Genomic DNA, 108,636 nt, shown 5'->3' with positions numbered 1-108,636 from the left:
GACTCAGACATTATATCCCAAGAGAGCCATGTTTCCATGAAATGTTACAATCCCTGATGTCTCGCTGGAAAGCAACCCTCGCCCTGAGCTCGTCTTTATTATCCAGAGACTGAACATTAGCAAGTAAGTACTCGGAAGCGGTGGGTGTACCTCCACTCCGAGTACCTCTTCTCCGCCAGTGATGTTTTGGGTCACCCTCTGGAATCAGTTCAATTGCCCTGGGGGGTACGAACAAAGGATCGGATTCAGGAAAGTCATATTCCTTGGTGTCACGCTCTGATATTCAAAATTAATTTCCGGTAGTGTGTAAAAGACTAAAGTTGCCTGGGGGCGCCGATAGAGATGGTTTAGTTCTTAGGAAACTAGGCAGCATTTAGCATTTATGTATTATTTATTACATTGTTACCCCAGGAACTGTTATTACATACAGCCTGGAAGAACTATTGGAGCAACGTCAATTTACCAATATCAAAACTAGGAATGTGACTTTCCCCGAAGCAGATCCTCTCTTCGCACCACCACCCAGGACAATGGATCGGATCCCAGCCGGCGACCCAAAACAACGACGATGGACTGGTCTTCTGGTCAGGCTCCATAGACGCACATCGCGCACCGCTCCAGAGCATACTACTCGCCAATGTCTAGTCTCTTGACAACAAGGTAGATGAAATTCGATCAAGGGTAGCATTCCAGAGACATCAGAGATTGTAACATTCTCTGTTTCCCGGACGGTAGTTTTAAGTTCCTCGGCGTACACATCACAGACAAACTGAAATGGTCCACCCACACAGACAGCGTTGTGAAGAAGGCGCGAAAGCGCCTCTTCAACCTCAGGGGGCTGACAAAATTTGGCTTGTCACCATAAACACTCACAAACTTTTACAGATGCACAATCGAGAGCATCCTGTAGGGCTGTATGACTGCCTGGTACGGCAACTGCTCCGCAGTTGTTAGATATTACTGCACTGTCGGAACTAGAAGCACAAGCATTTCGCTACACTCACATTAACACCTGCTAACCATGTGTATGTGACCAATAAAATTTGATTTGGGCTTGAAGCCCTCTGTTGGCACCGGTTCTTCTCTGCAGATCCTCTCCATCTCTGTCAGGTTGGATGGGGAGCGTCGCTGCACAGTTATTTTCAGGTCCATAGATGTTCGATCGGGTTAAAGTCCAGCCTCTCTCCCAAAGCCACTCCTGAGTTGTCTTGGCTGTGTGGTTAGGGTCGGTGTCCTGTTGGAAGGTGATCCTTCGCCACAGGCTGAGGTCCTGAGTGCTCTGGAGCAGGTTTTCATCAAGGATCTCTGTACTTTGCTCTGTTCATCTTTTCATCTTTTTTTTCATCTTTTTCATCTTTCCCTCGATCCTGACTAGTTTCCCAGTCCCTGCCGCTGAAAAACATCCCCACAGCATGATGCTGCCACCATGATTCCCTGTAGGGATGGTGCCAGGTTTCCTCCAGATCATGGTCTGAGTCCTTTAGGTGCTTTTTTTTGTTGGCAAAACTCCAAGTGGGCTATCATGTGCCTTTTACTGAGGAGTGGCTTCCATCTGGCCAATACCGTACAGACCGGATTGGTGGAGTGCTGCAGAGATGGTTGTCCTTCTGGAAGGTTCTCCCATCTCCACAGAGGAACTCTGGAGCTCTGTCCGTGACCATTGGTTTCTTGGTCACCCCTCTGACCAAAGCCCTTCTCCCCTAATTGCTCAGTTTGGCCGGGCGGCCAGCTCTAGGAAGAGTCTTGGTGGTTCCAAACTTCCTTTTAAGAATGATGGAGGCCACTGTGTTCTTGGGGACCTTCAATACTGCAGAAATGTTTTATTTCATTTCCCCAGATCGGTGCCTTGACACAATCCTGTCTCAGGGCTCTATGGACAATTCATTCGACCTCATGGCTTGGTTTTTTCTCTGACATGCACTGTCAACTGTGGGACGTTATATAGACAGGTGTGTGCCTTTCCAATTCATGTCCAATCAATTGAATTTTCCACAGGTGGACTCCAATCAAGTTGTAGAAACAGGATGCACCTGAGCTCAATTTCAAGTCTCAGAGCAAAGGTTCTGAATACTTATGTAAATAAGGCATTTCTGTTTTATTTTGAATACATTTGCAAACATTTGATATCTCAAAGTGCTGTACAGAAACCCAGAATAAATCCCCAAACAGCAAGCAATGCAGGTGTAGAAGCACGGTGGCTAGGAAAAACTCCCTAAAAGGCCAGAACCCAGGAAGAAACCTAGAGAGGAACCAGGCTATGAGGGGTGGCCAGTCCTCTTCTGGCTGTGCCGGGTGGAGATTGTAACAGAACATGGCCAAGATGTTCAAATGTTCATTAATACTATTCACAGTAGTTGTCGAGGGTGCAACAGGTCAGCACCTCAGGAGTAAATGTTGGTTGGCTTTTCATAGCCGATCATTGAGAGTATCTCTACTGCTTCTGCTGTCTCTAGAGAGTTGAAACCAGCAGATCTGGGACAGGTAGCACGTCCGGTGAACAGGTCAGGGTTCCATAGCCGCAGGCAGAACAGTTGAAACTGGAGCAGCAGCACGGCCAGGTGGACTGGGGACAGCAAGGAGTCATCATGCCAGGTAGTCCTGAGGCATGGTCCTAGGACTCAGGTCCTCCGAGAGAGAGAAAGAAAGAGAGAATTAGAGAGAGCATACTTAAATTCACACAGGACACCGGATAAGACAGGAGAAATACTCCAGATATAACAGACTGACCCTAGCCCCCTGACACAAACTATTACAGCATAATTATAATTTTAAAAATCTGTCTGTTTACAATTGTTGGAAAAATGACTTGTGTCATGCACAAAGTAGATGTCCTAACCGACTTGCCAAAACTATACAAGAAATTATCAAGAAATTTGTGGAGTGGTTGAAAAAACAGTTTTATTGACTTCAACCTAAGTGTATGTTTGGACTAGGACTAGTAACCGGAAGGTTGCGAGTTCAAACCCCCGAGCTGACAAAGTACAAATCTGTCGTTCTGCCCCTGAACAGGCAGTTAACCCACTGTTCCCAGGCTGTCATTGAAAATAAGAATTTGTTCTTAACTGACTTGCCTGGTTAAATAAAGGTAAAATAAAAAAATATGTAAACTTCTGACTTCATCTGTATGTTGTTCAGATTGTATTAGTTTTGAATTGTTATATTTATATGCACTTTGTTTATATACATTAAAAAGTTATACTTTAAATGCAAATATTTAATAGCATTCTTTTCCATAACAAACCAATGCATTTTTAAATACATTGTGGTTAAGAGGAGTATGATTTCATTTCATAATTTAATTTTAATTGTTTTAACACCAATCATCGTCAAACCTTCGCAAACTGTTAGACTTGAAAAAATACATTTAAAAAAATAAGCTGTTTGGGAGCCAAAAGAACTGACTGAACAGATCCGGAACGCCCATCACTAAAGGGCATTATCAGTAGGCTTTAATACCGGCTGAATGCCCATCACTAAAGGACATTATCAGTCGGCTTTAACACCCCTGAACGCCCATCACTAAAGGACATTATCAGTTGGCTGTAATACCGTCTGTATCCTGGAGAGGGCGCCACAAGGGCGCTCAAAAACACGACAGATCACATGACAAGCACCGAGAAGCAGGGAGAAACATGGCCGTCTCCGGTGTGTTTAAAGCGGGTCTGTTCAACCACAAAGTGGCGGTGGTAACGGGAGGAGGCACCGGAATCGGTAAAGCCATCTCCTCTGACCTGCTGAAGCTGGGTAGGTAGTGTGTTGTGTTCAGACGTATCGATTACTCTGTGTGTCAGCGTTTAGACGCAGGCAGGGAGTCGCTAACTAGGTTATAGCAGCACTGAGTGAACTTTGCCCCAGACCAGGGGTTCTTACACTTTTTCAGCCTGGGACCCTAACGAGAAATTGTGTTTTCCTGGGACCCATGCTTAGGAAAATATGCAACTATACATACATATCGGTAAATTATTAATATCTCATTGCCCTTATGCCTCAAACAAATAACAATGAAAGTAAATATTCATATGAATATGTATTCATGTTTATTTCCCCCCATTAAAAACACTGACATATCAGTCTAGGTTGGAACTGTTGCTGCTAAAATACAACAAATCATTTTCATTCTGAACTAGAATAAACTGATTGATCACATCACACAGATGAATAACAGAACCTACACACAGGCTTTTTGATAGTGCAACTCTTAGTAACAGTATTATCAGGCCTACTGTACATCTTACTGTAGAAAATATTGTTGAAAGAAAGTCTAGTTTGGAACTGTTGCTGTTTACAATACAATATATATTTTTAATTCTGAACTGGAATAAAGATTGATTGATCACATCTGTAGACCAGAAAACACACACAGTGCTAATGAGAGCAGGTCTATTCTGGACTGTTCTTGACAACACTGAGGTCATGCTCAGCCTGGAGACTGTTTCTGGACTTGTTGTTTATGTACGTCAGAGTTGAGAACCCTGACTCACATAGGTATGTGAAGCCAAACTGGACCAGAACATCTACTGCTTTCTCAGTCAGGCAGGAGACCACTTCCTGTTGTAGATGAACAACCCAGAACTGTGTGAGGTGGGTTCTCAGTCAGGCAGGAGACCACTTCCTGTTGTGGATGAACAACCCAGAACTGTGTGAGGTGGGTTCTCAGTCAGGCAGGAGACCACTTCCTGTTGTGGATGAACAACCCAGAACTGTGTGAGGTGGGTTCTCAGTCAGGCAGGAGACCACTTCCTGTTGTAGACGAATGTTTGCTTCAAACAGCATCTTACTTCAATCAGTTTATTCCAGTTCAGATTTTAACAGCAACAGTTCTAATCTAGACTAGTTTTCAACAATAATTTCTACAGTGAGATGTACAGTAGGCCTGCTCATTTTTAGTCTTAGTGCAACCCTCAGTAACAGTACACACCACTATCAGTAGCTAGCTTGCTTTGGCTAACGTTAGCTATTAGCTGTGTACAAGGCCAGGGGATTGTTTGAAAGAGGAACTCACATCTACTACTATGAGAGATAGCACTCCCTTATTTCTGCTGATCGTCACCTGTTATGCAAATACAACAATCCCTTTCTAGTTGACTGACTGGTCCACAGTCGAAGCCCTGTTTCCTGAAGCCCTGTTTCCCGAAGCCCTGTTTCCTGAATCCCTGTTTCCTGAAGCCCTGTTTCCTGAATCACTGTTTCCTGAAGCCCTGTTTCCTGAATCCCTGTTTCCCGAAGCCCTGTTTCCTGAAGCCGTGTTTCCCGAAGCCCTGTTTCCCGAAGCCCTGTTTCCCGAAGCCCTGTTTCCCGAAGCCCTGTTTCCTGAAGCCGTGTTTCCCGAATCCCTGTTTCCCGAATCCCTGTTTCCCGAAGCCTTGTTTCCCGAAGCCCTGTTTCCCGAAGCCCTGTTTCCCGAAGCCCTGTTTCCCGAAGCCCTGTTTCCCGAAGCCGTGTTTCCCGAAGCCGTGTTTCCCGAAGCCCTGTTTCCCGAAGCCCTGTTTCCCGAAGCCCTGTTTCCTGAAGCCCTGTTTCCTGAAGCCCTGTTTCCCGAAGCCGTGTTTCCCGAAGCCGTGTTTCCCGAAGCCCTGTTTCCCGAAGCCCTGTTTCCTGAAGCCCTGTTTCCTGAAGCCCTGTTTCCTGAAGCCCTGTTTCCTGAAGCATGCTGCCCTGTTCTCAAAGACCTCTGGGTTTACCATCATGCTGTGGATGTTTGGCCAGGACGTGTCGTTTTATTAATTTGTTTGTTATGCGAGTCTCATTACTAAGCACTTCCACACACAAAACACATTGTGGGCGCTCCTCGTTATAAGTTTGTATGAAAGAGAGAGAGAAACTTATCGCTGTATTTGCGTTTCAGTCAGAACTTGTGGCTAGTTTGAGTCCATTTGATGACCGCGGTGAGTGACGGCGAGTGGGAATGACAAGTCCGTAACGGACAGCACGTCATCTGTTGCCTGGACAACAGCGCTGCGTCGTGGGGGTCACCAAGTGATCTTCAACAAAACGGCAGAAAAAAGGATCCGGTAAACCGGGAAGCACCGGCATCTCCCTGTCACCCTGCCGCCCTGTCGCCCTGCCACCCTGTCTCCCTGGCGCAGCTGCCAAACTGAGCAGAGTCCGCAAATGCACTTGGCCAAATCAATTACAGTAATTTAACAAAACAATTATAAATGGACACTGACCATTAACAGGTACGACACCAATACTTTAAGAAATGCTGCCCGAGATACACTGACCTCTGTTCAAAAGACAATATTACATTGGCATGGAGTTTTAGTAGCAGCTACATGTGTGAATACCATTGGCATGGAGTTTTAGTAGCAGCTACATGTGTGAATACCATTGGCAAGGAGTTTTAGTAGCAGTTACATGTGTGAATACCATTGGCAAGGAGTTTTAGTAGCAGCTACACGTGTGAATACCATTGGCAAGGAGTTTTAGTAGCAGCTACATGTGTGAATACCATTGGCAAGGAGTTTTCAGGTGTCAGGTTGTAACGTGGTGATCATATGTCTCTGTCAGGTTGTAACGTGGTGATCATATGTCTCTCTGTCAGGTTGTAACGTGGTGATCATATGTCTCTCTGTCAGGTTGTAACGTGGTGATCATATGTCTCTCTGTGTCAGGTTGTAACGTGGTGATCATATGTCTCTGTCAGGTTGTAACGTGGTGATCATATGTCTCTCTCTGTCAGGTTGTAACGTGGTGATCATATGTCTCTGTGTCAGGTTGTAATGTGGTGATCATATGTCTCTCTGTCAGGTTGTACCGTGGTGATCATATGTCTCTCTGTCAGGTTGTAACGTAGTGATCATATGTCTCTCTGTGTCAGGTTGTAACGTGGTGATCATATGTCTCTCTGTCAGGTTGTAACCTGGTGATCATATGTCTCTCTCTGTCAGGTTGTAACGTGGTGATCATATGTCTCTGTCAGGTTGTAACGTGGTGATCATATGTCTCTCTGTCAGGTTGTAACCTGGTGATCATATGTCTCTCTGTCAGGTTGTACCGTGGTGATCATATGTCTCTCTCTGTCAGGTTGTAACGTGGTGATCATATGTCTCTCTGTGTCAGGTTGTAACGTGGTGATCATATGTCTCTGTCAGGTTGTAACGTGGTGATCATATGTCTCTGTCAGGTTGTAACGTGGTGATCATATGTCTCTCTGTGTCAGGTTGTAACGTGGTGATCATATGTCTCTGTCAGGTTGTAACGTGGTGATCATATGTCTCTGTCAGGTTGTAACGTGGTGATCATATGTCTCTGTCAGGTTGTAATGTGGTGATCATATGTCTCTCTGTGTCAGGTTGTAACGTGGTGATCATATGTCTCTGTCAGGTTGTAACGTGGTGATCATATGTCTCTGTCAGGTTGTAACGTGGTGATCATATGTCTCTGTCAGGTTGTAATGTGGTGATCATATGTCTCTCTGTGTCAGGTTGTAACGTGGTGATCATATGTCTCTCTGTGTCAGGTTGTAACGTGGTGATCATATGTCTCTGTCAGGTTGTAACGTGGTGATCATATGTCTCTGTCAGGTTGTAACGTGGTGATCATATGTCTCTGTCAGGTTGTAACGTGGTGATCATATGTCTCTGTCAGGTTGTAACGTGGTGATCATATGTCTCTCTGTCAGGTTGTAATGTGGTGATCATATGTCTCTCTCTGTCAGGTTGTAACGTGGTGATCATATGTCTCTCTGTCAGGTTGTAACGTGGTGATCATATGTCTCTCTGTGTCAGGTTGTAATGTGGTGATCATATGTCTCTGTCAGGTTGTAACGTGGTGATCATATGTCTCTCTGTCAGGTTGTAATGTGGTGATCATATGTCTCTGTCAGGTTGTAACGTGGTGATCATATGTCTCTGTCAGGTTGTAACGTGGTGATCATATGTCTCTCTGTGTCAGGTTGTAATGTGGTGATCATATGTCTCTGTCAGGTTGTAACGTGGTGATCATATGTCTCTGTCAGGTTGTAACGTGGTGATCATATGTCTCTCTGTGTCAGGTTGTAACGTGGTGATCATATGTCTCTCTGTCAGGTTGTAACCTGGTGATCATATGTCTCTCTCTGTCAGGTTGTAACGTGGTGATCATATGTCTCTGTCAGGTTGTAACGTGGTGATCATATGTCTCTCTGTCAGGTTGTAACCTGGTGATCATATGTCTCTCTGTCAGGTTGTACCGTGGTGATCATATGTCTCCTCTGTCAGGTTGTAACGTGGTGATCATATGTCTCTCTGTGTCAGGTTGTAACGTGGTGATCATATGTCTCTGTCAGGTTGTAACGTGGTGATCATATGTCTCTGTCAGGTTGTAACGTGGTGATCATATGTCTCTGTGTCAGGTTGTAACGTGGTGATCATATGTCTCTGTCAGGTTGTAACGTGGTGATCATATGTCTCTGTCAGGTTGTAGTGGTGATCATATGTCTCTGTCAGGTTGTAATGTGGTGATCATATGTCTCTCTGTGTCAGGTTGTAACGTGGTGATCATATGTCTCTGTCAGGTTGTAATGTGGTGATCATATGTCTCTCTGTGTCAGGTTGTAACGTGGTGATCATATGTCTCTCTGTGTCAGGTTGTAACGTGGTGATCATATGTCTCTGTCAGGTTGTAACGTGGTGATCATATGTCTCTGTCAGGTTGTAACGTGGTGATCATATGTCTCTGTCAGGTTGTAACGTGGTGATTATATGTCTCTGTCAGGTTGTAACGTGGTGATCATATGTCTCTCTGTCAGGTTGTAACGTGGTGATCATATGTCTCTCTCTGTCAGGTTGTAACGTGGTGATCATATGTCTCTCTGTCAGGTTGTAACGTGGTGATCATATGTCTCTCTGTGTCAGGTTGTAATGTGGTGATCATATGTCTCTGTCAGGTTGTAACGTGGTGATCATATGTCTCTCTGTCAGGTTGTAATGTGGTGATCATATGTCTCTGTCAGGTTGTAACGTGGTGATCATATGTCTCTGTCAGGTTGTAACGTGGTGATCATATGTCTCTCTGTGTCAGGTTGTAATGTGGTGATCATATGTCTCTGTCAGGTTGTAACGTGGTGATCATATGTCTCTGTCAGGTTGTAACGTGGTGATCATATGTCTCTCTGTGTCAGGTTGTAATGTGGTGATCATATGTCTCTGTCAGGTTGTAACGTGGTGATCATATGTCTCTCTGTGTCAGGTTGTAACGTGGTGATCATATGTCTCTCTGTCAGGTTGTAATGTGGTGATCATATGTCTCTCTGTGTCAGGTTGTAACGTAGTGATCATATGTCTCTCTGTCAGGTTGTAACGTGGTGATCATATGTCTCTCTGTGTCAGGTTGTAATGTGGTGATCATATGTCTCTGTCAGGTTGTAACGTGGTGATCATATGTCTCTGTCAGGTTGTAACGTAGTGATCATATGTCTCTCTGTGTCAGGTTGTAACGTGGTGATCATATGTCTCTGTCAGGTTGTAACGTAGTGATCATATGTCTCTCTGTGTCAGGTTGTAACGTAGTGATCATATGTCTCTCTGTGTCAGGTTGTAACGTGGTGATCATATGTCTCTCTGTCAGGTTGTAACGTGGTGATCATATGTCTCTCTCTGTCAGGTTGTAATGTGGTGATCATATGTCTCTCTGTGTCAGGTTGTAATGTGGTGATCATATGTCTCTGTCAGGTTGTAATGTGGTGATCATATGTCTCTCTGTCAGGTTGTAACGTGGTGATCATATGTCTCTCTGTCAGGTTGTAATGTGGTGATCATATGTCTCTCTCTGTCAGGTTGTAACGTAGTGATCATATGTCTCTCTGTGTCAGGTTGTAACGTGGTGATCATATGTCTCTGTCAGGTTGTAACGTGGTGATCATATGTCTCTGTCAGGTTGTAATGTGGTGATCATATGTCTCTCTCTGTCAGGTTGTAACGTGGTGATCATATGTCTCTCTGTGTCAGGTTGTAACGTGGTGATCATATGTCTCTGTCAGGTTGTAACGTGGTGATCATATGTCTCTGTCAGGTTGTCGTAGTGATCATATGTCTCTGTGTCAGGTTGTAATGTGGTGATCATATGTCTCTCTGTCAGGTTGTAATGTGGTGATCATATGTCTCTCTGTCAGGTTGTAACGTGGTGATCATATGTCTCTGTGTCAGGTTGTAATGTGGTGATCATATGTCTCTCTGTGTCAGGTTGTAACGTGGTGATCATATGTCTCTCTGTAATGTCAGGTTGTAACAGTGGTGATCATATGTCTCTGTGTCAGGTTGTAACGTGGTGATCATATGTCTCTCTGTGTCAGGTTGTAACGTGGTGATCATATGTCTCTGTCAGGTTGTAACGTGGTGATCAGGTCAGGTGTAACGTGGTGATCATATGTCTCTCTGTCAGGTTGTAACGTGGTGATCATATGTCTCTCTGTCAGGTTGTAACGTGGTGATCATATGTCTCTCTGTCAGGTTGTAACGTGGTGATCATATGTCTCTCTGTCAGGTTGTAACGTGGTGATCATATGTCTCTGTAACAGTCTCTGTCAGGTTGTACGTGGTGATCATATGTCTCTGTCAGGTTGTAACGTGGTGATCATATGTCTCTCTGTCAGGTTGTAACGTGGTGATCATATGTCTCTGTCAGGTTGTAACGTGGTGATCATATGTCTCTGTGTCAGGTTGTAACGTGGTGATCATATGTCTCTGTCAGGTTGTAACGTGGTGATCATATGTCTCTCTGTGTCAGGTTGTAACGTGGTGATCATATGTCTCTCTGTCAGGTTGTAACGTGGTGATCATATGTCTCTGTCAGGTTGTAACGTGGTGATCATATGTCTCTGTCAGGTTGTAATGTGGTGATCATATGTCTCTGTCAGGTTGTAACGTGGTGATCATATGTCTCTGTCAGGTTGTAATGTGGTGATCATATGTCTCTGTCAGGTTGTAACGTGGTGATCATATGTCTCTGTCAGGTTGTAACGTGGTGATCATATGTCTCTCTCAGGTTGTAACGTGGTGATCATATGTCTCTGTCAGGTTGTAACGTGGTGATCATATGTCTCTGTCAGGTTGTAACGTGGTGATCATATGTCTCTGTCAGGTTGTAACGTGGTGATCATATGTCTCTCTGTCAGGTTGTAACGTGGTGATCATATGTCTCTCTGTCAGGTTGTAACGTGGTGATCATATGTCTCTCTGTCAGGTTGTAACGGTAACGTGGTGATCATATGTCTCTGTCAGGTTGTAACGTGGTGATCATATGTCTCTCTGTCAGGTTGTAACGTGGTGATCATATGTCTCTCTGTGTCAGGTTGTAACGTGGTGATCATATGTCTCTCTGTCAGGTTGTAACGTGGTGATCATATGTCTCTGTCAGGTTGTAACGTGGTGATCATATGTCTCTCTGTCAGGTTGTAATGTGGTGGTGATCATATGTCTCTGTCAGGTTGTAACGTGGTGATCATATGTCTCTGTCAGGTTGTAATGTGGTGATCATATGTCTCTCTGTCAGGTTGTAATGTGGTGATCATATGTCTCTCTGTCAGGTTGTAACGTGGTGATCATATGTCTCTCTGTCAGGTTGTAACGTGGTGATCATATGTCTCTCTGTCAGGTTGTAACGTGGTGATCATATGTCTCTGTGTCAGGTTGTAACGTGGTGATCATATGTCTCTCTGTCAGGTTGTAACGTGGTGATCATATGTCTCTCTGTCAGGTTGTAACGTGGTGATCATATGTCTCTCTCAGGTTGTCAGGTTGTAACGTGGTGATCATATGTCTCTCTGTCAGGTTGTAACCTGATCATATGTCTCTCTGTCAGGTTGTAACGTGGTGATCATATGTCTCTCTGTGTCAGGTTGTAACGTGATCATATGAGGTTGTAATGTGGTGATCATATGTCTCTCTGTCAGGTTGTAACGTATATGTCTCTCTGTCAGGTTGTAACGCGGTGATCATATGTCTCTGTGTCAGGTTGTAACGTGGTGATCATATGTCTCTGTCAGGTTGTAACGTGATCATATGTCTCTGTCAGGTTGTAACGTCTCTGTCAGGTTGTAGCGTGGTGATCATATGTCTCTCTGTCAGGTTGTAACGTGGTGATCATATGTCTCTGTCAGGTTGTAACGTGGTGATCATATGTCTCTCTGTGTCAGGTTGTAACGTGGTGATCATATGTCTCTCTGTCAGGTTGTAACGTGGTGATCATATGTCTCTGTCAGGTTGTATCGTGGTGATCATATGTCTCTCTGTGTCAGGTTGTAACGTGGTGATCATATGTCTCTCTGTCAGGTTGTAACGTGGTGATCATATGTCTCTCTGTCAGGTTGTAACGTGGTGATCATATGTCTCTCTGTCAGGTTGTAACGTGGTGATCATATGTCTCTCTGTCAGGTTGTAACGTGGTGATCATATGTCTCTCTCTGTCAGGTTGTAACGTGGTGATCATATGTCTCTCTCTGTCAGGTTGTAACGTGGTGATCATATGTCTCTGTCAGGTTGTAACGTGGTGATCATATGTCTCTCTGTGTCAGGTTGTAACGTGGTGATCATATGTCTCTGTCAGGTTGTAACGTGGTGATCATATGTCTCTGTCAGGTTGTAACGTGGTGATCTCCAGTAGGAAGTTGGAGAGGCTGGAGGCTGCAGCTGAAGAGCTGAGACAGAGTATCCCTGAGTCTAGTCCTGCATCTGTCACCCCTATAGTCTGTAACATACGCAACGAGGAGGAGGTAGGTCAACACAGCATCCTGTAACTTCCACATGGAGGAAGGGGTACAGACACCAACCCCATAGTGTATCAAAGGAAACCTCTTCTGTGTGCGTGGCTGTAGGTGAAGTCTCTGGTGGGGTCAGTGTTGCAGCAGTATGGTCGGATAGACTACCTGGTAAATAACGGTGGAGGTCAGTTCAGCAGCCCAGCAGAACACACCTCATCTAAGGGGTGGAAGGCTGTCATAGACACCAACCTCACAGGAACCTTCCACTGCTGCAAGGAAGGTAAGATGGTGTGTGTGTGTGTAACGTGATGTGTGTGTGTGTGTGTGTGTAACGTGATGTGTGTGTTTTCCTAGTGTATGCTGCATGGATGAAGGAGAACGGAGGAGTGATCGTCAACATCATCGCTGATATGTGGAAGGGCTTCCCAGGCATGGCGTGAGTCTACACACTACCTACCTACCTACCTACTCTACACACTACCTACTTACCTACCTACCTACTCTACACACTACCTACCTACCTACCTACTCTACACACTACCTACCTACCTACCTACCTACCTACTCTACACACTACCTACTTACCTACCTACCTACCTACCTACCTACCTCTACACACTACCTACCTACCTACCTACCTACCTACCTACCTCTACACACTTCCTACCTACCTACCTACCTACCTACCAACTCTACACTGCTCTACCTACAACTCTACACACTACCTACCTACTACCTACCTACTCTACACACTACCTACTGCCAACTCTACCTACCTACCTACCTACCTACCTACCTACTCTACACACTACCTACCTACCTACCAACTACCTACCTACCTACCTACCTGCTACCACTACCTCTACCTACCTACTCTACCTACCTGCCTACCTACCTACCTACTACACAACCTACTACCTACCTACCTACCTACCTACCAACTCACACTACTACCTACCTACCTACCTACCTACCTACCTACACTACTCTACCAACCTACCTACCTACCTACCTACCTACCAACTACCAACACACCACCTACCTACCTACCTACCTACCTCTACCTACCTACCTACCTACCTACACACTTCCTACCTACCTACCAACTCTGCACACTACCTACCTACCTACCTACCAACTACCAACTCTACACACCACCTACCTACCTACCTACCAACTACCAACTCTACACACTACCTACCTACCTACCAACTCTACACACTACCTACCTACCTACCAACTCTACACACTACCTACCTACCTACCTACTACCAACTCTACACTACTACCTACCTACCAACTCTACACCTACCTACCACCTACCTACCTACCTACCTACCTACCTACCTACCTACCTACCTACCAACTCTACACACTACCTACCTACCTACCAACTCTACACACTACCTACCTACCTACCTACAACCTACTACCAACTCTACACACTACCAACCTACCTACCTACCTACCTACCTACTACCAACTCTACACACTACCTACCTACCTACTCTACCACTACCTACTCTACACACTACCCTACCTACCAACTACCAACTACCAACTCTACACACCCTACCTACCTACCTACCTACCTACCTACTCTACACACTACCTACCTACCAACTCTACACACTACCTACCTACCAACTACACACTACCTACCTACCTACCTACCTCCAACTCTACACACTACCTACCAACTACCAACCTACTCTACCTACACTACCACTACCTACCTACCTACCAACCTCTACCACACTACCTACCAACTACCAACTCTACACACTACCTACCAACTCTACACACTACCTACCTACCTACCTACCTACCACTACTACACACACCTACCTACCTACCAACTCTACCTACCTACCTACTACCAACTCTACACACTACCTACCTACCTACCTACCTACTACCTACCTACCTACCTACTCTACCTACCTACTCTACACACTACCTACCTACCTACCTACCTACTACCACTCTACACACTACCTACCTACCAACCTACCAACTCTACACACTACCTACCTACCTACCACACTACCTACCTACCTACTGCCACTACCTACCTACCTACCTACCTACTACACACTACCTACCTACCTACCTACCTACTACCAACTCCTACACCTACCTACCTACCAACTACCAACTACCTACCTACACTACCTACCTACCTACCTACCTACCTACCTACCAACTACCAACTCTACACACTACCTACCTACCTACCAACTACCAACTCTACACACTACCTACCACTCTACACACTACCTACCTACCTACCTAACTACCAACTCTACCTACACTACCACTACCTACCTACCTACCTACCAACCAACTACACTACCTACCTACCTACTCTACACACCTACCTACCTACCAACTCTACACACTACTACCTACACTACCAACTCTACACACTACCTACTACCAACTACTACACACTACCTACCTACTACCAACTCTACACACTACCTACCTACCTACCTACCTACCTCTACCAACACTACCTACCTACCTACCATACCACCTACCTACCTACTACCAACTCTACACACTACCTACCTACCTACCTACCTACCTACTCTACACACTACCTACCTACCTACCTACCTACCTACCAACTACCAACTCTACACACTACCTACCTACCTACCTACCAACTACCAACTCTACACACCTACCTACCTACCTAACTCTACACACTACCTACCTACCTACCTACCAACTCTACACACTACCTACCTACCAACTCTACACACTACCTACCTACCTACCTACCTACAACCTACTACCAACTCTACACACTACCAACCTACCTACCTACCAACTACCAACTCTACACACTACCTACCTACCTACCTACTACCAACTCTACACACTACCTACCAACTCTACACACTACCTACCTACCTACCTACCAACCTACCTACCTACTCTACCTGTGTGTACCTACCTACCTACCTACCTACCTACTACCAACTCTACACACTACCTGTACCTACTACCTACCTACTACCAACTCTACACTACCTACCTACCTACCTACCTACCTACCTACCCAACTCTACCTACCTACCTACTACCAACTACCTAACTCTACACACTACCTACCTACCTACCTACCTACCTACCTACCTAACCACCTACACTACCTACCTACCTACCTACCTACTACCAACTCGACACACTACTTACCTACCTACCTACTACCAACTCTACACACTACCTACCTACCTACCTACCTACCTACCTACCTACCTACCTACCTACCTACTCTACCAACTACCAACTCTACACACTACTTACCTACTGCTACCTACCTACCTACCTAACTCTAACCACCCACCTACCTACCTACCTACCTACTACCAACTCTACACACTGCTTACCTACCTACCTACTACCAACTCTACACACTACCTACCTACCTACCATTCCTACCTACTACCAACTCTACACACTACCTACCTACCTACCAACCTACCTACCTACTACCAACTCTACACACTATCTACCTACCTACCTACTACCAACTCTACACACTATCTACCTACCTACCTACAACCAACTCTATACACTCCCTACCTACCTACCTACCTACTACCAACTCTACACACTACCTGTACCTACCTACCTACTCTACCAACCTACCTACCTACTACCAACTCTACACACTATCCTACCTACCTAACTACTACCTGCCTACCTGCCTCTACACACTATCCTACCTACCTACCTACCTAACCAACTCTATACACACTATCTACCTACCTACCTACCTACCTACCTACTACCAACTCTACACACTACCTACCTACCTACCTACCAACCTACCTACCTACTACCAACTCTACCTACACCTACTATCTACCTACCTACCTACCTACCTACCTACCTACTACCAACTCTACACACTACTACTACCTACCTACCTACTACCAACTCTACACACTACCTACCTACCTACCTACCTACCTACCTACTACCAACTATCTACCTACCTACCTAACCAACCTACCTACCTACTACCAACCTCTACACACTACCTACCTACCTACCTACTACCAACTCTACACACTACCTACCTACCTACCTACCTACCAACTACCAACTCTACACACTATCTACCTACCTACCTACCAACCTACCTACCTACCTACCAACTCTACACACTATCTACACTACCTACCTACCTACCTACCTACCTACCTACCAACTCTACACACTACCTACCTACCTACCTACCTACTACCAACTCTACACACTACCTACCTACCTACCTACCTACCTAACTCAACTCACACTACTCTACCTACCCTACCTACCTACAACCAACTCTACACACTATCCTACCTACCTACTACCAACTCTACACACTACCTACCTACCTACCAACCTACCTACCTACTACCAACTCTACACACTATCTACCTACCTACCTACCTAACTACCAACTCTACACACTATCTACCTACCTACCTACCTACTACCAACTCTACACACTACCTACCTACCTACTCTACACACTCTCTACCTACCTACCTACCAACTACCAACTCTACACACTATCTACCTACCTACCTACTACCAACTCTACACACTACCTACCTACCTACCTACCAACTCTACACACTACCTACCTACCTACCTACCTACCTACTACCACCTCTACACACTACCTACCTACCAACCTACCTTCCTGAGGGGACCTCACGCTGACGTCTGCGTTGTCTCTGGCCAGTCATACCGGAGCAGCGCGGGCCGCTGTAGACAACCTAACTAAGACTCTGGCCATCGAATGGGCCGTGTCTGGAGTCAGAGTCAACGCCATAGCACCGGTACGTGTGTGTGTGTTCACAGTTTGTCTGATTTGTAATTGCGCTAAGATGTGACAATATGACTGACCTGAAGACTTGTGTTTGCTCCCCAAGCTCTCAAAGCCTTATCTTAAGCTCAGTGGGCTAACCCAGTCTTACCTAGCCACAGAAGCCTCCGGGTTTCAAGCCAGTCACTCTGTCACCTCTTCCAGGGTACCATCATCTCCAAGACAGCCGTTGAGAACTATAAGGAGTTTGGACCAACACTGTTTAAGCTGTCTATTCCCTTCAGCCCTGCTAAAAGACTGGGAGTCCCAGAGGAGGTACACACATCATTTACAGATTTACACAGCACAGTGCTTCAGACCGCTTTTAGACTGACGGTCTCTGCCCCTCTCTCTCTGTGTGTGTCCTGACGGTCTCTCCTTCCCTCTCTCTCTGTGTGTACTGACGGTCTCTCTCCTTCCCTCTCTCTCTCTCTGTGTGTTCTGATGGTCTCTCTCCTTCCCTCTCTCTCTCTCTCTCTCTCTCTGTGTTCTGATGGTCTCTCCCTCCCTCTCTCTCTCTCTGTGTGTACTGACGGTCTCTCTCCCTCCCTCTCTCTCTCTCTCTCTCTCTGTGTACTGACGGTTTCTCTCCCTCTCTCTCTGTGTGTTCTGACGGTCTCTCTCTCCCTCTCTCTCTCTGTGTGTACTGACGGTCTCTCTCTCTCTGTGTGTTCTGACGGTCTCTCTCTCTCTGTGTGTTCTGATGGTCTCTCTCTCTCTGTGTGTACTGACGGTCTCTCTCCCTCCCTCTCTCTCTGTGTGTACTGACGGTTTCTCTCCCTCTCCCTCTCTCTCTGTGTGTTCTGACGGTCTCTCTCTCTCTCTCTCTGTGTGTTCTGACGGTCTCTCTCTCTCTCTCGCTGTGTGTTCTGACGGTCTCTCTCTCTCGCTGTGTGTTCTGATGGTCTCTCTCTCTGTGTGTACTGACGGTCTCTCTCTCCCTTTCTCTGTGTGTTCTGACGTTCTCTCCCTCCCTCTATCTCTCTCTGTGTGTGTGTACTGACGGTCTCTCTCTCTCTCTGTGTGTACTGATGGTCTCTCTCTCTCTGTGTGTTCTGACGGTCTCTCTCTCTCTCTCTGTGTTCTGACGGTCTCCCTCTCTCTGTGTGTACTGACGGTCTCTCTCTCTCCCTCTCTCTCTGTGTGTACTGACGGTCTCTCTCTCTCTCTCTCTCTGTGTTCTGACAGTCTCTCTCTCTCTCCCTGTGTGTTCTGACGGTCTCTCTCTCTCTGTGTGTACTGACGGTCTCTCTCTCTCCCTCTCTGTGTGTACTGACGGTCTATATTACTTCTGTGTGTACTTACGGTATTACATATTCTCTGTGTGTTCTGACAGTCTCTCGGTCTCTCTCTCTGTGTGTTCTGATGGTCTCTCTCTCTCTGTGTGTTCTGATGGTCTCTCTCTCTCTGTGTGTTCTGACAGTCTCTCTCTCTCTCTCTCTCCCTGTGTGTTCTGACGGTCTCGCTCTCTCAGATCTCTCCAGCAGTGTGCTTCCTCCTGTCTCCTGGTGCCTCTTATATCTCTGGAGCCACTCTGAGGGTGGACGCTGGACAGAGTCTTTACCACTCTATGTGGGAAATACCAGGTAGGTACACACACACACACACAGTTACTCACTTATACACATGAGTTTATAACCTCCCTCTCGTGTGTGTAGATCACAGTGCGTGGCCTGCGGCCCCAGAGGGAGAGAATCTAGACACTCTGAAAGAGCTGCTGAAACCCAAGGCCAGGCTCTAACTATCACTACGGAAACAAGGTCATCGCTATGGAAACAACCCAGAACCGCGGTGACCAGCCCATCTCAACGGACGGATGGACGGGTGTATGATTGTAGACAGACAGTAGATGTTTAGAGAATTGTTTTTGAGAACGCTGATCAGAATGCTATCAATATGAATTAATGGAAGGATTAGTGTCACTATAGAGGATGACCTCTACATATGTCTCCTCTCGTCCTGTCAGCGTGACCCTGTGTGACCCTGTATCGCCCTGTGTGACCCTGTATCGCCCTGTGTGACCCCGTATCACCCTGTGTGACCCCGTATCGCCCTGTGTGACCCCGTATCGCCCTGTGTGACCCCGTATCGCCCTGTGTGACCCTGTATCGCCCTGTGTGACCCTGTATCGCCCTGTGTGACCCCGTATCACCCTGTGTGACCCTGTATCGCCCTGTGTGACCCCGTATCGCCCTGTGTGACCCCGTACCGCCCTGTGTGACCCCGTATATTGTGACCCCGTATCGCCCTGTGTGACCCCGTATCGCCCTGTGTGACCCCGTTATATCGCCCTGTGTGACCCCGTATCGCCCTGTGTGACCCCGTATCGCCCTGTGTGACCCCGTATCGCCCTGTGTGACCCTGTATCTCATGTACTGTACATAATTGTAGATAATTCAGGTATTATTAACATGGTAATAGGCCTATGTGACAATTCTCCTGATTATTGGCTGTTATTAGTGTTTTGATAATGCACAGCATTATTGTCTCATAAAGAAACTCTGCCTTACAATAAACACCCTTTACGTTGCACTGACTCCTCCCTCAGATCTGACCAGGTCGGTATGGTTCTGACTAGGGCTGTCATGATTGACCAATACGAGTCAGTCCCCAATTTAAAATGTTTAAGGTGCATCAGTCCACGGACCCCAATGCGATCCAAATGTATCATGCATTGGTCAGAAAACCCATTCAAACGTTACAAATTGAGGGTCCACAATTATTTGTTGTTGCTCATATTACATTACATTACATTCATTATATTATTTTACATATTATATTACATTACATTATATTACATTACATTATATTACATTATTTTACTTTACATTACATTATATTACATTATTTTACATTACATTATATTATATTACATTATATTTTATATTATATTACATTACATTATTTTACATTATATTACATTACATTATTTTCCATTACATTATATTACATTATTTTACATTATATTCCATTACATACATTATTCCATTATTTTATATTACATTATATTATATTACATTATTTTACATTATATTACATTACATTATTTTACATTATATTACATTATTTTACATTATATTACATTATTTTACATTATATTATATTACATTATTTTACATTATATTACTTTACATTACATTATATAATATTCATTATATTACATTATTTTACATTACATTACTTTTTGTTACATTATATTATACTACATTATATTACATTACATTATTTTACATTATATTACATTATATTACATTACATACATTATATTATTTTACATTACATTATTTTACATTATTTTACATTATATTACATTATAATATATTATATTACATTATTTTACATTACATTATATTCATTATATTACATTATTTTATATTATATTATATTACATTTTACATTATTTTACATTATATTACATTACATACATTATTTTACATTATATTACATTACATGATTTTACATTACATTATTTTACATTATATTATATTACATTATTTTACATTACATTATTTTACATTATTTTACATTATATTACATAATTTTACATTATATTACATTACATACATATTATTTTACATTACATTATTTTACATTATATTACATTACATTCATTATATTACATTACCTTATTTTACATTATATTACATTATTTTACATTATATTACATACATTATATTACATTATTTTACATTACATTGTACATTATTTTACATTATATTACATTACATACATTATATTATTTTACATTACATTACATTATTTTACATTATATTATATTACATTATAATATATTATATTACATTATATTACATTTTACATTATATTATATTACATTATTTTACATTATATTCATTATATTACATTATTTTACATTATATTACATTATTATATTACATTATATTCATTATATTACATTATATTATACTACATTATATTACATTACATTACATTATTTTACATTACATACATTATATTACATTATTTTACATTATATTACATTACATACATTATATTACATTATTTTACATTATATTACATTACATACATTATTTTACATTATATTACGTTACATACATTATTCCATTATTTTATATTACATTATTTTATATTACATTATATTACATTATTTTACATTATATTACATTACATTATTTTACATTATATTACATTATTTTACATTATATTACATACATTATTTTACATTATATTATATTACATTATTTTACATTATATTACTTTACATTACATTATATAATATTCATTATATTACATTATTTTACATTACATTACTTTTTGTTACATTATATTATACTACATTATATTATATTACATTATATTACATTATTTTACATTATATTACATTACATTATTTTCCATTACATTATATTACATTATATTACATTATTTTACATTATATTACATTACATGATTTTACATTACATTATTTTACATTATATTACATTATTTTACATTATATTACATTATAATATATTATATTACATTATTTTACATTACATTATATTCATTATATTACATTATTTTATATTACATTATATTCATTATATTACATTATATTACATTACATTATATTACATAATTTTATATTATATTATATTACATTTTACATTATATTACATTACATTATTTTACATTACATTATTTTACATTATATTACATTACATATATTATATTATCTTACATTATTTTACATTATATTACATAATTTTACATTATATTACATTACATACATTATATTATATTACATTATTTTACATTATATTACATTACATACATTATATTATTTTACATTACATTACATTATTTTACATTATATTATATTACATTATAATATATTATATTACATTATATTACATTTTACATTATATTATATTACATTATTTTACATTATATTCATTATATTACATTATTTTACATTATATTACATTATTATATTACATTATATTCATTATATTACATTATATTATACTACATTATATTACATTACATTACATTATTTTACATTACATACATTATATTACATTATTTTACATTATATTACATTACATACATTATATTACATTATTTTACATTATATTACATTACATACATTATTTTACATTATATTACGTTACATACATTATTCCATTATTTTATATTACATTATTTTATATTACATTATATTACATTATTTTACATTATATTACATTACATTATTTTACATTATATTACATTATTTTACATTATATTACATACATTATTTTACATTATATTATATTACATTATTTTACATTATATTATATTACATTATTTTACATTATATTACTTTACATTACATTATATAATATTCATTATATTACATTATTTTACATTACATTACTTTTTGTTACATTATATTATACTACATTATATTATATTACATTATATTACATTATTTTACATTATATTACATTACATTATTTTCCATTACATTATATTACATTATTTTACATTATATTACATTACATACATTATATTATTTTACATTACATTATTTTACATTATATTACATTATTTTACATTATATTACATTATAATATATTATATTACATTATTTTACATTACATTATATTCATTATATTACATTATTTTATATTACATTATATTACATTATATTCATTATATTACATTATATTACATTATATTACATAATTTTATATTATATTATATTATATTACATTTTACATTATATTACATTACATTATTTTACATTACATTATATTACATTATTTTACATTATATTACATAACATTATTTTACATAACATTATTTTACATTATATTATATTACATTATTTTACATTACATTATTTTACATTATATTACATTACATATATTATATTATCTTACATTATTTTACATTATATTACATAATTTTACATTATATTACATTACATACATATTATTTTACATTACATTATTTTACATTATATTACATTATTTTACATTATATTACATTACATTCATTATATTATATTACATTACCTTATTTTACATTATATTAAATTACATACATTATATTATATTACATTATTTTACATTATATTACATTACATACATTATATTATTTTACATTACATTATTTTACATTATATTATATTACATTATAATATATTATATTACATTATATTACATTTTACATTATATTATATTACATTATTTTACATTATATTCATTATATTACATTATTTTACATTACATTATATTACATTATTATATTACATTATATTCATTATATTACATTATATTACATTATATTATACTACATTATATTACATTACATTATTTTATATTACATTATTTTACATTACATACATTATATTACATTATTTTACATTATATTACATTACATACATTATATTACATTATTTTACATTACATACATTATATTATTTTACATTACATTATTTCACATTATATGACATTATTTTACATTATTTTACATATTATATTACATTATAATATATTATATTACATTATATTACATTTTACATTATATTATATTACATTATATTACATTATATTCATTATATTACATTATATTACATTATTTTACATTATTTTACATTACATTATTATATTACATTATATTCATTATATTATACTACATTATATTACATTACATTATATTACATTACAGTATTTTATATTACATTATTTTACATTACATACATTATATTACATTATTTTACATTATATTACATTACATTTATATTTTACATTATATTACATTACATACATTATATTATTTTACATTACATTATTTTACATTACATTATATTACATTATTATTACATTATATTCATTATATTACATTATATTATACATTATATTACATTACATTATATATTACATTATTTTACATTACATTATATTACATTATTTTACATTATATTACATTACATACATTATATTACATTATTTTACATTATATTACATTACATACATTATTTCACATTATATTACATTACATACATTATATTATTTTACATTACATTATTTTACATTATATTGCATTACATACATAATATTATTTTACATTACATTATTTTACATTATATTACATTATTTTACATTATATTATATTACATTATATTACATTTTACATTATATTATATTACATTATATTACATTATATTCATTATATTACATTATATTACATTATTTTACATTACATTATATTACATTACATTATATTACATTACATTATTTTATATTACATTATTTTACATTACATACATTATATTACATTATTTTACATTACATACATTATTTTACATTATATTACATTACATACATTATATTATTTTACATTACATTATATGACATTATTTTATATTATATTACATACATTATATTGCATTATTTTACAGTACATGACATTGTACATTATTTTACATTATATTAAATGTTACTTATATTACATGACATACATTATATTACATTATTTTACATTACATTACATTGTACATTATTTTACATTACATTATTTTACATTATATTACATTATTTTACATTATATTACATAATTTTACATTATATTACATTACATTATATTATTTTACATTACATTATTTTACATTATTTTACATTACCTTATTTTACATTATATTACATTTTTACATTATATTACATTACATACATTTTATTACATTATTTTACATTACATTACATTGTACATTATTTTACATTATATTACATTACATACATTATATTAAATTATATTACATTACATACATTATATTACATTATTTTACATTATATTACATTACATACATTATATTATTTTACATTACATTACATTATTTTACATTATATTATATTACATTATAATATATTATATTACATTTTACATTTTACATTATATTATATTACATTATTTTACATTATATTACATTATATTCATTATATTACATTATATTACATTACATTATATTACATTATATTACATTATATTATACTACATTATATTACATTACATTATATTACATTATTTTATATTACATTATTTTACATTACATACATTATATTACATTATTTTACAGTACATTACATTTTACATTATTTTACATTATATTACATTACATACATTACATTATTTTACATTACATTATTTTACATTATATTACATTATTTTACATTATATTATATTTATATTACATTATTTTACATTATATTACATTATATTATTATATTACATTACATTATTATATTACATTATATTCATTATATTACATTATATTACATTATTTTACATTATATTACATTATATTACATTATTATTACATTACATACATTATATTACATTACATTATATTACATTACATTACATTATTTTACATTATATTACATTATTTTACATTACATATTTTACATTATATTACATTATTTTACATTATATTACATTTTACATTTATTATTTTACATTATATTAAATTTTACATTATATTACATTACATACATTATTACATTATTATTATTTTACATTACATTATTTTACATTATATTACATTATTTTACATTATATTACATTATTTACATTATATTATTATTTTACATATTACATTACATTACATTTACATGACATATTTACATTACATTATTTATTTTACATTATATTACATTATTTTATATTACATTACATACATTACATTATTTTACATTACATTCTTTTACATTATATTACATTCTTTTACATTATATTACATTACATACATTACATTATTTTACATTACATTATTTTGCATTATATTACATTATTTTACATTATATTATATTACATTATTTTACATTATATTACATTGCATACATTATATTACATTATATTATATTATATTACATTACATACATTATATTACATTATTTTACATTACATCATTTTACATTATATTATATTACATTATTTTACATTACATTATTTTATATTATATTACATTACATACATTATATTACATTATTTTACATTACATTATACATTATATGACGGCTCTGGTCAATCACATCCGCCCCAGTGGAGTCTGTGAGGGCATGACAGCTCTGGTCAATCACATCGCCTCAGTGGAGGCCGTGAGGGGATGACGGCTCTGGTCAATCACATCGCCCCAGTGGAGGCTGTGAGGGCATGACAGCTCTGGTCAATCACATCGCCTCAGTGGAGGCCGTGAGGGGATGACGGCTCTGGTCAATCACATCGCCCCAGTGGAGGCCGTGAGGGGATGACGGCTCTGGTCAATCACATCGCCCCAGTGGAGGCCGTGAGGGGATGACGGCTCTGGTCAATCACATCCGCCCCAGTGGAGGCCGTGAGGGGATGACGGCTCTGGTCAATCACAGCGGTCTAAGACACTGCGTTTTAGTGCTAGAGGTGTCACTACAGACTCCCTGGTTCAGCGGTCTAAGGCACTGCGTTTTAGCGCTAGAGGTGTCACTACCGCTCAAATAGGTCCACAGACGATGCAATCTCAACCACACTGCACACTGCCCTAACCCATCTGGACAAGAGGAATACCTATGTGAGAATGCTGTTCATCGACTACAGCTCGGCATTCAACACCATAGTAACCTCCAAGCTCGTCATCAAGCTCGAGACCCTGGGTCTCGACCCCGCCCTGTGCAACTGGGTACTGGACTTCCTGACGGGCCGCCCCCAGGTGGTGAGGGTAGGTAACAACATCTCCTCCCCGCTGATCCTCAACACTGGGGCCCCACAAGGGTGCGTTCTGAGCCCTCTCCTGTACTCCCTGTTCACCCACGACTGCGTGGCCACGCACGCCTCCAACTCAATCATCAAGTTTGCGGACGACACAACAGTGCTAGGCTTGATCACCAACAACGACGAGACAGCCTACAGGGAGGAGGTGAGGGCCCTCGGAGTGTGGTGTCAGGAAAATAACCTCACTCAACGTCAACAAAACTAAGGAGATGATCGTGGACTTCAGGAAACAGCAGAGGGAACACCCCCCTATCCACATCGATGGAACAGTAGTGGAGAGAGTAGCAAGTTTTAAGTTCCTCGGCATACACATCACAGACAAACTGAATTGGTCCACTCACACAGACAGCATCGTGAAGAAGGCGCAGCAGTGCCTCTTCAACCTCAGGAGGCTGAAGAAATTCGGCTTGTCACCAAAAGCACTCACAAACTTCTACAGATGCACAATCAAGAGCATCCTGGCGGGCTGTATCACCGCCTGGTACGGCAACTGCTCCACCCTCAAACGTAAGGCTCTCCAGAGGGTAGTGAGGTCTGCACAACGCATCACCGGGGGCAAACTACCTGCCCTCCAGTACAGCTACACCACCCGATGTTACAGGAAGGCCATAAAGATCATCAAGGACATCAACCACCCGAGCCACTGCCTGTTCACCCCGCTATCATCCAGAAGGCGAGGTCAGTACAGGTGCATCAAAGCTGGGACCGAGAGACTGAAAAACAGCTTCTATCTCAAGGCCATCAGACTGTTAAACAGCCACCACTAACATTGAGTGGCTGCTGCCAACACACTGACACTGACTCAACTCCAGCCACTTTAATAATGGGAATTGATGGGAAATTATGTAAAGATATCACTAGCCACTTTAAACAATGCTACCTTATATAATGTTACTTACCCTACATTATTCATCTCATATGCATATGTATATACTGTACTCATCGACTGCATCCTTATGTAATACATGTATCACTAGCCACTTTAACTATGCCACTTTGTTTACATACTCATCTCATATGTATATACTGTACTCGATACCATCTACTGTATCTTGCCTATGCTGCTCTGTACCATCACTCATTCATATATCCTTATGTACATATTCTTTATCCCCTTACACTGTGTATAAGACAGTAGTTTAGGAATTGTTAGTTAGATTACTTGTTGGTTATTACTGCATTGTCGGAACTAGAAGCACAAGCATTTCGCTACACTCGCATTAACATCTGCTAACCATGTGTATGTGACAAATACAATTTGATTTGATTTACAGACTCCCTGGTTCAGCGGTCTAAGGCACTGCGTTTTAGCGCTAGAGGTGTCACTACAGACTCCCTGGTTCAGCGGTCTAAGGCACTGCGTTTTAGTGCTAGAGGTGTCACTACAGACTCCCTGGTTCAGCGGTCTAAGGCACTGCGTTTTAGTGCTAGAGGCGACACTACAGGCTCCTTGGTTCGAATCCAGGCTGTATCACAACCGGCCGTGATTGGGAGTCCCATAGGGTTGCGCACAATTGGGCCCAGCGTGGTCCGGGGTGGGCGGTCATTGCTAATAAGTATCTGGTCTTACCTAACTTGCCTAGTTTAATAAATATAACATATGTTAATGCAACGATTCGTCCCCTAATCAAACTGAAGCACTTCAAACTAAAACGTATCGTTCCCGTGTCGCCTTGAAAGGGAATGTACATCCCTCGTTCTGTCCAGACTATGATTCTGACCGAAAAATACACTGGATTGTTTGCGCTCCGACAAAAGTCTAAGACGTACTAAGTGTGGTCTCTTTCGTGTACCGTAGCAGTGCCGTACATCAGATGCAATTGTCGAAGTGCTTCATCCACAACAGAGGTCACAAACAGACAGGTACAACCGTTACGCGTTTATACTATTGCAAAAACATGAAATAAAACGTAAGTGTTTGATATATAAATATGTTGTACTACTGAAGACTTAGATGTAATTGTTTCATGGTTAAATGTGTCATTGCTGCTTCCCGAGGTCCTCTGCTAATGTTAAAAGCAGGCTAACTAGCTTGCTAGCTCCCTAGTCGGCAGGCTGTGCTAGTTATCTAGCTAACTACAGTACAATCCAAGAGTATCTGATCATGGAAACCTAACATCTCTATGGTACTATGAAATATTCTTACAATCTGTGGTGTGTCCTGTATGCTTTCATCAACTAATTTAGCTAGCTAGTTCCACAACTCAACCCCCCTGACGCTGTGTGTTAGGATGGGAGGAGACCACGGCAGTAAATTAAACCTGCCAGACTTTAAGCAGTGGAAGGTCGAGGGAACGCCTCTGGAGTTCACACAGCAGAGGCTGGCAGCTAGAGGACTGAAGGACCCATGGGCACGGTGAGAGAGAGGCAGATCGTTGCTTTAGAGATGTGTACATGTACAGTGCCTTCAGAAAGTATTCAGACCCCTTGACTTTTTCCACATTTTGTTAAATTACAACCTTGTTCTAAAATGGATTTTAAAAATATATAAAACCCCCCAGCAATCTACACACAATACCCCATAATGACAGCGAAACAGGTTTTTAGAAATGTTTATAAATTCATTAAAAATAGAAAAATGGATACCTTACTTACATAAGCATTCAGAACTTTTGCTATTGCTACTTTTGCTATCAGGCCTAAATGATAGTGGCCAGAAGGAAGCCACTCCTTAGTAAAAGGCACATGACAGCCCGCTTGGGGTTTGCCAAAAGGCACCTAAAGGACTCTCAGACCATGAGGAACAAGATTTTCTGGTCTGATGAGACCAAGATTGAACTCTTTGGTCAGATTGGCAGGTGTCACATCTAGAGGAAACCTGACACCATCCCTATGGTGAAGCATGGTTGTGGCAGCATCATGCTGTGGGGATGTTTTCCAGAGGCAAGGACTGAGAGACTAGTCAGGATCGAGGCAAAGATGAACAGAGCCAAGTGTAGAGATCCTCGATGAACACCTGCTCCAGAGCGCTCAGGACCTCAGACTGGGGCGAAGGTTCACCTTCCAACAGAACTACGACCCTAAGCACAGCCAAGACAACCCAGGAGTGGCTTCGGGACAAGTCTCTGAATGTCTTTGAGTGGCCCAGCCAGAGCCTGGACTTGGAGAGACCTGGAGAGAGCTGAAAATAGCTGTGTAGCGACGCTCCCCATCTAACCTGACAGAGCTTGAGAGGATCTGCAGAGAAGAATGGGAGAAACTCCCCAAATACGGGTGTGTCAAGCTTGTAGCGTCATACCCAAGAAGACTCGAGGCTGTAATTGCTGCCAAAGATGCTTCAGCAAGGTACTGAGTAAGGGGTCTGAATACTTATGTAATATTTCAGTTGTTTTTATTTGAAATAAATGACGGGGTATTGTGGCGTCGTTGCGGGGTATCGCGGCGTCGTTGCGGGGTATCGCGGCGTCGTTGCGGGGTATCGTGTGTAGATTGTGGGACAAGTCAAGCGGTCTGAATACATTCCGAAGGCTCTGTGTGATACTGATGTTTCTCTCTCCCACAGTAATGAGGTGTGGAGGTACGTGGGAGGCTTCAGTCGTCCTGTATCCCTGGGAGACGTGATGCTGAGGGGCTTTAAATGGGGCTTTGCTGCCTTCGCTGTGGCTCTGACTGTAGAGTACGCTCTCTTCCCCCCGAAGAAGTCTGACCACTGACCTCTAACCCCAGAACGCTTCGGAACACAACCGGATCAGATGGTTTTTCTGTATAATAAATGTTGAGTGATTTCATCCACTAAATGGGCTGGTTGTGGTTGTGTTGGTGTGGTTGTGTTGGTGTAGTGTGGTTGGTGTGGTGTGGTTGGTAATGGTATTACTCTCCCTGCTACAACTCTGACCCTGAAAAAGGCACACGACCAGGGTTTCTATGTTTAGTGTTCCTGTAAATTAGGCTACTTTGAAAACAAAATGTTGGTTGCAGGTTTTTGGGCTGGCCTCCAGGTTTTAAAATATTGGTATACCATCTATTCATTTTACTTTGAGGCAGGTTGTTGCTGAAATTGGGATGGAGGGGGATGTCTGTTGCTGGCGACTGTGGGATGGAGGGGGATGTGCTGTTGCTGGCGACTGGTGGGATGGAGGGGGATGTGCTGAGCTGAGCGACTGTTGGGATGGAGAACAATGTGCTGTTGCTGAGCGACTGGTGGGATGGAGGGGGATGTGCTGTTGCTGCAACTGGATGGGATGGAGGGGGATGTTTGAGAACAGAAAGTCACTTACTGAAAGCATGTCATGACAAGTGATGTGAGAACAAGGTAATATGGTCCCAACTATTGGATAAATGTGGCTATTCCTCTTGCTGCAAATTTATTTGGGGGGGATAGTTTTAGGTCTTGTGGGTTGGTCATTGCGCAAGATGTTTTACTTGGCACAGTTCAGCTTTCACCCCCTCTTGATTTCCTTAACACAGCTGGGTCATTAGTCCATACAAAATGTTTCATAACCCAAATTCGGCCAGGTCCCTCTAATTTTTGACCGCTTAGTTCCCTTATTCTCAGAGACTCTTTGCTGTTTCACTGTTTACTCTGCTGAAGCAGACCCAGGTGTGCTGGTGGTGGAATAGAACAAGTGGAATGGCTGGTGGATCAAGTGGCATCCTCCAGGTGTTTAGGAAATATTGGTATACACTTTTTATACACATTTTCTGAAATTGAAAGTCAAAGGAGATTCATGTTGTGGCTCTGCTCTCACGGTCAGTCCTCTTCCTGGTTGTTAACCTCTTGACAAGCACTTTGCCGTCACCAGAACAACGACCATCACCATCAGGCCGCCCAGGCTGTGGTACTGCAACCTGGATGGTAATCTAAACGTTTTGCAACAGAAAGCATTTACTCCAAACAAGTTTCTATTGAACACATCCAGGTAGGTCCCTCCCCATTTGGTTTGGTTGTTAAACACTTTCCGTAATGATTCCACCCAGTTGACGTCCTGGGTTGGGGCTCAGATGGCTCGCCCCGTGGGAACAGTGTGACACACCCCCTCCTACAGACCATGGGTCCCACTGGACACACACTGACCAGACACACAAACACCCATAACTGTGTTTTATTGTACAGCTCTGTAGCCAACTTTAGATACAAAGCGTCTGCTACAGTATATTGTGGTACTTAGTTATGACAGGAGTTATCTTCTTATCCTGATGATGGAGATGCTTTCTAGCTTCGATGTAAGATACTCACACGGAGACATGGACCACGCATGACAGTTAAGGTTTCTGAACTCAGTTTGATCTAGTTATTTATAGGGTAAGGGTGTGCAAAGCTGTCAAAGGCAGAGTGGCTACTTTGAAAAATAAAACATGTTAATTTCTTCTTAAATGTGTAGGCGTGTCCAAACCTTTGCCTGGTACTGTACGTACGGGGGGAACCACTGGTACTGTACGTACGGGGGGGAACCACTGGTACTGTACGTACGGGGGGAACCACTGGTACTGTACGTACGGGGGGAACCACTGGTACTGTACGTACGGGGGGAACCACTGGTACCGTACGTACGGGGGGAACCACTGGTACCGTACGTACGGGGGAACCACTGGTACCGTACATACGGGGGAACCACTGGTCTATAGTATGGGCCACTGGTACTTGATTGAGACCACACTAGGGGGAACCACTGGTACTGTACGTACGGGGGAACCACTGGTACTGTACGACGTGGGGGGAACCACTGGTACTGTACGCACGGGGAACCACTGGTACTGTACGTACGGGGGAACCACTGGTACTGTACGCACGGGGGGGGAACCACTGGTACTGTACGACGGGGGGGAACCACTGGTACTGTACGCACGGGGGGAACCACTGGTACTGTACATACGGGGGAACCACTGGTACTGTACGACGGGGGGAACCACTGGTACTGTACGCACGGGGGGAACCACTGGTACTGTACGCACGGGGGAACCACTGGTACTGTACGCACGGGGGAACCACTGGTACTGTACACGGGGAACCACTGGTACTGTACGCACGGGGGGAACCACTGGTACTGTACGCACGGGGGGAACCACTGGTACTGTACGCACGGGGGAACCACTGGTACTGTACGTGCGGGGGAACCACTGGTACTGTACGCACGGGGGGAACCACTGGTACTGTACGCACGGGGGGAACCACTGGTACTGTACGCACGGGGGAACCACTGGTACTGTACGCACGGGGGGGAACCACTGGTACTGCACGCACGGGGGGAACCACTGGTACTGTACGCACGGGGGGAACCACTGGTACTGTACGCACGGGGGGGGAACCACTGGTACTGTACGACGGGGGGAACCACTGGTACTGTACGTACGGGGGAACCACTGGTACTGTACATACGGGGGGAACCACTGGTACTGTACGTGACGGGGAACCACTGGTACTGTACGCACGGGGGAACCACTGGTACTGTACGTACGGGGGAACCACTGGTACTGTACGCACGGGGGAACCACTGGTACTGTACGCACGGGGGAACCACTGGTACTGCACGCACGGGGGGAACCACTGGTACTGTACGTGACGGGGGAACCACTGGTACTGTACGCACGGGGGAACCACTGGTACTGTACGCACGGGGGAACCACTGGTACTGTACGCACGGGGGAACCACTGGTACTGTACGTACACGGGGGAACCACTGGTACTGTACGCACGGGGGGGAACCACTGGTACTGTACGTGGGGGAACCACTGGTACTGTACGCACGGGGGGGAACCACTGGTACTGTACGCACGGGGGAACCACTGGTACTGTACGCACGGGGGGAACCACTGGTACTGCACGCACGGGGGAACCACTGGTACTGTACGTAACCACTGGTACTGTACGGGGGGGAACCACTGGTACTGTACGCACGGGGGAACCACTGGTACTGTACGTACGGGGGGAACCACTGGTACTGTACGCACGGGGGAACCACTGGTACTGTACGTACGGGGGGGAACCACTGGTACTGTACGCACGGGGAACCACTGGTACTGTACGCACGGGGGGAACCACTGGTACTGTACGTACGGGGGGAACCACTGGTACTGTACGTACGGGGGGGAACCACTGGTACTGTACGTACGGGGGAACCACTGGTACTGTACGTACGGGGGGAACCACTGGTACTGTACGCACGGGGGGGGAACCACTGGTACTGTGCGTACGGTACTGTGGGGGAACCACTGCCACTGGTAGTATGGGCTGTGTAATTTGATTGAGACCACACTAGAACCACTGCTCTATAGTATGGGCTGTGTAATTTGATTGAGACCACACTAGAACCACTGGTCTATAGTATGGGCTGTGTAATTTGATTGAGACCACACTAGAACCACTGGTCTATAGTATGGGCTGTGTAATTTGATTGAGACCACACTAGAACCACTGCTCTATAGTATGGGCTGTGTAATTTGATTGAGACCACACTAGAACCACTGGTCTATAGTATGGGCTGTGTAATTTGATTGAGACCACACTAGAACCACTGGTCTATAGTATGGGCTGTGTAATTTGATTGAGACCACACTAGAACCACTGGTCTATAGTATGGGCTGTGTAATTTGATTGAGACCACACTAGAACCACTGCTCTATAGTATGGGCTGTGTAATTTGATTGAGACCACACTAGAACCACTGCTCTATAGTATGGGCTGTGTAATTTGATTGACACCACACTAGAACCACTGGTCTATAGTATGGGCTGTGTAATTTGATTGAGACCACACTAGAACCACTGCTCTATAGTATGGGCTGTGTAATTTGATTGAGACCACACTAGAACCACTGCTCTATAGTATGGGCTGTGTAATTTGATTGACACCACACTAGAACCACTGCTCTATAGTATGGGCTGTGTAATTTGATTGAGACCACACTAGAACCACTGCTCTATAGTATGGGCTGTGTAATTTGATTGAGACCACACTAGAACCACTGCTCTATAGTATGGGCTGTGTAATTTGATTGAGACCACACTAGAACCACTGCTCTATAGTATGGGCTGTGTAATTTGATTGACACCACACTAGAACCACTGCTCTATAGTATGGGCTGTGTAATTTGATTGAGACCACACTAGAACCACTGCTCTATAGTATGGGCTGTGTAATTTGATTGAGACCACACTAGAACCACTGCTCTATAGTATGGGCTGTGTAATTTGATTGAGACCACACTAGAACCACTGCTCTATAGTATGGGCTGTGTAATTTGATTGAGACCACACTAGAACCACTGCTCTATAGTATGGGCTGTGTAATTTGATTGAGACCACACTAGAACCACTGCTCTATAGTATGGGCTGTGTAATTTGATTGAGACCACACTAGAACCACTGCTCTATAGTATGGGCTGTGTAATTTGATTGAGACCACACTAGAACCACTGCTCTATAGTATGGGCTGTGTAATTTGATTGAGACCACACTAGAACCACTGCTCTATAGTATGGGCTGTGTAATTTGATTGACACCACACTAGAACCACTGGTCTATAGTATGGGCTGTGTAATTTGATTGAGACCACACTAGAACCACTGCTCTATAGTATGGGCTGTGTAATTTGATTGACACCACACTAGAACCACTGCTCTATAGTATGGGCTGTGTAATTTGATTGACACCACACTAGAACCACTGCTCTATAGTATGGGCTGTGTAATTTGATTGAGACCACACTAGAACCACTGCTCTATAGTATGGGCTGTGTAATTTGATTGAGACCACACTAGAACCACTGCTCTATAGTATGGGCTGTGTAATTTGATTGAGACCACACTAGAACCACTGCTCTATAGTATGGGCTGTGTAATTTGATTGAGACCACACTAGAACCACTGCTCTATAGTATGGGCTGTGTAATTTGATTGAGACCACACTAGAACCACTGCTCTATAGTATGGGCTGTGTAATTTGATTGAGACCACACTAGAACCACTGCTCTATAGTATGGGCTGTGTAATTTGATTGACACCACACTAGAACCACTGCTCTATAGTATGGGCTGTGTAATTTGATTGAGACCACACTAGAACCACTGCTCTATAGTATGGGCTGTGTAATTTGATTGAGACCACACTAGAACCACTGCTCTATAGTATGGGCTGTGTAATTTGATTGAGACCACACTAGAACCACTGCTCTATAGTATGGGCTGTGTAATTTGATTGAGACCACACTAGAACCACTGCTCTATAGTATGGGCTGTGTAATTTGATTGAGACCACACTAGAACCACTGCTCTATAGTATGGGCTGTGTAATTTGATTGAGACCACACTAGAACCACTGCTCTATAGTATGGGCTGTGTAATTTGATTGAGACCACACTAGAACCACTGCTCTATAGTATGGGCTGTGTAATTTGATTGAGACCACACTAGAACCATTGCTCTATAGTATGGGCTGTGTAATTTGATTGAGACCACACTAGAACCACTGCTCTATAGTATGGGCTGTGTAATTTGATTGAGACCACACTAGAACCACTGCTCTATAGTATGGGCTGTGTAATTTGATTGAGACCACACTAGAACCACTGCTCTATAGTATGGGCTGTGTAATTTGATTGAGACCACACTAGAACCACTGCTCTATAGTATGGGCTGTGTAATTTGATTGAGACCACACTAGAACCACTGGTCTATAGTATGGGCTGTGTAATTTGATTGAGACCACACTAGAACCACTGGTCTATAGTATGGGCTGTGTAATTTGATTGAGACCACACTAGAACCACTGCTCTATAGTATGGGCTGTGTAATTTGATTGACACCACACTAGAACCACTGCTCTATAGTATGGGCTGTGTAATTTGATTGAGACCACACTAGAACCACTGCTCTATAGTATGGGCTGTGTAATTTGATTGAGACCACACTAGAACCACTGCTCTATAGTATGGGCTGTGTAATTTGATTGAGACCACACTAGAACCACTGCTCTATAGTATGGGCTGTGTAATTTGATTGAGACCACACTAGAACCACTGCTCTATAGTATGGGCTGTGTAATTTGATTGAGACCACACTAGAACCACTGCTCTATAGTATGGGCTGTGTAATTTGATTGACACCACACTAGAACCACTGCTCTATAGTATGGGCTGTGTAATTTGATTGAGACCACACTAGAACCACTGCTCTATAGTATGGGCTGTGTAATTTGATTGAGACCACACTAGAACCACTGCTCTATAGTATGGGCTGTGTAATTTGATTGAGACCACACTAGAACCACTGCTCTATAGTATGGGCTGTGTAATTTGATTGAGACCACACTAGAACCACTGCTCTATAGTATGGGCTGTGTAATTTGATTGAGACCACACTAGAACCACTGCTCTATAGTATGGGCTGTGTAATTTGATTGAGACCACACTAGAACCACTGCTCTATAGTATGGGCTGTGTAATTTGATTGACACCACACTAGAACCACTGCTCTATAGTATGGGCTGTGTAATTTGATTGAGACCACACTAGAACCACTGCTCTATAGTATGGGCTGTGTAATTTGATTGAGACCACACTAGAACCACTGCTCTATAGTATGGGCTGTGTAATTTGATTGAGACCACACTAGAACCACTGCTCTATAGTATGGGCTGTGTAATTTGATTGAGACCACACTAGAACCACTGCTCTATAGTATGGGCTGTGTAATTTGATTGAGACCACACTAGAACCACTGCTCTATAGTATGGGCTGTGTAATTTGATTGAGACCACACTAGAACCACTGCTCTATAGTATGGGCTGTGTAATTTGATTGAGACCACACTAGAACCACTGCTCTATAGTATGGGCTGTGTAATTTGATTGAGACCACACTAGAACCACTGCTCTATAGTATGGGCTGTGTAATTTGATTGAGACCACACTAGAACCACTGCTCTATAGTATGGGCTGTGTAATTTGATTGACACCACACTAGAACCACTGCTCTATAGTATGGGCTGTGTAATTTGATTGAGACCACACTAGAACCACTGCTCTATAGTATGGGCTGTGTAATTTGATTGAGACCACACTAGAACCACTGCTCTATAGTATGGGCTGTGTAATTTGATTGAGACCACACTAGAACCACTGCTCTATAGTATGGGCTGTGTAATTTGATTGACACCACACTAGAACCACTGCTCTATAGTATGGGCTGTGTAATTTGATTGAGACCACACTAGAACCACTGCTCTATAGTATGGGCTGTGTAATTTGATTGAGACCACACTAGAACCACTGCTCTATAGTATGGGCTGTGTAATTTGATTGAGACCACACTAGAACCACTGCTCTATAGTATGGGCTGTGTAATTTGATTGAGACCACACTAGAACCACTGCTCTATAGTATGGGCTGTGTAATTTGATTGAGACCACACTAGAACCACTGCTCTATAGTATGGGCTGTGTAATTTGATTGAGACCACACTAGAACCACTGCTCTATAGTATGGGCTGTGTAATTTGATTGAGACCACACTAGAACCACTGCTCTATAGTATGGGCTGTGTAATTTGATTGACACCACACTAGAACCACTGGTCTATAGTATGGGCTGTGTAATTTGATTGAGACCACACTAGAACCACTGCTCTATAGTATGGGCTGTGTAATTTGATTGAGACCACACTAGAACCACTGCTCTATAGTATGGGCTGTGTAATTTGATTGACACCACACTAGAACCACTGGTCTATAGTATGGGCTGTGTAATTTGATTGAGACCACACTAGAACCACTGCTCTATAGTATGGGCTGTGTAATTTGATTGAGACCACACTAGAACCACTGCTCTATAGTATGGGCTGTGTAATTTGATTGAGACCACACTAGAACCACTGCTCTATAGTATGGGCTGTGTAATTTGATTGAGACCACACTAGAACCACTGCTCTATAGTATGGGCTGTGTAATTTGATTGAGACCACACTAGAACCACTGCTCTATAGTATGGGCTGTGTAATTTGATTGAGACCACACTAGAACCACTGCTCTATAGTATGGGCTGTGTAATTTGATTGAGACCACACTAGAACCACTGCTCTATAGTATGGGCTGTGTAATTTGATTGACACCACACTAGAACCACTGGTCTATAGTATGGGCTGTGTAATTTGATTGAGACCACACTAGAACCACTGCTCTATAGTATGGGCTGTGTAATTTGATTGAGACCACACTAGAACCACTGCTCTATAGTATGGGCTGTGTAATTTGATTGACACCACACTAGAACCACTGCTCTATAGTATGGGCTGTGTAATTTGATTGAGACCACACTAGAACCACTGGTCTATAGTATGGGCTGTGTAATTTGATTGAGACCACACTAGAACCACTGCTCTATAGTATGGGCTGTGTAATTTGATTGAGACCACACTAGAACCACTGCTCTATAGTATGGGCTGTGTAATTTGATTGAGACCACACTAGAACCACTGCTCTATAGTATGGGCTGTGTAATTTGATTGAGACCACACTAGAACCACTGCTCTATAGTATGGGCTGTGTAATTTGATTGACACCACACTAGAACCACTGGTCTATAGTATGGGCTGTGTAATTTGATTGAGACCACACTAGAACCACTGCTCTATAGTATGGGCTGTGTAATTTGATTGAGACCACACTAGAACCACTGCTCTATAGTATGGGCTGTGTAATTTGATTGAGACCACACTAGAACCACTGCTCTATAGTATGGGCTGTGTAATTTGATTGAGACCACACTAGAACCACTGCTCTATAGTATGGGCTGTGTAATTTGATTGAGACCACACTAGAACCACTGCTCTATAGTATGGGCTGTGTAATTTGATTGAGACCACACTAGAACCACTGCTCTATAGTATGGGCTGTGTAATTTGATTGACACCACACTAGAACCACTGGTCTATAGTATGGGCTGTGTAATTTGATTGAGACCACACTAGAACCACTGCTCTATAGTATGGGCTGTGTAATTTGATTGAGACCACACTAGAACCACTGCTCTATAGTATGGGCTGTGTAATTTGATTGACACCACACTAGAACCACTGCTCTATAGTATGGGCTGTGTAATTTGATTGAGACCACACTAGAACCACTGGTCTATAGTATGGGCTGTGTAATTTGATTGAGACCACACTAGAACCACTGCTCTATAGTATGGGCTGTGTAATTTGATTGAGACCACACTAGAACCACTGCTCTATAGTATGGGCTGTGTAATTTGATTGAGACCACACTAGAACCACTGCTCTATAGTATGGGCTGTGTAATTTGATTGAGACCACACTAGAACCACTGCTCTATAGTATGGGCTGTGTAATTTGATTGACACCACACTAGAACCACTGGTCTATAGTATGGGCTGTGTAATTTGATTGAGACCACACTAGAACCACTGCTCTATAGTATGGGCTGTGTAATTTGATTGAGACCACACTAGAACCACTGCTCTATAGTATGGGCTGTGTAATTTGATTGACACCACACTAGAACCACTTGATATTGCTGCCCAGCAGACAATCAGGGATGAAGGCCTCATCACACACAAAACACTAAAATAAGCAACTAACTCTCAAACCCCGAGCAATAGGACTTTGAATCAATTACAAATTACATGACCCTCCCCTGGAATAAAAAAGACCCCAAACTAAACCCCCCCCTGATTGAAATTGAAAAAGCATGACCCTCCCCATTTTCCTCCTGGTAACAATTGTGTCCATTTCGACGGCTCCCTAATGTTTTGCATTCACTCTTTCCCCAAACATAAATATGCTGCACTGCCCATGAATTCTGAAACATGATCTACTAGGGAAATGATGTACTACGGTGGAGCCTAAACACACAAAACATCAACTGTCCGCTCACCTGTTAAATTCTGCTGTATGATATGAACCACCCTGTCCTCTGTATTGACACCTGAAATTATACTGAACTAAAGTATAAACGCAACATCTTCAATGATTTTACTGAGTTACAATTCACATAGGGAAATCGGTCCAAATAAATTCATTAGGCCTTCATTTATGGATTTCATATGACTGGGGAGGGAAACTGGGCCTGGCTCCACCCACTGGGGAGCCAGGCCCAGCCAATCAGAATGAGTTATTCCCCACGAAAGGGCTTTATTACAGACATAAATACTCAGCACCCCTTCCCCTCCCAGCAGGTGAAGAGGCACATGGAGGTCTGGTTACACGTGGTCTGCATTTGTGAGGCCGGTTGGATTCAAATTCTCTAAAACGACATTGAAGGCAGCTAGGGTAGAGAAATTAACATTACATTCTCTGGCAAATTCTCTTGCCAATTGAGACATTTTGTTGTGTGACAAACCTCATTTTAAAGTGGCCTTTTGTCCCCAGCACAAGGTGCAACTGTGTAATGATCATGCTGTTTAATCAGCTTCTTGATATGCCACACCTGTCAGGTGGATGGATTATCTTGGCCCAGGAGAAATGCTCATTTAATTTTTCATTTCAGCTCATGAAACATGCGACCAACACATTTTGTTCAGCATGTGATAGGCCCAATTAAATGGGATGCACACGATCATTTGTTGTATGGCTATTTAGGGAATATGAACTCATGGCCGGAAAAGGAATGAGAAATGTATTCTGCAATGTGGTGTTTTATAAAATTATTAAACGAAATTTCAGTGTTCAGAAGTAGCCTAGAAAACAGTCTGTTCTACCGCTAAACTCCGCGGAGAGCAAACTGCATGAAATAGCTTATTTACTACTGTGAAATAGCTTATTTACTACTGTGAAATGTGTCTAATTAAATGGGGATGGGATGATTGGTAGCCTATTCGAACTTGTAGGTCTTGTTGTATATTCTGCGAGTCAGAAAAGGTAAGGAATTTATTTTGCAATGATCTTGTAAATGAAATAAATAGTAGGAAATATGCTTATTTCTAATTAATGCAAAGTAGAAATACTTTTTGCTCTTTTAAACAGCAAACGATTGTATCTTGTTTTTCTATTGAGCAACCTGTTATTGTTCTGAATAAGTTTCAGCATATATATTCCACATGACAACTAAACTACGTTTATATATATTCCATGACTACTAAACTACGTTTATATATATTCCACATGACAACAACTAAACTGCGTTTATATATATTCCACATGACAACAACTAAACTACGTTTATATATATTCCACATGACTGCTACTAAACTACGTTTATATATATTCCACATGACAACAACTAAACTGCGTTTATATATATTCCACATGACAACAACTAAACTACGTTATATATATTCCACATGACAACAACTAAACTACGTTTATATATATTCCACATGACTACTAAACTACGTTTATATATATTCCACATGACAACAACTAAACTACGTTTATATATATTCCACATGACTACTAAACTACGTTTATATATATTCCACATGACTACTAAACTACATTTATATATATATATATATTCCACATGACTACTAATAAACTAGGTTTATATATATTCCACATGACTGCTACTAAACTATGTTTATATTTATTCCACATGACTACTACTAAACTACGTTTATATATATTCCACATGACTACTACTAAACTACGTTTATATATATTCCACATGACTACTAAACTACGTTTATATATATTCCACATGACTACTAAACTACGTTTATATATATTCCACATGACTACTAAACTACATTTACATATATATATTCCACATGACTACTAATAAACTAGGTTTATATATATTCCACATGACTGCTACTAAACTATGTTTATATTTATTCCACATGACTACTACTAAACTACGTTTATATTTATTCCACATGACTACTACTAAACTACGTTTATATATATTCCACATGACTGCTACTAAACTACGTTTATATATATTCCACATGACTACTAAACTACGTTTATATATATTCCACATGACTACTAAACTACGTTTATATTTATTCCACATGACTACGTTTATATTTATTCCACATGACTATAACTAAACTACGTTTATATATTTCCACATGACTACTAAACTACGTTTATATTTATTCCACATGACTACCAAACTACGCTTATATATATTCCACATGACTACTAAACTACGTTTATATATATTCCACATGACTACTAAACTACGTTTATATATATTCCACATGACTACTAAACTACGTTTATATTTATTCCACATGACTACTAAACTACGTTTATATTTATTCCACATGACTACTAAACTACGTTTATATTTATTCCACATGACTACTAAACTACGCTTATATTTATTCCACATGACTATAACTAAACTACGCTTATATATATTCCACATGACTACTAAACTACGCTTATATTTATTCCACATGACTATAACTAAACTACGTTTATATATATTCCACATGACTACTAAACTACGTTTATATTTATTCCACATGACTACTAAACTACGTTTATATATATTCCACATGACTACTAAACTACGTTTATATTTATTCCACATGACTACTAAACTACGTTTATATTTATTCCACATGACTACTAAACTACGTTTATATATATTCCACATGACAACTAAACTACATTTATATATATTCCACATGACTACTAAACTACGTTTGCGTTCTGGCAGCGAGTCTGCGCGATCTAAGGTTGGCGGGAAAGATCGGCACATTCATGTCAAGTTCCGTTTTTACGATTGCAACTTTCGGTGTGAAAACTGACACATGTATGTTTTAGGTGCATATGCAACGTTTCTAAATGAGGCTGCTGGTTCTGAACGTGAACACAGCCAATCCCTACCTGTGTGTGTGAGATGGGTAGAGGGAAGTGAGGACACGGGAACCCCCAGCCGTACCCCCGACTGGGCTCAGGTGCTGTGTGGAGGGGCGTAGCAGGAGTGCTTCCCCTCACTGGGCCTTTACTAGTCCTGTATTAACAGACCTATATATAGTCATGTTTGCCCTCATTCAGACAGAAACAGACAGGTGTTTGTGCTTAAAGCTGTGTTTTATTAGTAACTGGAAGCAGAGAGCAGCAGTAACTCTTTGGATGACTGGAGAGAGGGGAGGAGAGGGGGAGGGCAGAGGAGAGGGGGAGGGCAGAGGAGAGGGGAGGAGAGGGGGAGGGCAGAGGAGAGGGGAGGAGAGGGGGAGGGCAGAGGAGAGGGAGGGAGGGGGAGGGCAGAGGAGAGGGGGAGGGAGGAGGGAGGGAAGGGAGGAGAGGAGGAGGGAGGGAGGAGGGAGAGAGGAGAGGAGGGGAAGGAGAGAGGAGGGGAAGGAGAGAGGAGGGGAAGGAGAGAAGAGGGGAAGGAGAGAGGAGGGGAAGGAGAAGGAGAGGGAAGGAAGGAGAGGAGAGAGAGGAGAGGGGAGGAGAGAGGGAGAGGGAGGAGAGAGAGGAGAGGGAGGGAGAGAGGAGAGGGAGGAGAGGAAAGGGAGGGAGGAGAGGGGGAGAGGAAGGAGAGAGGAGAGGAGGAAGGAGAGAGGAGAGGAGGGAGGAGAGGCTTAGATCTTGTTGAAGGCAGCCACGTCGACACTCTGGACCTGAAATAGAAGAGCTCAGATCAGGGTAACGTCACTACATAACGTGTCCTCAGACCACTATAATACACTAGTAGTAGTAGTATCTCAGATCAGGGTAACGTGTCCTCAGACCACTATAATACACTAGTAGTAGTATCTCAGATCAGGGTAATGTGTCCTCAGACCACTATAATACACTAGTAGTAGTAGTATCTCAGATCAGGGTAACGTGTCCTCAGACCACTATAATACACTAGTAGTAGTATCTCAGATCAGGGTAATGTGTCCTCAGGCCACTATAATACACTAGTAGTAGTATCTCAGACCACTATAATACACTAGTAGTAGTATCTCAGATCAGGGTAATGTGTCCTCAGACCACTATAATACACTAGTAGTAGTATCTCAGACCACTATAATACACTAGTAGTAGTATCTCAGATCAGGGTAATGTGTCCTCAGACCACTATAATACACTAGTAGTAGTATCTCAGACCACTATAATACACTAGTAGTAGTATCTCAGATCAGGGTAATGTGTCCTCAGGCCACTATAATACACTAGTAGTAGTATCTCAGGCCACTATAATACACTAGTAGTAGTATCTCAGGCCACTATAATACACTAGTAGTAGTATCTCAGGCCACTATAATACACTAGTAGTAGTATCTCAGACCACTATAATACACTAGTAGTAGTATCTCAGATCAGGGTAATGTGTCCTCAGACCACTATAATACACTAGTAGTAGTATCTCAGATCAGGGTAATGTGTCCTCAGACCACTATAATACACTAGTAGTAGTATCTCAGACCACTATAATACACTAGTAGTAGTATCTCAGATCAGGGTAATGTGTCCTCAGACCACTATAATACACTAGTAGTAGTATCTCAGATCAGGGTAATGTGTCCTCAGACCACTATAATACACTAGTAGTAGTATCTCAGATCAGGGTAATGTGTCCTCAGACCACTATAATACACTAGTAGTAGTATCTCAGATCAGGGTAATGTGTCCTCAGGCCACTATAATACACTAGTAGTAGTATCTCAGGCCACTATAATACACTAGTAGTAGTATCTCAGATCACTATAATACAATAGTTGTAGTATCTCAGATCAGGGTAACGTGTCCTCAGGCCACTATAATACACTAGTAGTAGTAGTATCTCAGATCAGGGTAATGTGTCCTCAGACCACTATAATACACTAGTAGTAGTATCTCAGATCAGGGTAATGTGTCCTCAGGCCACTATAATACACTAGTAGTAGTATCTCAGATCAGGGTAATGTGTCCTCAGACCACTATAATACACTAGTAGTAGTATCTCAGACCACTATAATACACTAGTAGTAGTATCTCAGGCCACTATAATACACTAGTAGTAGTATCTCAGATCAGGGTAATGTGTCCTCAGGCCACTATAATACACTAGCAGTAGTATCTCAGATCAGGTAATGTGTCCTCAGGCCACTATAATACACTAGTAGTAGTATCTCAGATCACTATAATACACTAGTAGTAGTATCTCAGATCAGGGTAATGTGTCCTCAGACCACTATAATACACTAGTAGTAGTATCTCAGATCAGGGTAATGTGTCCTCAGACCACTATAATACACTAGTTGTAGTATCTCAGATCAGGGTAATGTGTCCTCAGGCCACTATAATACACTAGTAGTAGTATCTCAGATCAGGGTAACGTGTCCTCAGACCACTATAATACACTAGTAGTAGTATCTCAGATCAGGGTAATGTGTCCTCAGACCACTATAATACACTAGTAGTAGTATCTCAGATCAGGGTAATGTGTCCTCAGGCCACTATAATACACTAGTAGTAGTATCTCAGGCCACTATAATACACTAGTAGTAGTATCTCAGATCAGGGTAATGTGTCCTCAGACCACTATAATACACTAGTAGTAGTATCTCAGATCAGGGTAATGTGTCCTCAGGCCACTATAATACACTAGTAGTAGTATCTCAGATCAGGGTAACGTGTCCTCAGACCACTATAATACACTAGTAGTAGTATCTCAGATCAGGGTAACGTGTCCTCAGGCCACTATAATACACTAGTAGTAGTAGTATCTCAGATCAGGGTAATGTGTCCTCAGACCACTATAATACACTAGTAGTAGTAGTATCTCAGATCAGGGTAACGTGTCCTCAGACCACTATAATACACTAGTAGTAGTAGTATCTCAGATCAGGGTAACGTGTCCTCAGGCCACTATAATACACTAGTAGTAGTATCTCAGATCAGGGTAATGTGTCCTCAGACCACTATAATACACTAGTAGTAGTATCTCAGATCAGGGTAACGTGTCCTCAGACCACTATAATACACTAGTAGTAGTATCTCAGATCAGGGTAATGTGTCCTCAGACCACTATAATACACTAGTAGTAGTATCTCAGATCAGGGTAATGTGTCCTCAGGCCACTATAATACACTAGTAGTAGTATCTCAGGCCACTATAATACACTAGTAGTAGTATCTCAGATCAGGTAATGTGTCCTCAGACCACTATAATACACTAGTTGTAGTATCTCAGATCAGGGTAACGTGTCCTCAGGCCACTATAATACACTAGTAGTAGTATCTCAGATCAGGGTAATGTGTCCTCAGGCCACTATAATACACTAGTAGTAGTATCTCAGACCACTATAATACACTAGTAGTAGTATCTCAGATCAGGGTAATGTGTCCTCAGGCCACTAGTAGTAGTATCTCAGGCCACTATAATACACTAGTAGTAGTATCTCAGATCAGGGTAACGTGTCCTCAGGCCACTATAATACACTAGTAGTAGTATCTCAGATCAGGGTAACGTGTCCTCAGACCACTATAATACACTAGTAGTAGTATCTCAGACCACTATAATACACTAGTAGTAGTAGTATCTCAGATCAGGGTAACGTGTCCTCAGGCCACTATAATACACTAGTAGTAGTATCTCAGACCACTATAATACACTAGTAGTAGTAGTATCTCAGATCAGGGTAACGTGTCCTCAGACCACTATAATACACTAGTAGTAGTATCTCAGATCAGGGTAATGTGTCCTCAGACCACTATAATACACTAGTAGTAGTATCTCAGATCAGGGTAACGTGTCCTCAGACCACTATAATACACTAGTAGTAGTATCTCAGATCAGGGTAATGTGTCCTCAGGCCACTATAATACACTAGTAGTAGTATCTCAGATCACTATAATACACTAGTAGTAGTATCTCAGATCAGGGTAACGTGTCCTCAGACCACTATAATACACTAGTAGTAGTATCTCAGATCAGGGTAATGTGTCCTATAATACACTAGTAGTAGTATCTCAGATCAGGGTAATGTGTCCTCAGACCACTATAATACACTAGTAGTAGTATCTCAGATCAGGGTAATGTGTCCTCAGGCCACTATAATACACTAGTAGTAGTATCTCAGATCAGGGTAATGTGTCCTCAGATCACTATAATACACTAGTAGTAGTATCTCAGATCAGGGTAACGTGTCCTCAGACCACTATAATACACTAGTAGTAGTATCTCAGATCAGGGTAATGTGTCCTATAATACACTAGTAGTAGTATCTCAGATCAGGTAATGTGTCCTCAGACCACTATAATACACTAGTAGTAGTATCTCAGATCAGGGTAATGTGTCCTCAGGCCACTATAATACACTAGTAGTAGTATCTCAGATCAGGGTAATGTGTCCTCAGACCACTATAATACACTAGTAGTAGTATCTCAGATCAGGGTAATGTGTCCTCAGGCCACTATAATACACTAGTAGTAGTATCTCAGATCAGGGTAATGTGTCCTCAGACCACTATAATACACTAGTAGTAGTATCTCAGATCAGGGTAATGTGTCCTCAGACCACTATAATACACTAGTAGTAGTATCTCAGATCAGGGTAATGTGTCCTCAGGCCACTATAATACACTAGTAGTAGTATCTCAGATCAGGGTAACGTGTCCTCAGACCACTATAATACACTAGTAGTAGTATCTCAGATCAGGGTAACGTGTCCTCAGGCCACTATAATACACTAGTAGTAGTAGTATCTCAGATCAGGGTAATGTGTCCTCAGACCACTATAATACACTAGTAGTAGTAGTATCTCAGATCAGGGTAACGTGTCCTCAGACCACTATAATACACTAGTAGTAGTAGTATCTCAGATCAGGGTAACGTGTCCTCAGGCCACTATAATACACTAGTAGTAGTATCTCAGATCAGGGTAATGTGTCCTCAGACCACTATAATACACTAGTAGTAGTATCTCAGATCAGGGTAACGTGTCCTCAGACCACTATAATACACTAGTAGTAGTATCTCAGATCAGGGTAATGTGTCCTCAGACCACTATAATACACTAGTAGTAGTATCTCAGATCAGGGTAATGTGTCCTCAGGCCACTATAATACACTAGTAGTAGTATCTCAGGCCACTATAATACACTAGTAGTAGTATCTCAGATCAGGGTAATGTGTCCTCAGACCACTATAATACACTAGTTGTAGTATCTCAGATCAGGGTAACGTGTCCTCAGGCCACTATAATACACTAGTAGTAGTATCTCAGATCAGGGTAATGTGTCCTCAGGCCACTATAATACACTAGTAGTAGTATCTCAGACCACTATAATACACTAGTAGTAGTATCTCAGATCAGGGTAATGTGTCCTCAGGCCACTAGTAGTAGTATCTCAGGCCACTATAATACACTAGTAGTAGTATCTCAGATCAGGGTAACGTGTCCTCAGGCCACTATAATACACTAGTAGTAGTATCTCAGATCAGGGTAACGTGTCCTCAGACCACTATAATACACTAGTAGTAGTATCTCAGACCACTATAATACACTAGTAGTAGTAGTATCTCAGATCAGGGTAACGTGTCCTCAGGCCACTATAATACACTAGTAGTAGTATCTCAGACCACTATAATACACTAGTAGTAGTAGTATCTCAGATCAGGGTAACGTGTCCTCAGACCACTATAATACACTAGTAGTAGTATCTCAGATCAGGGTAATGTGTCCTCAGACCACTATAATACACTAGTAGTAGTATCTCAGATCAGGGTAACGTGTCCTCAGACCACTATAATACACTAGTAGTAGTATCTCAGATCAGGGTAATGTGTCCTCAGGCCACTATAATACACTAGTAGTAGTATCTCAGATCACTATAATACACTAGTAGTAGTATCTCAGATCAGGGTAACGTGTCCTCAGACCACTATAATACACTAGTAGTAGTATCTCAGATCAGGGTAATGTGTCCTATAATACACTAGTAGTAGTATCTCAGATCAGGGTAATGTGTCCTCAGACCACTATAATACACTAGTAGTAGTATCTCAGATCAGGGTAATGTGTCCTCAGGCCACTATAATACACTAGTAGTAGTATCTCAGATCAGGGTAATGTGTCCTCAGATCACTATAATACACTAGTAGTAGTATCTCAGATCAGGGTAACGTGTCCTCAGACCACTATAATACACTAGTAGTAGTATCTCAGATCAGGGTAATGTGTCCTATAATACACTAGTAGTAGTATCTCAGATCAGGGTAATGTGTCCTCAGACCACTATAATACACTAGTAGTAGTATCTCAGATCAGGGTAATGTGTCCTCAGGCCACTATAATACACTAGTAGTAGTATCTCAGATCAGGGTAATGTGTCCTCAGACCACTATAATACACTAGTAGTAGTATCTCAGATCAGGGTAATGTGTCCTCAGGCCACTATAATACACTAGTAGTAGTATCTCAGATCAGGGTAATGTGTCCTCAGACCACTATAATACACTAGTTGTAGTATCTCAGACCAGGGTAATGTGTCCTCAGACCACTATAATACACTAGTAGTAGTATCTCAGATCAGGGTAATGTGTCCTATAATACACTAGTAGTAGTATCTCAGATCAGGGTAATGTGTCCTCAGACCACTATAATACACTAGTAGTAGTATCTCAGATCAGGGTAATGTGTCCTCAGGCCACTATAATAAACTAGTAGTAGTATCTCAGACCACTATAATACACTAGTAGTAGTATCTCAGATCAGGGTAACGTGTCCTCAGGCCACTATAATACACTAGTAGTAGTATCTCAGATCAGGGTAATGTGTCCTCAGGCCACTATAATACACTAGTAGTAGTATCTCAGATCAGGGTAATGTGTCCTCAGGCCACTATAATACACTAGTAGTAGTATCTTAGATCAGGGTAATGTGTCCTCAGACCACTATAATACACTAGTAGTAGTATCTCAGACCAGGGTAATGTGTCCTCAGGCCACTATAATACACTAGTAGTAGTATCTCAGATCAGGGTAATGTGTCCTCAGGCCACTATAATAAACTAGTAGTAGTATCTCAGACCACTATAATACACTAGTAGTAGTATCTCAGATCAGGGTAACGTGTCCTCAGGCCACTATAATACACTAGTAGTAGTATCTCAGATCAGGGTAATGTGTCCTCAGGCCACTATAATACACTAGTAGTAGTATCTCAGATCAGGGTAATGTGTCCTCAGGCCACTATAATACACTAGTAGTAGTATCTCAGATCAGGGTAATGTGTCCTCAGACCACTATAATACACTAGTAGTAGTATCTCAGACCAGGGTAATGTGTCCTCAGGCCACTATAATACACTAGTAGTAGTATCTCAGATCAGGGTAACGTGTCCTCAGACCACTATAATACACTAGTAGTAGTATCTCAGATCAGGGTAACGTGTCCTCAGGCCACTATAATACACTAGTAGTAGTAGTAGTATCTCAGATCAGGGTAATGTGTCCTCAGACCACTATAATACACTAGTAGTAGTAGTATCTCAGATCAGGGTAACGTGTCCTCAGACCACTATAATACACTAGTAGTAGTAGTATCTCAGATCAGGGTAACGTGTCCTCAGGCCACTATAATACACTAGTAGTAGTATCTCAGATCAGGGTAATGTGTCCTCAGACCACTATAATACACTAGTAGTAGTATCTCAGACCACTATAATACACTAGTAGTAGTATCTCAGATCAGGGTAATGTGTCCTCAGACCACTATAATACACTAGTAGTAGTATCTCAGATCAGGGTAATGTGTCCTCAGACCACTATAATACACTAGTAGTAGTATCTCAGATCAGGGTAATGTGTCCTCAGGCCACTATAATACACTAGTAGTAGTATCTCAGGCCACTATAATACACTAGTAGTAGTATCTCAGATCAGGGTAATGTGTCCTCAGACCACTATAATACACTAGTTGTAGTATCTCAGATCAGGGTAACGTGTCCTCAGGCCACTATAATACACTAGTAGTAGTATCTCAGATCAGGGTAATGTGTCCTCAGGCCACTATAATACACTAGTAGTAGTATCTCAGACCACTATAATACACTAGTAGTAGTATCTCAGATCAGGGTAATGTGTCCTCAGGCCACTATAATACACTAGTAGTAGTATCTCAGGCCACTATAATACACTAGTAGTAGTATCTCAGATCAGGGTAACGTGTCCTCAGGCCACTATAATACACTAGTAGTAGTATCTCAGATCAGGGTAACGTGTCCTCAGACCACTATAATACACTAGTAGTAGTATCTCAGACCACTATAATACACTAGTAGTAGTATCTCAGACCACTATAATACACTAGTAGTAGTATCTCAGACCACTATAATACACTAGTAGTAGTAGTATCTCAGATCAGGGTAACGTGTCCTCAGACCACTATAATACACTAGTAGTAGTATCTCAGATCAGGGTAATGTGTCCTCAGACCACTATAATACACTAGTAGTAGTATCTCAGATCAGGGTAATGTGTCCTCAGACCACTATAATACACTAGTAGTAGTATCTCAGATCAGGGTAATGTGTCCTCAGGCCACTATAATACACTAGTAGTAGTATCTCAGATCAGGGTAATGTGTCCTATAATACACTAGTAGTAGTATCTCAGATCAGGTAATGTGTCCTCAGGCCACTATAATACACTAGTAGTAGTATCTCAGATCAGGGTAATGTGTCCTCAGACCACTATAATACACTAGTTGTAGTATCTCAGACCAGGGTAATGTGTCCTCAGACCACTATAATACACTAGTAGTAGTATCTCAGATCAGGGTAATGTGTCCTATAATACACTAGTTGTAGTATCTCAGATCAGGGTAACGTGTCCTCAGGCCACTATAATACACTAGTAGTAGTATCTCAGATCAGGGTAATGTGTCCTCAGACCACTATAATACACTAGTAGTAGTATCTCAGATCAGGGTAATGTGTCCTCAGGCCACTATAATAAACTAGTAGTAGTATCTCAGACCACTATAATACACTAGTAGTAGTATCTCAGATCAGGGTAACGTGTCCTCAGGCCACTATAATACACTAGTAGTAGTATCTCAGATCAGGGTAATGTGTCCTCAGGCCACTATAATACACTAGTAGTAGTATCTCAGATCAGGGTAATGTGTCCTCAGACCACTATAATACACTAGTAGTAGTATCTCAGATCAGGGTAATGTCCTCAGACCACTATAATACACTAGTAGTAGTATCTCAGACCAGGGTAATGTGTCCTCAGGCCACTATAATACACTAGTAGTAGTATCTCAGATCAGGGTAATGTGTCCTATAATACACTAGTAGTAGTATCTCAGATCACTATAATACACTAGTAGTAGTATCTCAGATCAGGGTAATGTGTCCTCAGACCACTATAATACACTAGTAGTAGTATCTCAGACCAGGGTAATGTGTCCTCAGGCCACTATAATACACTAGTAGTAGTATCTCAGATCAGGGTAACGTGTCCTCAGACCACTATAATACACTAGTAGTAGTATCTCAGATCACTATAATACACTAGTAGTAGTATCTCAGATCAGGGTAATGTGTCCTCAGGCCACTATAATACACTAGTAGTAGTATCTCAGATCAGGGGTAATGTGTCCTCAGACCACTATAATACACTAGTAGTAGTATCTCAGATCAGGGTAATGTGTCCTCAGACCACTATAATACACTAGTAGTAGTATCTCAGATCAGGGTAACGTGTCCTCAGACCACTATAATACACTAGTAGTAGTATCTCAGACCACTATAATACACTAGTAGTAGTATCTCAGATCAGGGTAATGTGTCCTCAGGCCACTATAATACACTAGCAGTAGTATCTCAGATCAGGGTAATGTGTCCTCAGGCCACTATAATACACTAGTAGTAGTTGTGTTATCTACAGCGTGTGATACTCACATAGTCCTCAAACTTGGTGATCTCTTCCTCTAGCAGGTCTGTCCCCACCTTGTCGTCCTCGACAACACACCCGATCTGGAGCTTCTTTATGCCGTAACCCACGGGAACCAGCTTGGACTGACCCCACAGCAGACCATCAGCTACAACAGACCTCACACACTCCTCCAACTTAGACATGTCTGTCTCATCATCCCACTGAGAAAGAGAGAGGAGGGAGAGGTGGGAGAAAGCATTAGATATACCTTCCGCCTTTCAACTCGTTTCAACTATTGACAAAGGTTTGACATCCAGTTGGACAGAAAGACAGACAGGGGACAACATACAGGTTTGACATCGAGCAGGATAGAGGACTTGGCGATGAGTGTTGGTTTCTAGACTTCTTGGCAGCGTAAGCAGCGATTCTCTCCTCCTTCAGCCTCTGTGGTTACTGCCTCTTCATCCTCCTCATCACTCCCAAAGAGGTCCATCTCATCGTCATCCTCCTCCTTCGCAGACTGAACAGCCACCGCCTGGGAGGAGACAGGAGAAATGAGCATCTACACTGATGGAACAATTTCAAATATTTTTCTCAGTTGCAGTTCATGAGGAAATCAGTTCATTTAAATAAATTCATGAGGTCCTGATCTATGTTTGTCACATGACTGGGAATACAGATCTGCATCTGTTGGTCACAGATACCTTAATAAAGAGGCAGGGTGTGGATCAGAACCAGTCAGTATCTGGTGTGATTATTTGCCTCATGCAGCGACACACATCTCCTTCACATAGAGTTGATCAGGCTGTTGATTGTGGCCTGTGGAATGTTGTCCCACTCCTCTTCAATGGCTGTGCGAGTTACTGGATATTGGTGGGAACTGGAACACGCTGTCGTTACACGTCAATCCAGAGCATCCCAAACATGCTCAATGGGTGACATGTCTGGTGAATATGCAGGTCATGGAAGATCTGGGACATTTTCAGCTTCCAGGAATTGTGTCCAGATCCTTGTGACACGAGGCTGTATATTATCATGCTGAAAACATGAGGTGATGGAGGAGGATGAATGGCACGACAATGGGCCTCAGGATCTCATCACGGTATCTCTAACGTTCGAATTGCCATAGATAAAATGCAACCGTGTTCTCAGTTCGTAGCTTATGTCTGCCCATACCATAACCCCACCTGCCACCATGGAGCACTCTGTTCACAATGTTGACATGAGCAAACTGCTCACACACACAACACCATACACGCTGTCTTCCATCTACCCGGTACAGTTGAAACCTGGATTCATCTGTGAAGAGGACACTTCTCCAGCGTGCCAGTGGCCATCAAAGGTGATCATTTATCCAGTGAAGTCGGTTACGACGCTGTGGTTACATGGTCAAATGGAGTCAGTTCAAGACCCTGGTGAGGACGTGGTTACACGTGGTCTGCACTGTGGTTACAGATGAGCTTCTCTGAGACGGTTCTGACAGTTTGTGCAGAGATTCTTCAGTTGTGTAAACCCAGAGTTTCATCAACTGTTCGGGTGGCTGGTCTCAGATGCTCCCGCAGGTGAAGAAGCCAGATGTGGAGGTCCTGGCGTGGTCTGTGGCTACATGTGGTCTGTGGTTACATGTGGTCTGTGGTTACATGTGGTCTGTGGTTACATGTGGTCTGTGGTCACACGTGGTCTGTGGTCACACGTGGTCTGTGGTTACATGTGGTCTGTGGTTACATGTGGTCTGTGGTTACATGTGGTCTGTGGTTACACGTGGTCTGTGGTTACATGTGGTCTGTGGTTACATGTGGTCTGTGGTTACATGTGGTCTGTGGTTACATGTGGTCTGTGGTTACACGTGGTCTGTGGTTACATGTGGTCTGTGGTTACATGTGGTCTGTGGTTACACGTGGTCTGTGGTTACACGTGGTCTGTGGTTACATGTGGTCTGTGGTTACACGTGGTCTGTGGTTACATGTGGTCTGTGGTTACATGTGGTTACATGTGGTCTGTGGTTACATGTGGTCTGTGGTTACATGTGGTCTGTGGCTACATGTGGTCTGTGGCTACATGTGGTCTGTGGCTACATGTGGTCTGTGGTTACATGTGGTCTGTGGTTACATGTGGTCTGTGGTTACATGTGGTCTGTGGTTACACGTGGTCTGTGGTTACACGTGGTCTGTGGTTACATGTGGTCTGTGGTTACATGTGGTCTGTGGTTACATGTGGTCTGTGGTTACACGTGGTCTGTGGTTACACGTGGTCTGTGGTTACATGTGGTCTGTGGTTACATGTGGTCTGTGGTTGTGAGGCTGGTTGGACGTTCTGACAAATTCTCTGAAACGATGTTGCTGCATATGGTAGAGAAATTAACATTCAATTCTCTGGCAACAGCTCTGGTGGACATTCCTGCAGTCAGCATGCCAATTGCTCGCTTCCTCAAAACTTGAGAGATCTGGCATTGTGTTGCGTGACAAAACTGTAACATTTAGTGGCCTTTTATTGTCCCCAGCACAAGGTGTACTTGATCATGCTGTTTAATCAGATTCTTGATTTGCCAGCCCTGTCAGGTGGATGGATTATCTTGGTGAAGGAGAAATGCTCACTAACAGGGATGTAAACAAATTTGAGAGAAATAATATTTTTGTGTGTTTGCAACAGTTCTGGGATCTTTTATTTCAGCTCATGAAACATGAGACCAACACGTATGTTTGTTCAGTGTAGTTATAAAGCCTAAATATCGTTCATAGATCACACCATTCTTGGTACAGAAAAATCCAAATGTACACCTTCAATCTTCAACCGACTGTCCGCTCTAGTCCGCACAGAGTTCCGCGTACACAACAGCCAATGCAGATGCGGACGGGGTTGGACGTTCGAAATTTAAGCATTTCGCTTGATCGGACCAAGCGGACGGTGTAAACTAGACTTCTCTAAACCCACCTTGGCACAGGGAACAGCTGGGCTCCTCTCCAGAACCCGGACTCTGTTCTCCAGCTTGAACAAGGCTGCTCTCAGATCCTCCACCACTACACACAAACACAACATTATCGTCAATCATCACTGTTTCTGTGGTCTGTGAACTGGATCATTAAAGATATATTCCACGTCAATATAGATCAGAATATGATCATTAAATTAAAGACGTGCCTTTGTGCAGTCCCTGGTTCTCCAGCTCCAGACTCTTCATACGAGACACCAACTCCTGGTCCCCACTGGCTGAGGAAGACTACACACACAGTGGTCAGAGGAAGACTACACACACACAGTGGTCAGAGGAAGACTACACACACACCGACCCGGCGGTCAGAGGAAGTTCACTTCAATACAGCCACATGCAGGGCTGTAATAGCATTGTTATACTACGCTTCACCTCTATACACTCATCAGCTGAAAACACAATTACAACCCGTCAGCTCTCTGACAGAGCAGATATTTAACTGTCAACAGGTCAGCTCTCTGACAGAGCAGATATTTAACTGTCAACAGGCCAGCTCTCTGACAGAGCAGATATTTAACTGTCAACAGGCCAGCTCTCTGACAGAGCAGATATTTAACTGTCAACAGGTCAGCTCTCTGACAGAGCAGATATTTAACTGTCAACAGGCCAGCTCTCTGACAGAGCAGATATTTAACTGTCAACAGGCCAGCTCTCTGACAGAGCAGATATTTAACTGTCAACAGGCCAGCTCTCTGACAGAGCAGATATTTAACTGTCAACAGGTCAGCTCTCTGACAGAGCAGATATTTAACTGTCAACAGGTCAGCTCTCTGACAGAGCAGATATTTAACTGTCAACAGGCCAGCTCTCTGACAGAGCAGATATTTAACTGTCAACAGGTCAGATATTTAACTGTCAACCCGTCAGCTCTCTGACAGAGCAGATATTTAACTGTCAACAGGTCAGCTCTCTGACAGAGCAGATATTTAACTGTCAGGAGCAGGGTTCAGCTCCAAGTTGTTAATGTTAATTTAAGAAATCTGTTCCTAAGTATTTCCACGCATAATAGAGATACATGTAATCATATACAAATGGAAGAACGGTTTGAAATGATTCTGTTTTAGTCAAACATTATATCTGTTCGGGACTCCTGCGATAAAATTGGAGTCTATAAATTATTTGTAATTATGTTCTGGCCCCCAATCATCCGGTCAAGAAAGAAATTGTTCTGCGGCTTAATCTAGTGGATGAATCCTGGGGTAGAGGGTAGAGGGTAGAGGGTAGAGGGTAGAGGGTAGAGGGTAGAGGGTAGAGGGTAGAGGGTAGAGGGTAGAGGGTAGAGGGTAGAGGGTAGAGGGTAGAGGGTAGAGGGTAGAGGGTAGAGGGTAGAGGGTAGAGGTAGAGGGTAGAGGGTAGAGGGTAGAGGGTAGAGGGTAGAGAGTAGAGGGTAGAGGGTAGAGGGTAGAGGGTAGAGGGTAGAGGGTAGAGGGTAGAGGGTAGAGGGTAGAGGGTAGAGGGTAGAGGGTAGAGGGTAGAGGGTAGAGGGTAGAGGGTAGAGGGTAGAGAGGACAGAACTAGAGAGTGGGGGGTGGGGTTGGGGTAGAGAGGACAGAATTAGAGAGTGGGGGTGGGGGTTGGGGTAGAGAGGACAGAATTAGAGAGTGGGGGGTGGGGGTTGGGGTAGAGAGGACAGAATTAGAGAGTGGGGGTGGGGGTTGGGGTAGAGAGGACAGAATTAGAGAGTGGGGGTGGGGGGTTGGGGTAGAGAGGACAGAATTAGAGAGTGGGGGGTGGGGGTTGGGGTAGAGAGGACAGAATTAGAGAGTGGGGGTGGGGGTTGGGGTAGAGAGGACAGAATTAGAGAGTGGGGGTGGGGGTTGGGCAATCTGTGTGTGTCGTACACGCCAGTCCAAACCATGCACCTCTCAGCCCTGAACAAGGCCCTTATGACGGGGACTTACATTCCTGTGCTGGCGCTTCTGGGGACGAGATCGTCCTCTACCTTGGAGCGCTGACTTTACCTGGTTAACATGGAGGGGGGGAAGGAGGACAGGACACAGACAGGGAGGAGAGGACAGGACACAGACAGGGAGGAGAGGACAGGACACAGACAGGGAGGAGAGGACAGGACACAGACAGGGAGGAGAGGACAGGACACAGACAGGGAGGAGAGGACAGGACACAGACAGGGAGGAGAGGACAGGACACAGACAGGGAGGAGAGGACAGGACACAGACAGGGAGGAGAGGACAGGACACAGACAGGGAGGAGAGGACAGGACACAGACAGGGAGGAGAGGACAGGACACAGACAGGGAGGAGAGGACAGGACACAGACATGGAGGAGAGGACAGGACACAGACAGGGAGGAGAGGACAGGACACAGACAGGGAGGAGAGGACAGGACACAGACAGGGAGGAGAGGACAGGACACAGACAGGGAGGAGAGGACAGGACACAGACAGGGAGGAGAGGACAGGACACAGACAGGGAGGAGAGGACAGGACACAGACATGGAGGAGAGGACAGGACACAGACAGGGAGGAGAGGACAGGACACAGACAGGGAGGAGAGGACAGGACACAGACAGGGAGGAGAGGACAGGACACAGACAGGGAGGAGAGGACAGGACACAGACAGGGAGGAGAGGACAGGACACAGACAGTGAGGAGAGGACAGGACACAGACAGGGAGGAGAGGACAGTGAAACAGCCATGAAGGAGAGGAGGACAAAGAGGAGAAAGAGGAGAAAGATTGCAGGTCCACCAAGATAGACGTCAGGAACAGACGCCAGGAAAACTACGGGAACAGACGCCAGGAATACTACGGGAACAGACGCCAGGAATACTACGGGAACAGACGCCAGAATACTACGGGAACAGACGCCAGGAATACTACGGGAACAGACGCCAGGAATACTACGGGAACAGACGCCAGGAATACTACGGGAACAGACGCCAGGAATACTACGGAACAGACGCCAGGAATACTACGGGAACAGACGCCAGGAATACTACGGGAACAGATGCCAGGAATACTACGGGAACAGACGCCAGGAATACTACGGGAACAGACGCCAGGAATACTACGGGAACAGACGCCAGGAATACTACGGGAACAGATGCCAGGAATAGTACGGGAAATAAGGGACACTGAAAACAGTGAAAGATGTAAATAATAGATAGTTAACCAGAGCCACATTATTTCAACTCCACTGTCTCTGAGAATGTTACAACAGCCGCGAGTTACTAAGAGTTCCAGAACGTTACAACAGCCGCGAGTTACTAAGAGTTCCAGAACGTTATAACAGCCGCGAGTTACTAAGAGTTCCAGAACGTTACAACAGCCGCGAGTTACTAAGAGTTCCAGAACGTTACAACAGCCGCGTGTTACTAAGAGTTCCAGAACGTTACAACAGCCGCGAGTTACTAAGAGTTCCAGAACGTTACAACAGCCGCGAGTTACTAAGAGTTCCAGGACGTTACAACAGCCGCGAGTTACTAAGAGTTCCAGAACGTTACAACAGCCGCGAGTTACTAAGAGTTCCAGAACGTTACAACAGCCGCGTGTTACTAAGAGTTCCAGAACGTTACAACAGCCCCGAGTTACTAAGAGTTCCAGAACGTTACAACAGCCAGCCGCATGTTACTAAGAGTTCCAGAACGTTACAACAGCCGCGTGTTACTAAGAGTTCCAGAACGTTACAACAGCCGCGAGTTACTAAGAGTTCCAGAACGTTACAACAGCCGCGAGTTACTAAGAGTTCCAGAACGTTACAACAGCCGCGAGTTACTAAGAGTTCCAGAACGTTACAACAGCCGCGAGTTACTAAGAGTTCCAGAACGTTACAACAGCCGCGTGTTACTAAGAGTTCCAGAACGTTACAACAGCCAGCCGCGTGTTACTAAGAGTTCCAGAACGTTACAACAGCCGCGTGTTACTAAGAGTTCCAGAACGTTACAACAGCCAGCCGCGAGTTACTAAGAGTTCCAGGACGTTACAACAGCCGCGAGTTACTAAGAGTTCCAGAACGTTACAACAGCCGCGTGTTACTAAGAGTTCCAGAACGTTACAACAGCCAGCCGCGAGTTACTAAGAGTTCCAGAACGTTACAACAGCCGCGTGTTACTAAGAGTTCCAGAACGTTACAACAGCCAGCCGCGAGTTACTAAGAGTTCCAGGACGTTACAACAGCCGCGTGTTACTAAGAGTTCCAGAACGTTACAACAGCCGCGTGTTACTAAGAGTTCCAGAACGTTACAACAGCCGCGAGTTACTAAGAGTTCCAGAACGTTACAACAGCCAGCCGCATGTTACTAAGAGTTCCAGAACGTTACAACAGCCGCGTGTTACTAAGAGTTCCAGAACGTTAAACAGCCGCGAGTTAGAGTTCCAGAACGAGTTACTAAGAGTTCCAGAACGTTACAACAGCCGCGATGAAGTTACTAAGAGTTCCAGAACGTTACAACAGCCGCGGTTACTAAGAGTTCCAGAACGTTACAACAGCCGCGAGTTACTAAGAGTTCCAGAACGTTACAACAGCCGCGAGTTACTAAGAGTTCCAGAACGTTACAACAGCCGCGTGTTACTAAGAGTTCCAGAACGTTACAACAGCCGCGTGTTACTAAGAGTTCCAGAACGTTACAACAGCCAGCCGCGAGTTACTAAGAGTTCCAGAACGTTACAACAGCCGCGAGAGTTCCAGAACGTTACAACAGCCGCGTGTTACTAAGAGTTCCAGAACGTTACAACAGCCGCGTGTTACTAAGAGTTCCAGAACGTTACAACAGCCGCTAAGTTACTAAGAGTTCCAGAACGCGTTACAACAGCCGCGAACAGTTACTAAGAGTTCCAGAACGTTACAACAGCCGCGTTAGTGTTACTAAGAGTTCCAGAACGTTACAACAGCCGCGTGTTACTAAGAGTTCCAGAACGTTACAACAGCCGCGTTACTAAGAGTTCCAGAACGTTACAACAGCCGCGTGTTACTAAGAGTTCCAGAACGTTACAACAGCCGAGTTCCAGAACGTTACAACAGCCGCGTGTTACTAAGAGTTCCAGAACGTTACAACAGCCGCGTGTTACTAAGAGTTCCAGAACGTTACAACAGCCGCGTGTTACTAAGAGTTCCAGAACGTTACAACAGCCGCGAGTTACTAAGAGTTCCAGAACGTTACAACAGCCGCGCATGTTACTAAGAGTTCCAGAACGTTACAACAGCCGCGAGTTACTAAGAGTTCCAGAACGTTACAACAGCCGCGAGTTACTAAGAGTTCCAGAACGTTACAACAGCCGCGAGTTACTAAGAGTTCCAGAACGTTACAAGAGTTCCAGAACGTTACAACAGCCAGTGTTACTAAGAGTTCCAGAACGTTACAACAGCCGCGTGTTACTAAGAGTTCCAGAACGTTACAACAGCCGCTGAGTTACTAAGAGTTCCAGAACGTTCCACAACAGCCGCGTGTTACTAAGAGTTCCAGAACGTTACAACAGCCAGCCGCGAGTTACTAAGAGTTCCAGAACGTTACAACAGCCGCTGCAGTTACTAAGAGTTCCAGAACGTTACAACAGCCGCGTGTTACTAAGAGTTCCAGAACGTTACAACAGCCGCGAGTTACTAAGAGTTCCAGAACGTTACAACAGCCGCGTGTTACTAAGAGTTCCAGAACGTTACAACAGCCGCGAGTTACTAAGAGTTCCAGAACGTTACAACAGCCGCGAGTTACTAAGAGTTCCAGAACGTTACTAAGAGTTCCAGAACGTTACAACAGCCGCGTACTAAGAGTTCCAGAACGTTACAACAGCCGCGTGTTACTAAGAGTTCCAGAACGTTACAACAGCCGCGTGTTACTAAGAGTTCCAGAACGCTACAACAGCCGCGAGTTACTAAGAGTTCCAGAACGTTACAACAGCCGCGTGTTACTAAGAGTTCCAGAACGTTACAACAGCCGCGTGTTACTAAGAGTTCCAGAACGTTACAACAGCCGCGGATGTTACTAAGAGTTCCAGAACAACAGCCGCGTTGTTACTAAGAGTTCCAGAACAACAGCAGCTAAGAGTTCCAGAACGTAGTTTACTAAGAGTTCCAGAACGTTACAACAGCCGCGTTACTAAGAGTTCCAGAACGTTACAACAGCCGCGAGTTACTAAGAGTTCCAGAACGTTAACAACAGCCGCGTGTTACTAAGAGTTCCAGAACGTTACAACAGCCGCGAGTTACTAAGAGTTCCAGAACGTTACAACAGCCGCCGCATGTTACTAAGAGTTCCAGAACGTTACAACAGCCGCGTGTTACTAAGAGTTCCAGAACGTTACAACAGCCGCGAGTTACTAAGAGTTCCAGAACGTTACAACAGCCGAGTTCGTGTTACTAAGAGTTCCAGAACGTTACAACAGCCGCGAGTTACTAAGAGTTCCAGAACGTTACAACAGCCGCGTGTTACTAAGAGTTCCAGAACGTTACAACAGCCAGCGATAAACAGTTACTAAGAGTTCCAGAACGTTACAACAGCCGCTGTTACTAAGAGTTCCAGAACGTTACAACAGCCGCGAGTTACTAAGAGTTCCAGAACGTTACAACAGCCGCGTGTTACTAAGAGTTCCAGAACGTTACAACAGCCGCGTGTTACTAAGAGTTCCAGAACGTTACAACAGCCGCGAGTTACTAAGAGTTCCAGAACGTTACAACAGCCGCGAGTTACTAAGAGTTCCAGAACGTTACAACAGCCGTTAAGAGTTCCAGAACGTTACAACAGCCGCGAGTTACTAAGAGTTCCAGAACAACAGCCAGCCGCTTGTTACTAAGAGTTCCAGAACGCAGCCGCGTGTTACTAAGAGTTCCAGAACGTTACAACAGCCGCGAGTTACTAAGAGTTCCAGAACGCTACAACAGCCGCGAGTTACTAAGAGTTCCAGAACGTTACAACAGCCGCGAAGTTACTAAGAGTTCCAGAACAGAACGTTACAACAGCCAACAGCCGCGTGTTACTAAGAGTTCCAGAACGTTACAACAGCCGCGAGTTACTAAGAGTTCCAGAACGTTACAACAGCCGCGAGTTACTAAGAGTTCCAGAACGTTACAACAGCCGCGAGTTACTAAGAGTTCCAGAACGTTACAACAGCCGCGAGTTACTAAGAGTTCCAGAACGTTACAACAGCCGCGAGTTACTAAGAGTTCCAGAACGTTACAACAGCCGCGAGTTACTAAGAGTTCCAGAACGTTACAACAGCCGCGAGTTACTAAGAGTTCCAGAACGTTACAACAGCCAGCCGCGTGTTACTAAGAGTTCCAGAACGTTACAACAGCCAGAACGTTACAACAGCCGCTGAGTTACTAAGAGTTCCAGAACGTTACAACAGCCGCGTGTTACTAAGAGTTCCAGAACGTTACAACAGCCGCGAAGTTACTAAGAGTTCCAGAACGTTACAACAGCCGCGTGTTACTAAGAGTTCCAGAACGCTACAACAGCCGCGAGTTCCAGTTACTAAGAGTTCCAGAACGTTACAACAGCCGCGAGTTACTAAGAGTTCCAGAACGTTACAACAGCCGCCGAGTTACTAAGAGTTCCAGAACGTTACAACAGCCGCGCTAAGAGTTACAACAGCCGCGAGTTACTAAGAGTTCCAGAACGTTACAACAGCCGCGTGTTACTAAGAGTTCCAGAACGTTACAACAGCCGCGTTACTAAGAGTTCCAGAACGCTACAACAGCCGCAGTTACTAAGAGTTCCAGAACGTTACAACAGCCGCGAGTTACTAAGAGTTCCAGAACGTTACAACAGCCGCCGAGTTACTAAGAGTTCCAGAACGTTACAACAGCCGCGTGTTACTAAGAGTTCCAGAACGTTACAACAGCCGCGTTACAACAGTTCCAGAACGTTTACTAAGAGTTCCAGAACGTTACAACAGCCGCGAGTTACTAAGAGTTCCAGAACGTTACAACAGCCGCGAGTTACTAAGAGTTCCAGAACGCTACAACAGCCTAAGAGTTCCAGAACGTTACAACAGTTACTAAGAGTTCCAGAACGTTACAACAGCCGCGTGTTACTAAGAGTTCCAGAACGTTACAACAGCCGCCGCTGTTACTAAGAGTTCCAGAACGTTACAACAGCCACGCTTGAAGTTACTAAGAGTTCCAGAACGCTACAACAGCCGCGTGTTACTAAGAGTTCCAGAACGTTACAACAGCCGCGAGTTACTAAGAGTTCCAGAACGTTACAACAGCCGCGAGTTACTAAGAGTTCCAGAACGTTACAACAGCCGCCGTGTTACTAAGAGTTCCAGAACGTTACAACAGCCGCAGTTACTAAGAGTTCCAGAACGTTACAAGAGTTCCAGAACGCTACAACAGCCGCGTTACTAAGAGTTCCAGAACGCTACAACAGCCGCTTTACTAAGAGTTCCAGAACGCTACAACAGCCGCGAGTTACTAAGAGTTCCAGAACGAAACGCCGCGAGTTACTAAGAGTTCCAGAACGCTACAACAGCCGCGTGTTACTAAGAGTTCCAGAACGTTACAACAGCCGCGTGTTACTAAGAGTTCCAGAACGTTACAACAAGAGTTCCAGAACGCGAGCCGCGTGTTACTAAGAGTTCCAGAACGCTACAACAGCCGCTGTTACTAAGAGTTCCAGAACGTTACAACAGCCGCGAGTTACTAAGAGTTCCAGAACGTTACAACAGCCGCGAGTTACTAAGAGTTCCAGAACGCTTACAACAGCCGCCGTGTTACTAAGAGTTCCAGAACGTTACAACAGCCGCTGTTACTAAGAGTTCCAGAACGTTACAACAGCCGCGTGTTACTAAGAGTTCCAGAACGTTACAACAGCCGCCGTTTACTAAGAGTTCCAGAACGCGTTACAACAGCCGCGAGTTACTAAGAGTTACGTTACAACAGCGCGTGTTACTAGAGTTCCAGAACGCTACAACAGCCGCTGAAAGTTACTAAGAGTTCCAGAACGTTACAACAGCCGCGAGTTACTAAGAGTTCCAGAACGTTACAACAGCCGCGTGTTACTAAGAGTTCCAGAACGTTACAACAGCCGCGTGTTACTAAGAGTTCCAGAACGTTACAACAGCCAGCGCGTGTTACTAAGAGTTCCAGAACGTTACAACAGCCGCGAACGTTAGTTACTAAGAGTTCCAGAACGTTACAACAGCCGCGAGTTACTAAGAGTTCCAGAACGTTACAACAGCCAGCCGCAGTTACTAAGAGTTCCAGAACGTTACAACAGCCGCGTGTTACTAAGAGTTCCAGAACGTTACAACAGCCAGCCGAGTTACTAAGAGTTCCAGAACGTTACAACAGCCGCGTGTTACTAAGAGTTCCAGAACGTTACAACAGCCGCGTGTTACTAAGAGTTCCAGAACGTTACTAAGAGTTCCAGAACGCAACAGCAGCCGCTGTTACTAAGAGTTCCAGAACGTTACAACAGCCAGCCGCGTGTTACTAAGAGTTCCAGAACGTTACAACAGCCGCTGTTACTAAGAGTTCCAGAACGCTACAACAGCCGCGAGTTACTAAGAGTTCCAGAACGTTACAACAGCCGCGTGTTACTAAGAGTTCCAGAACGTTACAACAGCCAGCCGCATGTTACTAAGAGTTCCAGAACGTTACAACAGCCGCGTGTTACTAAGAGTTCCAGAACGTTACAACAGCCGCGAGTTACTAAGAGTTCCAGAACGTTACAACAGCCGCGAGTTACTAAGAGTTCCAGAACGTTACAACAGCCGCGTGTTACTAAGAGTTCCAGAACGTTACAACAGCCGCGAGTTACTAAGAGTTCCAGAACGTTACAACAGCCGCCGCATGTTACTAAGAGTTCCAGAACGTTACAACAGCCGCGTGTTACTAAGAGTTCCAGAACGTTACAACAGCCAGCCGCAGTTACTAAGAGTTCCAGAACGTTACAACAGCCGCGTTACTAAGAGTTCCAGAACGTTAAACAGAGAGTTCCAGAACGTTACAACAGCCGCGTGTTACTAAGAGTTCCAGAACGTTACAACAGCCGCGTGTTACTAAGAGTTCCAGAACGTTACAACAGCCGCGAGTTACTAAGAGTTCCAGAACGTTACAACAGCCGCGTGTTACTAAGAGTTCCAGAACGTTACAACAGCCAGCCGTTAGCCAGCGTTTACTAAGAGTTCCAGAACGTTACAACAGCCGCGTGTTACTAAGAGTTCCAGAACGTTACAACAGCCGCGTGTTACTAAGAGTTCCAGAACGTTACAACAGCCGCGAGTTACTAAGAGTTCCAGAACGTTACAACAGCCGCGTGTTACTAAGAGTTCCAGAACGTTACAACAGCCGCGAGTTACTAAGAGTTCCAGAACGTTACAACAGCCGCGAGTTACTAAGAGTTCCAGAACGTTACAACAGCCGCGAGTTACTAAGAGTTCCAGAACGTTACAACAGCCGCGTTCCAGAACGTTACAACAGCCGCGTGTTAAAGAGTTCCAGAACGTTACAACAGCCGCGTTACTAAGAGTTCCAGAACGTTACAACAGCCAGCCGCGTGTTACTAAGAGTTCCAGAACGTTACAACAGCCGCGTGTTACTAAGAGTTCCAGAACGTTACAACAGCCGCGTGTTACTAAGAGTTCCAGAACGTTACAACAGCCGCGAGTTACTAAGAGTTCCAGAACGTTACAACAGCCGCGTGTTACTAAGAGTTCCAGAACGTTACAACAGCCGCAGTTACTAAGAGTTCCAGAACGTTACAACAGCCGCGTGTTACTAAGAGTTCCAGAACGTTACAACAGCCGCGAGTTACTAAGAGTTCCAGAACGTTACAACAGCCGCGAGTTACTAAGAGTTCCAGAACGTTACAACAGCCGCGTGTTACTAAGAGTTCCAGAACGTTACAACAGCCGCGTGTTACTAAGAGTTCCAGAACGTTACAACAGCCGCGTGTTACTAAGAGTTCCAGAACGTTACAACAGCCGCGTGTTACTAAGAGTTCCAGAACGTTACAACAGCCGTTACTAAGAGTTCCAGAACGTTACAACAGCCGCGTTACTAAGAGTTCCAGAACGTTACAACAGCCGCGTTTACTAAGAGTTCCAGAACGTTAAGCCGCGTGTTACTAAGAGTTCCAGAACGTTACAACAGCCGCGAGTTACTAAGAGTTCCAGAACGTTACAACAGCCGCGAGTTACTAAGAGTTCCAGAACGTTACAACAGCCGCGTGTTACTAAGAGTTCCAGAACGTTACAACAGCCGCGTGTTACTAAGAGTTCCAGAACGTTACAACAGCCAGCGTTATGTTACTAAGAGTTCCAGAACGTTACAACAGCCGCGAGTTACTAAGAGTTCCAGAACGTTACAACAGCCGCGAGTTACTAAGAGTTCCAGAACGTTACAACAGCCGCGAGTTACTAAGAGTTCCAGAACGTTACAACAGCCGCGAGTTACTAAGAGTTCCAGAACGTTACAACAGCCGCGTGTTACTAAGAGTTCCAGAACGTTACAACAGCCGCCGTGTTACTAAGAGTTCCAGAACGTTACAACAGCCGCGTGTTACTAAGAGTTCCAGAACGTTACAACAGCCGCGAGTTACTAAGAGTTCCAGAACGTTACAACAGCCGCGTGTTACTAAGAGTTCCAGAACGTTACAACAGCCGCGTGTTACTAAGAGTTCCAGAACGTTTACTAAGAGTTCCAGAACGTTACAACAGCCGCGTTACTAAGAGTTCCAGAACGTTACAACAGAGTTACAAGAAGAACGTTACAACAGCCGCGTGTTACTAAGAGTTCCAGAACGTTACAACAGCCAGCCAGTTACTAAGAGTTCCAGAACGTTACAACAGCCGCGTGTTACTAAGAGTTCCAGAACGTTACAACAGCCGCGTTACTAAGAGTTCCAGAACGTTACAACAGCCGCCGAGTTACTAAGAGTTCCAGAACGTTACAACAGCCGCGTGTTACTAAGAGTTCCAGAACGTTACAACAGCCGCCGAGTTACTAAGAGTTCCAGAACGTTACAACAGCCGCGAGTTACTAAGAGTTCCAGAACGTTACAACAGCCGCGAGTTACTAAGAGTTCCAGAACGTTACAACAGCCGCGAGTTACTAAGAGTTCCAGAACGTTACAACAGCCAACAGCCGCGTGTTACTAAGAGTTCCAGAACGTTACAACAGCCGCGTGTTACTAAGAGTTCCAGAACAACAGCCGCGCTGTTACTAAGAGTTCCAGAACGTTACAACAGCCGCGTTACTAAGAGTTCCAGAACGTTACAACAGCCGCGTGTTACTAAGAGTTCCAGAACGTTACAACAGCCGCGTGTTACTAAGAGTTCCAGAACGTTACAACAGCCGCGAGTTACTAAGAGTTCCAGAACGTTACAACAGCCGCGAGTTACTAAGAGTTCCAGAACGTTACAACAGCCGCGTGTTACTAAGAGTTCCAGAACGTTACAACAGCCGCTGTTACTAAGAGTTCCAGAACGTTACAACAGCCGCGAGTTACTAAGAGTTCCAGAACGTTACAACAGCCGCGAGTTACTAAGAGTTCCAGAACGTTACAACAGCCGCGTGTTACTAAGAGTTCCAGAACGTTACAACAGCCGCGTTACTAAGAGTTCCAGAACTACAACAGCCGCGTGTTAGTTCCAGAACGTTACAACAGCCGCGAGTTACTAAGAGTTCCAGAACGTTACAACAGCCGCCGCATGTTACTAAGAGTTCCAGAACGTTACAACAGCCGCGAGTTACTAAGAGTTCCAGAACGCTACAACAGCCGCGAGTTACTAAACAGAGTTCCAGAACGTTACAACAGCCAGCGCTAGTTACTAAGAGTTCCAGAACGTTACAACAGCCGTTTACTAAGAGTTCCAGAACGTTACAACAGCCGCGTTTACTAAGAGTTCCAGAACGTTACAACAGCCGCGAGTTACTAAGAGTTCCAGAACGTTACAACAGCCGCGTGTTACTAAGAGTTCCAGAACGTTACAACAGCCGCCGTGTTACTAAGAGTTCCAGAACGTTACAACAGCCGCGTGTTACTAAGAGTTCCAGAACGTTACAACAGCCGCGAGTTACTAAGAGTTCCAGAACGTTACAACAGCCGCGAGTTACTAAGAGTTCCAGAACGTTACAACAGCCGCGAGTTACTAAGAGTTCCAGAACGTTACAACAGCCGCGTGTTACTAAGAGTTCCAGAACGTTACAACAGCCGCGAGTTACTAAGAGTTCCAGAACGTTACAACAGCCGCCGTGTTACTAAGAGTTCCAGAACGTTACAACAGCCGCGACAGTTACTAAGAGTTCCAGAACGTTACAACAGCCGCGCGAGTTACTAAGAGTTCCAGAACGTTACAACAGCCGCTAGAGTTACTAAGAGTTCCAGAACGTTACAACAGCCGTTTACTAAGAGTTCCAGAACGTTACAACAGCCTAAGAGTTCCAGAACGTTACAACAGCCGCGAGTTACTAAGAGTTCCAGAACGTTACAACAGCCGCGTGTTACTAAGAGTTCCAGAACGTTACAACAGCCGCGAGTTACTAAGAGTTCCAGAACGTTACAACAGCCGCGAGTTACTAAAGAGTTCCAGAACGTTACAACAGCCGCGTGTTACTAAGAGTTCCAGAACGTTACAACAGCCGCGTGTTACTAAGAGTTCCAGAACGTTACAACAGCCGCGAGTTACTAAGAGTTCCAGAACGTTACAACTAGCCGCAACAGCGTTACTAAGAGTTCCAGAACGTTACAACAGCCGCGTGTTACTAAGAGTTCCAGAACGTTACAACAGCCGCGAGTTACTAAGAGTTCCAGAACGCGGCAACAGCCAGCCGCATGTTACTAAGAGTTCCAGAACGTTACAACAGCCGCGTGTTACTAAGAGTTCCAGAACGTTACAACAGCCGCGAGTTACTAAGAGTTCCAGAACGTTACAACAGCCGCGAGTTACTAAGAGTTCCAGAACGTTACAACAGCCAGCGAGTTACTAAGAGTTCCAGAACGTTACAACAGCCAGCGAGTTACTAAGAGTTCCAGAACGTTACAGCCGCTGTTACAAGAGTTCCAGAACGTTACAACAGCCGCTTACTAAGAGTTCCAGAACGTTACAACAGCCGCGTGTTACTAAGAGTTCCAGAACGTTACAACAGCCGCGTGTTACTAAGCCAGAACACAACAGCCAGCGCACTAAGAGTTCCAGCCGTTACTAAGAGTTCCAGAACGTTACAACAGCCGCGTGTTACTAAGAGTTCCAGAACGTTACAACAGCCGCGTTTACTAAGAGTTCCAGAACGTTAAACAGAGTTACTAAGAGTTCCAGAACGTTACAACAGCCGCGTGTTACTAAGAGTTCCAGAACGTTACAACAGCCGCGTGTTACTAAGAGTTCCAGAACGTTACAACAGCCGCGAGTTACTAAGAGTTCCAGAACGTTACAACAGCCGCGAGTTACTAAGAGTTCCAGAACGTTACAACAGCCGCGAGTTACTAAGAGTTCCAGAACGTTACAACAGCCGCGAGTTACTAAGAGTTCCAGAACGTTACAACAGCCGCGAGTTACTAAGAGTTCCAGAACGTTACAACAGCCGCGAGTTACTAAGAGTTCCAGAACGTTACAACAGCCGCGTGTTACTAAGAGTTCCAGAACGTTACAACAGCCGCGAGTTACTAAGAGTTCCAGAACGTTACAACAGCCGCGAGTTCCAGAACGTTACTAAGAGTTCCAGAACGTTACAACAGCCGCGAGTTACTAAGAGTTCCAGAACGTTACAACAGCCGCGTGTTACTAAGAGTTCCAGAACGTTACAACAGCCGCGAGTTACTAAGAGTTCCAGAACGTTACAACAGCCGCGTGTTACTAAGAGTTCCAGAACGTTACAACAGCCCAGAACGCAACAGCCGTGTTACTAAGAGTTCCAGAACGTTACAACAGCCGCGTGTTACTAAGAGTTCCAGAACGTTACAACAGCCGCGTGTTACTAAGAGTTCCAGAACGTTACAACAGCCGCGAGTTACTAAGAGTTCCAGAACGTTACAACAGCCGCGTGTTACTAAGAGTTCCAGAACGTTACAACAGCCAACAGCGAGTTACTAAGAGTTCCAGAACGTTACAACAGCCAGCCGCGTGTTACTAAGAGTTCCAGAACGTTACAACAGCCGCGTGTTACTAAGAGTTCCAGAACGTTACAACAGCCGCGAGTTACTAAGAGTTCCAGAACGTTACAACAGCCGCGAGTTACTAAGAGTTCCAGAACGTTACAACAGCCGCGTGTTACTAAGAGTTCCAGAACGTTACAACAGCCAGCCGCGAGTTACTAAGAGTTCCAGAACGTTACAACAGCCGCGTGTTACTAAGAGTTCCAGAACGTTACAACAGCCGCGTGTTACTAAGAGTTCCAGAACGTTACAACAGCCGCGTTACTAAGAGTTCCAGAACGTTACAACAGCCGCGTGTTACTAAGAGTTCCAGAACGTTACAACAGCCGCGAGTTACTAAGAGTTCCAGAACGTTACAACAGCCGCGTGTTACTAAGAGTTCCAGAACGTTACAACAGCCGCGAGTTACTAAGAGTTCCAGAACGTTACAACAGCCGCGAGTTACTAAGAGTTCCAGAACGTTACAACAGCCGCGAGTTACTAAGAGTTCCAGAACGTTACAACAGCCGCGAGTTACTAAGAGTTCCAGAACGTTACAACAGCCGCGAGTTCCAGAACGTTACACTAAAGAGTTCCAGAACGTTACAACAGCCGCGAGTTACTAAGAGTTCCAGAACGTTACAACAGCCGCGAGTTACTAAGAGTTCCAGAACGTTACAACAGCCGCAACAGCCGTTACTAAGAGTTCCAGAACGTTACAACAGCCGCGAGTTACTAAGAGTTCCAGAACGTTACAAGAGTTCAGCCGCGAGTTACTAAGAGTTCCAGAACGTTACAACAGCCGCGAGTTACTAAGAGTTCCAGAACGTTACAACAGCCGCCGCGTGTTAAAGAGTTCAGCCGCGTTACAACAGCCGCGTTACTAAGAGTTCCAGAACGTTACAACAGCCGCGTGTTACTAAGAGTTCCAGAACGTTACAACAGCCGCGAGTTACTAAGAGTTCCAGAACGTTACAACAGCCGCGAGTTACTAAGAGTTCCAGAACGTTACAACAGCCGCGAGTTACTAAGAGTTCCAGAACGTTACAACAGCCGCGAGTTACTAAGAGTTCCAGAACGTTACAACAGCCGCGAGTTACTAAGAGTTCCAGAACGTTACAACAGCCGCGAGTTACTAAGAGTTCCAGAACGTTACAACAGCCGCGAGTTACTAAGAGTTCCAGAACGTTACAACAGCCGCCAGTGTTACTAAGAGTTCCAGAACGTTACAACAGCCGCGAGTTACTAAGAGTTCCAGAACGTTACAACAGCCGCGAGTTACTAAGAGTTCCAGAACGTTACAACAGCCGCGTGTTACTAAGAGTTCCAGAACGTTACAACAGCCGCGAGTTACTAAGAGTTCCAGAACGTTACAACAGCCGCGTTACAACAGTTACTAAGAGTTCCAGAACGTTACAACAGCCGCGAGTTACTAAGAGTTCCAGAACGTTACAACAGCCGCGAGTTACTAAGAGTTCCAGAACGTTACAACAGCCGCGAGTTACTAAGAGTTCCAGAACGTTACAACAGCCGCGAGTTACTAAGAGTTCCAGAACGTTACAACAGCCGCGAGTTACTAAGAGTTCCAGAACGTTACAACAGCCGCGAGTTACTAAGAGTTCCAGAACGTTACAACAGCCGCGAGTTACTAAGAGTTCCAGAACGTTACAACTAGAGTTCCAGAACGTTACAACAGTTACTAAGAGTTCCAGAACGTTACAACAGCCGCGAGTTACTAAGAGTTCCAGAACGTTACAACAGCCGCGAGTTACTAAGAGTTCCAGAACGTTACAACAGCCGCGAGTTACTAAGAGTTCCAGAACGTTACAACAGCCGCGAGTTACTAAGAGTTCCAGAACGTTACAACAGCCGCGAGTTACTAAGAGTTCCAGAACGTTACAACAGCCGCGAGTTACTAAGAGTTCCAGAACGTTACAACAGCCGCGAGTTACTAAGAGTTCCAGAACGTTACAACAGCCGCGAGTTACTAAGAGTTCCAGAACGTTACAACAGCCGCGTGTTACTAAGAGTTCCAGAACGTTACAACAGCCGCGAGTTACTAAGAGTTCCAGAACGTTACAACAGCCGCGAGTTAAAGAGTTCCAGAACCGCCGCGAGTTACTAAGAGTTCCAGAACGTTACAACAGCCGCGAGTTACTAAGAGTTCCAGAACGTTACAACAGCCAGCCGCGAGTTACTAAGAGTTTCATCCTAACTGAACATTCCCAGGAGCACCAGTTGAAACATGGAGGACAGGACAGAGGCTAGAACTGACTGACATATGTTTTCAGCCCAGCTAATAAAAGGTTTGTGTGGCTTAACACACACGAACACAGAGAACTGTCTGAAAGGGTCCCAACTTAGTGGCGTCTCAACTGATACTCTATCAGAACCTCATGGCACCTCATCACACCACGTTCTTTAGTAAAGCAGGTACCTGGGGAGAGGGAGAGAGTGTGTGTGTGTGTGTGTCGTTACGTCAGTACCTGGTGGTGTGAGTGTGTGTGTGTGCCGTTACGTCAGTACCTGGTGGTGTGAGTGTGTGTGTGTGTGTCGTTACGTCAGTACCTGGTGGTGTGTGTGTGTCGTTACGTCAGTACCTGGTGGTGTGTGTGTGCCGTTACGTCAGTACCTGGTGGTGTGTGTGTGCCGTTACGTCAGTACCTGGTGGTGTGAGTGTGTGTGTGTGCCGTTACGTCAGTACCTGGTGGTGTGAGTGTGTGTGTGTGTGTGTCGTTACGTCAGTACCTGGTGGTGTGAGTGTGTGTGTGTGGTGTGAGTGTGGTGTGTGTGTGTGTGCGTTACGTCAGTACCTGGTGGTGTGTGTGTGTGCCGTTACGTCAGTACCTGGTGGTGTGTGTGTGCCGTTACGTCAGTACCTGGTGGTGTGTGTGTGCCGTTACGTCAGTACCTGGTGGTGTGTGTGTGTGCCGTTACGTCAGTACCTGGTGGTGTGAGTGTGTGTGTGTGCCGTTACGTCAGTACCTGGTGGTGTGAGTGTGTGTGTGTGTGCCGTTACGTCAGTACCTGGTGGTGTGAGTGTGTGTGTGTGTGCCGTTACGTCAGTACCTGGTGGTGTGAGTGTGTGTGTGTGTGCCGTTACGTCAGTACCTGGTGGTGTGTGTGTGTGCCGTTACGTCAGTACCTGGTGGTGTGTGTGTGTGCCGTTACGTCAGTACCTGGTGGTGTGAGTGTGTGTGTGTGTGCCGTTACGTCAGTACCTGGTGGTGTGAGTGTGGTGTGTGTGTGCCGTTACGTCAGTACCTGGTGGTGTGAGTGTGTGTGTGTGTGCCGTTACGTCAGTACCTGGTGGTGTGTGTGTGTGCCGTTACGTCAGTACCTGGTGGTGTGTGTGTGTCGTTACGTCAGTACCTGGTGGTGTGTGTGTGCCGTTACGTCAGTACCTGGTGGTGTGTGTGTGCCGTTACGTCAGTACCTGGTGGTGTGAGTGTGTGTGTGTGCCGTTACGTCAGTACCTGGTGGTGTGAGTGTGTGTGTGTGTACCTGGTGGTGTGTGTGCCGTTACGTCAGTACCTGGTGGTGTGAGTGTACCTGGTGGTGTGTGTGCCGTTACGTCAGTACCTGGTGGTGTGAGTGTGTGCCGTTACGTCAGTACCTGGTGGTGTGTGTGTGTCCTGGTGGTGTGAGTGTGTGCGTCAGTACCTGGTGGTGTGAGTGTGTGCCGTTACGTCAGTACCTGGTGTGGTGTGTGTGTGTACCTGGTGGTGTGAGTGTGTGCGTCAGTACCTGGTGGTGTGAGTGTGTGTGTGTGCCGTTAGTACCTGTCAGTACCTGGTGGTGTGAGTGTGTGTGTGTGTGCCGTTACGTCAGTACCTGGTGGTGTGTGTGTGTGTGTGTGCGTTACGTCAGTACCTGGTGGTGTGTGTGTGTGTCGTTACGTCAGTACCTGGTGGTGTGAGTGGTGTGTGTGTGCCGTTACGTCAGTACCTGGTGGTGTGAGTGTGTGTGTGTGCCGTTACGTCAGTACCTGGTGGTGTGTGTGTGTGTGTGTACGTCAGTACCTGGTGGTGTGTGTGTGTGTCGTACCTGGTGGTGTGAGTGTGTGCGTTACGTCAGTACCTGGTGGTGTGTGTGTCGTTACGTCAGTACCTGGTGGTGTGTGTGTGCCGTTACGTCAGTACCTGGTGGTGTGTGTGTGTCGTTACGTCAGTACCTGGTGGTGTGTGTGTGTGCCGTTACGTCAGTACCTGGTGGTGTGTGTGTGCCGTTACGTCAGTACCTGGTGGTGTGAGTGTGTGTCGTTACGTCAGTACCTGGTGGTGTGTGTGTGTGTGTGTGTGTGCCGTTACGTCAGTACCTGGTGGTGTGAGTGTGTGCCGTTACGTCAGTACCTGGTGGTGTGTGTGCCGTTACGTCAGTACCTGGTGGTGTGAGTGTGTGTGTGTGTGTGCGTTACGTCAGTACCTGGTGGTGTGAGTGTGTGCCGTTACGTCAGTACCTGGTGGTGTGTGTGTGCCGTTACGTCAGTACCTGGTGGTGTGAGTGTGCCGTTACGTCAGTACCTGGTGGTGTGAGTGTGTGCCGTTACGTCAGTACCTGGTGGTGTGAGTGTGCCGTTACGTCAGTACCTGGTGGTGTGAGTGTGTGGAGGGGCCGTTGGCTCCCTCGTAGAAGCGTCTCTCAGCCTCGTCGTAGCGGGGCTTCTCAAACCAGATGTTCTCTTCACCAAGGCACTGTAGACCAGACATGATGATACTGATGGAGAAGGAGAGAGAGAAAGTGAGACGAACAGAGAGGAAGTTAGTCACGATTATTATGAAAACTTGAAATCGGCCCTAATTAAATCGGTCGACCTCTACTCCAGAGTACAGGCCTCGGTGTAACACTCATTACTTCGACGATAAACGCAAATTCGACTATTACCCCTGGTCAGACAAAACCGCTACTCCTCAGTGAAGAGCACTTTTTGCCAGTCCTGTCTGGCCAACGACGGTGGATTTGTGCCAATAGGCGACGTTGCCGGTGATGTCCATTGAGGATCTGCCTTACAACAGGCCTACAAGCCCTCAGTCCAGCCTCTCTCAGCCTATAGCGGACAGTCTGAACACTGATGGAGGGACTGCGCGTTCCTGGTGTAACTTGGGCAGTTGTTGCCATCCTGTACCTGTCCCGCAGGTGTGATGTTCGGATGTACCGATCCTGTGCAGGTGTTGTTACACGTGGTCTGCCACTGTGAGGATGACCAGGATGACCGTCCTGTCTCCCTGTAGCGCTGTCTTAGGCATCTCACAGTACGCACATTGCAATTTATTGCCCTGGCCACATCTGCAGTGCTCATGCCTCCTTGCAACATGCCTAAGGCACGTTCACACAGATGAGCAGGGACCCTGGGCATCTTTCTTTTGGTGTTTTTCAGAGTCAGTAGAAAGGCCTCTTTAGTGTCCTATGTTTTCATAAATGTGACCTTAATTGCCTACTGTCTGTAAGCTGTTAGTGTCTTAACGACCGTTCCACGGGTGCATGTTCATTAATTGTTTATGGTTCATTGAACAAGCATGGGGAACAGTGTTTAAACCCTTTACAATGAAGATCTGGGAAGTTTTTTGGATTTTTACAAATTCTTTGAAAGACAGGGTTCTGAAAAAGGGATGTTTATATGTATTTATTATGGATCCCCATTAGTTCCTGTCAAGGCAGCAGCTACTCTTACTGGGGTTTATTATGGATCCCCATTAGTTCCTGCCAAGGCAGCAGCTACTCTTCCTGGGGTTTATTATGGATCCCCATTAGTTCCTGACAAGGCAGCAGCTACTCTTCTTGGGGTTTATTATGGATCCCCATTAGTTCTCGTCAAGGCAGCAGCTACTCTTCCTGGGGTCCAGCAAAACTAAGTTATACATTTTTTTAAACAGTACAATACATTCACAACAGATTTCGCAACATTTTAAGTGTGTGCCCTCAGGCCCCTACTCTACTACCACATACCTACAACACAAAATACATACATCTAATTTTACTTATTTTGCACAAGTTACTTGATGTGGACTAGAGTTCCATGTAGTCATGGCTCTACTTAGTACTGTGCGCCTTCCATAGTCTGATCTGGACTTGGGGACTGTGAAGAGACCTCTGGTGGCATGTCTTGTGGGGTATGCATGGGTGTCCGAGCTGTGCGCCAGTAGTTAAGACAGACAGCTCGGTGCATTCAACATGTCAATACCGCTCATAAACACAAGTAGTGATGAAGTCAATCTCTTCTCCACTTTGAGCCAGGAGAGATTGATATGCATATTATTAATGTTAGCTCTCTGTGTAATCCAAGGGCCAGCCATGCTGCCCTGTTGCAACTTTCCTTAGTCCCTCTTTGTGGCACCTGACCACAGGACTGAACAGTAGTCCAGGTGTGACTAAACTAGGGCCTGTAGGACCTGCCTTGTTGACAGTGCTGACTAGAAGGTAGAAACTTAGACCTGCCTTGTTGATAGTGTTGTTAAGAAACTAGGGCATGTAGGACCTGCCTTGTTGATAGTGCTGTTAAGAAGGTAGAAACTAGGGCCTGTAGGACCTGCCTTGTTGATAGTGCTGTTAGGAAGGTAGAAACTAGGGCCTGTAGGACCTGCCTTGTTGATAGTGCTGTTAAGAATGTAGAGCAGCACTTTATTATGGACAGACTTCTCCCCAGCTAGCTACTGTTGTATCAATATGTTTTGACCATGACGGTTTACAATCCAGGGTTACTCCAAGCAGTTTAGTCAACTCATCTTGCTCAATTTCCACATTAGAGGTTAGTTGAGGTTTAGGGTTTAGTGAATGATTTGCCTCAAATACAATGCCTTTAATTTTATAAATATTTAGGAGCAAGTTATTCCTTCCCACCCACTCTGAAACTAACTGGTCTTTGTTGAGTGTTGCAGTCATTTCAGTCGCTGTCGTAGTTGACGTGTATAGTGTTGAGTCATCCACACACATAGACACACTGGCTTTACTCAAAGCCGGTGGCATGTCATTAGTAAAGATTGATGAAAGTAATGGGCCTAGACAGCTGCCCTGGGGAATTCCTGATTCTACCTGGATTATGTTGGAGAGGCTTCCATTAAAACACCCTCTTAGTTAACTGTCTAACCGAACACTTTATCCGCAATATAGCAGGTGGTTTAACACAAGATTTTCCAGCAGCAGTCTATGACCGATATGTCAGCGCGAGTGTGGCTTTTGTCTACACCTGATGTATTTGGCATATGTGACAAATAAAATTGGATTTGAAATGGATTTGATTATGAACACCTGTTCTTTCCATGACAGACTGACCAGGTGAATCCAGGTGAAAGCTATGATCCCTTATTGATGTCACCTGTTAAATCCACTTCAGTCAGTGTAGAGACGGAGGATGACAGGTTAAAGAAGGATTATGTCTTGAGACACAGATTGCCATTCAGAGGGTGAACGGGCAAGACTTCACTATTGTAAAGTGGCTGTCCCACTGGATGTCAGAAGGTGAATTCACCAATTTGTAAGTCGCTCTGGATAAGAGCGTCTGCTAAATGACAAATGTAAATGTAAATATTTCAGTGCCATTGAACGGGGTATAGTAGCAGGTACCAGGCGCAACAGGAACGTTCATATGAACGCTGGAGAAGCTCTCAACTGTACCGGGCGTGTATGGTGTTGTGTGGGCGAGCGGTTTGCTGATGTCAACATATACTAAAATACTACACAGAACAAAATTATAAACCCAACATGTTAAGTGTTGGTCCTATGTTTCATGAGTTGAAATAAAAGATCCCAGAAATGTTCCAAACCTTATTCTGTCACATTTTGTGCACAAATTTGTTTACGTCCCTGTTAGTGAGCATTTCTCCTTCACCAAGATAATCCATCCACCTGACAGGTGTGGCATATCAAGAATCTGATTAAACAGCATGATCATTACACAGGTACAACTTGTGCTGGGGACAATAAAAGGCCACTTAAAAATGTGCAGTTTGTCTCAAGTTGAGTGAGCGCGCAATTGGCTTGTTTACTGCATGAATGTCCACCAGAGCTGTTGCCAGATAATTTAACGTTAAATTCTCTACCATAAACTGCCTCCAATGTCATTTTAGAGAATTTGGCAGTACATCCAACCGGCCAATCAACCGCAGATCACGTGTCACCACGGCAGTCCATGACCTCCACATCCGGCTTCATCATATATTTTTACCATAATTTCCGAACTATAAGCCGCTACTTTATTCCCACGCTTTGAACCTCGCGGTTTATACAATGACACGGCTAATTTATGGATTTTTCCCGCTTTCACAAGATTCATGCCGCCAAAAAACTGAGCACCGTCACATAATGTGACGTAAATCGAGCTCAAACTTCCCATCATTCTGATTACGGAAGTCATTTTGTCACCCTCATCATGGCAAATACACGGAGAAATGCATATGATGCAGCTTTCAAGTTGAAGACGATCGATCTGGCTGTTGGAAAAGGAAATAGAGCTGCTGCATGGGAGCTTGGCCTTAATGAGTCGATGATAAGACGTTGGAAACAGCAGCGTGAGGAACTGACAGTGCAGAAAGACAACAAAAGCTTTCAGAGGGAAGAAAAGCAGATGGCCCAAAGTATTTGCAGCCACTCGTCATCAGTGTAAATCGTGCATTTAAGGTGGCGCTCATTGTTCAGTGGGAGGCTTGGATGACAAGTGGGGAGAAATCCTTCACTAAAACGGGCCGCAGGCGAAGAGCAACTTATGGTCAAGTCTGCCAGTGGGTCCTGACAGCGTGGAGCATTGTCCAAAAAATCCACTATCATCAACGGATTTCGAAAGGCTGGACTGCTGCGTGTTGAAGGGGCAGCATGAGCTGAATACAAAATGTTATGTTTGGGCAAATCCAATACATACTGGATTTGAAGCATAGTGGTGGCTGCATCATGGCTATTCTTGATATAGTTTTTCCCGGATAAAAATAAACTGAATGGAACGCAGGGAAAAATCCTAGAGGAAAACCTGTTTGTCTGCTTTACACCAGACACTGGGAGATTAGTTCACCTTTCAGCAGGACAATAACATACAACAGCATGAAGACCGTGAATACTCCAGACTGACCATGTTACCGTTTTCACTTAAATCTGCTTGAAAATCTATGGCAAAAGTTGAAAATTGCTGTTTGCCATGATCCTCAACACCTTGACAGAGATGGAAGATTCTTTTCAACAATAATGGGCAAATATTGTCCAGGTGTGGAAAGCTCTTCGAGACACACCCAAGAAGACTCACAGCTGTAGTCACTGCCAAAGCCTTTCCAACAGGTATTGACTCGTTGGTGAATAACTTATCACATCAAGGTATATTTATTTTCATTAATTTTAATTCCACTTTAACAATAAAATGTATAAAATCCAAGGGGTGAATACCTGAATACCTCAGATTCTTTATAGGCAGATCATGTTATGCCATTTGGGATCCCATTCAACTTGGAAACACATAAAATACCTTAGATACCCGTATCCACATCCTAATATTAATGAGTTTGGAGAATTATGTTTTCATTTTTTAAGTCACTTCATGCCTAAAGAGTGACTGCCTTTAAAAAGCAACAAATCCCTTTCAAAACAGTCTGTTGCAATGAGCCAGAAACATTTATTATTGTGTCAAAATTGACTACGAAGTGTAAATATGATAATTTGTCATATTGTCAGTCTGGCCTAAAACAAAGTTTGGAACATCTGTGCGTCACAACAGGTAAATGGAAGTGTTTTTACTATTACTTTCTACTATTTCTTTTTTTATTTTACCTTTATTTAACGAGGCAAGTCTGTTAAGAACAAATTCTTATTTTCAATGACGGCCCCAGTGGGGTTAACTGCCTGTTCAGGGGCAGAACGACAGATTTGTACCCTGTCAGCTCGGGGGTTTGAACCGGCAACCTTTCGGTTACTAGTCCAACGCTCTAACCACTAGGTCCGTTTGCCAACTAACATGGGGTGAACAGCTGCGTTGATTGCTCTCTGTCCAATAGACAGTGAGACAGACCTGCCAATCAGCGCTGACATTGTTCACACAAGACAACACGTCACATATATTACGTGGGAAATACTGCACCAGACGCATTAGTTTGATGTCAGATTGCGTGACTAAGACCTCCTCGGCAAAACCTTCAAATGAATTACAGATTGTCTCTTTCTGATCTGATCAAATCTGGGGATTTGGAGGAAATACACCTAAACCGAAGTCTTGTTTTTCTAATGAGCAACAGAAAAACACGTGCCAATCGGCGTGTTCAGTGGCACCAAGTCAAATTTTGAAAATACACATAATAACAGTACCTCTAGTTACGCTAAAATAAGGGGTGTTTGTCAATTGCATTAAGATCAGTGATTTATCTCAAATAATTATCTCAAATACCTCGAAACTGGTGCCCCCTCACATTGACTATGTACTGGTACCCCCTGTATATAGCCTCCACATGGACTCTGTACCGGTACCCCCTGTATATAGCCTCCACGTTGACTCTGTACCCCCTGTATATAGCCTCCACATGGACTCTGTACCGGTACCCCCTGTATATAGCCTCCACGTTGACTCTGTACCCCCTGTATATAGCCTCCACGTTGACTCTGTACCCCCTGTATATAGCCTCCACGTTGACTCTGTACCGGTACCCCCTGTATATAGCCTCCACGCTGACTCTGTACCGGTACACCCTGTATAAAGCCTCCACATTGACTCTGTACCGGTACACCCTGTATATAGCCTTCACATTGACTCTGTACCGGTACCCCTGTATATAGCCTCCACATTGACTCTGTACCGATACCCCCTGTATATAGCCTCCACGCTGACTCTGTACCGGTACACCCTGTATAAAGCCTACACATTGACTCTGTACCGGTACACCCTGTATATAGCCTTCACATTGACTCTGTACCGGTACACCCTGTATATAGCCTCCACATTGACTCTGTACCGGTACCCCCTGTATATAGCCTCCACATTGACTCTGTACCGATACCCCCTGTATATAGCCTCCACGCTGACTCTGTACCGGTACACCCTGTATAAAGCCTCCACATTGACTCTGTACCGGTACACCCTGTATATAGCCTTCACATTGACTCTGTACCGGTACCCCCTGTATATAGCCTCCACATTGACTCTGTACCGATACCCCTGTATATAGCCTCCACGCTGACTCTGTACCGGTACACCCTGTATAAAGCCTCCACATTGACTCTGTACCGGTACACCCTGTATATAGCCTCCACATGGACTCTGTACCGGTACCCCTGTATATAGCCTCCACGTTGACTCTGTACCCCCTGTATATAGCCGCCACGTTGACTCTGTACCCCCTGTATATAGCCTCCACGTTGACTCTGTACCCCCTGTATATAGCCTCCACGTTGACTCTGTACCCCCTGTATATAGCCTCCACGTTGACTCTGTACCCCCTGTATATAGCCTCCACGTTGACTCTGTACCGGTACCCCCTGTATATAGCCTCCGCGCTGACTCTGTACCGGTACACCCTGTATATAGCCTCCACATTGACTCTGTACCGGTACCCCCTGTATATAGCCTCCACATTGACTCTGTACCGGTACCCCCTGTATATAGCCTCCACGCTGACTCTGTACCGGTACACCCTGTATAAAGCCTCCACATTGACTCTGTACCGGTACACCCTGTATATAGCCTTCACATTGACTCTGTACCGGTACCCCCTGTATATAGCCTCCACATTGACTCTGTACCGATACCCCCTGTATATAGCCTCCACGCTGACTCTGTACCGGTACACCCTGTATAAAGCCTCCACATTGACTCTGTACCGGTACACCCTGTATATAGCCTTCACATTGACTCTGTACCGGTACACCCTGTATATAGCCTCCACATTGACTCTGTACCGGTACCCCCTGTATATAGCCTCCACATTGACTCTGTACCGATACCCCCTGTATATAGCCTCCACGCTGACTCTGTACCGGTACACCCTGTATAAAGCCTCCACATTGACTCTGTACCGGTACACCCTGTATATAGCCTTCACATTGACTCTGTACCGGTACCCCCTGTATATAGCCTCCACATTGACTCTGTACCGATACCCCCTGTATATAGCCTCCACGCTGACTCTGTACCGGTACACCCTGTATAAAGCCTCCACATTGACTCTGTACCGGTACACCCTGTATATAGCCTTCACATTGACTCTGTACCGGTACCCCCTGTATATAGCCTCCACATTGACTCTGTACCGATACCCCCTGTATATAGCCTCCACGCTGACTCTGTACCGGTACACCCTGTATAAAGCCTCCACGTTGACTCTGTACCGATACCCCCTGTATATAGCCTCCACGCTGACTCTGTACCGGTACACCCTGTATAAAGCCTCCACATTGACTCTGTACCGGTACACCCTGTATATAGCCTTCACATTGACTCTGTACCGGTACCCCCTGTATATAGCCTCCACATTGACTCTGTACCGATACCCCCTGTATATAGCCTCCACGCTGACTCTGTACCGGTACACCCTGTATAAAGCCTACACATTGACTCTGTACCGGTACACCCTGTATATAGCCTTCACATTGACTCTGTACCGGTACACCCTGTATATAGCCTCCACATTGACTCTGTACCGGTACCCCCTGTATATAGCCTCCACATTGACTCTGTACCGATACCCCCTGTATATAGCCTCCACGCTGACTCTGTACCGGTACACCCTGTATAAAGCCTCCACATTGACTCTGTACCGGTACACCCTGTATATAGCCTTCACATTGACTCTGTACCGGTACCCCCTGTATATAGCCTCCACATTGACTCTGTACCGATACCCCCTGTATATAGCCTCCACGCTGACTCTGTACCGGTACACCCTGTATAAAGCCTCCACATTGACTCTGTACCGGTACACCCTGTATATAGCCTCCACATGGACTCTGTACCGGTACCCCCTGTATATAGCCTCCACGTTGACTCTGTACCCCCTGTATATAGCCTCCACGTTGACTCTGTACCCCCTGTATATAGCCTCCACGTTGACTCTGTACCCCCTGTATATAGCCTCCACGTTGACTCTGTACCCCCTGTATATAGCCTCCACGTTGACTCTGTACCCCCTGTATATAGCCTCCACGTTGACTCTGTACCGGTACCCCCTGTATATAGCCTCCGCGCTGACTCTGTACCGGTACACCCTGTATATAGCCTCCACATTGACTCTGTACCGGTACCCACTGTATATAGCCTCCACATTGACTCTGTACCGATACACCCTGTATATAGCCTCCACGCTGACTCTGTACCGGTACACCCTGTATAAAGCCTCCACATTGACTCTGTACCGGTACACCCTGTATATAGCCTTCACATTGACTCTGTACCGGTACCCCCTGTATATAGCCTCCACATTGACTCTGTACCGATACCCCCTGTATATAGCCTCCACGCTGACTCTGTACCGGTACACCCTGTATAAAGCCTCCACATTGACTCTGTACCGGTACACCCTGTATATAGCCTTCACATTGACTCTGTACCGGTACACCCTGTATATAGCCTCCACATTGACTCTGTACCGGTACCCCCTGTATATAGCCTCCACATTGACTCTGTACCGATACCCCCTGTATATAGCCTCCACGCTGACTCTGTACCGGTACACCCTGTATAAAGCCTCCACATTGACTCTGTACCGGTACACCCTGTATATAGCCTTCACATTGACTCTGTACCGGTACCCCTGTATATAGCCTCCACATTGACTCTGTACCGATACCCCCTGTATATAGCCTCCACGCTGACTCTGTACCGGTACACCCTGTATAAAGCCTCCACATTGACTCTGTACCGGTACACCCTGTATATAGCCTTCACATTGACTCTGTACCGGTACCCCCTGTATATAGCCTCCACATTGACTCTGTACCGATACCCCCTGTATATAGCCTCCACGCTGACTCTGTACCGGTACACCCTGTATAAAGCCTCCACATTGACTCTGTACCGGTACACCCTGTATATAGCCTTCACATTGACTCTGTACCGGTACACCCTGTATATAGCCTCCACATTGACTCTGTACCGGTACCCCCTGTATATAGCCTCCACATTGACTCTGTACCGATACCCCCTGTATATAGCCTCCACGCTGACTCTGTACCGGTACACCCTGTATAAAGCCTCCACATTGACTCTGTACCGGTACACCCTGTATATAGCCTTCACATTGACTCTGTACCGGTACCCCCTGTATATAGCCTCCACATTGACTCTGTACCGATACCCCCTGTATATAGCCTCCACGCTGACTCTGTACCGGTACACCCTGTATAAAGCCTCCACATTGACTCTGTACCGGTACACCCTGTATATAGCCTTCACATTGACTCTGTACCGGTACACCCTGTATATAGCCTCCACATTGACTCTGTACCGGTACCCCCTGTATATAGCCTCCACATTGACTCTGTACCGATACCCCCTGTATATAGCCTCCACGCTGACTCTGTACCGGTACACCCTGTATAAAGCCTCCACATTGACTCTGTACCGGTACACCCTGTATATAGCCTCCACGCTGACTCTGTACCGGTACCCCCTGTATATAGCCTCCACATTGACTCTGTACCGGTACCCCCTGTATATAGCCTCCAGATTGTATCGTAATACCCTGTATATAGCCTCCACATTGACTCTGTACCGGTACACCCTGAATATAGCCTCCACATTGACTCTGTACGGGTACAGGCATTTCACAAAAACAATTTGATTTGATTTTAGGATTAACAAGTGACAGTTTGATGTAGATTTGGGTTACAGAATCTAAGAGATCAGTACAGTTTTACAATGGCAAACTATGGAACACTCATTACCAAAACCTGCTGATCATTAATGCACAAATATTTAGAAAAATAAAACCTATACTTCAGTAATTTTAGCTTATCCAAATATGAGTACATAAAATATTCATACACAAGTAATAATGACAAGAAACAAGATTCAGAAAAGATTGCTAAATACATTTTCATTAGAAATATATTTGCTTTCAGTGTTGTTTAACTCAGGCGTTTTCATTAGCTGAACAATTACAAAAATATTAGATTTGGATGTATTACTTTTGTTGGACTTTAAAAACTGTTGGAAGTTGTGGACATGTCTAGTGATCATGGTACATGTCTAGTGATCATGGAAACTTTCTGTCCAAAAATGATGCTGCTAACCAACATGGCTTCCTATAGCAGCATGGTACATGTCTAGTGGGCATGGCTTCCTATAGCAGCATGGTACATGTCTAGTGGTCGTGGCTTCCTATAGCAGCATGGTACATGTCTAGTGGTCATGGCTTCCTATAGCAGCATGGTACATGTCTAGTGGTCGTGGCTTCCTATAGCAGCATGGTACATGTCTAGTGGTCGTGGCTTCCTATAGCAGCATGGTACATGTCTAGTGGTCGTGGCTTCCTATAGCATCATGGTACATGTCTAGTGGTTGTGGCTTCCTATAGCATCATGGTACATGTCTAGTGGTTGTGGCTTCCTATAGCAGCATGGTACATGTCTAGTGGTCGTGGCTTCCTATAGCATCATGGTACATGTCTAGTGGTCGTGGCTTCCTATAGCATCATGGTACATGTCTAGTGGTCGTGGCTTCCAATAGCAGCATGGTACATGTCTAGTGGTCGTGGCTTCCTATAGCATAATGGTACATGTCTAGTGGTCGTGGCTTCCAATAGCATCATGGTACATCTGGTCAAATCCAAATCAAATTTTATTTGTCACATACACATGGTTAGCAGATGTTTAATGAGAGTGTAGCGAAATGCTTGTGCTTCTAGTTCCGACAATGCAGTAATATCCAACAAGTAATCTAACTAACAATTCCAAAACTACTGTCTTATATGCACAAGTGTAAGGGGATAAAGAATATGTACATAAAGATATATGAATGAGTGATTGTACAGAGCAGCATAGGCAAGATACAGTAGATGGTATCGAGTACAGTATATACACATATGAGATGAGTATGTAAACAAAGTGGCATAGTTAAAGTGGCTAGTGATACATGTATTACATAAAGATGCAGTAGATGATATAGAGTACAGTATATACGTATACATATGAGTTTCTCATGACAGACATGACAAAAAAACTCGAAACAATTCTGGATAAAAGAGCTTTGCTCCATTTCATATTGGACTTGATTGTCATGCAAACGTGTTGTTTTCCCCTTGAAAGGACATTACTAGTTGATAAAGAGCAAGTCCTTGCAAGTAACTAGTGGAGTCAATTGCAGCTGTGCGTTGGCGTCTCCGATTTGTGGTTTGATGTGTGGCAGGGAAAACTCTGCAGGGTAACTTCAGCTGAAGTCTGGCATGCCGAAAGTTGCTACTTATTCGGCCACGTGCTATTAAATATTCCCCGTTTAAAATGTTTTCTAACTAAAAGAACATTCCACTCAACTATAGATACTTGGAGGTGTAAAATAATGAGTTAGTTTGACTCACTGTGTTTTTTTAATCGAGGTTTTATAGTTGAGTCGGAGTTGCCGGCGTGCACCCTGCTGTAATCCGACGATCCAAAAGAAGTGGACAGGATGGACGAACAGTAGTTGTTCAGAAAGGAAGGGGGAGTGGGGGGGACTTTTAGAAGTTTATATCCTGCGTGGCGGAACTATTACACGATATAAAGAGATAATGACCACTATATGAAACTGTAGAGACCTATTCGTTTACGGTTTAGTTAGCAGTGAAAAGCTAGTTTATGTTTTTACCATTTTTTAAATGTACTTGCTCAGTTGGTACGCACCAACATTCAAAACAACAGCTACCACAATGCAATGCGCTTAGGCTGTGTCGTAAAACTTGGTCCGGTAAGAAAAGAGGAGAGGAAAGTTTTTAGCAAACAACAAAACAAGTCTTTCAAGTAGCTCCCTGTTTGTAGAAAATATGATTTAGGTTTAGCCGTTGGTTTTCGTTCTACATGAGACTGTGAAATTCGTAGAGTTTATCGGCTACATAACTCACCGTTGACAGATAGCTAGCTAGCCTAGTAACATAGATGGTAAAAACACAGAACGAGAAACAGCAGAGATGGTATCAATCAACCCAGTGGACTCTGATGCGGTACTCGGGATCAACGTTGTGGTGAAGGATGAAGACGGAGAGGTAGTGGATTATTTAGCTGAACCAAGTAAGTTTTAATGGATCCATGTAGCTAAACTGTATGTTCTTGTGATATTATTTCTTGTTATAGCCTATCTGTTTTTTTATTCTGTTTAAAATAGGGCTGTCCTGGTGTGTGAAAGAGGAACAAGAAGAGGTACCGTGTCACCTAGAAGAACACCTAGAAGAACACAGTAAGTCTGATTGGGTGATAATAGAGAGAAATATTTATGGCGTATTTTTGTAGGCACTAAAGCCGGTGTCGGCATGCTTCAGTTCGGCTGACGAACCGAACGAGTATACTCGCATGGTCCCTAAAATGACGTTCGCTTGAAAAACAAAAAAAATAAGGGGGAAAGCAGCAATATTACCCAGGAACAGTAGAGGGCGGTGAGCTGGTAATAGCCATCTACGGCCAAACAAGGAAGCGACAATAACCAAACAAGGAAGAAACGTACTGGAGAATATAAACAAAGATTTTTACAACTGAAAGAAGATAGGCTACAGCCTGTTGTTTCCAAAGGGAACAAATGAGTCATTGTGGGCAGAACAAGTAAGGAGGTGGGCAGAGCCAGAGATCCTATTGGCGTGTTCTGGCATTCATCTGCATATTTCCGTTAAGGAACGCCTACTCTGGTGTGTGCTATAACTTAATTCTCTTTTGCACTCCTCCTAAGCAACGCTATTTTTAAAAACCTTTTCAGAAGGTAAAGTCTACTAAATGTAGTCCACTCTGTTCATAACATATTCTAGTTTTGGGAACAGAAAACTGTATTGACTCAAATGTTTAAATTGATGAGAAAATGTGCAGAATGTAGGCCAAAATCCATCTCTGTCGTCTTCTCCCACTGCTGGCCAGTGAGCAGGCAGATGCTTGACATTTATACATCCGGTGAAATATCTGTCTCATTGTTCTATATGTGATATAATAGTGTACACAGAGAGACACTTGACTTGGCGAGATAATGATAGTTGTGCGAATTGCCCTCGATCTACTAGATTTGATATACCTAGCAACTCGCATAATAGGGATCTACTATCAATCAATCGATCAAATGTATTTATAAAGCCCTTCTTACATCAGCTGGTGTCACAAAGTGCATTATATAAACCCAGCCTAAAAACCCAAACAGCAAGCAATGCAGGTGTAGAAGCACGGTGGCTAGGAAAAACTCCCTAGAAAGGCCAAAACCTAGGAAGAAACCTAGATAGGAACCAGGCTATGATGGGTGGCCAGTCCTCTTCTGACTGTGCTGGGTGGAGATTATAACAGAACATGGCAAAGATGTTCAAATGTTCATAGATGACCAGTAGGGTCAAATAATAATAATCACAGTGGTTGTAGAGGGTGCAACAGGTCAGCACCTCAGAAGTAAATTCCAGTTGGCTTTTCATAGCCGATCATTCAGAGTATCTCTACTGCTCCTGCTGTCTCTAGAGAGTTGAAAACAGCAGGTCTGGGACAGGTAGCACGTCCGGTGAACTGGTCAGGGTTCCATAGCCGCAGGCAGAACAGTTGAAACTGGAGCAGCAGCACGGCCAGGTGGACTGGGGACATCAAGGAGTCATCATGCCAGTTAGTCCTGAGGCATGGACATAGTGCTCAGGTCCTCCTCCGAAAGAGAGCGGATTAGAGAGAGCATACTTAAATTCACACAGGACACTGGATAAGACAGGATAAATACTCCAGATATAACAGACTGACCCTAGCCCCCTGACACAAACTACTGCAGCATAAATACTGGAGGCTGAGACAGGAGGGGCTGTGGCCCCATCCGATGATACCCCTGGACAGGGCCAAACAGGCAGGATATAACCCCACCCACTTTGCCAAAGCACAGCCCCCACACCACTAGAGGGATATCTTCAACCACCAACTTACCATCCTGATACAAGGCAGAGGAAAGCCCACAAAGATCTCCGCTACGGCACAACCCAAGCGGGGGCCCCAACCTGGACAGGAAGATCACGTCAGTGACTCAACCCACTCAAGTGAAGCACCCCTCCTAGGGACGGGATGAAAGAGCACCAGTAAGCCAGTGACTCAGCTCCTGTAATTGGGTTAGAGGCAGAGAATCCCAGTGGAGAGAGGGGAGCCAGCCAGGCAGAGACAGCAAGGGCGATTCGTTGCTCCAGTGCCTTTCCGTTCACCTTCACATTCCTGGGCCAGACTACACTCAATCATAGAACCTACTGAAAAGATGAGTCTTCAATAAAGACTTAAAAGTTAAGACAGAGTCTGCATCTCTCACATTGGTAGGCAGACCATTCTATAAAAATGGAGCACTATAGGAGAAAGCCCTGCCTCCTGCTGTTTGCTTAGAAATTCTAGGGACAGTAAGGAAGCCTGCGTCTTGTGACCGTAGTGTACGTGTAGGTATGTACGGCAGGACCAAATCGGAAAGATAGGTAGGAGCAAGCCCATGTAATGCTTTGTTGGTTAGCAGCATCATTTTTGGACAGAAAGTTTCTGATTTTTGCATTGTTACGTAGATGGGGAAAAAAGCTGTCCTTGAAATGGTCTTGATATGTTCGTCAAAAGAGAGATCAGGGTCCAGAGTAATGCCGAGGTCCTTCACAGTTTTATTTGAGACGACTGTACAACCATCAAGATTAATTGTCAGATTCAACAGCAGATATCTTTGTTTCTTGGGACCTAGAACAAGCATCTCTGTTTTGTCCGAGTTTAAAAGTAAAACATTTGCCGCCATCCACTTCCTTATGTCTGAAACACAGGCTTCCTGGGAGGACAATTTTGGGGCTTCACCATGTTTCATCGAAATGTACAGCTGTGTGTCATCCGCATAGCAGTGAAAGTTAACATTATGTCTCTGAATGACATCACCAAGAGGTAAAATAGATATTGAAAACAATAGTCGTCCTAAAACGGAACCTGATTTGATGTACTAGAATACTAGATTTGATGCACCTAGCAACACGCATAATAGGGATCTACTAGATTTGATGCACCTAGCAACACGCATAATAGGGATCTACTAGATTTGATGAACCTAGCAACACGCATAATAGGGATCTACTAGATTTGATGTACCTAGTAACACACATAATAGGGATCTACTAGATTTGATGAACCTAGCAACACGCATAATAGGGATCTACTAGATCTGATGTACCTAGCAACACACATAATAGTGATCTACTAGATTTGATGTACCTAGCAACACGCATAATAGGGATCTACTAGAAGATTTGATGTACCTAGCAACACACATAATAGGGATCTACTAGATTTGATGTACCTAGCAACACATATAAAGACTAAGATGGCGCCAAAGAACATCGTTTTACATTCTAACAACCAACTGTGCAATTTTGTTCATTTGTTTTGTATATTGTGTAACTTCTTTTGTACATAATGTTGCTGCTACCGTCTCTTATGACCAAAAATAACTTCTGGACATCAGAACAGCGATTACTCACCACGGACTGGAAGAAGTGTTTTCCTTTTAATGAGTCTGACGAGACTCCTGCTTTCACTGGATCGGGCCCAGATCCCCGCCTTTCACTGGATCGGGCCCAGATCCCCGCCTTTCACTGGATCGGGCCCAGATCCCCGCCTTTCACTGGATCGGGCCCAGATCCCCGCCTTTCACTGGATCGGGCCCAGATCCCCGCCTGCGTGAAAAAAAGCCACAGGAAAAGGGGCCGCAGATCGGGCAGCCTTCTAGAATCCGTAGGCGAGTGCGTAATCTCCCACTGCCGCCCGTTCTTCTTGCTAACGTGCAATCATTGGAAAATAAAATTGATGACCTACGATTTAAGATTATCCTACTAACGTGACATTAAAAAAATGTAACATCTTATGTTTCACCGAGACGTGGCTGAACGACGAAACGGACAATATAGAGCTGGCGTGATTTTCCATGTACTGGCAGAACAGAGACGCTACCTCTGGTAAGACGAGGGGTGGGAGTGTGTGTCTTTTTGTCAATAACAGCTGGTACGCGATGTCTAATATTAAAGAAGTCTCAAGGTGTTGCTTGGCTGAGGTAGAGTACCTTATGATAAGCTGTAGACCACACCATCTACCAAGAGAGTTCTGATCTGTATTATTTGTAGCCGTCTACACAGACCGATGCTGGCACGAAGACCGCTCTCACCGGCTGGTCATGGCTCACATCAACAGCATCCTCCCGGATACCCTAGACCCACTCCAATTCACATACTGCCCCAACAGATCCACAGATGATGCAATCTCTATTGCACTCCACACTGCCCTTTCACACCTGGACAAAAGGAACACCTATGTGAGAATGCTATTCATTGACTACAGCTCAGCGTTCAACACCATAGTGTCCTCCAAAGCCCTCAAAGATCATCACTAACCTAAGGACTCTAGGACTAAACACCTCCCTCTGCAACTGGATCCTGGACCTCCTAATGGGCTGCCCCCAGGTGGTGAGAGTAGGCAACAATTCGTCTGCCACACTGATCCTCAACACAGGGGCCCCTCAGGGGTACGTGCTCAGTCCCCTCCTGTACTCCCTGTTCACCCACGACTGCGTGGCCAAGCACGACTCCAACACCATCATTAAGTTTGCTGACGACACAAGAGTGGTAGCCCATAAAATTGTCAGAGACTCCAGTCACCCCAGACTGTTCTCTCTGCTACCGCACGGCAATCGATACCGGAGCGCCAAGTCTAGGACCAAAAGGCTCCTTAACTGCTTCTACCCCCCAAGCCATCAGACTGCAGAGCAACTAATCAAATGGCCACCGGACTATTTACATTGACCCCCCCCCCTTTGTACACTGCTGCTACTTGCTGTTTATTATCTATGCATAGTCACTTCACCCCCACCAACATGTACAAATTACCTCTAACCTGTACCCCCGCACACTTACTCGGTACCGGTACCCCTTGTATATAGCCTCCACATTGACTCTGTACCTGTACCCCCTGTATTTAGCCTCCACATTGACTCAGTACCGGTACCCCCTGTATATAGCCTCCACATTGACTCTGTACCGGTACCCCCTGTATATTGCCTCCACATTGACTCTGTACCGGTACCCCCTGTATATTGCCTCCACATTGACTCTGTACCGGTACCCCCTGTATATAGCCTCCACATTGACTCTGTACCGGTACCCCCTGTATATAGCCTCCACATTGACTCTGTACCGTAATACCCTGTATATAGCCTCCACATTGACTCTGTACCGGTACCCCCTGTATATAGCCTCCACATTGACTCTGTACCGGTACCCCCTGTATATAGCCTCTACATTGACTCTGTACCGGTACCCCCTGTATATAGCCTCTACATTGACTCTGTACCGTAACACCCTGTATATAGCCTCCACATTGACTCTGTACCGGTACCCCCTGTATATAGCCTCTACATTGACTCTGTACCGTAACACCCTGTATATAGCCTCCACATTGACTCTGTACCGGTACCCCCTGTATATAGCCTCTACATTGACTCTGTACCGTAACACCCTGTATATAGCCTCTACATTGACTCTGTACCGGTACCCCCTGTATATAGCCTCTACATTGACTCTGTACCGTAACACCCTGTATATAGCCTCTACATTGACTCTGTACCGGTACCCCCTGTATATAGCCTCTACATTGACTCTGTACTGGTACCCCCTGTATAAAGCCTCCACATTGACTCTGTACCGGTACCCCCTGTATATAGCCTCTACATTGACTCTGTACCGTAACACCCTGTATATAGCCTCTACATTGACTCTGTACCGGTACCCCCTGTATATAGCCTCTACATTGACTCTGTACCGTAATACCCTGTATATAGCCTCCACATTGACTCTGTACCCCTCCGGTACCCCTGTATATAGCCTCTACATTGACTCTGTACCGGTACCCCCTGTATATAGCCTCCACATTGACTCTGTACCGGTACCCCCTGTATATAGCCTCTACATTGACTCTGTACCGTAATACCCTGTATATAGCCTCCACATTGACTCTGTACCGGTACCCCCTGTATATAGCCTCTACATTGACTCTGTACCGTAACACCCTGTATATAGCCTCTACATTGACTCTGTACCGTAATACCCTGTATATAGCCTCCACATTGACTCTGTACCGGTACCCCCTGTATATAGCCTCTACATTGACTCTGTACCGGTACCCCCTGTATATAGCCTCCACATTGACTCTGTACCGGTACCCCCTGTATATAGCCTCCACATTGACTCTGTACCGTAATACCCTGTATATAGCCTCCACATTGACTCTGTACCGGTACCCCTGTATATAGCCTCTACATTGACTCTGTACCGGTACCCCCTGTATATAGCCTCCACATTGACTCTGTACCGTAATACCCTGTATATAGCCTCCACATTGACTCTGTACCGGTACCCCCTGTATATAGCCTCTACATTGACTCTGTACCGTAACACCCTGTATAGAGCCTCATTATTGTTATTTTTATTGTGTTACTTTTTATAATTTTTAAATTTAATTTATTTGATAAATATTTTTTTAACCCTTCTTGAAATGCACTGTTGGTTAAGGGCTTGTAAGTAAGCATTTCACTGTAAAGTTTACACTCATTGTATTCGGCGCATGTGACAAATAAAGTTTTGATTTGATGTAATAGGGATCTACTAGATGTTATGTACCTAGCAGCACACATACAGAGACAGAGAAGATGCTATGGCTTCATAATGGTGGACGTAGGGGCCTAATGGTGGATGTAGGGGCCTAATGGTGGATGTTGGCGGCCTAATGGTGGATGTTGGCGGCCTAATGGTGGATGTAGGGGCCTAATGGTGGATGTAGGGGCCTAATGGTGGATGTAGGGGCTTAATGGTGGATGTAGGGGCATAATGGTGGATGTAGGGGCCTAATGGTGGATGTAGGGGCATAATGGTGGATGTAGGGGCCTAATGGTGGATGTAGGGGCATAATGGTGGATGTAGGGGCCTAATGGTGGATGTAGGGGCATAATGGTGGATGTAGGGGCATAATGGTGGATGTAGGGGCATAATGGTGGATGTAGGGGCATAATGGTGGATGTAGGGGCATAATGGTGGATGTAGGGGCTTAATGGTGGATGTAGGGGCATAATGGTGGATGTAGGGGCATAATGGTGGATGTAGGGGCATAATGGTGGATGTAGGGGCATAATGGTGGATGTAGGGGCTTAATGGTGGATGTAGGGGCATAATGGTGGATGTAGGGGCCTAATGGTGGATGTAGGGGCATAATGGTGGATGTAGGGGCCTAATGGTGGATGTAGGGGCCTAATGGTGGATGTAGGGGCCTAATGGTGGATGTAGGGGCCTAATGGTGGATGTAGGGGCCTAATGGTGGGGGCCTAATGGTGGATGTAGGCCTAATGGATGTAGGGGCCTAATGGTGGATGTAGGGGCATAATGGTGGATGTAGGGGCATAATGGTGGATGTAGGGGCTTAATGGTGGATGTAGGGGCATAATGGTGGATGTAGGGGCATAATGGTGGATGTAGGGGCATAATGGTGGATGTAGGGGCATAATGGTGGATGTAGGGGCATAATGGTGGATGTAGGGGCATAATGGTGGATGTAGGGGCATAATGGTGGATGTAGGGGCCTAATGGTGGATGTAGGGGCTTAATGGTGGATGTAGGGGCATAATGGTGGATGTAGGGGCATAATGGTGGATGTAGGGGCATAAGGCTGAGAGGGCAATGGTGGAGTGATTCAAGAGTTCTTTTGGATCCAAACTGCTGCAGAAGACCCTTGATTTACCACCGCCAGCTGTCATGCCAGGTACCACCACCGCCAGCTGTCCTGCCAGGTACCGCCACCGCCAGCTGTCCTGCCAGGTACCACCACCGCCAGCTGTCCTGCCAGGTACCACCACCACAAGTCCTTGTGTTTTCCTGGGAGATGCAGCTTTCCCTCCACATGAGAACCTCATGGATCCAGGTATGTTCAATCTAATTTCCCTTGTATACATGTATTCACCTCTATGAGGCTTTTGGAATATGGTTTCTAGAAAATTGTATGATGTTTAAAAAATATATATAAATAATAATAATCATAATAATTCAAATGTATCTCAGACATGTATGTATCTGCCAAATATCCTCTCATTCACAGGTGTGTCAATAAACCTGGGCCCTGAACCTTCACCACTCTCGTTCTCGCAGGCAGAGAATGCATACGGCATTATGGCTTCCATGAGGATTCTTGGTCGTCCAATCGAGTGTACCCCTGAAAAGGCTAAGGACGTGTGACCCTCCACAACTACCTTTCTTCCATAGATGAAGCTCATCAGCCAAACAGAAATTACCAAAAATATGTGGACACCTGCTGGTCCAACATCTCATTCCAAAATCATGGACATTAATATTAATATGGAGTTGCCCCCCCCCCCCCCTTTGCTGCTATAACAGCCTCCACTCTTCTGGGAAGGCTTTCCACTAGATGTTAGAACATTGCTGCTATAACAGCCTCCACTCTTCTGGGAAGGCTTTCCACTAGATGTTGGAACATTGCTGCTATAACAGCCTCCACTCTTCTGGGAAGGCTTTCCACTAGATGTAGGAACATTGCTGCTATAACAGCCTCCACTCTTCTGGGAAGGCTTTCCACTAGATGTTGGAACATTGCTGCTATAACAGCCTCCACTCTTCTGGGAAGGCTTTCTACTAGATGTTGGAACATTGCTGCTATAACAGCCTCCACTCTTCTGGGAAGGCTTTCCACTAGATGTTGGAACATTGCTGCTATAACAGCCCCCACTCTTCTGGGAAGGCTTTCCACTAGATGTTGGAACATTGCTGCTATAACAGCCTCCACTCTTCTGGGAAGGCTTTCCACTAGATGTTGGAACATTGCTGCTATAACAGCCTCCACTCTTCTGGGAAGGCTTTCCACTAGATGTTGGAACATTGCTGCTATAACAGCCTCCACTCTTCTGGGAAGGCTTTTCACTAGATGTTGGAACATTGCTGCTATAACAGCCTCCACTCTTCTGGGAAGGCTTTCCACTAGATGTTGGAACATTGCTGCTATAACAGCCTCCACTAGATGTTGGAACATTGCTGCTATAACAGCCTCCTCTCTTCTGGGAAGGCTTTCCACTAGATGTTGGAACATTGCTGCTATAACAGCCTCCACTCTTCTGGGAAGGCTTTCCACTAGATGTTGGAACATTGCTGCTATAACAGCCTCCACTCTTCTGGGAAGGCTTTTCACTAGAGGTTGGAACATTGCTGCTATAACAGCCTCCACTCTTCTGGGAAGGCTTTCCACTAGATGTTGGAACATTGCTGCTATAACAGCCTCCACTCTGATGTTGGAACATTGCTGCTATAACAGCCTCCACTCTTCTGGGAAGGCTTTTCACTAGATGTTGGAACATTGCTGCTATAACAGCCTCCACTCTTCTGGGAAGGCTTTCCACTAGATGTTGGAACATTGCTGCTATAACAGCCTCCACTCTGATGTTGGAACATTGCTGCTATAACAGCCTCCACTCTTCTAGGAAGGCTTTCCACTAAATGTTGGAACATTGCTGCTATAACAGCCTCCGCTCTCCTGGGAAGGCTTTCCACTAGATGTTGGAACATTGCTGCGGGGACTTGCTTCTATTCAGCAACAAGAGCATTAGTGAGGTCGGGCTCTGATGTTGGGCGATTAGGCTCGCAGTCAGCATTCCAATTCATCACATTTGCTGACAACCCGCCAACCCCCCCAGGACATTGCCATGGCAAGAAGCCAGGGTTAGAAGAGGAAAACTCAACCCAAGGCCAGCCAATCAGAACAGGCCTTTGTTTTGACTGCTCACACTCACCCCTTGATGGACGCACTGTGAACGAAAGTACTTTGTACTAAAATGTAGAGTTTTAATCTTGTTAATAAATTGAAACCTGATTTTCTGGGCCGTCTCTGTGTAATTTAGATTGAACTACACCATCAGTAGAAAGCCTGTCAGGTCTGTGGCACACAGCTCTTCTCTACGTTGGCAGAATGTCCAGATAGAAACACCTTCTATTGAGATGAAATGCCAACAGAACACACTTTTTCAGCCCACTAATAAACCTTTATTGGAAGTACTAAGGTGTCTGCTGAGAACAGACATGTAAACAGAGGAGAGGGGGAGGAGAGGGGGGACATTAGGGGTGTCTGCTGAGAACAGACATGTAAACAGAGGAGAGGGGGAGGAGAGGGGGGACATTAGGGGTGTCTGGAGAACAGTGTACATGGAGGAGAGAAGAGGGGGGCATTATGGGTGTCTGGAGAACAGTGTACATGGTGAGGAGGGGGGACATTAGGGGTGTCTGGAGAACAGTGTACATGGTGAGGAGGGGGGACATTAGGGGTGTCTGGAGAACAGTGTACATGGTGAGGAGGAGAGGGGGACATTAGGGGTGTCTGGAGAACAGTGTACATGGTGAGGAGGGGGGACATTAGGGGTGTCTGGAGAACAGTGTACATGGTGAGGAGGAGAGGGGGGACATTAGGGGTGTCTGGAGAACAGTGTACATGGAGGAGAGAAGAGGGGGGACATTAGGGGTGTCTGGAGAACAGTGTACATGGAGGAGAGGGGGGGGACATTAGGGGTGTCTGGAGAACAGTGTACATGGAGGAGAGGGGGGACATTAGGGGTGTCTGGAGAACAGTGTACATGGTGAGGAGGAGGGCAGGGGGGACATTAGGGGTGTCTGGAGAACAGTGTACATGGAGGAGAGAGGGGGGACATTAGGGGTGTCTGGAGATCAGTGTACATGGTGAGGAGGATAGGGGGACATTAGGGGTGTCTGGAGAACAGTGTACATGGTGAGGAGGGGGGACATTAGGGGTGTCTGGAGATCAGTGTACATGGTGAGGAGGATAGGGGGACATTAGGGGTGTCTGGAGAACAGTGTACATGGAGGAGAGGAGAGGGGGACATTAGGGGTGTCTGGAGAACAGTGTACATGGAGGAGAGGAGAGGGGGACATTAGGGGTGTCTGGAGAACAGTGTACATGGTGAGGAGGGGGGACATTAGGGGTGTCTGGAGATCAGTGTACATGGTGAGGAGGATAGGGGGACATTAGGGGTGTCTGGAGAACAGATTTACACGGGTCTAATGCCCATTGCTCGTTTTTCTTGGCCCAAGCAAGTCTCATCTTCTTATCAGTGTCCTTTAGTAGTGGTTTCTTTGCAGCAATTTGACCATGAAGGCCTGATTCACGCAGTCTCCTCTGAACAGTTGATGTTGAGATGTGTCTGTTACTTGAACTCTGTGAAGCATTTATTTGGGCTGCAATTTCTGAGGCAGGTAACTCTAATGAACTTATCCTCTGCAGCAGAGGTAACTCTGGGTCTTCCTTTCCTGTGGCGGACCTCATGAGAGACAGTTTCATCATAGAGCTTGATGGTTTTTATGACTGCACTTGAAGAAACCTTCAAAGCTATCATCAAGGCAAAGGGTGGCTACTTTGAAGAATCTCAAATGTAAAATATATTTTGATTTGTTGAACACTTTTTTTGGTTACTACATGATTACATATGTGTTATTTCATGGTTTTGATGTCTTCACTTTTGACTGGTACTGTATATTGGTTGTTGTTTTGTGTTTAAAGATGAATTGTTTATACAAAAAAAATCAATAAATTAAATTATGTAATGTTTAAAACTAATAAAATATCCTACATTTGAATACAGCACTATGAAAAATGTCTAAAGTAATGCTGTTCCCCTCCTGTCCTGCAGGTGGCTGTATAGACCAGGCTATAGACCCTTCAGAATCACTGCAGAAGAAGCACCGGAGTCACACCACTGAAACCAACTACCCTTGCTTAGCCTGTGGGAAGTATTTCTACAACTCATCAACCCTGCGGAGACACATGCGTACTCACACAGGAGAGAGGCCGTATCACTGCTCTGAGTGTGGGCGAAGCTTCAGTCACTCTGGCAACCTGAGGAGTCATCAGGTGATCCACACAGGAGAGAGACCGTACCACTGTCTGGTCTGTGGCAAGAGCTTCAGTCAGCCAGGAGGCCTGGCCAAGCACCAGAGAACACACACAGGAGAGAAGCCATTCCACTGCACTTTCACAGAGTGCGGCAAGAGTTTCTCCAAGTTAGAACACCTACAGATACACCACAGGACTCACACAGGAGAGAAGCCTTACCCCTGCTCTGCCTCTGACTGTGGAAGGAGATTCTCCAACTCAGGCCAGCTGATCCAACACATGCGGACTCACACAGGAGAGAGGCCGTACCACTGCTCAGAGTGTCTGAAGACCTTCTCCCACCCAGGAGCTCTGAAGGACCACCAGAGGATTCACTCAGGAGAGAGACCCTACGTCTGTGCTGTCTCGGCCTGCGGTAAGACGTTTATAAACTCTGGGGCTCTGAAAAAGCACAGCCAGACCCACACAGGGGAAAAACCTCACTGCTGCTCTGACTGTGGGAGAGGCTTCTCCCAGCTGGCTCACCTCCAGGCTCATCAGAGGACTCACACAGGAGAAAGACCCTATCATTGCTCCCTCTGTTGGAAGAGCTTTATCCAACAAGGGCATCTGGACAGGCATAGACGCATCCACCTAGCAGCGGACACACCTGGAGATCAGTTATCCCCTAGCATCAGTCCAGATCAGCACATCAGACCGATAGATGATTCACCTGAGGTCTTTGATGAAGAGACTCTACCAGAACAACATGTACATCCTGAATCAATGAATGACCTTGAATGATTGGTTTGATTGCATAATTCCAGACTGTGTCAATTTTTACAGTTTCTGCTTGTATCTCACTGCTGCATAAAACCATTGGTGTTATTATTCTGTCAAATATCCTGCAATACATAATGTGGATGGATGGGATGGATGGAATGGATGGATGGATGGATGGATGATTGGATGGATGGATGGATGATGGAATGGATGGATGGATGGATGGATGGATGAATGGATGGATGGAATGGATGGATTAGATGGATGGAATGGATGGATGGATGGATGGATGGATGGATGGATGGATTGGATGGATGGATGGATGGAATGGATGGATGGATGGATGGATGGATGGATTGGATGGATGGAATGGATGGATGGATGGATGGATGGATGGATGGATTGGATGGATGGATGGAATGGATGGATGGATGGATGGATGGAATGGATGGATGGATGGATGGATTGAATGAATGGATGGATTGGATGGATGGATGGATGGATGGATGGATGGATGGATGGATGGGATGGATGGAATGGATGGATGGATTGAATGGATGGATGGATGGATGGATGGATGCTTCAGCGAAACAGAACATTTACACACTTTTGTGTTTTCCCTCTCAGTGAATGTATGTGTTGAACATGTACATGCTCTCATAAAACATGAGTCAAATTAGTTGTTCTACTCTCAACCTTTGTTTAAAACATGGATTTAAAATGAGATAATATAATGCATTGAGTTTAATAGTATTTCAAATACTATTATGAGTGAAATGCAAAACAAACTGCCTCAGCTGATCAGAGGGATGGATGTGATGCAAGAGGCTTCTAATAATGATGTGATGCAAGAGGCTTCTAATAATGACGTGATGCAAGAGGCTTCTAATAATGATGTGATGCAAGAGGCTTCTAATAATGATGTGATGCAAGAGGCTTCTAATAATGATGTGATGCAAGAGGCTTCTAATAATGATGTGATGCAAGAGGCTTCTAATAATGATGTGATGCAAGAGGCTTCTATTAATGATGTGATGCAAGAGGCTTCTAATAATGATGTGATGCAAGAGGCTTCTAATAATGATGTGATGCAAGAGGCTTCTAATAATGATGTGATGCAAGAGGCTTCTAATAATGATGTGATGCAAGAGGCTTCTAATAATGACGTGATGCAAGAGGCTTCTAATAATGATGTGATGCAAGAGGCTTCTAATAATGATGTGATGCAAGAGGCTTCTATTAATGATGTGATGCAAGAGGCTTCTAATAATGATTTGATGCAAGAGGCTTCTAATAATGATGTGATGCAAGAGGCTTCTATTAATGATGTGATGCAAGAGGCTTCTAATAATGATTTGATGCAAGAGGCTTCTAATAATGATGTGATGCAAGAGGCTTCTAATAATGCTGTACAGGGCATTTGGAAAGTATTCAGACCCCTTGATGTTTTCCACATTGTGTTACGTTACAGCCTTATTCTAAAATGGATTAAAAAAATGTTTAACCCCACATCAATCTACACACAATACCCCATAATGACAAAGGAAAAATAATTTTGAAATTTTTACAAATGTATTAAAAATAAAAAATGGAAATATTACATCAACATAAGTTTTCAGCCCCTTTACTCAGTACTTTTTAAGCACCTTTGGCAGTGATTACAGGCTTGAGTTTTAGGTATGACTCTACAAGCTTGGCACACCTGTATTTGGGGAGTTTCTCCCATTCTTCTCTGCAGATTGATGTGGGGCAATCAAACAGACAAAACGTCAGTATAGAGACAAAGTGGAGATGCAATTCAACGGCTCAGACACAAGAGGTATGTGGCAGGGTAACACACATCTTGCTTCCGGACAAACTAAACACCTTCTTTGCCTGCTTTAAGTATAACACAGTACCACCGACGCGGCCAGTACGAAGGACTGTGGGCTCTCCTTCTCTATGGCCGACATAAGACATTTAAACGTGTTAACCCTTGCCAAGCCCCGGCCCAGACGGCGTCCTCAGAGCATGGTGCAGACCAGCTGGCTGGTGTGTTTACGGACCTATTCAATCTCTCTCTATCCCAGTCTGCTGTCCCCACATGCTTCAAGATGGCCACCATTGTTCTTGTACCCAAGAATGAAAAGGTAACTGAGCTAAATGACTACCGCCCCATCCCATCTGCATAAGAGGAATACCTATGTAAGAATACTGTTCATTGACTACAGTTCAGCATTTAACACCATAGTGCCCTCCAAGCTCATTATTAAGCTTGAGGCCATGGGTCTGAACCCTGCCCTGTGCAACTGGGTCCTGGACTTCCTGTCGGGCTCCCCAGGTGGTGAAGGTAGGAAACAACATCTCCACCCCGCTGATCCTCAACACTGGGGACCCACAAGGGTGCATTTTCAGCCCTCTCCTGTACTCTCTGTTCACCCACAACTGTGTGGCCAAGCACGACTCCAACTCAATCATCAAGTTTGCAGACAACACAACAGTAGTAGGCTTGATTAGCAGCAATGATGAGACAGCCTACAGGGAGGAGGTGAGGGCTCTGGGAGTGTGGTGTCAGGAAAATAACCTCTCACTCAATGTCAACAAAACAAAGGAGCTGATCGTGGACTTCAGGAAACAGCAGAGGGAGCACGCCCCTATCCACATCGATGGAACAGTAGTGGAGAAGGTGGAAAGTTTGAAGTTCGTCGGCGTACACATCACTGACAATCTGAAGTTGTCCACCCACACAGACAGTGTGGTGAAGAAAGTGCAACACCTCAGGAGGCTGAAGAAATTTGGCTTGTCACCTAAAACCCTCACAAACTTTTACAGATGCAGAATTGAGAGCCTCCTGTTGGGCTGTATCCCCGCCTGGTACGGTAATTGCACCGCCCATAACCTCAGGGCTCTCCAGAGGGTGGTGCGGTCTGCACAATGCCTCACCGGGGGCAAACTACCTGCCCTCCAGGACACCTACAGCACCGATGTCCCAGGAAGGCCAAAAAGATCATCAAGGACAACAACCACCCGAGCCACTGCCTGTTCACCCTGCTATCATCCAGAAGGCGAGGTCAGTACAGGTGCATCAAAGCTGGGATCAAGAGACTGAAGCTGTTTTTCAGTCTCAAGGCCATCAGACTGTTAAATCGCCATCACTAGCCAGCTTCCATCCAGCTCCCATATACATAGACATGGAATCACTCACCTGGTTACTCAACCCTGCTGCCCCATATCCATAGACATGGAATCACTCACCTGGTTAGTCAACCCTGCTGCCCTATATCCATAGACATGGAATCAGTCACCTGGTTACTCAACCCTGCTGCCCCATATCCATAGACATGGAATCACTCACCTGGTTACTCAACCCTGCTGCCCTATATCCATAGACATGGAATCAGTCACCTGGTTACTCAACCCTGCTGCCCCATATCCATAGACATGGAATCACTCACCTGGTTACTCAACCCTGCTGCCCCATATACATAGACTTGAAATCACTGGTCACTTTAATAATGTTTACATGCTGCTTAACGTATTCTATTCTACTGTTTTTTAGTCAATGCCACTCTGTGATATGCTTCCTCTGTGAGACTACATACACACTTGTCTCAGAGAGTGTCATCAAGAAAACGTTCTGCAATGAGAATTGGCTTGAAATGCCTTGGGAGAGTTTCAGTCAGTTCTGCTTAGGTCAACTCATCCATACTCAGACCCAAAACACTGAGAAATACATCTGCTTTCTTTTCAACTTTGATTTCATTTGCAGCCAGCCAAATCAGAACCCTCTTTTCTCAAACCAATGGTTGTCATTTTCACAGTTAAGTGTTCATTTTCCACTGCCTTCATTTTTTTATATATATATATATATTTTTTACAATATTTCTCCACTGAGATCAATGGGTTCAATGCCAGTTCTTACTTTAACCATCAGAGAGCAGTATCGCTATTGTGGACTCCAATAGGCCTGCTGCTTGGCAAACGCTGCGCCTGCTAGCAGTCTTCTATTGAGTTTCATTCTTCTATTCAAGCAGTGTCCCTTTAAAAAGAATCAACGCCACTGTGGTAGTCGTGTTGTGGAGAATATCATCAGGCAGGTGACAGTTTAGTGTTGTTTAGTAAAATCATGCCCCACAGCCCCTGGCCCAATAAATCAAATCCAATTGTATTAGTCACATGCACCGAATACAACAGGTGTAGTAGACCTCACAGTGAAATGCTGAATACAACAGGTGTAGTAGACCTCACAGTGAAATGCTGAATACAACAGGTGTAGTAGACCTTACAGTGAAATGCTGAATACAACAGGACAAGTAGACCTCACAGTGAAATGCTGAATACAACAGGTGTAGTAGACCTCACAGTGAAATGCTGAATACAACAGGTGTAGTAGACCTCACAGTGAAATGCTGAATACAACAGGTGTAGTAGACCTCACAGTGAAATGCTGAATACAACAGGTGTAGTAGACCTCACAGTGAAATGCTGAATACAACAGGTGTAGTAGACCTCACAGTGAAATGCTGAATACAACAGGTGTAGTAGACCTCACAGTGAAATGCTGAATACAACAGGTGTAGTAGACCTCACAGTGAAATGCTGAATACAACAGGTGTAGTAGACCTCACAGTGAAATGCTGAATACAACAGGTGTAGTAGACCTCACAGTGAAATGCTGAATACAACAGGTGTAGTAGACCTCACAGTTAAATGCTGAATACAACAGGTGTAGTAGACCTCACAGTTAAATGCTGAATACAACAGGTGTAGTAGACCTTACAGTGAAATGCTGAATACAACAGGTGTAGTAGACCTTACAGTGAAATGCTGAATACAACAGGTGTAGTAGACCTCACAGTGAAATGCTGAAAACAACAGGTGTAGTAGACCTCACAGTGAAATGTTGAATACAACAGGTGTAGTAGACCTCACAGTGAAATGCTGAATACAACAGGTGTAGTAGACCTCACAGTGAAATGCTGAATACAACAGGTGTAGTAGACCTCACAGTTAAATGCTGAATACAACAGGTGTAGTAGACCTCACAGTGAAATGCTGAATACAACAGGTGTAGTAGACCTCACAGTTAAATGCTGAATACAACAGGTGTAGTAGACCTCACAGTGAAATGCTGAAAACAACAGGTGTAGTAGACCTCACAGTGAATTGCCGAAAACAACAGGTGTAGTAGACCTCACAGTGAAATGCTGAATACAACAGGTGTGGTAGACCTCACAGTGAAATGCTGAAAACAACAGGTGTAGTAGACCTCACAGTGAAATGCTGAATACAACAGGTGTAGTAGACCTCACAGTGAAATGCTGAATACAACAGGTGTAGTAGACCTCACAGTGAAATGCTGAATACAACAGGTGTAGTAGACCTCACAGTGAAATGCTGAAAACAACAGGTGTAGTAGACCTCACAGTGAATTGCCGAATACAACAGGTGTAGTAGACCTCACAGTGAAATGCTGAATACAACAGGTGTAGTAGACCTCACAGTGAAATGCTGAATACAACAGGTGTAGTAGACCTTACAGTGAAATGCTGAATACAACAGGTGTAGTAGACCTCACAGTAAATTGCCGAATACAACAGGTGTAGTAGACCTCACAGTGAATTGCCGAATACAAGAGGTATAGTAGACCTTACAAGTCTTAACCAAAAACAGTTGTAAAGTAAAACATAGATATAATAATAGTAGGGTTTAAAGAGCAGCAGTAAAATAACAATAGCGAGTCAATATGCAGGGGGTACCAGTACAGGCTATATACAGGGTGTTTACGGTACAGAGTCAATGTGGAGGCTATATACAGGGGGTACCGGTACAGAGTCAATGTGGAGGCTATATACAGGGTGTTACGGTACAGAGTCAATGTGGAGGCTATATACAGGGTATTACGGTACAGAGTCAATGTGGAGGCTATATACAGGGGGTACCGGTACAGAGTCAATGTGGAGGCTATATACAGGGTGTTATGGTACAGAGTCAATGTGGAGGCTATATACAGGGTATTACGGTACAGAGTCAATGTGGAGGCTATATACAGGGGGTACCGGTACAGAGTCAATGTGGAGGCTATATACAGGGTGTTACGGTACAGAGTCAATGTGGAGGCTATATACAGGGGGTACCGGTACAGAGTCAATGTGGAGGCTATATACAGGGGGTACCGGTACAGAGTCAATGTGCGGGGGCACAAGTTATTTGAGGTAAAAAAAACATTTTTATTTCAATTTTTACCCCTTTTTCTCCCCAATTTCATGGTATCCAATTGTTAGAAGCTACTATCTTGTCTCATCGCTACAACTCCCGTACGGGCTCGGGAGAGACGAAGGTTGAAAGTCATGCGTCCTCTGATACACAACCCAACCAGCCGTACCTGTTCTTAACACAGCGCCCATCAACCTGGAAGCCAGCCGCACCAATGTGTCGGAGGAAACACCGTGCACCTGGCAACCTTGGTTAGCGCGCCACAGGAGTCGCTGGTGCGCAATGAGACAAGGACATCCCTACCGACCAAGCCCTCCCAAACCTGGACGACGCTAGGCCAATTGTGCGTTGCCCCACGTACCTCCCGGTCGCGGCCGGTTATGACAGAGCCTGGGCGCGAACCCAGAGTCTCTGATGGCACAGCTGGCGCTGCAGTACAGCGCCCTTAACCACTGCACCACCCGGGAGGCCTTGTCGAGGTAATTGAGGTAATATGTACAGTTGAAGTAAGAAGTTTACATACACCTGAGCCAAATACATTTATACTCAGTTTTTCACATTTCCTGACATTTAATCCTAGTAAAAATTCCCTGTTTTAGGTCTGTTAGGATCACCACAAACCCCCTC

The 108,636-nt window shown here is 43.8% G+C and overlaps 3 protein-coding genes and 1 pseudogene across 5 annotated transcripts; 3 read left to right on the top strand and 1 right to left on the bottom strand.

The window, feature by feature from the left end:
* Positions 1-3,593: 3,593 nt before the first annotated feature.
* On the top strand, positions 3,594-19,778 carry pecr (peroxisomal trans-2-enoyl-CoA reductase). Its single transcript, XM_064928783.1, has 8 exons — positions 3,594-3,744; positions 12,558-12,691; positions 12,794-12,959; positions 13,034-13,115; positions 17,433-17,529; positions 17,721-17,831; positions 19,030-19,141; positions 19,214-19,778. Exons 1-8 carry the CDS (start codon positions 3,633-3,635, stop codon positions 19,294-19,296), a joined length of 897 nt encoding a protein of 298 aa, XP_064784855.1. The 5' UTR covers positions 3,594-3,632; the 3' UTR covers positions 19,297-19,778.
* Positions 19,779-29,065: 9,287 nt separating this feature from the next.
* On the top strand, positions 29,066-31,039 carry ndufb3 (NADH:ubiquinone oxidoreductase subunit B3). Of its 3 annotated transcripts, none has more exons than XM_064927034.1 (3): positions 29,066-29,165; positions 29,533-29,658; positions 30,805-31,039. In XM_064927034.1, the coding sequence occupies exons 2-3, from the start codon at positions 29,534-29,536 to the stop codon at positions 30,953-30,955; spliced, it is 276 nt and encodes a 91-aa protein (XP_064783106.1). In that variant the 5' UTR covers positions 29,066-29,165; position 29,533; the 3' UTR covers positions 30,956-31,039. The 3 variants fall into 3 exon arrangements, with proteins under 3 accessions (XP_064783106.1, XP_064783114.1, XP_064783101.1); XM_064927042.1 differs by having other exon boundaries at positions 29,101-29,165; positions 29,490-29,658; XM_064927029.1 differs by having other exon boundaries at positions 29,111-29,212.
* Positions 31,040-44,635: 13,596 nt separating this feature from the next.
* Positions 44,636-88,604, bottom strand: LOC135508509 (elongation factor 1-delta-like; annotated as a pseudogene).
* Positions 88,605-89,147: 543 nt separating this feature from the next.
* LOC135508516 (zinc finger protein 79-like) lies at positions 89,148-102,268 on the top strand. The gene is made up of 3 exons (XM_064928773.1): positions 89,148-89,156; positions 89,276-89,347; positions 100,850-102,268. Exon 3 carries the CDS (start codon positions 100,984-100,986, stop codon positions 101,833-101,835), a length of 852 nt encoding a protein of 283 aa, XP_064784845.1. The 5' UTR covers positions 89,148-89,156; positions 89,276-89,347; positions 100,850-100,983; the 3' UTR covers positions 101,836-102,268.
* The last annotated feature ends 6,368 nt before the right edge of the window (positions 102,269-108,636 follow it).

This window comes from Oncorhynchus masou, chromosome 3 (genome assembly GCF_036934945.1).
Source record: "Oncorhynchus masou masou isolate Uvic2021 chromosome 3, UVic_Omas_1.1, whole genome shotgun sequence".
In the NCBI taxonomy this organism is placed as follows: Eukaryota; Metazoa; Chordata; class Actinopteri; order Salmoniformes; family Salmonidae; genus Oncorhynchus; species Oncorhynchus masou.
Note: the sequence above shows the minus strand (reverse complement) of the source record. Positions and strands in the feature narration are given on the sequence as shown.

Bases quoted from the DNA above. Each gene is read 5' to 3' on its own strand.
- LOC135508516 (XM_064928773.1), top strand. From the start codon at position 100,984: ATGCGTACTCACACAGGAGAGAGGCCGTATCACTGCTCTGAGTGTGGG.
- pecr (XM_064928783.1), top strand. From the start codon at position 3,633: ATGGCCGTCTCCGGTGTGTTTAAAGCGGGTCTGTTCAACCACAAAGTG. The intron at 12,960-13,033 runs GTAAGATGGTGT...GTGTTTTCCTAG, and splicing joins CTTCCACTGCTGCAAGGAAG to TGTATGCTGCATGGATGAAG. The intron at 13,116-17,432 runs GTGAGTCTACAC...GTCTCTGGCCAG, and splicing joins AAGGGCTTCCCAGGCATGGC to TCATACCGGAGCAGCGCGGG.
- ndufb3 (XM_064927034.1), top strand. From the start codon at position 29,534: ATGGGAGGAGACCACGGCAGTAAATTAAACCTGCCAGACTTTAAGCAG. The intron at 29,659-30,804 runs GTGAGAGAGAGG...TCTCTCCCACAG, and splicing joins CTGAAGGACCCATGGGCACG to TAATGAGGTGTGGAGGTACG.